Source organism: Zosterops lateralis (genome assembly GCF_965231275.1).
Source record: "Zosterops lateralis genome assembly, chromosome: 2".
NCBI lineage: Eukaryota > Metazoa > Chordata > Aves > Passeriformes > Zosteropidae > Zosterops > Zosterops lateralis.
This window is the reverse complement of record NC_139763.1, coordinates 79630710-79774271: the sequence shown is the minus strand read 5'-3', so window position 1 is coordinate 79774271 and position 143562 is coordinate 79630710. Positions and strand designations below refer to the sequence as shown.

The following is a 143562-nucleotide window of genomic DNA, read 5'->3' as shown; positions in this document are numbered from 1 at the left end:
AAGGAGCTCTGGCACTTTGGGAGGTTGCTGATATTGTAAATGTTTGAACCAATCCTAGGAATCCTCTGCTCTCCAGGGCCTCACACCGTACCCTGCCTTGCATATACAGCCCTTATAGTCAGGACATCTGAGCACCCCTGCTGTGGATGTCTGTGCGTTTTCTTCCACTCTCCAGAAAGCACATTTTGCCTTGAAGTTTCTTCCCTTGAAGAAGCAGACCATCCACCTTCAGTTTTCCTAGCAACACTCACCTCTTTATGAATGTTTGGAAATCACTCTTCCCCAGGAGCTATACAGGGTAAAACTTCTTTTTGGTGCTGCTCACAGTTATTCACTCTGCTCATCTCCCTATCTCATCCCTACTTTGAGCCACAGTCTGCTTAAAACATTGGGGGTAGAGCTTCACCCTTTCTACCTCACAGAGATGTATGACTCCAGAGAGGTGTGTGTTCAAAAAGACAGCACTTTCATACATAGACTGTCCTCACTGAGTCTATTTTCCAGATTGGTTTGGGTAGCTTCATCACTTGGCCATCAGCCACTTTGGTTTAGTGGGCATGGTGGTATTCATTTGAAGGTTGGACTTTATGAACTTGGAGTCTTTTTCCAAGCTTAATGATTCTGTGATTCTCCTGATTCTACAAAAAACACAGTGCATAATCAAATTACTTTCTTAACATCTATTTTATTCCTCTATTTTATTTATATCAGCAAATAAAGGAGGAGGAACAGCTTGTAGGTAACCAATCAGTGAGGGGAAAGTGCAGATAGGGTGTCTGGCATTGATGTACTGCTCCTAGGAATGGCTCAGACAGTGAAAAGGGGAGAGGGAGAACAGAGGATCATGGTGGATCTGTGGATGTGGGCTGCTGGATGACACTGTGCTACCACCTGTGTTGATGGGCTGGGGAGTAAACCCAGCCAGCCTGGGGAAGTTTGGCTCTTGGCTCTGTAATATTTAGGGCTGGGATGACGGATGGAGAAGAGACACCTGAGATGTTGTGTGAACTCAGCCCAGTTCAGCTGGATTTCCCCTTGTGGCTTACCAGATTCAATGAATGTTGGAACCATTAGAGTGGCTGGTTTTCATCACTGCTTTCTACATCACTCAAAACCAAGCAAAGCAGCTGGCTCAGGCACTGTTTGCAGGGTGCCTTGGATCTCACCCCAGCTCTGCAACTGGCCTGCTTGGCCATTGTTAGCACCTGTCTGTGCATGTGACATTTGATAAAATCAATGTAATGGCACGTCCCTTGGGATGTGCTTGCTAACATCCTAATAAAAAAATGCTGTTTAGGTATTATGAATAATTAATTAATTTAAGTAAAATGTTTTAAAGAAGCAAAGGTTTTCTTATGGACCAGACTAAATATTAATTGAAGAGTACAGAAGAGACATGCTTTATTGCATGGAATCTCTCATTCCAGACTGCTTCTGAGAAGGATGCAGACTCAGAAAATTTTCCAAGCCATTTTATTCTTGCCAATAATGATAGGTACACAGAAATCTGTGCCCCGGGCTTGAGGATGAATGGAGATGCCTTTAAAACATGTTGCTTTACAATATTCTTAATTATGAAGGAAAAAACCTCTCTGGCCTTCCTTTAGATGTCAGAGAGCCTAAACTGCCTTTTCACATTTCACATACATAACGTTTTGGCACATATGAGCTACTAGTCAGAACTGCAGGAAGCAGTGCTGGCTCCTCAGTGCCAGCTGCAGCAGCTCACGCTTTTAGTGTGGATCTGCAAATAGGGGACCTGTGTATCCCTACAGAGAAAAGCAGGGATGAACCTGTGGAAAAGCATATTACCCTGGAAGAGTGTAGAGGAAACAGGACTCTGTGGAAGCTGGAGGAACAGGCAGCTGTGTCAGTCTTTAGGATTGCCTTGAGCAGGGGAAGCTGGAGCCATATTTTTCTTTATGTAGTCCCCTTCGTCCTCAGCATTGTGCCTAAGGGCTCCTGCACCGGCCTTGGCTGATTTCCCTTGTTTCAGCAGCTGCAACATCTAACATTTTTGTTGGCTACCTGAGCTCTCAGCCCCAGCCCAGGGACGCTGTAAATCAAGCTCCTGTTCCACATTTCCCTGACATGGCTGCTGACAGTGGCATGATGGTTTGTAACTGCACATTTCCACCTGCTGAGCAGCCATTTGAAGAGCTGTTGCACAAACTCTCTAGTGCCATTTCAACACATAAATGTCCACTTACCCCACATCTGTTAGCACAACATCCTGTTCCACCTGCTCCCAGCATCATGAATGCCGGCAAAATAACCTGGAAGAAAAGCAAAGGCTGAATTGGTGTGCAGCACTTCTGCTGGGGTGGTTTTTAAATTCTAAGAGCTTGGGCATCATGTTCCTCAAATGTAAGTCACTTTCTGACTCTTCCCTGGGAGTTCCACCTGCTTGGATGTTGGTCCTGCTGAAGAGTTACTCAGAAATAAGTGTGGAATTACAGCTAGAGCTGTCTGGCAAATTGCTGGTAATTCTGAATGTTGAAGCTATACTGCTTTTTTCAGGGTATAAAAAGGTTCAACACAGTATTGTTGAGGTTTTTTGTTTGGGAAAAAATGTGTCAGTTTTGAGAAATTTGAATTTCTGCCCAAAAAAGATACATAGCTGGACTAAGAATTATGTCAGTTTAAACCTCCTGAGCATTCTGCTCTGAATTATAAATAGGAAATCAGCCTTGAGCTTCCTGAAACAGATCTGACTTTGGTGGGTTTGTTTTGTTTTGTGCTAAATTTCTGGAAAACCTACAAGATGGACTTCGGTCAATAGGGAACTTCCAGTTCACATCAGCTTTCTTCATGGTAATTGCCAGGTGGAGCTGGACCAATACAATGCAGTCAGTAACCATCTATGACTTGGGATATAGTGCCGCCTTACAGACACTCTGGAGTTAGGAAAAGTTGCTTTAGTTTAGTAACCAGAGGGCAAGAAAGCTTTTGTAGGTCTGGCTGTGCAGACTCCCACTGCCTTGTCTCTATGCACCAGTGCTGGTTAACGCATCTCAAAGAGCAGCACAAGTAAAGGAGCATTTAATTAAGTAGGAAATAGTTACCATAAAGTTAATGAAAGAAGGAGAACCCAAATCAAGCAGTCATCAATCAATCAATCAATCAATCAATGAAACAAACATAAAAGGTAAAAACTGTAAAAATGGCCTGACCAGATGCTGGCAAGATTTTTTTCTCATGTAGGGCAGGAAGAGTAGAATGTCCATGATGAACAAAGCCCATGGAATTTATGTGTGTAGTGTGACTATCTCTGTTGAACAGTGTGGGACAGTGTTATGAAATTTACTTAGATTTGTAGGCTTCTAAATATTTTTCAAAGGATTTATTCTCTATTGTCTTTTATGCACAGCCCAGAGGCAACCTACAGCACCTACAGTGGTGGCTGGACCACATTTGGAAGCCTGCAGGAGTAGAGCATTGAGGTTAAAAAGGTGCTCCTGTTCCTGCAAACAAGTCTGCTCTTAAATAATCACAAATGATCCCCAAGGCAGCCTCAGCCCCAGTGTTCTATTGTCTGGCAGTCAGAAGAAGAGTTAATACCTCTGCCCATCAAACCAACACTCCTTTTCCTCCAGGGCTGTCATTTTTCTTTCGAGGTTTCCCATCTAAGCAGCAAACACTTTTGTGTCATCTATTAGCCTGGCTCAGGATGAAGGGTTTGCTTGGCAGCTTTCTTTTTATGCAGTGCCTGGTTATAAACACCTGCCTTTTGACATGGGAATGAGAATTTGCTGGGTTTGGCTGTTGTCAGTAAAACAAGAGCTGTGTGTCAGCCATTGCTCAGTCAGGCATTTCCTTGTGTTGCACGCAGGCTTTCCATGAGGAAAGATGTTACTATGACACATAGAGCCAGTCTTACTCTCTTTACATCCTAAATACTTGAAATAAGGAAATTGAGAGGTTTTCATCACTGTTATATAATTTCCATTAGAGATCCATTAGAGGAGGAGGAAAGGGTGGAGCTGGCTACTCAGCCAAAGAGTGTGCTGATGATCTATGTATCAATTTACAGATGAAGATGGAGGGAGGCTTAGTGGCTCACTGAGCTGAGCCAGGCTGTTCTCAAGTTTCTCCCACAGTCCTGACTCTGGAGGCTGTGTCCAAGTTGTGGGGAGATTCTCCAAGATCAGGCAACCTGTTGGCATGACTTGCCTCAATTTCATTTGGGAAGAAGCTAGGTGCATGGGGGAACGTACTGCAGCTTCATCTTTCCTCACTGTAGTGTCAGGATACGGAGCAGACTTCTGCTGTGAGACATCCTGTCCCTTGTTTTACCTCCTTAGGACACTGGAAAGCCAATCTTCATTTTCCCATGCTTCCAGCACCTGGAAGATGGAGCTGATGATAATGCTTTCTTTCCCCTTACCTGTGGGCATTTCTCATGCTGTTTTCTGAAAAATTCAACAGCATGGTTTGTGGATCAATAATTACTCCTAATGCCATGTTTTGAAAGTCAATGCAAATTTTTCCTCTCCTCTGACTAGCTGTTCTCATTTTTGATGTATGTGGTGCTGGCCACAGGCAAGTCTGTGTGGAAGCCTTAAAAGAAGGCACGTTTTCAATGAGCCGATGACGCTCTTACGTCTAACATCTGCCTTTCCTTTCATTGAACGCCAATGACTCCTGGGCTTGCAGTGATATGAATTTTCCACAAGGTCTCTCACGTAGTTCCACTTCTTCCTTCTACAAACTCATGCTTATGTTCAAGCTTAGCATGAGTAATAGGCCCAAGTGGTAGCCACAAGAAGAAGCAGAGAAGCTGCTGGTGGAGAACAATTTATTGAATGATCTTATACCACGTCTCTGCTTTGGGAAAAATGAGTATGAACCAGATCCACTGCAGGCTTTCCATAGACTTAAGCAGCAGCTGTATCATAGTCTGACTGTGAATGAAATTTATTTTATTTAAGTTAATTGTTTTTAAACATTATTTTATTTTTTGGCCAGCTCTGTGCCAGTCTGCCATCCTCCCAGTACTGGTCATATGCATGTTACTTGCTGAGCTTTTTAGCTGCCCTTGGGTAGATAATTGAAAGAGCACAAAGGGAGCAGGATTTGTGATGAACTGGAAAGATCAGTATTCCCCAACATGTTCCCTTCTAGGCATGGATATTCACATAAAAGTGGTCTTTCCTGAGCCCTGGAATGGAGAATTAGTTATAGATGAACACATTCAAATCAGATCCAACCCTAAAGAAGGTGGGTGGGAGTGCTGGAACAGGAGGCATTCAGCTTATTAAGCCATTTGCAACTCCACATTTGTAAAGTGTTAGCTGGGTCTTGAACCGACACCTGCTGAAACATGTTTCAGTTTCTCCCTTAATGTTTTTGTGAACTGTATGTACATAAAATCATCTGGAGTAGTAACGTGGGGGTGCAGAAAATAGTGAAAACTCACCACCTCAGCTGAGCTTAGGACCCCAGCTTTGCTTTCACTCTTGGAGGATGAACACTTGTGAAACTCTTCTCCACAGTGAGTAGTCAGGCTTAGTGCTTCTTCCTAACTTGGAGTCACGATATTTATTTCAAGGATGTTTTGTATTTATTTGACTAGGCATGTTTTTTGCCTTAAATGCATTTTCTCAGTTACATACCCAACTTCTCATTTAAGCTGTTCACGTATTTATGCAAAACACCTTTTTACGACCTTTTTTTTTTTTTAATGGAGGTTTTCTTGGCCCCAAATTTAAAACAAAACAAAACTCACAAGAAACATTCATGTCTTACCAGTATCCCAGCTCCCAGAATGCCGTGGAAAAACCAGACCAAATCAGTTATCTCGCTGCGCTGCAGTACTTGTCCATTGGGGAAGTACAGGAGAATGTTGGAGACAATGGCACATACTGCCAGTGGGAAGAGGGTGATCCCAATGCACTTTGAACACTTCCCCGTGCACATGGCAGCTCTCTGCTCGGGGAAGATACAGGGAGGTTTGGGTTACTGCAGTGCAGGGAGCACCAGATTTCAGCAGTTTTAGTCTTTAATGAAAGAAGAATCAATTTTGTAGAAAGAAATGTTCCAGGTAAGACTTACACAGATAATCCTGTTCTACAGACCCTATTCCTTTCAGAGAATTTATTTAAAATTGAATTATTCAAAGCTGGGAAGTTTAATTGAGTTTATTTAAAATTGTAGCACTAAACCTGTGTTGGTAGGAAATTACCAGAGAGTTTCATTTAAGTTGTTCATGGACAATAGTCTCTCCAGTGGGAATATTGGTAACAAAACCATGACCTCACAAACAGATAACCTGGTTGGCAGTCAGGGCTAAGGCCTTGAGCAGAAGTGGGGGTGGATGCTCTGGGTTTTCTGGGACCACTGACTTGGGAAGCTGATTGAAATGTCTTGTACTGAAGGTCTAGAAGACCTGGAAATAGCTACCAAGGACACTTTGTGGATGTTCAACCCTGCCATGGCACTGGGACGAGCAGGGAAGCCTCCCCAGGGTGCCTACCAGCTGCATTTCCCCTATTTCAGTCAAAAATACACTCTCAGCAAGAACTGGAGGAATATTTATTACTTTTCACTGAGACATGCTTACTCTGCACATAAGGGTAGATAAGACTGTGGCTTATGGCCCTGTTTGGCACCCACCCTAAAATATCTGAAAACCTGCAATCTTGTCTAGTTCTGTGTCTATTTGCTAAGGGCAGGTCAAAAAGCGATCCCATCTCATTTTCAGAGATCTGTCATAAGATACAGTAGCTTAGTAGTTCACAGCATTCAGGTTCTTTTCTTTTAAAATCAAAGAATCAACATAAATGAAGCACTGGTTGAGAGAGATCTTTGCAGATGTCCAGTCCAACCTCCTGCTGGAAGCAGGATTACCATGAGCACTAGGTCACTATATTCAGTGACACTAGGCTACGGCTTTGTGTAGCTGAGCTTTAAAAACCCTCAAGGATGGAGCTACCACTGCCTCTCTGGGTGACCTGTTGCAGGGTTGACCTAATCTCTTGATGAAAAAGTCTTCTCTCATGTCCAATCTGAATCTCCAAAGCTGTAAACAGGACTGTTGCTCCTCATTATATCCTCTCAAACCATTCCAACACCTCTGTCACCTCATGCTGTAATTCTGGAAGCTGAAAATTTAGTTTTTCATAGGCTGTTGTTAGACCTCTCTTCACCAAAGTCTACAAGCTCAGCTCACATTGCACCCATGCTGTGATCTACAGCCAGACAGAAAAGCCTGTTCATTACAAAAGTGGATGCACAGATATATCTCCATGTCAGTTTGGAAATTTCAGACTGCTGGGTCAGAGGTTATTGAACTTGAGTACTATTTTCAACTTTATGCCACAAACTGATTACAACTTCTTCATGATGTTTTATCATAGCTTCATTCCAGCTCAGGGCTTTCAAATGCATAGAAATATAAAATGTGCATGAAAATACAAAATACCAAGCTGTGGATTTCTGTCCTCAGAGAAAACTGCCAGTTTATGACAAAAAGGGCTTTGCTCTCCTGTGAGTAAGTTACCAAATGCACACACACCATTTCATGCACACACAGTTGCCTTTGCTTGTTATATGCAAATAGTTTTTGTAATAACTGAGGCAGTCAGCAGTGAAATGTCCCTCAATTTACTCATGTGCATTGGCTAATCCAGAAAGTTTTATGACAAAGATTGGTGTGGAAATGGTATTAAGCAGGCTAGGAACACAGAAATCAATCAAGGCTGGGTTCCCAAGCAAGAAAAAGGCCCTGATGAAAGGTAGCTTGAAGTCATTTGAGAAAACCAGAGACAGGCTAAAACAGACTAGTGACAGAATGAAGACAGTGAAGAGATAAGGTAAGATATCTGGTGAGATGTCCTCAGACCTCTTCAACTGAGAGAGGAAACAGAAAGTCTTTATGGGTTTATCTATATTGCTGTGGCTGCCAGAAACTTCTTCTGAGTTTGCATTTCTATAGCAAAAATTTGCATTGTTCTCTGCTGCTATGAGTTCAACAAGAGCACTGTGCTTATATGCCTTTTCTTCTGAGCACTTTGCATTCATGTTCAGCTTTATAATCTGTCTTTAAATAACCTAACTGGCATTAAACTGTCCTAAATGGGATCATTTTTAACAGAGATATTTCTGTGTTTATGGTCATTACCTGTTATTTACACAGTGCTCAAAATTTGGCGAAGCATTTTGCAAGCCTCTAGAAAAAGCCCTAGCTCAAAGAGATAAAAATCTAAACAGACCAACAATGTGCAAGTGAAAGATGAAGTGGGGAATGGGAATGGAGGAAAATGGAAAGAATGCTGGATATTTCACCTGCCTTTCAAACAACCAATGTCCAGGTTATTTTTTTACACTGACTCTTGCCTGCCTGCTTTCCCATCTCATTCCAGCTTTAGCTTTTCCATTTGTTTGCCCAACCTCACCTACTTCCCCTCCCCAGAGAGAAGCAAACAAGCACAGACACAGCCGAGTCTCCTTCTACAAAAGCTAATCCTTGTAGTTGAGTTATAAATTCTCTTCTGCATCTTCTGTACATCGCTGGAGGGCCCAATTCTCATATGGCACAAAGCAACGTGACGCTGCTTTGGCTGGAAGAGCTGGAGGTTTCAGCCCATTCTCTCTGACCTATCTCAATACCACTTCAAACTGCAGGGAGAACTTACCTAAAACAACAATCACCAGACCTAGTGAGAGCCTCTACCACCAAAATCGGTGCCGCTTTGCCACCTGTGCACATCAGAGGATCTGCATGTGTTATTACGGCTTAAGAAAACAGTCCGGTTTGCCAGAAGCACTTAAAACACTTTATTGATTCACCAAACAAAAGCACATTCTACAGCTTCATTAAGCAAGGTGGCTAGAGCAAGCTTCTAATTTTTAGTGGGGTTTTTAGAAAATTTTGCTTTCTAAACGTTACAGTAAGCATGTAAATACTTTTGCTTACCTTGTAAACAGGGCTAAGATGGCCTCCAGAGCTCCCCACAGCTGGCTTCAGGCTTTCCAGCTCCTCTCTCCTGGAGTGTGGCTGCCTGAGCGAGGCACAGCGATGTTTTTGGGTGACAACCTCTATTAAACAAATAGCTGTTTCTCTCTGAGAATGAGGAAATACCCCAAGTTATCCCTGGTTGGCCAGCGCGAGGTTGGCGTGTCACCCGCGGCTATTGATTATTTTAAGGCAGTGTTCCAATGGTCAATGCCTCAGCCCCCGGGACACGTGGATCGGAGCAGCGGAGACCTTTTTGAAGCTGTAGCCATGTCAGCTGTGTGGAGTTTGGCAGAAGAGGAAAGGCAGGAGCTGGCAGGGGAACGAGTACCTGGCAGAAAATGTGGTTGGAGCACGAGGTGATGGCACAGCAATGTCTGGCCATTGGTGTGGCGTCATCTTCTGCACACCAGGCTGTGGCTGCTAAAATTCAGTACTGGCTGTGCTCCAAAGCATGCTCTTGGAGAGTTAGGTGAGGAGAATGGGGATGGGAGGGAAAGAAGTGTCACAGCAAGACAGGAGAAAAAGGAGAAAGAAGTACAGACAGACTAGGGAGAAAAGAGAGATGTGACCAAGGGAGGGAGCAAGGAAACAAAATACTACACTATTCCATAGAGGAAAGAGTGGGAATATGGAAAGGAAACAGAAAATTTGTTTGGGCGCTGGAGAAAATAAAGGTAGAAGAGACACTAGGGATGGGCCAAGAAATGTAAAGCACAATGAAGAATATTAAGACATTAAAACTGAACTGGGAGAAGACTCATACTGAGGATAAAGGGAGTTTCTTTTGTAGAAAATGTGATAATAATAATAATGTTAAAATATGTCCAAACTTTAAAACAGAAATATATATATTACCTGGTAGGTCAGATTTGGCCCAGGTTGTGCTGGGAATATATTCAGATCCCTCCCTTCAATTCAAAACATCCCCTCTCTGACAAGCTTCTGCATCCTCACCTTTTACCTTCATCCTCTAAACTTGTTAGGAAAGATTGATTGTGAAGGGTAGAATTCATCTCTTATGACTTTGGGAGTAGATGTCCACCTAGGCTGTGCTTATTTCTCGTGAGAGAAACAGACATTTCTAAGGAAAAGAATCACAAGATCTACTTAAGGAATTACTGTAGGGTTACAGTAAATCATTAATGGTAAAAGAATCTCACCACTTGTTCAGATCTAGATGTCAGAATCTGTTGTCAGATGAATTGCATCTGTGAGGACTACCAACATGGCAGAGTGACTGTAAAAGCACCAGGAATTCAGTCCCTGGTTGCATATTTAATATAAATGATAATATCAAATTATCACTGACTCAAAGCCAGTAAAAATCTTGAGTGATCTGAGAGGGATCTCAGGCAAAGAACCTTCATTAAAATGCAGATGTTGACAAGGAGGAAAACTGAACTAACTTACTGAATCCAATGCCCCAAACTTCAACTGACAGCAGCAACAGTGTTTAACCATGTCTTTTGTGGCAGTGCTTCAACCCCAAGGTAAAGGAACTAAGTCAGTGCCATACAATCTTCAGACAGGACAAAGGCACCAGGTCTAGTGACATTTAAAGTAGTTAAAAAATTAACTTCGAAACAACTTGAAGACCATCAGCAATTTGCACTGACAGCTGGAACAACTGGAGGAAACTGCCAACTTATGTTGGAGAGTTAAGAAGCAAATGAGGGAACTTCTTAATGATATTTAAGGTGAACCCTGCCCCTAAATCTCATATCCTGGTTGCTTGGAGTTTTTATAGACTTTAACTCCGTAATATCTCTCATGCACCACCTTTCCTGTCTTCACATACCCAACACCTTAATCTGGGCTCAGCATCCTTCATTTTGATTCTGCTTTTCTCTGGCTTTACCTGGCTCATAGTCCTCCAGGATGATGTGCACACCTCACCTCTGTAGTTTCTCACCTGTACTGTCTCCCCAGCATTACACATTCTTTTACTGACCTCTTTTATTTTCTTCTCTGCACACTCCAAAATTTGTCTACCGGCAATGTAGATTTTAAAATGTTTGGGGCAAGTTCAGTGTTCTCATCTACATTTATATAACACTTATGTGCTCAGGAGCTTAACCAAAGGCTAGTGCTTCTAGTTGCTACAGAAAAAAAAGTTACTAGTAAGTTATATTGAACTCTATTCTCTTACTGGTTCAAGAATATCCTTAGATGTGCTCATTACTGAGTAGGATGTACATTCAGTCTTTGTACTAAGTACTCTGTGCTAAGTACTGCTCATTGTGAGGCACAGGAAGAATGCCAAAAAGAACATAAAAAAAAGAAATCTGTATTAACACCAGGCATCCTGACTCCTAGCTGTTTTTCTAAAGCGACAGACTCACCCAAAAGAAATGAAAGCAAGCAAGCAAGCTCTAAAACACTTAGAAACACTGAACTGTGTCTGTGAAGTGTTTAGTGGCTGAGTGTATACAATTGTGTACATCTATTTTGCCCCCTGCAATATTGACTTTGAAGGCAATGAAAACATTTTGTGTTCCACTGATCAATGCCTCCTGATTATATTGACCTACTGTACACCAGCTCTGATCCTCCTTTTATTTCTACCCTTTTAGCCATGAATTCTTTATTAATTTTCCAGTTATATGTAGTAGCATGGGAAGTGAGAGAGGAACTGTAAATATGTGAAAAATCTTGTTCATCATGATAGGAATGAAAACAGTTCCAGCCCACAATTTCCCTGAGTGGTACAATGTGGGAAACTGAAGAATCATGGCCCCGTGCAGGTTTTTGAAGGGCATATCTGACTGCCCACTTACTCTATTAATTGATCTGCCCCATTTGGAGTGTGGCTGCTGCACACTAAGGAAAAATGGCCTTTTTGCTGTTGGTATAATGTGGAAAAAGGAACAAGGCAGCTCTATTCTCATCTATTTTTGTACAAAACTTAAGTGATTGCTCTGAAGTCACAGCTTTATTCTGAGTACACAGTGACACTTAACTCATTCCACTTTATTTTTTCCATTTTGACACAAATTATTCCTTGCTGCTGTTTCCTGTGGCACTTTGCTGTTAATGTTCCCTTCAATTGAGGAAAAGGGAGGTTGATTTTCCAGAGATCAGACTGCTGTTAGGAAATTTAACTGCTTGCTGTTAAGAAGCTTTTTCCAAGATGAGCTAGCTCTGAGAAGGTCCGTGTGCTTGGGCATTGCAGGTAACCCGGCCTGAAGTGCCAGCTGCCCTGCTTCTCCTGCAGCAGGTGCCCAGCTGAAGCTGCCTGCCTGTATCCAGGAGCATGCGGATGCTCTGTTAAGGTAGAAACAGGAAGATGGAAATGGTACTACCAGCATTATTCAGGTTTTCCTTTATCTGAAGTATCCAAGATCCACATGACCCAGGCCACAAAGAGCTGATTGCACGGCAAGAGTATTGAGGAAGCTGAGAAACAGCTCAGTACAAAAAGGCTCATGACTTGAATCAGATCAGAGACAGCCAGAAAACAACTACTTTCAATGGCTGAGTGGTGCAAGTTAAGGTTTTTATATCAAGGATACCTATGAGTCTGAAGAGGTGGAATGGAAGTTATTCTGGACAAATATTGAAATGGGCTCTCTGCACTCTTTGGGAGGGTATTCACTACATTGCACCATCATGCACTGGAGTTCCAACACACAGCATATGCTGGACATGCACTTCGCAACAACAACAGTCACATGGATGGATCTTTCCTTATCTTCTGTTTTGCCAATTTTTCATTTTTCTCCTCTTCTTTCTTTTCTCTTGTCTCTCCTTTTATGAATAATCCCCTTTCCTACACACTTAGGCTCTCTCTGCTCCCTGAGATGATGCCCTGTTAACCACACTTTTCCCCCTGCAATGGCAGCACACGTATCATTGCCCCTAGGGGCACTTGCACCACTAACAAGAGACAGTGCTTTGGGAATAAACCCCATCATTATCAGTTACTCTGTGACCCCAGGGCACCCCTGGGTGGCAGAGCCAACCCTCTGCAGAAGCATCTTCTGGGGTGAGGAGTATGGTCCTGAGACAACACCCAGTGAGCTCTGCCCATCTGACAAAGCATTATCCATTGCTTGCTTGTGTGTGTGTGTATGTTCATCTGATTTATAACAAAGCTTGTTTAATTTAATTACCTGAGTGGTTTGCCCAGGGACAGCACTGTACCAATCCCAATGTTTACTAAAATAGCAATGAACTATGACCTGTGGCCAAGGGTTGTTTGTACTCCCAACACAGAACAACACTGTCACTATCCAATATTAAAATAATTAGAGGTTTGTGCTTTCATTTTGCTGGTTTCATGCAACACTTCTTTCTGGTTTTGGCTGAAAGGTATTTCTCATCCATGTGTTTTGACACTGGGGTTTGCCCAATAATGTGCTTGGGAAAAGGGTGAATTAGGAGCTGAAAGTAGTAGTGACTGGAAAATGCCCCTATTTACCTGAGCAAACAGGAGAAAATCTTACTGGTGATCCTTCTGCTTCCTTCCTCTCTTGCCCTCAACTGCCCCAGGTTCCTTAGATAGTCTTCAGTAATGATGAACAAATATTGAGAATATGCTGGAGATTTATGTGGTTTGTCAAAAAATGCTCATTGTATTTTTCTATAGATGTTTGACACTGTCAGGAGGGAAGCTTTCTGTAGTCCAGAGTGCTGGCTTTGGTCAGACTGAGAGATGTAGCTTATCCAGGTAACTTGGAAGAGATTACAAGTTTCCATGCAAGGCTGAGGCACGTGGGGCAGTGACTTCCACCAGAATGAAATAAGAGGGCAGCACCCAGGAGGTCAGAAGTGACCATTAAGTGTTTTGTTATTGCGAGGGGCACTGTTCTCTCGTTCACCATCTCCATCTGGTTTCGTGCCAAAAGGAAAAAAAGGAAAATCAATACTAGTTGTGTGCGTAGTTGTGATGTTTTGAACATGCCCATGAGGCCAGGTTTGTAGCAAGAATTACTGCTTGCTAGTAGAAGTACTTACTACTTACTTTGCCTGTTTAAGAAGAATGAATATATGTGGAAAAATTGGATAAGTCTTTGGAAATACAGCTGGTTTTCAGATTCTGAGGTGTGTTTCTTTCCAGCTGGTGCTGTCTGGTTGAAGAAAGGACCATCCATCCCCTTGCTGATTCCAAAGCTGTTAGTTGTTCGCATCCATTGTGGGACAAGATAGTATTTAAAATCTCCACATATGTAGCAGAAGGGCCTGAGGCAAATAAGTCAATATTTCCCAAGTGGGAAGTGCTTTTGGGCATTTTTTATCACTGCATAGGTTTCTGAAAGGGATTCTCTGCTTTCGCAGACAAACACATCCCAGATTTCCCCAGAAATTAAGCAATCTTCATCTTTAAATTATTTATTCTTTACTGTTTCTATGTCCACTGACAGGCAGATTCAAGGCTTTTTTGAGGGTGAGGGGATGTTGAGGAAAATGGGCTGCAGGCATTTTTTTCATGTGTAAAATTAGGCAGACACAATTAAAAGTCCGTTCTGGAAAGCAGTGAACTGTCTGTCTCCATCCTTGGAGATATGTAATCTCCAGTCCTGGAAATATTCAAAAGCTGTCTGGGCATGGTCCAGGGTAGCCAGCTCCAGGTAGCCCTGCATGAGTCAGCATGAGGAAGACAACGAAAAACCAGACTTAAAAAAATGAAAACCAAACCCTCTGGAGTATGCTCTTGTCATCCCTTGGTGGTGTAATCAATTTTTTATATTAGGTGTGGGCCTGAACTGAGTTAAGGGCAAGACCTGCATTAACTCTGCGATGATGGCAAGACTCCAGAGACTGGGAGAAAGGCAAGAACACTGGTGAGTAATAAGAGGGAAGACACTGGGTGGAGACAGGATCATAAAAGAGCTAGGTGAGAGATGAAGCCAAAATAAAAGCCTGGAGGGCCTCCTACAGGGGCCGCCTCTCACCCTGTGCAATGCCGGGCTTTCCTGCCTGTGTGATTCCCCTGCAATGGCACACAGGGACAATGACCCACAATGTCGATGGCCATTAGAGGGAGCTTAGAGGAGTCCAAGGGTGAAATGCAGCCCTGGAAAGCAGAAAGCAGTGTATGGAAAAAAGCTAGTTCAGCATTTTAAACCTCTTTTTAGTATCTTTGAGATGCTTAATGAGATAAGGAGGCATTTCTCTATGATCTCCAAGAAATACAGCTGCCTCTTCCTTGGAAGAATTGCTTTTTGAAAGAGGCTGGGATTCTTTAAGAGTAGTTCAGTAGTTTAAGTAAAGCACGTGTCTGGTGGTGTCTTCCATCAGGCATCCTCATCCCATGATAAATTTTTTTTAAAAAAAGTAGCTGCTGTTCCAAGCATGTTCACTAGCTGTTATTAAATAGACTGGATGCTTTTACTTGAGAAAAGCAAAAAGAATGCCATTTGGATTCGTACAGTAGTCAGAGGAAGGTTCAGCAATTGCTGGATTCACCGAGGACATTGCAGGTCCAGCTACAACCTCATTCCACTGACGGGCTGAAACAGACCCTGAAGGTGGTGAGCCATGCAGATATTTGACTCTTGGGCTTGCCTGGTACTCCTTGACCCAGGTTCTGCCTCTGCAGCCCTTCACACTCTGAAGGAAAGGTGTGATGGCTCAGATTGGCACGTTGATCCCAGGGCATCCCACTCCAGCTGTGCTACTGGCCTTGGTCATGTTTCCTGCTCTCTCCACTGAGCCAGCGCCAACGCTTTCAGTCATGTGTGAGAGTTTTCAGCATCTGACTGGGACACACTTGGGTTTTTTGCTTCTGTATCTGCCTGCCTGTCTAGTCAGGCATTAAATAAAGGAACGAATTACTGTGGAGCAGCTCATCACTGCATGTAAACTCCTCCTAACGCCCAGCCCCCTGGCACTTTGGGGAGAAGGAAAACTAACTGTGATAAACTCTCTGGGTACATGGGAGGGAAGAGGGATGACCTGTCACCAAGCCCAAGCTCACTTCCTCCTGCTGAGCAGTTGATTGACAGAAACCTGTTACCACCAGGAATTTATTCTACTTATCCAAATGTTTCAAATTGTTCGTGGATAGTTTTGACTTCTTGTTTATTAATGAAATATTTTCAGTACTCATGGCTACAAAGAAAAACAAAGTTTGATTTGCTCAAAAATTAGAGGGCAAACAAGGAGAGTTTGCATTTACTACCTTTTGTAAAATACTTCCTTTTTTGAAATGCTTACTTGAGATTTTTAAATACCTCAGAACAGTAATATTGTGCTTTTTTTGGCTAAGAGGACACTTGTAAAAAGCAGCTGTTGCAAAACCCAACCCGTGTGCGGTAAGTCACTACATGCATTGGTTTTGTCTGGGTTTGTGCTCCCTTCCCCGCTCTTTGTCTGCTTGATCTGCCTGGTGAGATTAGGAGCACTGCAGGGCAGGGAGGGTCCCCCATGTCTGTGTATTTGCGCTGTGTCTTGACACTTGTAAAGGAAGCGAGTAATCATCACTCTTGCTTCTTTCATGTCTCCTTGCACAATAGAAGTAATTAATAGTAATAGCAGTGCTTTGCCTATCTGCGGCCCCTTTCATCTGAAGGCCTGAAAGTGCTTGGCAAGCATTAACTAAATTAGCTTCCAAATACCTGGAGAGGGAGTCAGATGTAATCATCCCCACTTTTAGATGAGCACGCAGGAGAAGCTAAGCTGACTGAATGCTTACAGTTAGTCAGCTGTAACCATGTTCCCTCCATTGGGGGAGCTTGCTCAGCACTTAGGAGGCTCAGGCTGCTTTTTGAGGTGCCCAGAAGTGAGGTTTGATGTCCACTTTTTACTTCCAAAACATACAGGCTGTGGAGCTGTGCGATCTGCCCTGCAGGAGCTGGAGGATGTACGTCAGGCACTGTCATTTGTGAAGTTTACCATTCGAACTACTAATCCGGCCCGGGAAAGAAGGAAGTTCTGCTGACACCATGTTGGCAAAGCCAGAGTGGCTCTGAGTTATTCCTGATTTCAGAAACGTAAGCGGCCCCTGGCACAGAGATTGGATCCAAGGGTGGTGCAGCCAGGTTTGCGTTGAGCTGCCTTTCACTTTGTAACCCTTTTATAGAGGAATCTGTACCAGAATTGGCAAATTTGATCAACCTTATATTCATAGTGTGGCCCTGCCACAGTGTTCACATGCCTTGCAAAGGAAGATGCTGAGAGTCCTGACCCAAATTTGGAGTCTTAAATAGATCTCTGTTAAAACAATGGTGCTTTGCAACCCTCAGGACTGTACTCAGTAGGGGAAAGGAAGAAATTCTCGGTATCAACTATGTAAGATCTGGTACTGACGTGAAATTATAAATGATGTTTTGATGATGATGGCAGGTAACGTTTTGAAAAACCACAGCAAGCTCTTCAAAGTGGTAACTGGGCTGGTGGACGAGAGATTTTTTTCCCATAGACTATGGAATTTCTAATGCTGCAGAAATTATTTTCCTTTTAAATATCAGACCTGAAAGGCCTCCATTCCAGGAATGGTGCTCTGGCTGTAACATAGGCTCCTTCAAATAGGAAGTACCAGAGTCACTGAAGAACAGAAGGGTTGCTCCTTATTGCAAAACTTGGTAGACTTGGATGAAAGACACTAATAGTGTTAGCAGGATATCCCATAAATCACATGATTTCACTGTGGGCAATTGTCCAGGTTTTCACAAGGTTGTGACATTTTCCACATTTTCTCCTTTTCAGCCGAGAAAATGGCCAGAAGAAGTTGTCTGGACATCAGGTAACTCCTGTCAGCTCCTCCATTTCACAGGACACCTTCTCATTTAATCAATGGATTCTAAGCAAAGTATCACAATCCTGCTGGGAATATGCATCTTAATATCACTCCTGGGGATGGGTTGCCTGACAGAATTCAGTTTGCAACAGTTTGGAAGCCACTTGTGCAGATGCAATCACATAAATTCTTTCTTTTCTGCTTGCAATGCTTGATACTTTCCTCTCTGCTACCTGCTTCAAATAGTCCTGGTTAGGTTTCCAATGCTGTGGTTTATTACCACAACTCCCCTACTTACCCAGAGAGAAAATGAGGCAATGATCTCATAAGAAGGAAAACAAAAGGGTCACATTTCCTCTAGAGTAAGTAAGTAGGTCAGTGCCACCAGATGTGATGGAAGAGGATCCCATGATGCCCACGGGGTGACTAGAGGAGGCTGGACAGACAGCAGAGCTGCCTAGAGCAGAGCTCAGGTGGACCTTGGCATTGGCCCTCCTGCTGTCAAGCAGCCAAGGTGTGTGTGAAAGAGTTTCACCATGCAACCAACCACAGCATCACTTCCACATACACTGGAAGTCCAACGAGACCCTGATCTCCACCAGCCACATGCTCAGGGGGAGGCCTGTGGGCCAGGAGGGCTGTTTTCTTGCTCCCACCTCCAGACAGGCAGTCAAGAGACCAGGCGGCCTTGCCTTGTGAGCATCTGGACATTGCGTACCCTTCCTCCTTCCTCATTTGTATAATAGGGTTAATAAACATGTTCTGTCCCACAGTGCTGACGTAACGTTAAGCTCTTTCATGTTGGTTAAGTGCTACAATAGGCAGCACCATAGAAACTCATAAATAATGTACCTTGAAGTTCTGTCGAGGTATTAACCTTGTTTCAACAGTGCAGATTTACATGAGTTACCACACACAAGAAGCTTCTCTTAATTAGGATCAAAACTTACTTTTTTAGCTTTGTTCTAATGGCTTTTCAGGATGAACAATTTTTACTTGCCCAAACTATTTAGCAATTTATTGTATCTCTTCAAGTTTGCAGTTCCTTTCAGCACACAGTTAAATGCCTTTCTTTTCATCATTGCATTCCCTTACGTTCTTCAAACTGAAATATCTTTAGGGTTTTTTTACAAATGTATAATTGGTTTCTCTGAAATCTAAATTTATCTATGTTATCGTACTTTGTTGGTGGTGTGAGGGATTCTGGCTTTGCCTCAAAACCTTGACAGCAAAGAAGGGATCTGTGTGTTGCTGCTGATACAACAGAAGCCCTTTTTTCCATTTCGCACCTTGCCTCAAGGTTTGTCAACAGCTGGTAATGTACCAAAGTGGCTGTTCTGTAAGGAGACTGTGCGCACAGAGATATTCAGAGAAAATTATTCTGCTCTAATGATCTCCAGACAACCACTGTGGTAAATGGCCAATTGTGACCCTGAGCTGGGTGCATGGACTGAGCCCAAATGGCTGCAAGGCAACGCCAGGGAGACATGCGGGCTCTGACAGAGGAATCTAAAGGGATGAGTTCAGTTTCCATCCTGCCACAAAGACTTCTGGGCAGATGTGAGTCAGGTTCACCGTGTCACATGTAATATGGGATATAGCTGCACTTCTAATATCATCACTGGTTGTACATCCTTGTTATTCTTGGAGTTCCAGCAGCTTTTCTTGTCCCTCTGTCTCCAGCCATTTCAGTACTCAGACTTGGAATGCTCCAGGAAAATGCTGTGTATGCCAAGGAAGCCTTTCTCTCCAAAGTCCTATCCAGAACTCCAAACAGGAATTCTGAATGTCTTTTGGGATTTCTGACCTACCAGTGTGAACTCAGAAGATTCAAGTAATTCTCATGCACCTTGTGTGACTACCCAATATAATGAGGTTTAGATTCTCTTCACTACTGCTGCAACTCAGAAATTGATTAGAAAGTGCAACAGAAATTGGTTTTAAGTGATGTACAAAGAGACATATATTTATTGTGTGTTTGTCTCTGGAGAGTATGGGACAACTGATGGAGGGAGAGGATGTCTTAGTTGAAAGGCTGATGCAAAACGTAGGAGAGTTCAGTTCCCAGATGTATCACAGACACTCTTTTCCCCTTGGGATGGTCACTACAGGCACAGCTCCAGGGCTGGTGGCAATACTAGTTGGGGATAATCTTATGCTGGAAAAAGAGACTAATTCCCTAGCCTGGACTGCAATGGAGACACAAACCAATGCAGCAGAGGCACCAGGAAGGATCAGCTATGAATGGGAACTACTACTCAAGAAGCAGAAGAAGCAGAAGAAACAGAGTAGAGAATCACAGAGTAGATAATCTGCGTGAACATCAGCTCATCATCTGCTAATGGAGAATCAAAGCTGGGCTTCAGTCATAGGCAGTCTGAATAAAGTGCTTGTCAGTGATCTAATTTCAAGGAACTGGCAGAGGTCAGCATATCCATCATCTCTCTTCATTGATCTTACAGCCATCACAACTTAAGTATTTTAGTTTAATCACTAACATTACTTGGCACAACTCTGGGCTTTAGTGCACTAATTTAAGCTAATTCTTGCAATAATTCCTGGCTTACTTGAAAAGAAAGCTCTGTTGGTGATGTTTCAGGACTCATTCACAAAGTGGTATTCAAGATGTTCCCCCTTCGGTCCTATGAACATTGCTTCTTATTGCAAATCTCTGAAGCCCAGCTGTGCTTTAATTTTAGCCTTCAGAGGGACAGAAAGTCTCAGAGTAACCAATAGCCAACCCCTTTGCTGAAAGGATCCTGGATAAAGTGACAAATTTAATCCCATGACCTCACTGCAGGGAGGGAGCTTCCCAGAAATTTTTCTGATGCAAGGGCAAAACAGCTGTTCTTTCATCTTTTTCTGAGTCACGCCCACAGCACTTCTCCGGAATGCAAATATGCCTGGGTTTAATGATGTGACAAAGTAATTAAGTGTTAATGTGTGGATGCAAAGGGTATACAAGTTGCCAGATCTACTAAGTGCTGAAGCCAAGCTAAGGCGTTTACCAGACTTAAAATACATGGATGATATGGGGTGCTAATGTCTACACATTATTCCTGTTACACAAGTAAATTTTACAGTAATAGACAAATAAATTAACTTCATATTTGAATTTTAAAGAGTTATTCTAACAAGAAAGCAGCCAGGACCCAATCCTAGGTGCATGAGAAGCAATAGAAAAACTAGGACATAGCACTATTATTATTTAAATGACTATAATGCAGTCAGATGCCAGCTCAGAATTGGACACTCCCCCTTCCTATTCCCTATTAGCTTGATGCATTTGTGTTATGTTAGCCCATATATACAGAGATTTAAACAAATGGCAGAATTCTTGAGTTACAAAAAAGCACATAGACAGGAAGTCATAACAACACTGTCTAGATTAACTTGGCCCTGTACCCAGTCCTTAAATATCTCAAATGGCTAATTTAAGCAATTGAACTCCACACAATCTCAATCAAAGTGCACAGTGCCCATAAATAAACATATTTCCTACTCGAATGCAAATGTCTGCTACATTATGACAATGGATATTTGCATAACAGGCACGAGTTCTGGTAAATGCAGGTGCTTGAGTGACAGGTGATGAAGTTTGTAACCCCCCTAGGCTCAGGAGAGCTCCTCTGGGCTGTGGAAGTATTCCTAGGCCGTGTGCAAAGATGACAGTGGGATCCTGTTAACATCCAAGTGTCACCTTGGCCTTTTCACAGGTTTGTAGCCCAGCAGCTGCTCTGTCTGTCCCACCCCAGGGGCATGTTCGATGGCTGTGGCACGGGCTGGCAAAGCTCTCTTCCACTGTCATTGTGTTTTCTTTTGCTTTCTAATTACAACTGTTAAAATCACACAGCTTTTAGTCATCATCATTTGAGTAACGCAACAAAGTGACACAACAAAGCAGTGGAAAAGGAAGATGACTTTTAAGTATCAGTGTTTTGGAAGAGAGGATACAGACTGACGTGAGAAGACAAGAGGCTGAGTGCTGTGTGATTTGCAGCAGAAGAGTGAAGAGATCAGCAAGATGTCCAAGGATATCAGGAAGTCTGTAGGTGCTGCGTCTGAGGATCAGGATCTCTGTACACACCTGTATTGTCCTGTTGCACAACACCTGTGTTGTCCTATCACCCTCTCCTCTTTCTCTTTGTTCATCAGTAACTGACTCGAGAAAATGAACATCAGCCTGTATCAGAGAATTTTGGGGGCCAAGGGACTCCTGCTTTTATAACTGTGTCAAGCTGACCATTTACAGTTTGTCTGACTGTATCCTTAATCACATATACTGGGCTTTCAGTCCTCATAGCGAAAGGGATGGGAATTATAGCCTAAAACCACCAAAAGCTTCTTTAGCACTATGTGTCTGTGTGCCTTGTCTCTTAATTTAGATAAGACCCATCAAGGTCCAAGTGGCTGGAGCTGGGCTGCTGTGAACAGCACCTGTTTATTTGAGTTATTCTCTGTTACTTCAGAGACACCTGCACACCAGTGAGGAGAGGGCAGCTCAGCACAGCTGACCGTAGATGTAGCCAGCACTGTCACATGCCAGAGGGTGAACCTCACCCGACTGCCACATAAAACCTCGTTCACATCACTGAGCTACGTCTGGATGGACAGCATTAAACCTGTGACTTCCAAATCCATTTCTGAAGCCTCCTGTGCCCCTAGTCATAAATAACTATTAGCTCCCACAAGAAGAGATCAGATGGTTCTGGACCTGAAAAAGGAATTTCGCAGTTGTTAAAGCTTGCAATGAATCTCAAAAACTGTATTCCAGAACTGCAACTTTTTTTATGCCTGTAGTCACTTAAAAATTAGGAACAGAGCAGTATGATTTTGCAAAATGTCTTGTCACCTAGCTTATATTTTTTGGGATGTATCCTAAGTGGTTTAAAATATTTATCCTATCAAGTATACATTTACACTGGGTTTTGCCAGGTCAGTAACACAGATATCCTCTTAGAAGAGGTTGAGCTGCAAAGCGAGGGAGTGATTTTCTAGAGAGCTACGTGGGCATGTTAATTACCAAGGTTAATAAAAGGGTGATCTTTATGTGCCTCAATTCTTAGGTGTCCAAATGGAAAGACTTTTATAAGGGCTCTAATTTCCAGGGATGCCTGTAAAAAGGTACCTCATTTTGGGCACTCTAAAACTGAATATATTCAAATTAATTGCAGTCTTAATAAATAGATCAGAAAATGCTGAGAGGTACTGGCCAATTCTTTTGCTCTCTCTGGTAATGCTAGGTTATACCTTAGTGTTATGCCATTAAAAAAAAAAATGAAGGCAACAAGATGCTATTTTTAGAAATCTCAGACATGATAAAGAAGTTAAAAAAAAAAATGTTTTTACAGGAATGTCAAAAACACTGACCTCTCCTCTGCCCCAGTATGCCATATCACCTAGTCTGGAAAAAGGAGGACTAAAAAGCATCCAAACTTCTAAAAACCACCAACTGGCTCTAGCCTGGACAGGTAAGTGAGTAATTTACTCACTAACCAAAGGATTGGCAAAGGTCCTGCCATGACAGCAACCTTCTTCCTACTCTGCATAGCCTGGCTCTCTACCTATCCCAGTCCTAACCTGCTGGAAAGGAGGAGCTTTGCTCTGTCCCTTCCTTATTTATAACTTGTTGAGAGCTGGGAGGGAGGGAGGGGTGAGCTCCCTGTGGTGCACCCTGCTGCTGCCTGCTCGTGCCAGCCTCGCAGTCACCACCACAAATGCCTCCCGCGCAGCGCGGTCGCTGTCTCCGCGCCCTGGGGTTCCTCTGGCTCTGGGCATTGGTGGAAGCAAAGACCAGAACTTACTACCTCGGGATTGTGGAAGAGAACTGGGACTATGCACCATCTGGGAAAAATCTCATCACGGGGCAAAGCCTCTTAGAGGACAAGTAAGTGACTGGGGGCTTTGATGAGCTGGAGATATACCAACAACTCCGAAACAAAATTAATGTGGTAATTTTGCTGCAAATGTCTTACGATGGTCTTTTCATTGTTTTTATTCTGATGATGTTGTTGTAGGTGGGAATTCATCTTCAAGGCAAGAGTAGACTTTGATTGCTTTCTCTTCCATTGTAGTTGATAAGCAAGGTGATAGCATATATTTGAAGAAGATGTTAATGAACTGATTTTTGTCAAAATAGCATCAGGTATGGGCTCAAAATTCCCTACCTGTATTTCATAGTGATGCAGGTATCCCTGGGACTTGGTATCAAAAAGCAAACTGCAACTTTGCTATAACCAAGCACACTCTTCACAGTAAAACACAAAACCCTGCTTACTGGCATATTATGTCATTTAAAGTATTTTCCCTGATAAAATTCGGGTAACTTGGTAAGATATTCTGAAATTCAGATGTGTATAGTACCTACGAATGAGGTACAAGTCCCTATATCCATGCAATCTATACATGGATAGAGCTGTGGGGGCTTCCATTTTGCAAATGTCTTTAGATAAGTGCTTAGATACACAACAGTAAATGGTCAGACAGAATTCCTGGTGATCTCTGAAACTAGGGAACATAGGTGAGCACTGTGATGAGTCGTGCCTTGGCCAGTGAAAACAGGTGTCTGTTCTCATGTCCACACATGAGGCTGGGGCTGGCTGTGTGTTCCTCCCACAGAAGGTGAGCTGGCCTGGATGTTGGATGGAGATGGCTCTGATCCCTGGTGCCTGTCTAAAGAATGATTTGGGTTGGAAGGGACCTTTAAAGGTCCTCTAATGCACCTCCCCTGCTTTGTGCAGGGTCATCTTCAAGTAGGTCAGGTTGCTCAGCGGCGCGTCCAAGCTGAATTTGAATGCTTCCAAGGATGGGGCATCTACTGCCTCTCTGAGCAACGTGTGCTGGTGTTTTACCACCTTCGTTGTTAAAAACTTGTCTCTTACATCTGAATTGACTCTCTTTTGGTTTAAAACCATTGTTTCTTACATCATGGGATTCAGATATGTGGGAATTTTTTAACATTTCATTGATATTTTTGACACACTGGAGGTATTTTGGGGATCCTTCCTCAGTGTCTAGGTTTGGGATTGGAGTGGGAGCTGTGAGTAGGTGAGGAGGTCCTGGTCCCTTTACCAGGTTTGGAGGCTCACTGGGTGCTAGATGCTGCATTCCAGAAGCTAGAAATGGAAATGTACTTTCTGACTTTTCAGGAAATCCCAAGCAACTCTGAACATGTCTCTAGTGGTCAGTAATTTCAGACTCACTCTCAGATGAATTTCATAAAAGAAACTATTTTGTCACAAGAAGGAGATGAGAAATAGTTTTATTTTTCAACAAAAAAATTATGCTTAAGCTTTTAATTGAGGTCCCAGATGGCATCCAAGTCAATAGGTATTACATTTATAGGTAGAATTAAGGGTAATAGTTTGTTTCCAGCCCATGCAAACAAGCTCTACTGGCAAAATTGTTCTCCATTTATATTAAATGCCTGATTTTCTCACTTTCCCAGTCTTTATAGCAAAGGATAACTTTCTCCACTCACTAAACTAGAAGATCTCTCAGTATAGAGTAGTTCAGCCTTAACTGAAGAGCAGCTACTTATAAATCCACTTCAGTGGAGAGGTAGAGACCATAGAGAGATTGGAATCTTGAAATTGTACTTTTGTGGTTGTCTGCACTTTGTGCTCCCTGAAAATCAAGTGGCACATTTACTTTTAGGTCTGTGACATAAATGCAATTTTTTTTTTTACAAAATGGCAACACAGGGATGGAAGATACTTTGTGTGTTCAGTCATCATGGCAATGTAATAATTACAGAATACTAATTACAAAAGGTTTACCCACAGAGGATTTTAATCTAGACTACACATTCGAAGCTAGGGAGATGTTTGTCATGTACTCCTTACATGCAGAATAATTAAGTAATTTTTGTTATTTTATTCCATTTTTAAACAGTATTGAGTTGAGCCAGGATGAAGTGCTGTGTTCTTGAGTAATAGTGTGTCTGCATAAGCATGTGGGTTAAATAGTAAACCAGAAATAGCTATTTTGACTATTCAGCTCTTTAGAATAATCTCTAATGTAAATTTAAAGCAGTATAATAATGGGCTATTTTTCAGCTAATTAATTAGTTCCTACAGATATTATTTAAAAAGTGGTTCCATAAGCAAAGTTTAAGAATCAGTTTCCAGGTAGGGATATGAATGTCTTTTGAGCCAGCTGGCTGAGCCAAGTGCTTCTCACCTTGTGAAGCATCCTCACAGCACCCATCTGATGGAGCACTATCCCAGTTTTATTGAGACCAAAGTGAAGATAAAGAGGTTCCAGACAAGGTGATTATCTTTAAAAGAATTGGTGCGTACACAAAAAAGATGTTCTCTTTGATTCCAGCTAGCCCACAGAGATAGAATCAAAACCACTTATGCTTCAGTACTTAATGAAAATCCTGAACTACCAAGTGTGCAATGGAAAGTGTTAGATTACCTGGATCAGATAGTGATCAGATAGTGATTTAAGAGATGATTTTCCATGTTGCTTGCCAAAGTCAGTAATATATTCCTCAACCTTTAGTTATTAGTAGTAAGGAGGATAAAGGAGGCTTTGGTAGCTGAAACATGGGGCTGGAAACCAGGTGAGCCAATTCTGGCACTAGACACGACAATGCTGCTCAGTTCCTGCTGTGCTGGTGCTGAGTGAGCTACCTCTGGAGCCAGGAATCCTAGTGCTGCATCAGAACCTGCCGGGGTGTTAGCTGAAAAGACTGCCTCTTATCAGAGCTGATTAGCTCAAATGAGCCCTGTCTTAGCAGAACTGTTCTGCTTGGATGATAATTTTTATTATGCCTTGTCTTACTGCAGTGCTCCAGAGCCAGCCTGCTGCTTGCACAGAGTAAGCATCTTGCTGGACATCAGTTCTTTTAAAGTAAAAGGACTAATGAGGCTGTTCACCTCTGCCCTTTGCCTTGTCTAATCTTGAGGCCTCAAATTGTTCTACTAATTCTCATAATTTGGAGTGTTGTGAGTAAAACCAAGACATTTCACTCTCTGTTCTCACTTCAGAAATTAAACTTACATTTTCTGGAGCACACAGGGCTTTGGAAATTGCAGGTCCAGGTTATGGGCACTGAGCATAGGTGAGCTATGAAGGTGGTCAGCATCCCTTCTCACCTGACATAATTGGTGGAAGAGCTGACATCATTAAACCATGCTGGACTAGACACACAGGGTGCAAGGTGCTGTCAGTGCTGCTGGATGTGCTGCAGATCTCAGCAAGATTTTGTGAGTTAGGGCATGGGTGTTGCAGCTGCAGGAGGATGAGCTTGGATGTTTTCTGCTTTCTTTAATGGTCATGTAAAAATGGCCTTTGAAGAGGAAAATAAACCTAGGTATTGCACTTTGACATCCACCGGTCATTCTTTCCCCACTGTAGCTCAGCCCTCAGGATTAAAGTTTAGTTGATAATCCCTTGAAATTAACTTGATACTAATTTGAATGATGGACACTTAAATCTTGCTCTGCTGGTGGTAGATGTTAGTAAGTTTTGCCTGATGTAGCAGCTCATCCCTTCTCTTTAGGCCACCAGTCCTACATTTATCTGGGCCAAGTCTTGCACCCACCAACACTAACGGGGTTTTTTTTTGTTACCACAGCATCAAACACAGTTTGTGCAATTTGCCTATGAGGAGAAATGATGGTGAAACTGTCATCACATATGCTACACTAATGACTGAGTCATTATGAGGCCAAATAACCCCATTGCAACAGCAGAGATGATCATTGTGGGAGGGGTCAACACCAAAAGGGTATTTGAGATGAAATCCTGGCTCTTATGAAGCCTGAGAGGAACTTTGTTACTGACTTCAGGGGCAAGTTTATTGTAGGAGGGAGGCTGTCATACCACACCAGTGACACCTCAGAGCCTCATCTATGATTTTATGGATTTTATTGACCTCTGTGGCTCATGTGGGTCAGAAAAAAGCCTAAAAACATCCTTTGAGGGCCTTGTGTCTCTGTCTTTTGAGGACACTCAGCTTTGTTGTTTGGCACTTTGTGGTCAGGGCGCCATCTAGAAAGGTGAGTTGGCACCACTGGTCCTCCTTCCCTGGCCATCCCTCAAGCACAGACATTGCACTGGCCTGGGCATGGGAGTCCTGGTTTCTTGGAGGGTTACCTTGAACAGGCTACGTGATCCAGAGGTTAAAACAATTGTGGCAGTCTGGAGCCCTGTCCTGGCTTACTTCAGCTACAGGAAAAATCAGGAACTTGAGAAATAAAATGGGTATAAACCCAAACACCGTGTATGTAAAGGGGATGGAGAATAAGGAAGGTTTCACCATCTACAGATTTTAGGGAATAAAGCCATAAAGATGGTTGTTTAAATGGTTATGTGTGTCAAGTCTATGGGACTTTACTGGGACAATGACAACAAAAGAAATTTTGCATTTGTGTACATTTGCCCCCAGGAGTGTACAGTAGCTATTGGGAATGTTAACCACAGGAGAAAATTTGGGACTCCACGTCTAGTAGTTATTTTGAATGCTGTTTTTTGGCACTCAGTGGTGATTACAGCAGCAAACAAACTCAGGAGGCTTTGAAATTGTATCTGTGAGGATCTGTCTCCAGGCTACTGAAGAGCTGCTTGCTTGGCCATGCACGAGGTGTCTTCCCATTTCTTACTGCTCACTGTAACAGTGCTCATGTAAGCACCTCTTGGGAAACATAACTTCTGTTAGGTTGTAGCCTTGAGATCAAAGGTAACATAAACACTTCTTCTGTGGGATAAAACAAATGGGTGTAGAAATTACACTTCACACACAGATTTACCTGGAAATGGCAGATTGTCGGCAGGTCTAGTCTTGATATGAAGTAGAATCTACGTGACGATCTTGTTTCACTCTTTCTCTCTGTGGAAGGGTTGTATTGCTTGTCATTGCAGAGAACTGGATGTCTGTAATTATGCTTACACTTATTTTAAAGAACTAGAGTTAATTCCCTGTTCTGCTCAGGTGCATTTCCAGCTTTTCTTGGAGCTCTGGAAGTGCTAAGAGGGGAAAAGCACCAAAACGAAATCAGACACAGAAATGAAGGCAGGATTCTCATGGGGTTCTTAGTCAGAACAAGATGTTTCATGCTGATTTGCAAACCTGCTTATTTCTATATGTAACCTCGAGACTGGCCTGACTGCAGGAGATGGAGGAAGGAATTTAGGAAGTTTGCATAGGTACTGCCCCAGAGGATGGAGTATTTCCCTTTACTGTAGGAAGAAAGGCTGTCTGAGCATCATGACTTTATGCACATGAAGTGTAGGCTGACAACTGAGTTGGAGGGAAATAATTAAAATTTAGAGGAGCAGCTCTTACATCTGCAGAAGATCAGAAAGATGGAAGAGGTTCAGACAGCAGCATCACAAAGCCATCTGGAGGATGAAGCAGTTTGAAGTGAGCAGGAGAGTATGAAGAGGCAGGGAGAAGTTTTGTTTTCCTGTGACAAGAGAGGAATGACAGGAAGCATTTTGGCATGAGGTCCAGTGTGGATATTCCTTCTGTGAAAGGCCTTTAAGCACTGTAATATGAAGCACAGCAACACTTGTAAAGAGGCAGGGAGCTACCAGCTACTTGGAAAGGCTGAGGTGGGCCCCCCAAATCCTCCTGGATGGAATGGGGCAGCCTGGGCACCTAGAATGGGACTCATAAGAACCAGAGTGCTCTGTTTTCAGGCACTGAGGGCAACCAAAAGGATGTGCTGAAAATACATCTCTGTACACACAAAGCATCGCCTACACTATGACTGGCTGCAGCTGATACCCACTGCACCCATTCAAATAGTCCTCCTTTCAGAAAGCTGCCACTAAAAGACTTTTTTTCCTGGTTTCTAGATGGCTTTAAGTAGGAGGCAAGCACAGATCCAGATATTATAGCATAGCTCTAGGCACTGAAATTTTCAGTACCTAAGCCTAGAGGGTTTTCTCATGGTAATTTCTTGAATTTCAATAACTATCTGGATTTTGAGATTATAATCTATGCATTTAAAGGAGTTAGGCTCATATCATATGAAGCATTTAACAAAGCCTGACTAAGAAGTGCATTTTTCTGGGGTACAATTCTCCTTCTTCAGAAGAGACAGTATATCCCTGGGGTGTCATGAGAGTGTGGAATGTTGTCTGGACATAAAGACAGTGTCATCATGGTAAAAGCATGGTGCAACTGCACCAAAATATTTGGTGGCTGATGAAATTGAAAAAAAAATCTGATGAAAAATATCTCCTGAAAATAGGGACTTTCTGAAAAAATCGATTTGATATTTTCTAGAGAAAAAAATCTTATTAACCATTAAAAAAATCAATTAATAATTCGAATTAGGGCATAGCCATGTGAATACGTTGCCACTAGGTAAGGAAGCATGTGCATTTACACTGCACTCCTACTGACACTACACTCACCTCCTACTCTGTGGTAAATACTCTGGTAGCAGTTCTTCCCCCAGGCAATAGAAGGTATCTTCTCCTGGGTGAATGTATTGTGACTTGCCAGGTCTTGCTATGTGCACAGACTACAGACCTGCTAATTCACTGAAAATCCAGATTTCTTGACAACTCATTCCTTAACCCTGCTATTGGGGTGTATTTATGCAGCATACATTATTCTGTGAAGAAGCAGAATGAGAAGCTTCTTTCCCTTCTCCCCCATCCTACCCCACTCTTTCTGCCCCAGCAATATCGTTGGCAATGTTTTAATTGCTGCCAAAACTTGTGGCTTCTTATAAAGAGCGCATTTCAAATAAAAAGTGTACTGTTTGGAGGCTTTATACCTGGATCACTTCAGAGGTCTGTTTTAGACAGTGATTGTGGAGGTGTAATGACTGCAGGTGGGAGATGTTGTGTGTTATGGTGTCACAGAAATCACAGAAAGGTTTGAGTAGAGGGAGAAGTGGATGTTGTGGTGAAGAACTTAAAGCAAATCATGCCTTTCAACTTATGTGATATCCACCACTTCAGTTGCTTGCACTTCACAAAAAAATCTAAACAAAATTTTTGTTCAGCAAGTGAACTGACCAGTCAAAACCCTCACAATAAATATGAAATTGCTTTATTTCTGCCAGTGATACTTTAGGAAAATTGAGTTCAGCTTTTTAATGAGTTTTTTAGGAAGCATGAAAGTTCAAACAATCTTCAGGGGATGAAAAAGCTCACGGTCAATTATGGTGAAATTGGTCATACAATCTCCTGCTTGCTCTGTAGCAAAGAGTTTAATTTCTGCCTTCATTGAGTTTTATAATTAGAGATGAAGATTGTATATCATATTTACCAGCTGTAACATGGAGAGAATTTAAAAAAATGTATTTTATATCATCAGAGATAGGATGAACATGGGTCATCAGTATGATGTTTTAGTTAAAAGGGCAAAACTGATTCTCAGGTATGTAAGAAATATTGACTGAGAGCATCTCTGGCCCTAGCTGGAATATTACTTGCCTATTGTGTGAGTTCTTGTGTTCAGACTTCAACAGAGATAGAGAAATATTTGCTTTCAAAAGAGACCTTTGCGTAAGATTTGTGGCATAAAGAATGTCTGTGTTCTTGGTTTGTCCAGACGAAGGGTAGGAGGCTATTTAGACAATTAATTAAAGCTTATGCAAGTGCCTGCATAGAAAAGAAGTTTCTGATGGTAGGTGGCTTCTTTGATCTGAGAGAGAACTTGGCTGGAACCAGTGGTTGGAGTGTGGAGCTGGATGATATTAGACTGCAAATGCAATTTAGGCTTTGAAGGAAGCAGGTATTTAAAAGCTATAATATGTCAGCCACTGACTATATGGTGGGTTTTCCATCACTTGAAGTTGCTATAAACATAGACTCTGGAATGTGGAAGTTACACATTTCATGCAAAACACATTTAATGCTACTCTTCCAGGGAGTCGAGCAGGTTGATTAGAATCTCTCTTATTGGCTTTTGAAAAAAATCTTAATTTGGTTTTATTTTCCTTCTGAACAGTCACACTTTCAGAGGTGAGGTTTCAAACCGTCAAAAGAGGGAGAAGTCATTAAAATTGAGCATCTTGAGCTTGAGTGGTCCTGATGTACTCCCGAGCTTTAATTCCACCAGCCATTAGATATGTTCTAGGGAACTATTTATCTGCACTGAGCGCACCAGTTATTTTATCAGCTCTTAAGATAGGTTTACTGTCTCTCAAATTTTCCCTTCTGAACACTAGGTTTGCAAAGGTGTATGCAACAAGAGGAGCCAACCGGATAGGACGTGTGTACAAAAAGGCCATTTTTAGGCAATTTACGGATGACACTTACTCCCAGGAGATCCCCAAAGCAGCATGGCTGGGGTTCCTTGGTCCGGTCCTGAAGGCAGAAGAAGAGGATGTCTTTATCATCCATCTGAAAAACTTTGCTTCCCGCCCATACTCTGTACACCCACATGGGGTCTTCTATGACAAGGACTCTGAAGGTAAAATCTGCCTTGCCTTTTCCTCTCTTTTTCCCTGGGGTAACTAATATCATGGCTGCAAGTCTGTCCAAGTATTTGTTTTTATTGACATTGACATCAGAGGACTTTAGATCACCCTCTCATAAACTCATCAGTAATTGCAGCTGATGACTAAAACCAGGAACAGCCTCATCTCAAAACTTTTTGCCACGAACTTTCAACACCTGGGATAAATCCAGTACTGAAACAGGTTAGATGGGTCTTTTTGCCTGAATTATTTTGTTGAATCATAAGTCACCAAAACATCTTCCCTCCTTCCTTCTACCTCTAGTCTATTTGAATAGATGGAGTTCTTGCAGCTAAATGTTTTCCTCTCTTTTGGCCTATAATGGACATGATCTAATTTTCAGAATGCCAGACCTATGCATGGGTTTCTTTGTTAGAGGATTGTGTGGATGTGTTTACAGTCAGTATTCTAATGAGTTTTCTGTGAAAAAATACACACTGTTAGATGACAAAATTCTAGATGACTGATAAGAGTGAAGAGACCAGGAAAAAATAGAGCCTGTTAATGCATTTTTAAAGCTTTATCTACCAATAAAAAATGGATTTAACTCCCAATATATTTGTGGTGAGATTGACAGAAATTCTGAGTTTTTTCATAAATTTCTCAATGATTCTGTATTTGTGAATGCTGTTATTGTTTTCTAAATACAAGTTAAAATAGAATAAATTACACATTTATTTAACAAAAACAACTAAGGGATGGCTAAAGTCTTCCTTTTTCCTTTTTATGTATTAGGAGCACTTTACCCTGATGGAACTGGCGGTAAAAGCAAAGAGGATGACTTTGTTGTTCCTGGTGGAAATTACACATACACATGGCCAGTAAGGAAAGATTATTCCCCAACTTTGGCAGACTCAAACTGCTTGACTTGGATTTATCATTCTCACATTGACACACCAAGAGATATTGCATCTGGTTTAATTGGGCCTCTGCTGGTGTGTAAAAAAGGTACTGAGCTAGGAGCACTGATGGAGCGAGCCCCTCTGCCAAGCTTGGCATCTTAACAGTCATTTTTGCTTACAGGTTTTAACATGATGATCTAGAGTCTATCCCTACATAGCCCATAAAAAGGGTCAAGGAATAGATGGGTCATTCCAGGAGCATCCCAGGGTAGGTATTGTAGCTCTGGGACAACCCCCTTCCTGCTCCCCTCTGGCTTCACGATAGATTTGCCTTGGCTGGTGGAGGGACTGCAGCATGCCCTGTGACCATCCCAGTGTGGCCGAGGCCAAAAATAAGTGTTCCCAAACTGGTGAAATTTCAGGATGGACAAAGGACTTATTGCTCAAGAGATCAAATCAGAGCTGGGTGGGTGAATTTGGCATTAGCATTTACATATTTGAAAGCCCAATCTTTGTAATTTTTCCACATAGAGAGTGTGTATTTATTTTTGTTTACAAGTTATATCTCACAAGCATATGGGGATGTGCACTGAACAGCCTGTCCTGTATATTTTGTAGCCTGCTAATGTTGTGCTGGAGCCATCATGAACCAGCCCTCTTCTCTTTATCAGCTGAGTCATTGCCACCCCTTCCCCTGGGCACATGTAACTCTGCTGCCTCTTTTCAATAACTCCCAGGGTACAAGATCAGCCCTGATTTCATATACAGTACTTTTTAGTGAAGTAGGTTATATAGATGAAGTCTACACCCCCCAGTAGATAATAAGAGACTACTCAGTATCACCAGTCCTATATTCTCAAGTGGCTCCCCAAAAAGACACCAGGATAAAGATATTGAACTTAGCTGGAATAAATCCTGTCTTCAGCCTTTTAAAATTTAAGTACCTAGTCCTAGATAACTCTCATGGATTCCTTGTCAGCCTGTGGAAAGCAGACCACATTTAGAGGGCCACTCTGGGGGCATGGTTCAGCATTCACTTCAGTGCAACAGAAATGCAGGCTACCATTCATCACTCCTTAATTCCTTGTCAAAATAACATAAGTCACTGGTTACTGGATAGATCCAGCTCATGACCTTGCTCACAGTGCAGGAACACAGATGCTAGCTAACACTGACTAAGGGACAGGGTTGGGTGCAATGGGCCAAAGAATGGGGAAATGGAACAACAGATATTGGCAGGTAGTTGTGGTCATGTCAGACCAAAGAGATACTGAAATATCAGGTTGAGTTAGCTTAGCTTTACCCTCTGGAGGCACTCATCTGTTCAAAGTCTGTTGGAGGGGTGTCAAACTGCCTTAGAAGAGCAAAATTAGGTAAAATTCATCCTGCCCTGCTGACTTTGGGCAAAGAATGTATTTCCTTGAGTGCACCAAGGTTATTGTCATTTTTAAATTCAATCCCATCCCTGGCTTTTTTTATCACTTTCCTTTTCATTTGCAATTTAGGAACTGCAGACGTGACCACAATAGAAGGGACTGGTGCTGCTAATGCTTTTGCCCTGATGTTTAGCATTGTAGATGAAAACTTCAGCTGGTACCTCGATGAGAATATAAAGAACTTCTGCTTAGAACCAGACACAGTTGACAAAGAGGATGAAGGTTTCCAGACCAGCAACCGAATGCATGGTGAGAAGGACTTTTGAGTAAATTGTGACCTACAGCAGTGACCAGGCTCTTTTCAATTCAGTAGGACTTGCTGTCCCCTGTGATGTCTCTCCTTTATCTGTGTCAGTAAGGAAAGGGTCAGGATGTTGAAGTACTGTGTTGATAAAAACCTCTCCCTAAAAACAGCATGACACTTGCAGAGAGAAGATTTGGCTTTCATGTCCAGCTCTGACATTTGTTTAGCATTTTATCTTAGGCAATAGACTTAAGCTGGTTTGGGTTGGGTTTTTTTTTTTTTTTTTTTGCCCAGCTGTGAAAAGAGCAAAGAAAACTGCAGAGCAATTTCAGATGTGTGTATTGAAAGAACTCTCAAAAAGCTTATGGATGGTGGGCTGGCTGGTATAACCACTCCTGCCCTTCAGAGACATATTGGCCAATGGCACTTTGTGTTATTTGGACATTTGGTGTAGGAAGTTAATTCTAGGTATTTCTGTATATTTTGTTTGTTCCAGGGAGCCTAGGAAATGAAATATTTTTTAAAATATGAGTCTCATTCTCCTAGTGTCCTGATACATTATCAGATGTGGAAGCTGAGGAAGACAGAGCTGATTTCACTGATTTGGCTGATATAATTTTCAAATCTAAATTGCTTGAGCCTGGCATATAATGGTATATTTATGACTTAGGACAAGAGGAAATAGATTTTAGCCATGCTAAATAGCTGCAGAACAAGTTAACTTCATTATCAGGCCTTTTTGGTGATGACTTGGCCTTTGCAACATCTTGATATTACCCAGGATGTTTTTCACAGACACAGACAGAGAATTTGGGGTATTTGATCTTCCAGAGCAGTAAGACATATGTTCAAAATGCTACTCTTCATCAAGGAGCCTGTGAGGGCCTTATTCAGTGTGAACATTCAGGTAGTTTCTTTTCTGGGCCATCAAGGGATTATCCTTAGCAATGGGATCAGAGGCACTTTTCTTTCACCTCTCCTAAAGTCTCATACTTCTGTTTTTAGCTATTAACGGTTATATATATGGCAATCTGCCCGGCTTGGAGATGTGCGCTGACACTTCCATGTCCTGGCACTTGTTTGGCATGGGAAGCGAGATAGATATCCACGCTGCTTATTTCTACGGGCACACGTTCACCAGCAGAGACCAGAGAGCAGACGTCGTCGGCCTCTTCCCGGCCACCTTCATCACGGCCGAGATGACTCCGGGCAGCCCCGGGAGGTGGCTGATAACGTGCCAGGTCAACGAGCACTTACGAGGTACGCTGCTGTAGATCTCCCTCATCAGCCTCTGGTATGTTTGGAAGAGAAATCTGGGAGATGTTTCCAGGAAAAGCGGGATTTGGCACTTTTTTTTTGTGACTTTGGAAAAATTTGCAACTGTTTCACCAGATAAAGATCGTGATTATGAGTTTAGTCACCAGAAATGATACATGTTGGGCCAAATCTTCAGCTGGTATGAATGGCTTGGCCTTGTAACTCATGTGAGGAAGACTTGCTAGACCCAGCATTGTCACCATGCTTCGTAGGTAAACCTGAGATTTTGATGAGCAATGAGAGGAGCTTTCAACACCAATTTTTCAACACAAATTTTTGTTGTACATAAGTACTTACACATAAAAAAATAATCATGCCAGCTGAACAGCTGAACACTTAATAGCTTTTTGCTTTATGGAAATCAAGCAAAACTTGGCAGTGTTTTCAGAAACCATTATGTGAAGGAATTTGATGGTGATGTGATATTTGTGTGGTGCAAGATCCCAAAAACATGTATCATAAACTAGGTGTCATGGCAGCAGGCAATGTATAATTATCATAGTAGAGGTGAATTAGGAGAATTTTTACATATTGATTCCAGCTGGATTTGCATCAGGCAAAACAGACTCAATTCTGGCAAGCAACAAATACCTTCAGCAGAAATAACCAGTCTGTATTTCAATGGAAGTCAGGGAGAGATTATGCTATTTTGCAGATTTCTGGGGGCACTCTGACCTCCAAAATCATGCTACCATCCTTATGCAGATCAAGAATTTGAGTAAATCAGTCCACTAAAGACTGTAATTGATGTCTGTAGGTTTCACTTGTTGCATAAAGTGTACCACCTTGCAAAGGAAGGGTGTTGGTATCTGGCCCATTGTAGGCAGAGAATGTATTTTGAAACAGAAATTTGCTGTAGTAATTGTTTCCAATCCATGTAGCTCCCAGAGAGTTTGAATGTGCATTTGTATCCATGAGATTGTTGGCTCTGCAGCTGGTCAGGGGCTATCTCCAGACTCTTTCTCCTCCCAGGTGGCATGGAGGCGCTATATGATGTTCAGATCTGCAAAAAAAACCTGTCTCACTCTTCAGCAGTCAGCCATATGAGAAGATATTACATCGCTGCTGAAGAAGTGCTCTGGAATTATGGACCTGACGGTTATGATAAATTCACTGGGCAGGGTTTAAATGCCACTGGCAGGTAAGGTTTCTTGTCAACTCCCGTTGTGCTTTAATTTCAGGAGTCTGTGTGACACTGCCCCAGTGATTCACATGGGCTAGGTCCTGCACTGTCATTAATTTTAATTGAAAGGGGCAGGGAGGAATGGATTTGAACAGCCTTGTCAGGAAGTTAGATGCATAAGTCTGACGCTTCAAGGTGTCTTCTGGAAGCACTTATCTTACTCCATTAAATCCATGGGGAAGGTGAGGCATGCCAAGTTCAACATGGTTAATGACCCTCTTCAAGACTATTCAGGCAGCTTTCACACTTATAATCAGTGCTGTTCAGAGCTGCCACAGTGGCACAATTTTCAACCCTGATATTACCAATGGTGACAAATTGCATTATAGTGTCTCTCAGAAAAGCCAACAAGGATTAGACACACAGTGTGCACAGTTCTTGCCCTAAGGTAAGTTGATATAGATACCTCCTTAGAAAATCAGGGTAAAACGTAAAAGGTTTTACCTTTTACATAAAAATAAATCAGGGTTAAACATAAAAGTCTAATGTATGATGAATGCTCATTTGTTGGCTAATTCAAACAAGTAATATCTTTCTTTGTGTGCTAGAAAAGTGTACACAGATTAGTAACTTGGGGGGTCATTTCTCCTGTGTCTGGAGTAATAACTTTATCTGAAATGAGGGGTTCTGCTTGAACCTTCAATTATTTAACCAGTCCGATTTGCTAATTCTACAGTGAATCTGCAACATATTTCACACAAGGGACTGACAGAATAGGAGGGCAGTACTGGAAAGTTCGCTATGTGGGATATACTGATGCAACGTTCAGTAAGAAGACTTGGTCAGAGGACATGAAGCACCTGGGAATACTTGGTACAGTGAATATTTTCCCCTCCTGTCATTACATCAGGTTTGAATGTAGAACCATCTGGACTGAGAGGGGAATTTAGTGCACGCAGCTCTCTCTTCATTTGGTGGAAATATGCTAGAGAGCAGTTCTTCTAATACCTTCCCTCACTCTGTTTTTTAAGGCCCTGTTATAAAAGCTGAAGTGGGAGATACAGTGCTGGTTACTTTTGCCAACAAAGCCAGAAGAAGCTATAGCATTATGGCCCATGGTGTAAGCTTCAGCAAGCTGTCAGAAGGTGCTCCCTACTTAGATGGTAAGTTTTGGCTGCACTACTGTATCGTCACAATACTTGAGTCCAAAAATCTGCTGCTGAGCTCTGCAGGTTTGCCCTTTTGTGGATGCTAAGGGACAGAAAAGATGATTTGATTAGTTTGTCTCTACTCTTTGTGTCACAATCAATGGGACTACACAGTCTGCAAATGTGATGGTTCTTCTCCTTGGATATGTGCCAGACAAGATACCTAAAACTAGCAGAGATCTATGCTGAACAAAAGTCACAAGCACAATCCAATTTCTATTAGTTCTAATCTAATATTCCTCCATTGCAAGGAGTGGATCTCCTCTGGACACACTCCAGAATTATGATTCTTAGGATCTGGCATGATGGCCCAGCTGAGTCTTTGGCTATAGCTATCCTCATGGTCTCAGCTGCATCATTCCCAATTCTCTAATCCAGGCTGAGCATTGCCCTTGCTTTACTGTCAGGGTAGTCATTTTCAAAGGCAGATTTTATCTGATTGCCCTGGAACATGAAGCAGCGATAGTCCTTATTAATTCTCATAAATACATAAATGCTGAAATGGAGCATTTATTATATTCTTCCTCTCATTTTGTGCAAGAACAGGGTCTTATAATCTAAGCTTAACTATTGAATGTTAAATATCATGTTTAATTGGTAGGCACCTTTTACAGTCAGTGACAGGGAGACCCCCTGGAGATGTGATTCTGTCTCCACCAACCACACAAGTCTAGAGTTTGAGTTAGGGACTAAGTTTGAGATGGCCCAATTAAGGTGAGATGAATCCCATTCATAGCATCTACAGAGGTAATGCTGTGGTCTCTGAAAAAGTTTTTGCTGCATTTTCAGCACTGCAAAGCAAAGTAGTTTTCTTGTTGCCTAAATTTCTTTGTTTCCACTGCAACCTATCAAAAGTAACACATGGTATATAATCCCTCCTTTGAAAATTGTGCTGAGAGAGAACTAGGTCAACATGTAAAACACATCATACAATAGAATCAATGCAAAAGGGCTTTATTAAATTGTTGTCTCTTGTTGCTGGCCTTGCAACTCAACAAATTTGCCAGGAGGCAAAACATAAAAAAACAACTCGCTTGAGTTCAGCCTTGAAGTTATCTGCACAGATCCTAATGCCACCCATGTCAGAGATAATTCCCCAATGGGAGTGCAGGTTCCTGCTTGCAGAGCTGCTGTGCTTTCATTTAATAGCCCCTGGTCATAGTGCCCTTCAGCACTGCACACTTCAGTGTGGAGCAAAATCAACCCAAAATCTACAGTTTAGCAGCCATGTGAGCTGGCACACCTCTGGGTTTTTGGAGAGAACCTGATTCCAGATTCATCAATAATCTTTCTGCCTCTTCTTCTCCCCTTTTAAATCTTGTGCCATGGATTTCCATTACCTCTATCTGCAAGTGTATGCATACAGGAATCCTGCAGACACATATGTAGAGGCTGTAGGTTTATGCTGAGGGTAGATAATTTTTCAGAGGTTGTGCATTGTCTAAATGAAGCTTACTCATGTAAATAAAAATACTGACATCTAGAGATGTCTGCAGATATACATTTTATTCAGTGCTCTCAGGAAATACCCTTGCATGTTGCATTTGACACTTGTCAGTCTCAGAGGGCTTTTGACTCCAAGTCAATGTTTGCCTCATTGAGGACTCATTGAGGACTGTTTCCCTTATTGCCTCATTGAAGACTGTTGCAGTAGTATCAGATACTCTGGAAGCTACACTCTGCTTTCTGTTGCAGTTTGCAGCTGTGCTCACATGAAATACTGCTATTTTCACTTGTGTCTAAGTTTCTAAGATTTTCTTGGAGTCCAAGAGACTGACTGTGCTGAGAAAATATAGACAATGAATGCTTAAGTGTCAAAGAAAATTTAAAGCCACCTTTTGCATGTCAGCAGACAATGGCCCAAATCCTTTAAAAGTAACCTCCAACAAAGAACAATATCATCCTCTCTCTGAAGATGCTGACAAAGGCTCCTGTGCATTGCTACAAAATCAAAAAGAAACAATTACCAGGATCAGATTTGTTTTGAACTTCTAAGGAGCTACAGCTCTAGCTCCACTCACTAATGTAATTGATTGGTTGGTGCTTAATGAAAAGCAGCGTCTGAGTTTGTGCCACAGATAAATTCCATGATAGGGCAGGTAAGCTACAAACATTCAAGGAAGCCATTTAAGCACCAGGATGAGCTCTGCATGTCTTGTCTGATTGAATCCAGATAATCCAACGTAGCGTTGGAAGTGTCTGAGTGGAGCAGCTAAACTTGTTCTATGGGGAATGGGCTTGGTTGTCTCCATGGCATGGGACTAGGGTGAGATGTTCCCATGGCATAACTGCCCAAATTATGGGATGGTGCTCGAGCCCAAACTATGGGGTGATGGCAAGGTGGAGCTTTTCCGCAGAAATCAGTAGCTATGCCTGACTTCCATCTAGACCTCAGGAAAACAAAGCCTTCCTGCAATCTTGGTACATCTCAGGTTTCTCTCTGCAGGCTACCTGAAGCCAGGAGCCCATGTCAAGCCAGGTGAAACCTTCACCTACAAATGGAGGGTGCCTGAAAATGGAGGTCCAGGAGAGAGTGACCCCCCGTGCCTGACCTACCTGTACTATTCAGCCACTGATGCTGTCAAGGACACCAACTCTGGGCTCGTGGGACCTTTGCTGGTCTGTCGGAAGAACACCCTGAACCACGACGGGACACAGGTGCCCGAGTGAATATCTGCTTGGCTCTAAGAGCAGGGTGGTGGACTGGGGGTTCCCCTACAGGCAATTTGCCCAGTTCCCAGCTCAGTTTACAGAGATTAAATAAATGTCACTCCTCAGGGTAAAAGCTGATCTAAGGGGATGGTTAAGAAGACAGAATCACCATTCCCTAATATCCTGGCTCTTCCCTAGCTTTTCTGTCTTTTCCATGCAAATAATAACTCTTTTCACACCACATAATGGACACTTTATTTATCCTTCTGGATGATGAAAAAGTGCCAATTCCTGTCTCTATGCAGACTTAGTAAGAAGGTGGCTTCAGGGAAAAGGATGCTTTGTTATAAAAACCTATTCATTTTTATTGAATATACTTTTTAATGTCTTGTCTTCCTTCTTGTCTACAGAAAGGAATAGACAGAGAATTTTACCTCCTCTTTTCAATCTTTGATGAGAATGACAGCTGGTATTTAAACAAGAATATTGAAGCATTTACTGGAGACCCTTCAAAAGTAGATGAAAATGATGCTGATTTCGTGGAATCCAACAAAATGCATGGTATAAAATATCTAACCTCTGTTAATGATACCTTTTATTCAATCATATTAGACAGGTTTTATCATCATTCCTAGCTCTCTGCATTGCGCTGTAGAGTGAGCTGGAAAGCTGTCAGTCAGTCTATGGCCAGCTCCTGATGCCCTTGGAGTGCACGTTCAAACCCCAGTCACAATGGCAATGAATGCACTCATCTACCAACTACATCTGGAAAAAGGAAATAGAGCATTGGTTTTAGATACAATACGTAGTTCTATAAAAAGGCACAATGTCAGAGACAGGCATCAGCTGCAGAAGAAGCCAGTATTCACTAGTGTTTTAAATTTCACTGCTGGCCTTGGCACTGACTCGTGCAGCAAAGTCTACTTGCCCTGCTCTGCCATCTCCCATTTGGGCGGTGACCACCTCTGGAAGAGGAGACACATAGACTAGGGAAATATTAAAAAAATATTTTACATCATTTCTGGATGCAAGTATCTGACTGCAGCATGGATCTCCTCCAAGGTATCCCTGGGATGACAGACTTGAGCAAGTCACATAACCTATCTTTGCTTTAGATATATATTGTTAGAGAACTCTGGGGCTTTCTAGACCTATCTATTTTATTCTTCTGCTATGAGATGGATCTCATACTGAAGTTTTGTTCTTTTATAGCATCTTTCACACATTGATCACAGAGAACATTTGAGAATTAGGGAGTTTAGCCTTATAACACCCTTGTAAAAGAAATATATACATTTGGGAAGTAAAGGTGGAAAGCAAGGGTCAAAATCACATAAAAAGGCTCCAGCAGAACTGAATTTGTAACTCAGACTCTTTATGGCCCTCTCCATAGCCTTAATGACCTGGTAATACATTCTCCAGGCTGAAAGGAGGTACCAATTTTGTACATTTGGCTGGTGTCTGGGAGGTACACTGAAAAGCTCGGTGGGGGAGTGCTACATCACTGCAAAGGGCTATTACAAGATTTTATAGGCTAAAACCAAAGAGGTAGAAGTTCTGAGTTTTTAGGAATAGCACTTAGATGTTAATTTGGTGTCATCCAGTGCTACCTTTTCTTCACAAAATGGCCCTTTAGTGACGTGCTGAGTTGTGAGTCTCTGGCCAGGTAGGTGGTAGGAGGCTCTGTGATGCATTTCTGTGGACTGCTGCTAACCAGAATTTTTCCTTCTCCTCCAGCTGTCAACGGCTACTTGTATGGCAATCTGCCAGGCCTGACCATGTGCAAGAATGACAAGGTCTCCTGGCACCTCATTGGGCTGGGCAGTCACTACGACATGCACGGGGTTCATTTTCAAGGAAACACCATCGACTTGAGAGGGACGACAAGGGATGGGCTGGCCTTGTTTCCTCATTTATCAGGGACAGCACTAATGCAGCCAGACCGTGTGGGTACGTTCATGAACTGATTTTGGTTGTGTGGCACTTGCAGATATCAGTCAGCCAAAATAACAGAGAGTGAGATGCTCTGCTCTCCACAAGGAGGCTGAGAGCATGGAGAGAGACCCTGGGGACCCAGCACAGCTGAGAATTCAGGCTGGATTACTTTTCTGGGAAGGTGTATAAATCAAATATGCAGATACATCAAAGACCAGAGGCTTTAATGACCTGAGGATGGGAAGAGCAGCAGGCAGAGAGATAGCTAACAGGCTGCTCACAGAATTTTATAATTCTCCAGACAGGCTTTTTTAGAAAAGCAAATTCCCTGCCATGTGGATAGTCAGCATCTTTTAAGGTATTTTAGGACTTCAACAAAAGCTCTTCAGTAATAGTCAGTCTTTAGGAGTTTCTTTGGAAGCTTATACATTAAAGGTACTTTTAAATCTCATGGGTAATCCAGTGATTCATACTTCAAACTAAGAGAGTATGAGTTGTTTGCTGGAGACATCAAATAATCTTAATAATATAGAGTCCAATGTTACTTTGCTTAACATTGGTGCAACTCTGTTTAAATTAACAGAGTCATCAGGGTTGTACAAGGCCATCCATGGACAGGGCACCTGATAGAAATGTACATTGGAGTTGTGTATGTGCCAGGTTAGACCTCTGTTGCAAATGCCTGTAAGACAACTGAAATTTTTCTTACACAAATCCCAAACATTTCCACCATCTGTCATGAAACTGCACCATAGGACTCACACAAAACAATTATTCTAAGATATTATTAATTTTTAGCTGACTTTCTACTGGCAATAAGGGAAATTGAATGATTTACCAGATCTTTACAATCACCAATGTATGTGATTTTTTAAAATTACATGTTATTTTATCTATTTCATCACTTTTGCCTCTGAAGCACAGGGAATGGACTGAGATCTAGTCTGGACAGAGCTATACTTCTAATTTTGGTTCTATCACTGACTCACATACAAAGCAGCTGTGAAAGTGTTTTCCTCCTTCACACAGTGCTAGCAGGTGGAGCTGTACAAGACAACATCACAGTCAGCTTCTGCTTGAGTAAATGGGGAGGCGAGAAGGAGAGTATGAATATTAAAATCTTCCCATGAACATGCCAAAATATGCTCCCATAATCACTACTATCTTTGACCACCAGAGGAAAAAAAAAAAAAAAAAAAAAAAAAAAAAAAAAAAAAAAAAGGCCCATGGTGGCTTGGCCTTTCATGGAGGGAAGGGAAAGGGTCAGAAAGTTACAGTTTACCTCAATTGTGCATATAGATAAATGCCTATAAGCAGGCATTCCTGTAAAGTGGGTCTGTATCTGCATTACAGAGCCCTTCATTAGCCTTATTACACCAGACAAACTGCAGGGGCTCAGTGGAGAGTCTCTTGCACTGAAGGCTGGTACAGTGCCTCTCTGCTCAGGGACAAGGAACCAGCATCTCTGAAACACACCCCTTGTTTCTCCATGCCTTTACTGAGTTTTGCAATGAATGCTTCCTCCTGCTCCTTGTGTTCCTCATGGGCCAGTCTGCAGCATGGGCTCACTGGCAGTGAAGGCTTGCTGGCAAGCTTATTCCTGCTGCCAGACATCTGAGTGCCTTTCCGAGTTTCCTTGGCCAAGCTAATCTAACTCAAATAGTTAGAAGCAATTTATGGTGTTTTTTGAGCAAAGGTGGAGCAGGCTAGTTTTTCCTATGGAGCAAAACAAGGTCAAGTCTTGCTGGGCCCTGTACTTGGTTCACAATAACCCCATGCAATGCCAAAGGCTGTGGGCAGAGTGTCTGGAAAACTTCTCAGCAGAAGAGGACATGGGGGTGCTGGTCAACAGCAGCTGAACATGATCCAGGGTGTGCCCAGGTGGCCAAGAAGGCCTGGATCAGCCATGGTGTGGCCAGCAGGACCAGGGCAGTGACCGTCCCCCTGTCCTGGGCACTGCTGAGGCCACACCTCAAATCCTGTGTTCAGTTCTGGGCCCCTCCCTGCAGGAAAGACATTGAGGGGCTGGAGCGTTTCCAGAGAAGGGCAACAGAGCTGGGGAAGGGGCTGGAGCACAAGTCTGATGAGGGGTGTCTGAGGGAGTGTTTAGCCTGAAGGAAAGGAGGCTCAGAGGGGATGTTCTTACCCTCTATAACTACCAGGGTGTTAGTCTCCTCTCCCAAGTAGTAACAAGTGACAGAAAAAGAGCAAATAACCTCAGGTTGCATCAGGGAGTTTTAGTTCATTGGAGCAGGCTGCCCAGAAAGTGGTGGAGTCACCATCCCTGGACGTATTTAAAAGCTTGTAGATACAGCATTTAGAGACTTGGCAGTGCTGGGTTAATGGCTGGCTTGATAATCTTGGAAGTCTTTTCCAGCCTAGAATATTCTATCATTCTACTTAAACATCCCCTTGCTTGACTTTCCATACAGCAATATATATTAGGATTGTCTGAGGACAGGTCAGAGATGTACACGACCTAATTTGCCAAGCTGCTTGTTAGGATTTTTAATTGCTTCAATGTCAAGTGCTTTTCTTTCCAGGCACATTCAAAGTGGTTTGCAGGACTTTTGATCACTTTGTTGGTGGGATGAAACATCTCTACGAGGTCAGCAGCTGCCGTAACAGCACCCGAGCTCAGCAGCAGCCTGGAGCCATGAGGATCTACTACATTGCTGCAGAGGAAGTTGAGTGGGACTATGCCTCAAATAAGAGCTCGGCACCGAAGATGTACAACATCAGCAGCTATGAGGAAAGGTACACCAACCCAAAAAACAGTTGTGGGCACAGGACACACTTACAGTGGAAGGGAAACTTTGAAGGACCTTTTCATGACACCAGCCTTGTATTTTTTAGGAGGAACTCTTCACCAAACATAATATGAGAATACGTATTTACAAAGTCACAGCCTCTCAGACTAGACTAGTTCATAGGCAATCCAGTTTCAAATGCTTCATTTCAGGGTGTCTTTTAATGCTGTTGAATTCAAGAAGGCTTCCAAGTTTATGTTCCAGCCCTGGCTCAACCTTACCCCTCCTCTCCCTTACTCTCTTCAGCCTTGCCACCCCAGAGTTCTGGTTTTCATAGAGAAGAAAGCCAGGCACCTGTTCCAAATGTGAGCTCCTATAGGCAATGCAGATGCACGAAGGGGGTGCTTGCTGAGCCTGCTTTCCTGCAGCATGGTAGCCCCTAGAACCCCTGAAAAGATCAGAACATAAGTAACCCTGCAAGTGAATCACTGTACTGTGTTAAGGAATAAAAAACTTGTAAAAAAAATACACATTCCAGATCATATTGCATAGACTGGCCTCTGAGAACACTTTGGTGAAAGCAAAAAGGAACATAATTCAAAAGTAAATCTTAGAAAAGCCTCTGGGAAACTGCTCCTTGTACAGAAGGAATCTGTAAAAAATACACCTGAAGGGTCACAGGCGATGATGTGAGTTTAAAGAAAACATAAACTCCAGTATTATCAAAGGCTGCTGATGCACACATAGCTCACTACACAGTAAGCAGTATCCCTGGGGCAGTTTTTGGTTTTATTTAGTATATTGTGAGCCAACCTTGCAACTCCCCTGCCAAGGGCACCTTGGAGATGAGCTGCCAGGACACAGCTGCTCCCACAAGAGGGTGAATGCTCAGCTGCACTGTGGGTTGTGAGTGTCCTCTGCCGGCAAGTCAGCCCTCTGGGATCCCGCGGGAGCAGCAACAAACTGAGGGCAAACCTGGAAAGCATCCTCTTCCAGGCACAGAAAGGAAATAGATTTCTCCCTTTTATCGTCAATCTGGGAAAGCATCCAACCTGTGTGGTACGCAGCAGCAAGAGGGAAAGGTAAAGTAGCTCCCTCTTATTTCAGATTATGGCATTTATTTTAGAAGGTCAAGCTTTGTTTACCACCTTCCCATGGCTGACTAATAGCCAAGATAGCAAATGCAGCCCTCATGATGAGGGGATTCAGGTTTCCAGGGACAGGCAGCATCTTTTATCAGAGCGAACAATGCAGCTGGAGAGGGCAGCTGAAACCACACTCATCTGGCACTTTACCTCTGTTCTGAGAGCTCTGGTGAAGGATGTGCTCCCAAAATTCTGAGAAAGTGCAACTTATCCTCAGCTTTACCTGTTTGAAGAGAGTGTACATTCAGTGAGAAGTATCACTCTTTGTATTTGCTATTTAAAACCTCTTGCATCTCTCATCTCTCATGGCCTTCATATCCATCAGCACATTGGATCAAGCTGTACATTCACATTGCCTCTATTGTATAACACAATAGTTACTAGCTTTCAGATATATGCACTTTAGCACTTTTATTGCCTTTTATTTTGCAGCTATGGGCATGTTTTTCTGAGCCAAGCAGAGGACTTGATTGGTTCAAAATACAAGAAGGTGGTTTACAGGGAGTACACAAGTGGCAACTTCACACAGCGCAAAGTGAGGACAGAAGAGGAGGAACACTTGGAAATCCTGGGCAAGTAGCTCTCATGTCTCACAGACCAAGCCTGTGGTCAGCAAGAGGATTGCTTTCCAAAAACTAAGATGATTTCTAGCTTTTTAAAGAAGGAAAATAAGGAGCACTGATCCCTATTCCAGGATCAGTGATTTTACACGCTATTTATGTAATTGCTGACTGTAAAGATCCTTTCCAAATTAAAAAAAAAAAATCATTCTTGCACATGAATAAGGAGTATCCTAAGGAGTGCTATAATGGCAATTCCAGGATTCACCTTAGATTCAGAGCTTATAACATGTGGGAGACTCTTGTAAACAGATTAAGACAATATGAAGGAGATGGATTTGTGTTTGCAATTGAGAAAGACATAATTTTACCCATCATAAAATAACCATCAGCTCATGGTTTTTATGGGGTGAAAAGCAGGCAAAAATTGGTCATAAAATAGTCATAGAATCATAGAATATTTTGAGTTGGAAGATCACCGAAGTCCAACTCCTGGCCTGGCACAAAATCACTCCATGTTCCTGAGAGTAAACACTTCCTGAACTTTGTCAGACTTGGTGCTGTGACCACTTCCCTGGGTGGCCAGTTCCAGTGCCCAACCACCCTCTGGGTGAAGAACTGTTTCCTAATATCGAAACTATGCCTCCCCTGATACAGTTTCATGCTGTTCCATCGAGATAACCTTCTTCAGGAATATATTTACCATTTCCTTTTCTGAAGGACAAGAGTTAAAAAAAAAAAAAAAAAGGTAAAAACACATCAATTTTCAGCTTGAGAAATGAAATTTTTAAAGATTCAAAATATCCTCAGGAATTTTCCTTAAAAACCAGCTGTCCAAAGACCTCTCTTCAAAGAGAACAATTCTCTTACTTGACTGAAAAGACAGGATTTATACACATGGAGCTTTTCATCAACTGAAATAAACCAATTTTGATGGCTTTCCTGGAAGAATAGAAAAACTCAATGGTTTTGGTAGAGACTTTGGTTCTACTCCTAGGCCAAGCTACTCAAAGTTTGTTGAATTCAGAAAAGCAGCATTAATCACTGGCCTCTTCTGTTTGAATTTAGGGCCATTACTCCATGCCGAGGTTGGTGACTCTGTGCTGATTGTATTTAAGAACAAAGCCAGTAGGCCTTATTCAATAAGTGCACATGGTATAGAAGAAGTGGGTTGTGAAGAACAGCCTGAAACACCAATTACCCTCCCTGGTAAGGCTCCTTTTTTTTTTTTTTTTTTCTTCTTTTCCTTGAGCTACAAAGGCTGTATATAAAAGCATTTTAGCACATGAATGATAATCCCTCTTTCAAACTTGCCCATATCTATATGTTTTCTATATAATATGCTCATGCTCAACCTTTATTCAGCTACAGTTCTGAGTTTTTATACATGTAGGTTCTTGATCAAGTGAGCATGTTTGGGCAGAGAATGAGCCTTCATTCCTGTCAGGGGTAGAAACAGGAATGCAATATCACTGGACAGCCTCCAAAAGACAGAGAAACAGGCCCATAATCATGGCAAGAAAAATGTGAGCCAGTGCTGCGTTTTTGTCCAGATTAATACCCTAACAATGTTTTAAAAACTTTCAAATTAAGAGGTAAGAATTGCAGATGTTAATATTAACTCTGCCTCTCTCAAGCTACACAGAATTGGCATTTGCATTCAGAGTCATGCATAAAATCTAAAATGTAGCCGTCATGCAAATTAACAATCTTCAGAAAAGTGTACCAAATATGCCACAGTTTCTTGTGAGGAAAACGCTGGAAAATAGCTTTTCATCTAGAGAAATTCCAGTTAAACTTTTTGAACTTCAATTTTATGGTTGAGTTTATGTTCTAGTAGGAAGTCAAACCCAAGCATTGTAGTCAATCCAAAGTGTACATACCTTTGCTTTTCCAACACCCATGCAATTTTTTTCACACTATTTGTGAACTTCAGTGTGAAACTAAATGAAAAGAAATTTTGATGTAATAAACCTCTTTGCAAGCTGAAATTTGTTTCCTGTGAACAGTTGTGTTGGTAGAGTACAAATGCACAGAAATTCATGTCAAGATATGAGCCAACATCTGCTTTGCTGGAGTTTGATGAATGTATACCTGAGGTTAATACATGGGGAGTGGGGGGGGGAGGAACTGATTTATATACAATTCTCTTGTTTTGTTATTTGCTCCATGACATTGTTGATGCTGTTAGGCTGGCAGTTGAGATGTAACAACAGGAAAATGTCATGTCTCCTGTGTCCACGTGGGAGCAGGCTTGGGATGAGTTAAATGAGGGAAGGTGTCTGTGCTTGAGAGTAAGCCAAAAATTCTTCAGCAAGACCTAAGGGCAGACTTTTCCTTAGAGAGTTTGGAAAAAGCAATTAACATAGAAAACAATTCGCTGAGAACAAGAAAAATTTCTGGGCACCTCAGTCCCCACCGCCATTATCCAGAAATCCTCACTGTCTGTCTTCCTTGGCCAGGCTGGACTAGTCACCCCAAACTTGCCGAAGACTGTCTAATTCTATTAAATCTTAAATCAATCCTCAGACAGATTTGCATCCTGACAAACTGTACTCCTGAGAGCACTGCCAGCTCCTAAAGAAACTGTGGAGGGCATGGTAAATTGATCCAGAGAGCATATCCATAGCAGCCTATGCTAAACCAGCTCTCATCTGCCACAGCTTTGTTCTCTCCCTGTCCATTCTTCCATTTACCCAGAAGAAAAAAGGGAGAAAACATCAATTTTCCTCATGTTTATTACTCTTTTCAGGGGTTATGCCTTGTTTTCACTTCAAAGATGGGTCTTCAATGCCTTCTGAAGCATGTCAGCTTTTAAGTAAGGTGATTTTTTTTCCATCTACAGCCTCCAAACATCCTGAGGTGAGGAGGAAAAAGCAAGGAAGGGGTGGAGGACCATAACCAGCCTCCCTTCTCAGATCACACTCTCTAAAAAGAGGTGATGGCATTTAGGTTAGATACAGGTGGATGACAAACAATTCCTGGCCTGTGTCTCCATGCCATGGACTTACTGTCTCCATGCCATGGTGCTTATCCTGTAAGAGTAAATGTATTGCAATACTTACATGAGACCCATCTCATACTGCATGCGAGTTGAGAGTCACCATTTTTTTTATTTTTGTAGTCACTGCTGTACAATAAAACCCACTGTTGCATGATGCATGAACAGTGTAGTGGCTCAGCCACACAAAACTAGGCTCAGTCACTTCCCAATCCTTTAAGTTTGAAAACTCTCCTTGCCTAGATGCCCACAGCTATTGGCAGCTGTTGCGTTGTCGCTGTACTAAAACCATGGTTTTGTGATTTCCTGGTTTTCATCTGACTCAGTGCGTGCCCCACGATGCCCTTGGCTGTTGTCACCCTGGAAGACTTTTGGTACAGAGATTGCTTGGTTCAACATTTCTCCATCACTTAAAAGGGCAAGGTGTTGACCACATCTTGTTTTCCTACCCTTTCCTGCAGTACCAGCAAAAAAACAAAGCAGGGATCACACAGTTCATCTGAACACAGATGTTTGTGTTCAGTGTAGAGAAATGATCCTCACCCAAATAGATAATTTCCTCATCCATTTGTTACCATTTTTTAAAAATCAAAGGTCAGGAAATTGCTGCTCAGGGAGGATGTGGCAGAGATGAGGACTTGGGATGGGATAGAGGTTCTCTGGTAATTGCTGTGGAGCAGGGGCTTATCTGGAAGAGGAAAGAACTCCCCTGCTGCTCCCAGACAGCTGGTTGGTACTTATTTAGCTCTCCTATCTGGGCCCTCAGCTGACACACTTCTGCAGCACCCTCTGCAAAATCCCAGTGGCAAATGTCACTTCTTTTTGTCCTTTTCAATTGAGACGGTCCAAGAAACATTTTCTGGGCTTGGCTCCTAATGCCTCAACTGACCTTAAGCATCAGCAGCCAAGGTCATTGAATTACTACAAGTTTTGCCAAGGGGAAAAATGAAGAGTCCTGTCTGTAAACTTCCTTCTGTGGGATTTCACTACCATCAGAATCATTTGCAGATCTTTTATTCCAGAGCAATCTGCCTTCATTTACACCACTGGAACCTCACTGACCTCCTGGAAGGCAGAATCATAACCCTATCCCATTGCTGCATGCTTCAACAGGTAGTTTTGATGCAGATAATTGTTTGATGAGGAGGGTAGGATCCTATTAGATGCTACTAGATGCTATTGAAAGTTTCAAATACTTAGCTGCTCAAGGTGAAATTGTTCTCTCTCTGTTTCAGGGGAAATAAATGCCTACAGGTGGAATGTCCCAGAACGATCTGGTCCTGGCAAAACAGATCCAAATTGTATCACTTGGGTTTATTATTCAACGGCAAATTTTGTTAAGGTAACCAAGAAATGGCCATTAAAGCTTGCATTGCTTTGGCTAACATGTTGTGCCTTGTCTAATGTTTCTGAAAGATTCTGCTTTTCAGCTGAGAGAGGACCACAGGCTAGAGACATCATTTACAGAGCTAGATGTCCTTTTTACTAACAGTTGCACATGCCTGGGTAATTTAATCTACAGAAATCCCAAGGCACACCCCACAGTAATATGATTTCCTCCTTAAAGAATAGTTGAAGGGATTTGAGGTAAAGACAAAACATTACACAAAATCACAGAATCCCAGAATGAGTAAGGTTGAAAGGGACCACTAGAGGTCATTGCTTCAGTAAATTACCCAAGAGGCACACAGAGAAAGAAGTTTTTAATCAGACTGATTTTTTCTCATCTGCTAGGAAAAAGGAATTTAATCTTCAGTTAATCTGTATCTATTTCATAACTGGATGAACTGAAAATCTGTAACGCATATCTTTATTTTATTTCAGGACACATACAGTGGTCTGATTGGGCCTCTTGTAGTCTGCAGAAAAGGAACTCTAGATGAAAGAGGTCTAAGGAAAGACATCGATCGTGAATTTGCTCTTCTGTTTATGGTGTTCGATGAAAATGAATCCTGGTACTTGAAAGAAAATATTGAAACATACCTTCATAAGAATCCTGATGACTTTAATTCCACTAGGAACTTTGTAGAAGGCAACAGCCTGCATGGTATGTAGGACTTGGCAGCAGCAGCCAAGAGGAAAGAGATTTCTTTTTCACAGCCCTTTTAGGAAGACACTGGACTTAGCCTGCAGTTACTGAACCACGTGAGAACTTCATAAAGTGCAATGCTGGATACAAAAAGATTTCACTAGATCCAGCCAAGATATATTTCTAACAAGATAGTTTACTCTTACAATCTTGGGAAGAGGCTGCCCTGCCAGAATTCCCTTGTCACTGGGAGCCGTGTTGCTCCAAGGCTTGTTTTTTAGGAGTGTAGGGATGATACTTTAAAACTGTGGTTATATTTGCAGTCCAGAAGCCGGGCAGAATAGACTGGATGGGGACACACACAGCCCTGGCAAAACAAACTCTTCTTTCTACAGCTGGTACTCATTTTAGGCAACAATTTTTCCATGTCGCTTCTCAGCATTAATCCAGTTTTCTCAGGAGTTCAATATCAACCAGTAAAAAACAGTTTGATGCTCTGTAAGACAGAAAAATGTTTTCTGATGTATACTTACACAATTTGGAAAATTGTGGTCCTGACCACACCTGCCTGTCCCCTCTCTGCCTAAGCACTCCTTCTCCCCTGAAAGTGCAAAGGGTGCCTGAAGTGGAGGTTATAATCACCCATACCTTGGCCAATTGTTAATCATTCCTATTTTGTCTTTTTTTCAGCAATCAATGGGAAGATTTACAACACTCTCTTGGGTCTAACGATGAATGAAGGTGATAGGACAAACTGGTATTTGATAGGAATGGGCGATGAGGTGGATATCCACACAGTTCACTTCCATGCACAGACCTTCATCTTCAAGGTTGGTAAAATAAATCAAACTATAACTTTTATAGTGTGATGGGAAATTTATGAGAAAAAAACAAACAAAAATTTTCCATATTTCTAGCCTGGTTTTGTCACTTAGGCTGAGGTTGGTGGGATTTTTGCATTTGAAGGCAATATGAAATGCATGAGATCCTTGCAAAGCTTCTGTTACTCTAGTAGAGGACATGCTTAGGTGAGTTAAAACATGTGATTACCCATAGGTGTAAGGGAAGATACAGGGAGGAAATTAGAGTTATGCCAGGTTAGAGTATGGTTTTATGCTGTGACAGTTTGCCACTGGCAGGACTACCTGAAAAATCTATCTTTCAAAGAAACACCTTTGCTCAGCCAACAGTTGGAGTCATCAGGAGGGGTCTGCTGTTGTTGTATAATGGATTAAATAAGAGGTGTCCACAGACTTCAGTTTCTGTGGATGATGCTCACTTGAAATGTACAAGAAGCATTTGATCTACCTTAGGGAGCTGGAAGTCTAACTGGAATATTTCAGTGCCCATGGGGGAGTATTTGAGGCACAACTCTCACAATTCTGGTTTTGCTTTGCCACAGACAGATAAGGACCACAGAGGAGATGTGTATGACCTTTTCCCTGGGACTTTCCAGACAGTTGAACTTGTAGCAGAAAACCCTGGAACGTGGCTTCTGCACTGTCACGTGGCCGATCACATCCATGCTGGCATGGAAACAACCTACACCATCAATAAATCAGGTGCGGTATCAGAAATATCTTAGGACTCAGAGGTGGTATTGCAGCACCATTGGATGGAAGGAGGGATGAAAGGAAGAGTGCTCACCTATGCACTGGTGGAAAGCACCTGCACTGCCATGGCCAATTAACAGTGATAAGAGACAGGACAAACACCCCTGTTGACATGGTAAAGACAGCAATCTTTGGTGCACTTTGCTGCAATTTGAAAAGAGTTGGTGCTTCACAAATGCCCTTCTGAGACAGTGATAGCCTAGGGACCATTTGTCATTTAGAGGTGGTGGAGAAAACATCTGTAAAGCTGTTTTTCAGCCTTTTTGCCACACTGTGCGGGAAGGCCTACAGTCTGGCATGGTGCTGGTTCCTTCTTGTGACCCCTGATGACTTGCAGAGCTATTTGGGCTCCTCCTTGCACAGGCAGATACCAGCTGGGATAAAAGGAGCTCCAGAAAATGGTTGTCCATCTTGTCCAAGAAACAGGTGATCTCTTGACTAAAAGAAGTTGGCAAACTTTTTGAGTGGTGCTTGTCTCTTCCAAGACATGTGAGTGAAGCCAAAAATGTTTTGTGAGCCTCTCCACATCACATACCTTCACTTAACATCTGGATCCAGCATCTCCCCCCTAGGTTCTCTAAAAGAGGTGCTCTAAAAGAGTTGAAACAGTGCCAGTAGGCACACCTCATACCTATAACCCTCTAGCAGTACGATGAAAAATGTAGATGCCAAATGCAGCCAAAATACTCCTTCCTTGGATATGATGAATTTATTTGATTCCACATATTCATGTTGTCTGGGAGATTTCAAATGGACAAGCAAATGCAGAACTGAATCATGGGATGGCTTGGGTTGGAAGGGACTTTAAAGATCATCTAGTTCCAGGCCCCCTGCCGTGGACAAGGACACCTTCCCTAGACCATGTTGTTCAAGCCCCATCCAGCCTGGCCTTGAACACTGCCAGGGATGGGGCAACCATACCTTCTCTGGGCAACCTGTGCCAGTGCCTCACCACCCTCATCATAAAAAAATGTGTTCCTTATATCCCATCTAAATCTACCCTCTTTCAGTTTAAAAGCTACTCCTTGTCCCATAGATGCCTACAGAAAAGGGGAATATTGCCCATGGAACTGCCCAGAGGAACAGCTGTGATGATCTAATCACAATTTCTATTCAGATCAACAAGGTGGAAATAATGAAATAAAGTCAACTCTACTTTTTCAAAAGAGAAAAGAATATTTATTAAGGCTTTCAACTTAACTATGTTTTTTTTTCTCCCTGAGAAGAGAGACAAGAGTGGGAAGTTCCTTCAGAAGGAGGACGCACAACTGGAGCATACAACACAACTACTGCTACAAACAGAACCACTGCAAAAGGTAAGGATTTTTTTAAAATGCCATTTAAAACTCTTCAGATTCATGTGCAGATTTCTCATTAATGACTCTTTTTAAACAGATTATGACAACAAAGTGGACAATTTTTTCGGCAAAACGTTGAGTCCTGGAGAAGCCAGCCTGATACTTGCAGCTTTTTTTTGCATTGGACTTGTTCTACTGTCAACAGCATTAATCTTCTTCTGCTTCATCACCCACCAAGGAAATAGAATCCATTACACAGCTCTGCATGATAAAAGTCCATTTCTAGCAGATTCCTTGTAAATTTCCACGTTTAATATTGTTCACAGGGACTCACTGGATTTCACAACGCAGAAACGTAAAACCATTAAGGTTGGAAAATACCTCTAAGATCATTGAGTCAAACCATTAACCTAACACTGCCAGCAACATGCTGCAAATAAAACTGGAGCAGGGCATATGCTGACAGTCCTACCCCATGGCCAGTCCTCACAAGAGTGAACATGAGCTGTAAGGTTCAGCTGTAAGAGCCATGTACCACCCATCACCATTTCCACTCCTCTGGAGTTCAGATGAGCTTTGCTCAAGATCCAACCTGGCAGCTGAGCAGAACAGCACACCTCTTGGCATCCACAGGGTTTTTACAGGAGTAAGGAGCAGCCAGAATGGCATCCATGTGCTCTGTGCAGAAACATGGAATTCACACTAGGAAATAAACACAATGGGGGACTGGCTTAAGTTGTTGTCAGCTTCTGAAGGAGCAGGTGCTAATCTCCAAATCCCTGCAGTTTCCCAAAGTCTGGCTCAATGAATTCACCATCATTCAAGTGATTGTCCCTTTTTAATTTTTTTTTTCCTGTTAAATGAGGAAACTGTGCACTGGGGACAGATTTCTGAAGACCTACAAATAACTTTTAGCACTTGATGGGTTCAGCAGTGCATGGGCTGTTAGTTTCTAACAGCTTTTATTTTAGCTCTAAAAATCTAAACCTGAACAACCTCCAAGAGATTAATTGACTTTGTAAATGCTGCTCGTTATGGTCCTGATTCTGTACCTCTTCTTTGCTCTGAGCAACACCTCTCTCCCTACCTGTAATGAAGCCATCAGGAGGATGATCTTTGTGCTCTGTGAGGCAGACAGACAGAATCAGGACATGTTTAGTGATACTTGAATGTTTATAGCTCATTTTTTTGTTAGGTTGTGTTCGTTCTTGCCTGCTTATGCCTGCTATAGCTCTTGCAGAGGAATTCCCTTTGAACAAAGACCTTTGTAAAACTGTTTACACAAATATGATTTTGAATGTAAATTCAAGTTGCTGTTTTTTTTTTTTTTTTTTTTTTAATTTTATTTTTTCCACTTCTCTACTTTAAAGTATGTTCAAAGGTAGGAAATTTTACAGTGCAACACTCTTACTGTAGCTTAAATGTGTCCTGCATTGATGTCCAGTTAAACAATATGTTGAAGGTTCTTAGATATTTCTCAGTAGTTTGTTTTCCTCAGTCTTTTGAAAGCACACATATGCAGAAAGAAGCAGAAATGAGGGATTGAGCCCTTATAGAATTTACATCATAGCAACAAACAAAATTTCCTTCTCAACATCTCCCATTTGAGCTGGCAAGAACAGATAAACCCTTTCATCTTCCTGTCCTGTAAACATTAAAATTGGGATCTCCTGTTCTGTGCAAAAACACTGTCTGTGCTGAACTTTTGTTCTCTGTGTACATATAAAATAAAAGCCTTTCACTTAAAATGCACTATTAAGAAAGGAAATTATTTGGTACTTCACTTCTAGGGTAGCTAATGGCCTGATGTTTTAGAAACAGAGTCTTTTGAGTAGTAAGTATCTTTTGTATCTTATCTTAACTATCTTTTGACTGTAGAAACTAGTTTGCCAAAGTGATTACATTGATAATAAAAAAAATCCAGCTATTTGTATTACCTTCTGGCGCAGTTCATTTCCTCTGTCCCGCTTCTCAGCTGGACAGTGGCTGTGAAACCAGAACAAAGGCTCCAAAGAGCCCCAGGACATCACTGCTGCTGCACCAGGTGACACAGCCTGCCACAGGGACCATGAAATGTCACAAAAAGTGTAAAGTAACAGGTTTACCATTGCCTGCCTGGTGCAGGCAGCCCTGTGCCAGCTCTGATGAAGCGTCTGTGTTGGGCTGAAGTACCGGCAGGAATAGAGTTAAGCAAAAAAATGAACAGATGATCAAGTCACCCAAGGCATGGGTATGTTCTCCACAGAGTGCTACAGGCCCTCAAAGTATGAAAAATCTGGATTACAAACTGGGGCAGCAGTTGGGAACTGTCCTAAATCCAAAAGCTTGAAAGATGACAAATACAAGGTCAACCTTTAAAAACTTTCCAGAGGACTAAAGAGCTCTGTCAGCTACACAAGAGGAGCTGGCTAAAACTGTTCTAAAAACAAAACTAGAAAAGCTTCCAAAGGAACAGAAAAGTACATGGAAGAATTTGTACTTTTTTTTTTCTTTCCCCCAAAGAAAATTGTGCCTTAGGAAGGTTTTTGAAAGACTCAACCGATAGGTAAGAAACATGGATGAATATAAATTGCTTACCTTTCCATAAGATCTTTGAGAAGGTCTTCAGTTAAAGCTTCTTAAGGAAATGAAATCACCATGGGATGAGGAGTCCATGGAGGTTAAATAGCTGGTTAAAAGGCAGTGAAAAGTGGTCATATTTCATGTTGAAAGTCACTCAGGGGGTGCTACATGACTTGTGGTACATGCTTGTCCTTGCTCTTCACTATTTTATCTATGTGTTGTGAAAAAGAGCAAACAAGTTAAGTGACAATCTTAAGCATACGTAGCATCAAAAATCAGGGGGGAAAAAAGGACAATATTCAGTATTGATACATTTACAGTACTACACATGGAACAAAGCAATCCTAACCTTATGTGTATCATACTTCTAAGCATTTCCAAAATGGGATCTTATTTGTAATATTTTAATGACAGCATTAGCTCCAGTGTTGTTTAGTGGGCAGAAAGGCAATTAAATATTAGGAATCAGTACAAAATAAGAATAGAGCAAAACAGAAAACTACTTAGTCCCATCACATAAATATTTGAGGCACCTGTATTTTGTATACAGCACGAGCCAAATACCCTGGCCTCATCCAGCAAAGCAGCACAAGACCAGCACAAAAAGAACAAGAAAGGGAATCAGTATTGGAGAACAATTCCCATATGAGGAATGATTTCCTTGGCTTATGGCTTGGAAAAAAACAGGAAAGAAAATTAAAAGCAGATAGGATAGCAGTTTTATAAAGGGGAATTTGAGTGGAGAAGGGAATAGTTTGTCCTTTTTGTAGAAAGGAATGAGCTGGGGGAGTGTTACATGAAAGCACAGCACAGGACACCTCCTCATGTGCACCTCAGACATGCTCTTCATGGGGTGGACATGTCACTGCTGTGACTCCTGGCCTGAGGATACCCCAAGCTCACAGAGGTCCAGAAACCAACAGGAAAAGTATAGAGGAGCAAATAAATTAAGGGTTATTGAGGGTGAAGTCACCCCACTGACTCTCCCAAAAAACTGACCTGAAAAGCAGCGATCAAACATTTTGGATGGGGAAAATGCCGCAGTACACGGCGCTAGGCAGGTTAGGGGCTTGGAGCATCTGTCAGACTGTGCTGGGGAGATGAGAGCTGGGACAGCTGGGGCTCATCAGCCTGGGGAAAGTGCCTCAGGGGCTCTCCACAGTGTGTGCAAACAGCTGATGGAAGAGTAGCACAGACAGAGTCAGGTTGTTCTTGGCAGTGCCTGGCGAGATGCCCTGAGCTGCTGGGCACAAACTGGACACAAGAAATCTCCATTCAAACACTGCAGCTGGGCTGAGGCAACCACAGACATGAGCACAGACTGGGAGAGAGAACCCACTGAGAGCCCCCCTCATTGGGGGCTCCTGTGGATGAAAAGCTGGACATGAACAAACTGTGCTCAGAGTGCAGAAAGCTAAACTCATCATGGGCTACATCAGAAACAGTGTGGCCAAATGAAGTGATTCTGCCCCTCTGCTTTGCTCTGTTGACACCCCACCTGGAGTGCTGTGTCCAGCTCTGGGGCCCCCCAAAAAAGAAAGACATGGAGATGCTACAGCACATCCAGAGGAGGCCACAAAGATGTGAGGGAATGTGATCGTCCAACAGAGAAGACAGGGCTCTAGACAGACCTCCCTGTGGCTTTCCAGTACCTAAGGGGGCTTATAAAAAGAGGGGGAATGACACTTTATAAGGATATGCAGTGACAGGAGAAAGGGGAATGGCTTTAAATTGAACGAGGGTGGGCTTAGAAGAGATTTTATCAAGAAATTCTTTATTGTGAGGATGGTGGCACAGGTTGCCCGGAGGAGCTGCGGATGCCCCATCCCTGGTGGCGTTTAAAGTCCCTCGTAAGCCAAGCCATCCTGTGGCTGGGTGACCCGCAGGTCCCCGGCACTGCCCACAGCCCCCCTTCCCATCTGCGCCCCCCGCCCCTCGCCGGGCGGGGCCGGGCCGGGCTGCGGGGGCGTTCCCGAGCGGGGCCCGCCCAGCCTGACCCGGCACGGCCCGGCACAGCCCAGCCCGGCCCGGCACAGCCCAACCCGGCCCGGCCGTGCCCGCCATGGCCATCGCGCACATCGCCACCGAGTACGTCTTCTCCGACTTCCTGCTGAAGGAGCCGCCGGAGACGCGCTTCAAGGGGCTGCGGCTGGAGCTGGCGCTCGACAAGATCGTCACCTGCATCGCCGTGGGGCTGCCGCTGCTGCTCATCTCCCTCGCCTTCGCCCAGGAGGTCTCCATCGGTAACTCGGCACAGCCCCCCTTGCCCGGTCCCCGGGGGCGCCTCCCGCGGCGGACAAAGGGCTCGGCTGGGGCGGGAGCGGGGCTCGGCTCGGGCAGGGAGGGAAAGGTGCCTGTCCGGGAAACAGCCGGCCCGAGAGCATCCCTGGCTGCGGGCTGGGCCGGGTGTGCTGGCCTTCCCGGCTTCCTCCCCGCGTTTCCCCGTGCCCTCCTCCTCTCCAGGGCATTCCCGTTCTCCCGGCACTCCCGGGCAGGAGCCCGGTCAGCCCAGCCGCCGCCTCTTCTCCGGCGGGAGCGATGCGGGAGCGCTGGAGCCGCGCTTTGTTTCCTTTGTTTCCCGGCGCGGTTCAGGCCGGAGCAGCCAGCCGGGATGTGCCCGGGAACTGGAGCAGCCAGCCGGGATGTGCCCGGGAACTGGAGCAGTTCAGGTGGAGCAGCCAGCCGGGATGTGCCCGGGAACTGGAGCGGTTCGGGTGGAGCAGCCAGCCGGGATGTGCCCGGGAAGTGCCCCCCGGGGTGTTTGGCAGTGGGGTCTGGGTGTCGCTGGCAGCTGTCAGGGACAGGTGCAGGAGAAGGGGCTGTCAGAGCCCTGCTTGCCCTGCAGGCAAAAGGCTCGGAGGGGTCACCCACAGGACGGGCAGGGGGAGAGCTCGCTAAAGCTTTCTCCTGCTCCTCTGCCCTCCTGCAGCTGTTCCAGCTCAGTTTTCAGTTTCTGCTGTGACTCAGTAGATGGAATTGTGCTTTACAGCTAAAGGGCCAAGTTTCCTAATTATTATACTGTCTTTTTATTTACCCAACTCTCCAAGTTGCAGAAGGGATCGTGCAGCAGCCCTTGGCCTGAGGAGTGGAACTAAATGATCTTTAAGTGAGTCACAGGATGTCCAGCCTTTCAGAGAGATAGTTCAATTTACTTCGTGTACCTGTTTATTGGCGTTCAGTGTTACACAGCTGAGCTCCATCATCTACAGGAGTGAGTCGAGTGAACTGTCAGGAGAGTGGAAACTGGAGTGGGCCTTTGATTGAGTGGTGAATCTGTGCAAAGCCATCAGGAATAGCATTGTTAGGATGCCACACTGCTTAAGAGATGAGACGCCCCAGATTGCTGTATTTACAAACTGCTGCACACCTGTTGCACTAGGTGTGACCCAGATCACTGTGCCCTGCAATAGCTGCACAGGGGGGTGAGGGACAACCAGACTGGGAATGCTGAGACCAGATCTGAGCCCCGTGGCAGCTCTGTTCATCCAGAAGCTGGATGGATACATCCATATTTCTGCACTCTGATCTGCTTCTTTTAGTTTTAGATCTGCTACTGATATATGCACCTTTCTTCCCCTTAAAGCAATGAAAAGGAGGGTTTGCATTTCTATACAGTAGCTTGTATATGGGCCCCTTAATTTTCTCCTTCTACTCTAGAAGTGCTTTATCCAGTTTAAAACAGTGCCTGTGTACCAATGTTTCTTCTATTTCTTTCATTTTTCCTCCCTTACTCTTATAACTGCAGAGTTTGGTAAAGTGTGCCTTTCTTTCAGATGGGTTAAATTCTCATCTTTCAATTATTTCAATATTAAAACTATTTCAAACTGAATCTGTGGGTGCAGTAGATTCATAAAGCAAGAATGAAAATGTGGGCTGCATCTTGCTAGTGTTTCTTTTTGTTTATAATCCTGAGAACCTGTTAGAAGAAAACATTGGGTTGGAAACTGAGCTTTTTTAGTTAAAAAAGAAATACACAAGTAAGTTATGAGAAGTACTTACTGTTATTTCCGGGCATGGGTGAAGCTGCACCACGTGGTGTCCATATAGAAAGTGATAGTAAACCTGCCACGCTGCTGTGACAGCTGCCTCCTGTTTCCCACACAGTCCCTGCAGCTCAGCAGGCTGCCTGCGTATGGGACAGCCCAAAACTGCTTCCATTAAGGCATTTGGGGGGACACTGAGGACTGTAGGGGCTGGAAATGCCTGGTTGTCTGTGCTGTGGTGTTCAGGCAGCAATAAAATAGGCAACAAAGTTCGTTTCCAAACACTTTGTGATATAATCGCACTAAAAAAAAGCTCAGGAGTGCTAAACTGAGGGAGAATGTCAGGGTCCATTTTTAGGTCTGAAGAAGAGCAACTCAGAGGTGGATGTGAAAGTGTTTGGTGGAAACACCTGCCTCAGAGTACAAAAACTGAACACCCTTTCCAAAAATGAATGCTCAGCTCCTGTTTCTGTTGGGATAATTGCATTCTTCCCACCTCGGGTTCTCTTGGCACCTCATCCTGCCACCCTCCCTTCCTGCTCTGCTTTCCTGTTCCGTTGCCGTGTGGTGTCAGACACCTGCAATTTTCCTCCTACACGTGGTTGCTCTTAATTGTATGAAATTACTATAATGTTTACAAAGGCTGTGGAAGTTTTCTGAAGCCACCAAGTAAGATTTAGTTTTGATGGGAGTTTCGGGAAATAAATGAGGTTCCAGCTGAATCACAGAGGATTTCTCTGCCGGAGGCGTGGAAAATCCAGCTGCAGCACCCAGCCAGTGAACAATCTGAAACTGGGGTTAGTGCCTGCACCTTGCTTTGGCATTCTTCAGGGGCAGGAGGAGAAGTAACCTGAGTTTACTTTTGGCTGTATTTTAGAAACCCATGGTCATTTATAGTTTTGTGAGCTGGTTCTGGTAGTAGTTAAGCAGTGATTGAGCTGTTGTCTGCTATCCCTGGGAATCTTTGCTGCTTGAAATCCTCCACCTGTTACTTCTTTGCAGCTAGACCTTGTTTTATACAATATTACATAATTTTATGCAATTTTGTGTATACTGGGAATAGCAAAATGGAAATAACAATAGGATTGTGTTGTATATTCCTTGTATTGTGGCTTGATATTATTCCCTCTATTATTTAGCGGTTCTTGGGTAAATTGTACTAGAGGTGGTCAGGTAGTATAGTAACAGAAACCATCTAAATATAGCTAAATCACCAATTATTTTTATAAAGGGGAAAAAAAAAAAACCCAACCCTGAAAGATGGGGCACCCTCAGCAGTGTATGAGCAAGAAATGAATAGAATTTTATCTGTGCCATTTTCAATAAGAACAGCTCTGAGCCAGGATTGAGATTCCAGTTTCTGAACTCAGATTGTGTGCATTGCAAGATGTGCTTTCTTACTGTAAACAGCTTGGCTGAAAACATAGATATTGATTCCTTAAGGTGCTGCTTGGAGCAGGATGCTGCAGCCCTAAGCAGGTGCAGTCAGATGAGCAGAGAGGAAATCGAAACAAACTGCTTCATTTTGGCCTCTGCCAAAATTCAGCTTAGTTCTGGAAAATGTATCAATGGCTATCTCAGGTTGCAGCTGAAAGAAAAGCAGATGTGAGAGCTGTCCACTCAACATCAATATATTTACATCTTTTTCTGTAGGAAGGCAACTGTGAACTGCTCATCTGTGCTTGTCACCAAATGATGTTTGACCTCCTTGCATACAACAATTGTGCAATGGGCAGCCTGTACTGGCTGCATTCACTGCAGCCTGGTGTGAGAGGTGATGGCTGGGAAGGGACACAAGAAGGGAGGGAGAGAGTGGAGAAGAATGGAATTTTGTACTGGCCACAGCAGCCCTTAGTACATGTTTGGTTTGGCTGTTCGTTGTGCATGGTTCATATGTAGCTGGGATGAAGTAACCCACGTTTTAGCATCTCTGTTTTATCATAGAAGAAAACAACTTGTAAATCCCTTCCAGGGCACAGCAACTATCATGTTGAGTAAAGACAGCTGAGAAACTTGGTTATAATCATAATGAAGGCTTGGGTGGTGTTACTGGCTTATCAGTTGTGGCAGGATGCTGGGTTAGGAAGTATCTGACCATGGGCCAACCCACAGCATCTGCATGAATCTGTCAAAATGGAGATTTGCTGCACTAAAACCATCTTATTTCCCACTGGTGCTCTCTGGTGCATCTTACCGTGCTGGAGGGTGCTCAGTGGTGGGAAGGTGGAGCCTTGCCTTATGCTCTGCACACCACGGGGTTAATGTCACCATTGACCACTTTGGACTTGCCCAGTGGTGACAAGCCATACTTGCCCTGCTCATTCTCCACCTAATTTATGGGCACTTTTTCCACCCGGTTTGTTTTGTTTAGTTTCCATCCTTGCAGTTGGCTGCCTGTGGGATTTGAGGTGCTTTAGCTGGCAGAAAACACAGAGTGAAGGGTGTTTGTGGGGAACTCTGGGTGCTGCGTCCCAGAAGCTGAAGTGGGAGCCACGATGGCATCAGTGCCCCTTACTGCATGTCCAGCTGGGCCTGTGTCTCTCTATATAAGCTAATCGTGTGTCTGAGGCAGTCAGAGAATAAAATATATAGAAAAAAAAAAACCAACCAAACAATTGTGAGACTAAATCACAACAAATATACTGAAAAATCCAGTCTTAAATCTTGAATTGGGCTCATCTCCTCTCTTGCTACCTCCTGTCTGGTCCTCCCTTCTGATGTCCCTCTCCCTTCGTGTTCACAAGTTCCTGGGGAGGCTTTTAGGAAATAATCCTCCCTTGTGACTTCGTAAGAGTTGGGAGCTAAAGTTGGGTTGGGTGTAATTAAGCCAAAGGCTATTACTGTGGCAGCTGCTGGCTGAGAGCTGGAAAAACCCCTCCCAGTGCTGCTGAAGCAGGCTGTATGCTAATAGCTGATATTTGCACACCTTGTATTTAATTCAGCAGGATGCTGTGAAACCCAGGGTATTGATGAAGAACTGAGACAACAAGTGTATGAGTAGCCTTAGCCCAGAGCAGCCAGACAGGCTGAGAACTTCTGTGCAGATCCCAGCAGGATACACTGTGCCTTGGCATGTAAGAAGTGCTCAGGAAAGAGCAGAAGTTCCAGCATCAGGCACAGACCTGCCTAGGCAGTCAGGACAAACTTTTAAAAACATTTGCTTTAATATCAAGTTCTAAACTGTCATTGGGTGAGCATTTTCGGCTGTTGGTAATTTTTTTTCTGTTTAATTCCCATAGAACCAGCTTTACATTTCCTACGGAAATGATGGTGAGCTGCTTTAGCTGCCAGAGTAAATGTAACAAGAATCATGGACCTCTGGTGTTGCCTGAGATTTGGGGTACCACCCATGTTGGTATGGAAGCTAGATGGTCATTGCCAGTGTTTCATAATGCTTCTTCAGATGAAGGGAAACATTTTTGTTTTCCCTATATCTTGGTGGTGGAAATATAATTCACAATTCTTTTCCCTCAGGAATCAAAAAACTTATCACTCTGAAGGCTGTGCTTGATAAATACCCAGTTCTTTTCCCACTGCATGATTTTGAGATTTCACTCGGGTAATTTACAGCCCTGTAGAGAGAGAAATACACTTCCTAATTCCTCTGAGCCACTTCACTTAAACATTGTATCACCTCAGCTTTGCATTCTGCTGGTACTCCATTGGCAAAGTACCTCTGGGAAGAGGTTCTTTTCTCCAGTGCACCCATTTGCTCCATACTGCCTTCTTCAGCAGATTCTGTTTCATCCAGCCTTCCACTTTGGTCATTCCTTCAGGTCTGCTCTTAATGCATGTGTGTACACCTGTACACCCACATGTACATTTGTTTCTTCTTTGGTATGCATTTGGATTCCTCTTTTTTTCATTCCTTAAAATATTTTTTAATGTTGGTGTGGAGGATGTGTGTTGGATGGTGCCTTGCAGTCCGTATGTTGTCTATGTGTGCCTTGATTTTCTTGTTTAGGTTTTTCTTTAGTGGCTACTAAAGAGCATAATTCTTGCTAGATCAAATCAGATGTTTGGGTATCACGGCAAGTTCATTTTGCCTTTTGGAAAATTGTAGTAATAATTAATGGCCAGGTTTTCCTCCAAGCGTATGCAAATCTTTTTGCAGTGACTGTGGTGTATTAGAATCCAGATAATTACTTACTGAAGGTTTAATCCTGTCAACTGCAATCATTTGATCCTGGTTCAAGAAAAATAGTTAGGCCCATGATTAGCATTGATTCTTGAAAGTCCTGTCTGTTAGTTGTAGCTTCTTAATTAGATGTGTAAGTCAGCAGAGAGCTTTTTAGCCACTGAAGAGGAAACCAGTCTGGCTTGCTGGCTTTGCCCTCTCTTTTGTAAAGGATGCAGCCAGAGGCTGCTGATCCCTCAGCTCATCCTGTCTTGGACCCAGCAAAGCGGTCCAGTACTGAACAGGGATTCTCCTTTCAATTTGAGATTTTCTTGGGGTTCTGGGAGTTTCTTCTCATGCACAGATTTCCTGTGTAGGAGCTGCAGAAGAGTCAGTTGCAGGGACAAAAAGGGTATTCCTGGAACAGACGTGGAGGCAATAGCTGGAAGTTTGTTGGCAGAGCACCCATGAAGATGGGCCACAGCTGGGTGGGGTGACAGCTTGTCCTTGCTGTGTACTGGCTGCAGTGACTCAGGCTTGTGCTCTGCACTCACTTGCATGCCTGAAAGTAATTCTTGCTGCCAACAACCAGCTCCCTCTGATAATCTTAACACTCTTGGAAAAGTGTCATTTCATCATACGTGGCTGCACACCTGGTTTTGCCTTTTTTTTCTGCAGCTCTTTTGGGTGGTCTGTCTTTAGGACAGCCATCATAAACAGCATTTTTTAATCCTCATTTGTGTGCAAAAGTAAAAGTCAAATCCCTATTGCTCCCTCTCCAAAGCTAATTTAGTGTCGGGAAATGGTTACAAAAAAAGCGCATTGCCAAGTGTAATGATAAATTGCCCAAAGACTGTTGTGACAACTGCTTAACAAATGCAGTCATTTGTTATTCCTCATCCTTCTTGCTGTATATTTTATCTCCCTGTTGTTATGGGCTTGTTTGCTGCTTTTGTCTTTCCCAAGCTATTACTTGTGGGAGCAAAGGACAGGAATGGCTTCATGTCACCAAGCCAGGAGGCTGTTCTGTGATAGCAGAGGACTATTAGCCTCTCATAAACTAGCTCTGTGCATAGCTGTGTGCGCAGCAGGTCTGTGGAAAGCGTGTAGCCCTGTGGCAAATTTCTCTAATAGAAACTACTGATTTTCTTTGAAACTTCCTCCAGAATAGTCCAATATAAAGTAAATTATCTCTCTATATATATTGCTAGTACTCCTTTGGAGGAGAGAAGGAAGGAAGGAAAAGAAGATGGAAAATGGTGACCATTTTCTGAGGCATGTAATGGTCTCTGTTTTGTATGGAAGATGCACAAAAACATCTTCCCTATAAGTCCCAACATTACTACCATTAATGCAAAGTTGTAATTTGAATTAACAAGTGTTCATAAACAAGACTGCAATCAGTTAGTTAAAAACCAGAGGAACAACTGGAGTGTCCTCCCCCTTGAGGCTGATCTCTGTCTGCTTGGCTCCCAAGGCAGGTTTCCAGTGTCCCTGCTGGAACACTGTGGGTTGTGAGTGATGGTCACTGCTCTGCTGCAGCACTGACATCGCTGTAGCTATTCTGGTATGCAGTTGTGCACATTTTGGAGAGCAAGACTAGCTGCCTTTTTCATCACTAGTTTTGGAGAAGGGCCCTGCCTGCCTTTTTTCTCCTTCCTGCCTTTTAAACACTCCATCACTTTAAGTGGTGTTCCACCATTAATGAGAATGAACACATTATTCAGGAATGTGTTTCTTTTTGTGGATACACAAACGTGAATAAGACAAAGCATCTTTCTGAACACTCCATTGCTCTTCTTTTGAAAGGGTCACTTGTTTGCTGCTCCACACTGGGCACAGCCACCAGCAGTAGATTGGTTAAATGATGAGAGCAGGGCATGAATGGTCTCTATCCAGTGGAGAGCAGACATTAAATGCCTGGTTTTTTTCTTTGCTTTCTTTTCTCCTCTTTTATTTTCTGCACTGTATTATTTCTTACGTTTCCACAACTAATGGAAATCATCTGGAAAACAAAAACTCCCAAGGCTTTGGGGGAGTGCAAGTGCTTGTCTGGTGCCAGCTTTGCTAAATCACATGAGCTCTGCTCTGATAAACAGTAACTTGTTTTCCATAAGGGAGACTTGTGACAGGTCACAAACCATGATGATCAAACCATGTCCTTATGATACTACAGCCCTAGAAATAATTATAATAGTGACTCATATGGAAAGGCTTTTATTCATAAAGCCCCTTGACTATGCTACATTGTAAAGGGGCTGTGCAAGTTACAAGGCGAATGCAGTTGGCTCCTTTTCCCAAAGAAGTTCTTATTCTCTGAAAACTAAACTAGCAAAAAGGCATGACCAGTGATACAGTCTTACATTACATACGTATTACATCCCATAAGGCACACATCAATGCCACTAGCATAACTTAGATGAATATGTTAAAGGGAAAAAAATTACAGCAATATTTTTCTTTTGATATTGGCAAAAATGTTGGAAGTGTTGCTCTTAGAAGAAATGTTCATGGAAGAGCCATGGCTACTCTGTGTAATTATTTGGTGAAATGACTATCCTGTTGCAACATTTATGAAAGTCTGGTGGATATGTGTGTGTGTTGGAGGGGTTGCTTTCACTATCAAAGTTTCAGAAAGAAAGTTGAACCCCTTCATCCTGTTTTACTGGCTGAGGAGTCACTGATATTCCATGTCCCATAACCACTCTTCCTGGCTGAGGCATACTGTGGGAGGAGTCACCTGGTGCCTGTGACTGGCCAGAGCAGAATTTGACCCTGAGGCTGGCAAGTAGCTGCTCTTGCTGTCAGTTAGGGCCTTGATCTTAATTTGAAGCTCCTGAGCAGCTGGAGAGGTCCTGGGAGTAAATGGGAATGACAGTGTTATGCATAATCTTCAACACAGCACATCACTGCACTGATGAGAAGGGACCTGGCACCCTTTGGAGGTGTCTTGGGCCACAATTTTTCTGCTGAAACTTATAGGAGGACATCCTTGTTTTCACAGATATAACTTGAACCCCTCCAAATAATTTGCAGTCTCAGAGGCAGAAGTGGCAGCACCCTGGGAAAACCTGCCCTTCCGTCATTGCAGGGACTGCTGGGCTGCAAGGATGGTGTTTGAGGTCTTGTTGCAATAGACACGTGAGCTGTAGCTTGTGCTTTTGGGAAGTGGTGACAGGATGGTGTGTGATGGCATCTGTTGCCTCAGGCCTGATCTGGTCAAACTTTGTTAGTTCCCCTTTGGCCAACCTGAGTTAAGTGCTAGTGAGAATGGTCTTCAAGGTCTCATTCCCCACAAAACTTACAGAAATAGGTCTAAAAGATAGGTGTTCTAATATGCTGTCTCAACTCTTAGGAGACATCCTTAGATGGATCCCTGTGGGAGTTACAGCCTTTGGGTCCAGTGGGGACTCAGGACCTTCCTCCCTGCAGAGCTGCTGTGCTTTATCTGATTGCTTAACCTGATAACTTTGGGTACCATAACGTCTCAAATGTGTGCTTTTCTTCCTAAACTTGTTTTCTTATTTTTCTTTTTTTAATCTTTTGAGGATGCAATAACTTTTGCTTTGTTTTCCCAGGTGCTCAGATAAGCTGCTTTGCACCCAGCTCTTTCTCCTGGCGACAAGCTGCTTATGTGGACTCCTACTGCTGGGCAGCTGTGCAGCAGAAGCAACCATCCCACAACAACTTAGAAAACATACCCCTGTGGCTGCATAAAGTATGTATAGGTCTCCATCTCCTGGCAAAGTTATTCCCACATAGAAACCTACCTTTGCCTCATTTTCCTTGTTTGTCTGTTCTGCTGTAGTCCTTGCCTTTGACTTCACTCTCTATTTTTAGAATGTTTTCTTCCCCTTACTTCCAAAGAGGGTAGTACTAGAGAAGGTATTTTCTGCTTTTAAATAAAGGGTCACCAGTTATCTGACACAAGAGTAATGTTAATCTTGCTGCGTTGCAACATTAATGCAGCAACTCATTGGACTGAGTGCTTCACCTGGCTTTAGCCAGACCTATTTTAAAACTGGAATACAGGACGCAACAACTGCCTTAATGCTTGTATCAAAAGCTTATTTTAGGAAAACAGGGTAATAAAAACATTTTGTATTTTTATTGTGTTACTCTTGGCCAGTTGTGCATGGAAAGAGGCTTGTGACAGATGGACATTTTGGGAGAGATGAAATTAATCACTGGTACCAACAGGTTTAACCCCTGTCTTCAGCATGTTCTTCTGCATGTCCACGGGCAAACCATGAGCTAGCTTTCATTGCTTCAGGTAAATCAGCATCATATAAAGCACAGAAAGAGATTTATTTTATGGGTTAAAAGTGCAGTAGGTTTTAAGGTACTTGAGCTGGCTCAAAGCAGTTAGCTGAGGTTTGGTAGGAGTCACACATTGAGTTAATGCCACACCAATGCCTGGAGCTGACTCAACTCAAGAGGCAGCTTCAGCCTGCTTGGGCAATGCTGATGCCAAAGAAGAAATGCTTGTTGGACTTTGCAAATTTGTGTTCTGCCTTCCTCGGCCCTTTTATTACTTGCCCCAGCAAATAAACCCCTGGCACCTGGGGGCAGAGGAGAACCTGGTGCTAGAGGGAGCTCAGGTATGAGACCTGCAACACCTGTATTTCTGGCTTTTGCTTCTAAGTCCTGAGCCTCAAATTTTATTATACAGTCATCTGGTGATGACTGTAAAAATGACTGTAAATGTAAAAATGATGACGGGTAAAATCTCTGAGAGACTGTTCAAGGCTGTCTCTGATTTGTTTGCTGACTCAAATCATAAACTGAGGATTTACTGTTGGCTTCTCCAGTTCGCTCCACAGATAACCTCGATCCAATAGGCATGTGTTTCATGAATATTAAAGCCAAACTTGTTGGTTTCTAGCCTGAACTCTTCTTTGCACAGTTAGGACTCCACTTCAGCCAGACCTTCTCCAAAGGCCAGTTGAAACTGCTGGAACATCTCACAGTGCTGGGAACTCCACCTGCAAACCTGGATATTTTGCTGCCCCTTTCTCTTGAGGGAATGAGCTCTTGTACCCAAATTCTTTATGTTGAATTTCATGTGATAGTCACCTGCTGGTAGCATTAGGTCTGCTTGTTTTCCAGCCACAAATAGCTTAAGCACTCATACTTTTATGATGCAACCCATGCTAATTTGCTGACTAGTGCTGTGTCAGAAATTGCTGCAGTTCCTCCATGACGTGTATGGTATATGGTGTTTCCTTGTAAATATCCTGCAGGATGTGCATTTGCACAGCTGAGCCAGGGGCTGTAACAGAGGCTGGTGACTCATTTTCCTACATTCATGATTAGCCACCCACCCTTCTGATCCAGACACTGGGAACTGCAGATGCTTTTTGGAGGCCAATATTAACTAATATACTTCTGGTTGTTCATCAGCTTCCATGCTTTACAGGGAAGGAGTGATGTTACAGCTGTTTAACAGTGAACTTTGGTTCCCACTGTGGTGTCTGAAAGCTGTTCTTTGCATACAGGGCCAACAACTGCTGAGTGGCTTGGGATTACTTCTGCAGGAAGACTTGGGTTCTCCCCCCAGCCTTGCACTGCAGAGTATGCACAGGCTCATAGCTCTGCAGATTTTGGCGAGGTAATAATTTTTAAATGGCTGGAGCAGAGCCTTTAGGGAGCACAGTGATGTTAAGGAGAAAAGAGAGACTTCCTGTGCTCAGGTCAGTGGAGACCTGACTCTGCAGTGTAAGGACAGGGATGCACACTGAGGGACAGCAGGGGTCATTAGTCCCAGTTCTTCTTAAAACAACACTTAAAACGTTTTTCCTGCTTTCTGGGAAGCAGAGCTTTTATTTGCAGGGCATCTCAGGTTCTTTCCAAAACTCTGACTCACTTAGTATCTCACTGTATTGGCATGCTGGAAGGCTCCTTAAAAAAATGCTTAAGGAGGCATTATATGAAGGCTTTGGGGGAATGTAGGCCCCATTACTGATTAAAATGGATGGATTTCCTTCTGGCATGCTCTCTGTGCTCTGTCAGAAGTACTGTCTCCTGGGGCAGTGCTCAGTGTGGTACAGAGAGGAAGTAGGAGCAGGGAGCTCTTTGGTGCAGAAGCCAACTTGTAGTAACCTGCCCTGCTTTTGTTCTGGTTGCTCTGGAGGATTGTCAAGCCCAGGTTGCAGGTTACAGAAAAACTGAAACCTTTCCATCTCCTTCTATTTCAGAGTTCAAGTTTGCTCTGGGATTTTTGGTTTTTTGAACAGTAAAGTGTAAGTTTTAGTTCTGGGCACTCCCCAAAGCTTGGCACCTTTACTGGTTGTCCTTTCTGCTCTGGGAGATTTCTCCCAAGGGTTGGATTTATCAGTTTGGAAACTGAAAAGGAGCATATTGCAAGCTTCTGGGTTCCTTGACTCTCTAGTAGTCAGTGTGCTCCTACAGGGTGCCCAGGATCTCTGTCCATGGAGAACAGGAGTTCTGAAATTTCCAGTGATCCTGGAAACTTTTCACACTGAATAACTCTTGGCAGGAAGCAAAATGAGTTGTGTACTAAAATGCACAGTTCAATGAACAAAATACCTGCAGATAGATAAATGTAAAGAAGAGACTGAGTTGGTCCTGCCTACATTCTTCCTTTAACGCTAAGATTTCCTCCTCTTTGTCAGTGAAAGAGCTGTCAAAACGATTATATGTTTGAGCCCTCTGACAAGAGTCCTCTTCAGGTTTGCCATTGATGGAATTTACTCAGGTCAGGCTTCACTATTTTGTTGCCTCTGTTTTCTTAAGGGATTTTCCATTCAGGTTTAACTCCCTTAAGAGGTTTCTTGTGTCTGTCTGAAGTGTCAGAACAGAGATGTTGGTTTCTAGAGGTGAGTGGTAAAAACAGTGGTGATGGGGGATGGAGGAGTTTTGTATTTGCCTGCCCTGTGCAGATAAAGATGAATGCTCCCGCTGACAAGTTATTTTGGTAAAACTTGTCTTGATCCTTAACTGGAAGGAGAAGATAAGCTTTTGGCCATTGTGTGAGGGGGAGAAGACTGCACTGTGAAGCCTTTTTAATCCATAGTGCACAGAGAAATTTATAAAAACTCAAGCAGGAGAACAGTGAGCAGCATCATCTTACTGACTCTTGGTAGCAACCAAACAAGTTGAGGGGTGGTTGAACACTGAGTGATGACCACTTTATAGCCCTGACATTGGGATTGCTGGGATGGAGCTGCCTGTGACCAAGAGTCTTCTAGGGATTTTTTTTATTACTGAATTTTCTAGTCTGCTGTTAACTGGGGAGAAGCAAAGAAGATAAAGATAAGCAAAGAAGAGATGAAGGGTTGTTGAGAACAAGGAGATTTGTACTCAGAAGAAATGCAGGCAAACAATTCATCTGACTGAAAGAAGAGGTCTGCACATGTGGCACAGCTAGGAAAGGTCACTTGTCTGCCTCAAATATTTCAAGGTTCAGGACAAGTGCTTTGGGACCTGCTGAAAGCATTGCATACAGAAAGTGGGTCTACAGTTTTTGTATGCATGAAGTAAAATTATGTGAAAACCCTCACTTTTTGTAAAAGAAGTAAGATTTACCATGGACCCTTGGGTTGTTCTCTGAGTCACTTGTCTGTAAATACACCAAAACAAACCTTGGGGTTATTCATTTTATTGATGGTGCAGTTATAATCATAGTTTTTACCTGGTTCTAGTTACTCATTGCTTGTACAATTTCTTAATTGACTGAGGGCTCCTCGTGTTTCACCTGTAAACCCTTCCCAGAGAGATTAAGGGCTGTCAGAGCAAGGAAACCCACATGCAGGTGCATTAATTGTTTGAAAGTGTTGTGCTAGAGCTACTTCAGTCTGTTGCTGATGGAGTCATCCACTTCACTCATAAAAGAAAAAAAATTGATATGAGTTGATATTGTTGATATAAATTGATATAATTGATACTGTTGATATAAGACAGTGAGTTAATACAGTTCAATGGTTAATGTGCCAGTGGTTTATCGAGATTCAGTGGAAAGATACAATTCATTATTTAGTGCATAAGGGATAGAATGAGAATTGTTAGGGAGACCCTCCTGTTGAGTCATGAGGTTCAAAAAGGACTCCTTTGTATTCCAGACTTCTCAGAGGGAATTCAGGTGTAGCTAGGTTCAAACTTAGTCCCAGACTTCTGAACAGTTTCTGTCTAAAGGATTATATGTAGATCTATCCAAAGGATTATATCCTTTATATCACTTAGCTAAGACTTCACACATGCTATTAATCACCCACAGACAGTGTGTTACAGCAAGGAATTTCTCGGCCTTGAGGAGTAACCTTGAGAGGTGTCCCTGCTCAGGTGTCCCTGGCATGTAGTCTGTAGTCATGCAGGGAAGTTTAACAAGCCCTGGACTGCCCACTGATTATGGAGTGTGATGATTGACTTGTGTACACCAGCAAGAGGTCTGAGTCACTGTTCCAGGCAGCCCTTGACTCCCACGCTGCCATCCCAAAGTCCAGAATAAACTGGATACAGCTATCACAGCCTCCACTGGTCATCATGGCTTGAGCTAATTGAAACTGGGGAAGTACAGTTTTGAAGCTGTATCAAAACAGAAAGTGTATAACAGGTGGGATAAAGGTCAGGTAGGGTTTGAGATTCACTTGTAGGTTTGGAGATGGGGTAGGATCTCATTTAGAATGATCAGTCATTTATAGCTGTTTCTGCTGAACACCAATGAGAACACCTCCCATTGCTGCAAACAAGAATAGGGTCATATCTAGAGGGAATTTAATGCCTTTGCTTCTGAAAACATAATTACTGTAATTAGCCTGTTGGGGGACTAGTGCCTTTGCTTGGGCTCTTTCCAGAATTGGAACTGAAGAGGGAGAATCTCACCATGTTCATGTATTTTAATGTTAAGTGAGTGAAGGCACTTCAGTGATTCATTCTTTTAATTGTCTGCCAATTAATTTTCTCAGAGCTGTTACCCAGACCTGTGCAGCTAAAGTTTTGTGCTATTGTACTTAAATCTACTCTTTGAGCATGATCAGGTAGGTGGAAGTCAGAATGCCTTCAGTCACTTGTATAGTGTTTGCCCAGAGGAAATAGGGACTGAAGATGGAGTAAATTAGAAAGCTGTTGTTTTCTAAATTCCAATAAAGTTATTTTCATCTTCTTCCAGGCATTTTTATCCAGAACCTGGCAAGCTTTCTGAATATTATATCCTTGAAAATGCCTTTTGCATCACTCCACCAATTCCAGCTATTTTTTTTCTTTGTATGATAAAAGCATATTTGAGGTTATAAATCAGTTATTTTAAATGCCCTTTAAACTCATTTGCTGTGTATTTACTTCATCTTAGCAGAATTGAAGCTAGTGATGACAGACAATTTTGTGCTTTAGTCTGATTTTATCTTTCAGCTTCGGGAGAGTGTGGGGCTTATGCATCTTTGAAAGACAGTTTTGTGATTCCAGCACCTTATGTGCTTCTGCAGATGGACTGCTCAAATGCATCTTCTTCTCTACTCATGCACATGTTCTTGCTGAACAGTAGCTGAGCACTAACAAATTTACTTAAACAGCCTGGAATGTGCAGAGGGCTCAAAGGCTTGTCCAGTGACATGACCTGCAGCAGAACAGGGGCAGCCTCTTGGCTTCCAAGTGCTCTGCTTCCTTGGGAGCCTGCTGTCGCCCACAGTATGCCATCAGACTCTGACAGAAGAACCTGCTTCTGTCATCCTTAGCTTTCAGGAGCTCAGCAATACGTAGCAGAAAACACAGGGCACTGCAGTTTGAGTCCCTGCTGCACACACCACTCATTTTGTCAGTCTCATACTGAACATGTTGAAAAGGAACTTGGTAACTACACAGCAAAGGAAAATACTGAGTTTCCTTTCTCTGGCATGCCTTTGACCATGCAGTTCTTGGGATCACTGACACTTCTACTTCAATGCTACAAACCACCCAAGATTGAAGTGGCATTTCCTCCTTGTGTATTCGGCGCCTTGGGAGCAAATAAACCATAAAACCATAAACGATAAAAGAAAGGCAGATGTCACATGGTTGTCTGTGCACAAATACCACAGAGTCCTCTTCTTAAAATGGGAAGTTAAGATGTTTGACTGTCAAATGTAGTCAGATGAGCTGGACAACCCAAGTCTGTTGCTCTGAAATCTAGGACTCGTACCAGATAACTTTTCATTTTCACTTCTGCCTGTCATTCAAGACCTTAAATTTTAATGATCCAAAACAATTTGCTGGTTATCTAAATGTACTGTTAACAAATAGAACAAGTGTATATTTCATTTTAAAAAAAGACAGGATCTGAGAAGGATGGAATTGTGCATCAAGTGCTATGGAAGAGATGACAAATACAGACTTCTGTTTGCAAACTAAAAGAGCTGCACTAATGATCATGTTGCTGCTCTGGTTTTGAGACTGTTCAGAAAAGAGTTGCATAGAGTTTACTTACACTGCCATCAGCTGCAACTTTGGGAGTGATGAGAGCCTGGTGAGAGGAAGCCCAGCAAATGCATAGCAGCAAATGTGCCTTTTCCCAGCAGTGTGATGCTTCTAGATGAGGAGGCAATGGTGAGGGAGCTGGGGAGAGGAGGAGGTGCAAGGCAATATGGCAGAGACTGGTGTTTTTAAGGAAACAGCCTAATGAGGGCAGGCTAGAGAGGGACATTGGAGGACATCTGAGACAAAGCAGGAGGGCTGATGCCCATGTACTACACAAGTGCAGAATTCTTTTGAGTTATAAAGGAAGAAGTGGAGACTGGAATAATGGAGGTCTGGGGCTGTAACTTCAGTGTGAAAACTATCTTGCCTCCTGCCACATGTCTTGTAGTACTCAGGGTGAAGGGATCTCTAGGATTATACAGGATACTGCTGCTGATGTTTCCAGTTTTGAGGGTCATAAAGGGAATTAATAAATCTTCTTACACCTGTAAAATTTGAAATGAGTGAGTACTAAAGCCAAATGGTGTAAACCAATGTAAGGTGTTTTGGTTCCTCCTTACTAAATCAGATGTGTCTTTGTTGTTTCTTTCCCCACCTGGCTCAGAGGTGTATTACACAGGTGTAAGTGAAGTCAAACAGGCTTTGCAGCTATACAGGCAATCTTAAGCATTTGTTAAGACCTATGGAAAATGTGTTGCAGCAGCTTAGAGGAGTTTAGATAAGTATAAGATGGGTTCAAAGACAGATTGTTTCTATTTCTACATAATACAGGATTCAGAGGTCTGATAGAGCCTGGACATGAAGCCATGACATTTTGGGTAAAGCAAGGCATCAGGACTCAGACCTGGTGGCATTCTTGTGCTGTTGATGAGATGTCCAAAACATATTGGGCATGCCAGAGCTTTACATCTCAGTTGGAAAGTCTACACCTGGGAGAATGAAGATGATCTGATGTTATCTGTTGTGTGGAAAGAAGAAGGAGAGGCAGTAGTGAGGGCAGAGCTCTGCACAGTTTTTATGGGCTGATGTGGGTAGGGGAAGTCAGTCATGTTAGGTGTAATACATCATATGCATTCCTACTGCCAATAATAACATGGGATTTTGCTTTAATGGTAGGTGATATTAGAAGTAATTTTGCTGAATAAAATGTTCCATTACATCAAATTACTTACTTTGTGCATGCAAAACTTTACTGTCTCTTGATTAATGCAAACGCAAGTTAACATAGTTATATTAGGTCCAGATTTTCATCTTGTTAAATACCTGCAAATGTACGTGTAGCTTTTCCACTTGCAGTGATTAATGACTTTAGTTCAAGCTTCCTCTAACAATCTCCACTGGCTTTGGCAGTGAATGTGCATGGGCACATGGCTGTAACACTTGTGATGTCTTACATCTGTTTCATATTTGTTCAACTCATTTAGAGTTCCTTATGAACTGATGCTGGATTTGAGTTAAGTGTGCTTGCTATCAAAAGCTGAATATAATGAATTAGAAATTGGCCGAATTTATAGTACATTTCATTAACAAACTGCTTGTCTACATCATGTCTTTGCAAGAGTATTGTTATGTACGATTTTATACTTCGAATATAATGCCAGAGTACATAGAAAACGCCACCCTTCCTGCAGCTGGAAGGAATTAAAGTAAAAATTGCATGACAAGAAACTACTTGGATGAATAGAAGAAAGATGGAAAAATTTCAAACTTTTATTTATACCTGCCTCAGCCCTTTCCCTAAGCAGTTGTGATCGTGTGAAGGCTGCCTTCTCAGTGCTGCATTAACACCAGACCATTCTGATGCTGTGTGTTGGTTTCCATTTAGGCGTTATCTGAAAATATTTAAATACCCTGAATTATTACAGTCACACTTAACATCCTTTACAGTCACTGGGTGTCATGCACTCTGAACAGCTGTGTGTTTGCAAGCAGAGCTCTAGCAGCTCTATTCATTAATCTCCTGACGGCTAATGGAAAACAGGAGAGATTTTGCTGGTGATTGAAGTGTTTTAATTGCTATGAAGAGTGGTGACACATTGGAGAGGGAGAGTTAGGTGACACTATCTTCTTCTTTCAGTCAGCCCCTCTGATAGCTGCTTTGCTCTTTGTTTTTTGCTCGGGTTAATGCTGTATTTCTCAATGTCAGCTCCAGCAGTTCTGAATATGCAGAGGACTGAAAATGTTTTCAGGATCATGGCACCTTTATTCTGCTTTTTTTTTTTTTTTTTTTCTTCTTTGGTGGGGGGAAGCTCTAAGCCGCAGCAAAGTTACTGGAGCTGTCTGAAAAGAGATTTTGCATCCCTGCATATCCCAGATAATCACAAAATTGGGTTTTAATAGGAGGATTTCAATAAAATTATAGGATTTAATAGGCCTCTAGGAAACCTAATGCTTATGAGGAATGATGGTGATTGGCCGAATTATTACTTATGCAGGTGAAGACTAATTGGGGTTGTTTGTTTGTTTTTTCCCTACAGTTCTTCCCATACATCCTTCTGCTTGTTGCTATCTTGTTGTATCTACCATGTTTGTTCTGGCGCTTCACTGCAGCACCTCACCTTTCCTCAGACCTGAAATTTATTATGGAAGAACTTGACAAAGCCTATAACAGGGCAATCAAAGCTGCTAATAGCATTCGAAGTGGAGACCCCAGGGACCCTACTGACTTGATTCCAACTGCTAATGAGAACTTGACACAAAGGTAAGATGCTGGGGCTTGGCTTTCTCTGCCCTTTTCTTCAAGTTCATAACAGATGTGACATCTGTACTCACTTAGAAATTTATTGCAAAGGTTTGAATGGTGACCTGGCACAATTTTAAGTTTGGTTAAAAAAAAGAATATCTCTGAAATTATTACTTTGGCAGTTGGAGCCGGAACTTACAATTTTCTTTTTTCAAAGAAAACATGTAATGAGCTCTTCAGGTTACTTATTACCTGAGATGTTCTGATTTCTTTAGCTCCAGCAGGTGTTAAGTAGTTTTGCCCACCCCACCACAGTGTAAGCAAAGAGATACTTCAGTCCTCAGTTCTCAATGTTCTTGGCAGTCGCTTGCACACTGTCAAGTTGTCATCTCCTCATCTTTAAGATACAGGTCTGCAAAGCTTCTGTTAAAAAAATGATTAAAAAACCCAAACATCAAAACTCACGAAAGCAACCTCCCCCCCTTCTGATCAGTTTGGTGCACTGTTCCAACCAGATCCAGTTCCTGCTTCTTTCTAGGTCAGGATGCCTGTTTCTCTCTGTATGTGAGGGTACAAGTAGTGCAGTGAGAGCTTGGGTCTCTTCTTTGAAATGCGGAGTTAGTTTTCTTGACAAGTAAAAAGCCTTTTAGCATTCTGTTATTGAACAAGTGCTTGGAGAGTCTGCTTTTCCATGTGGATTTACTTACTGCACCTGTTCTGTACTCGAACAAAAATATTTTGTTGCCATGAGAGCTATACTTTTTTTTCCATTTTCCAGTGTTTGAACTCTTTGTTTCTTAAGCAACTTTTCTGTATTAGAGTGTTGATATTTTTTCGTTTATCTGCTATTCTATTAGTTTTCTATTGACTTCAATAAGACTACCCCTGATTTACCTCAATAAGAGGATGTGAACATGTTGCAGTAGGTCTGAAGAAAGATTATCAAGATGATTGGAGGGATGGAACACCTCTTCTACAGATACAGGCTGGGAAAGCTGGGGTTGTTCAGCCTGAAGAAGAGAAGGGTCCAGGGAGACCTTAAAGCACCTTCCAATACCTAAAAGAAATACACAAAAATACTGGAGAGGGGGGTTTTAGAAGGGTAGGTAGTGACAGGACAAGGAGGAATGGCTTTAAACTGAAAGAAAGTAAGCTTAGATTAGGCATCAGGAAAAAATTCTTCCCTGTGGGGATGGTGAGGCTGGCACAGGTTGCCCAGGGATGTTGTGGATGCCCCATCTCTCAAAGTGCTCAGGACCAGGTTAGGTGAGGTTCTGAGCAACATGTTCTAGTGGAAGGTGTCCCTGTCCATGGCAGAGCACAGGAACTGGTTGGAAACAGATGATGTTTAAACAACCTTTCTAATGCAAACCATATTGTGATGCTATGATTTTAAGAAGGTTTCCAATCTTTTATCTCTTTCAGAATACTAGGTTGTATTGGTATTTGAGGTAGGTGAATACTGCAGCATCTGATCTATATGATTTGATTTTTTTTTTCTCTCTTTTTCAGTTTGTGGGAAATATCTGAAAGCTACTTTAAATACCCAATTGTGGAGCAGTACCTGAAGACAAAAAAGAATTCCAAGTGCTTAATAATTAAATACATTACATGCCGCTTGCTCACACTAGTAATTACTTTCATTGCATGTCTCTATCTGGGCTACTACATTAGTCTCTCCTCTTTGAGTGATGAATTTCTCTGCACTATCAAAACTGGGATCCTAAAGAATGACACAACTGTTCCAGAAGTGGTTCAGTGCAAGCTTATTGCTGTTGGTGTCTTCAAGGTACTCAGCTATATTAACCTGATAGTCTATCTGCTGGTGATGCCCCTGGTGGTGTATGCAATGTTTGTTCCATGGAGATGGAATTCAGGTATTCTCAAAGTGTATGAAATCTTGCCAACTTTTGATGTTCTGAAACTTAAGTCGAATCATTTTGATGACTTAAGCCTTTACCTCCTCTTTCTTGAGGAAAACGTGAGTGAACTTAAATCATTTAAATGCCTTAAAGTGCTGGAGAACATTGCAGTTTCTGAGAAGTTTGATGTCATGCAGCTTTTGGTAAACCTTGGTACTATTAAGACTGATACCATAGATGGGAAGCCAGGGACCGCTGAGTTGGAGAAGCCTGAAGAAACAACTACAGAAGAGCTGGAAAAAGATGCAACAGAGTTACAAGGTAAGCTGATCTAGATGTGTATTCCTACAAAAACCTAATTAATATATTCTGTAAGATAATGGACCTGCTTATGCATTGCTGTGCTGCCTGCTGTGTGCTATAACCTCAGAAGACTGTGGTGGTGCAAGTCTGTGGCACAGCTAAACCCTGAAGAGTTTGTTAGGCTGGTGGTCCTTGCTGATATCTCTGCTCTGGCACGAAGCTGTTTGAGCTTTTAACTGCTTGAGACCTCCTGCACAGCAGGAGAGCTCCAGGGTAGGTTGTGCTCCAAGCAGCACCAGTGAGAAAGCTGGTGGTTTCAGGGCTTTTTCAGAAATAATCTTCAAACTGTAGTAACTGCTGCTTCTGCTTCTATTCAGGCTTTGGCAGAAGTCTTGGGTGAATATAAAAATAAGTCTGATGCTGAGAAATGCTGCTGGCAGAGGAACAGGAAATCACAAAAGAAGGGAAGTGGGACTGGGGTCAGTGAACATGCTCCTGTTTCTGCTTTCATAGAGAGCAAGGAAGATTGACTGCCAAGAGATTTTTATGAAAATGGTCTGAGTCAATCTGGATTGGTGCAAATTCTCTGGATATCCCATCAGTCTGCAGATGTAGTCAGCTTGAGCAGTCACTCACGTAAGATGCAGTCTAGGATTCTGTCCTAAAAAATGCGGCATATCTTAATTGTAAAACCAGTTCCTTCCTCAAGTACAGAATTAGAGAAGCCAAATATCCAGGGAGAGGTATAAAACAAAAATGATGATGCTTTAAAACATTTAGAAGCTTACCTGAGTACGTGAGCACAATACTGAGGGAAAGTTAAAGGGCTGTTTCAAAGGTAGAAAAAGAATACATCTATCTTCTCTTCAGAAAGCTGTGCCCTGCAATTAATAAAATAGAAGCATGGGTACCCAGGGGGTTAGCTGTTCCTCTGTACTTGGATCTAGCAGTTGTGAGTAGGCTGAAATTTGGAGAAGTCAACTTACACAACAAGAGAATTCAGAGCAAACAAACAGAATTATTTTTGAACCAGAAGAAGCCCTTTTGGCAGCCAGCTCTTGTGCAGCAGCTTGGAGTAATTCTGGCAGCATATTGTTTTCCTCTCAAATCTGTCTGGTTTTGAAATGACAGGTGGGTTTGGAAGTAAAATATAAGAGCCTAAGGTGGAGATCTGGACTCAAGGAGCTGAAAAAATTAATAGAAAATCTGACTCATTTCTATCTGAAAGCAGGATTTCTGAGATAGTTTTCATCTCACAAAAACACTTCAAAGATTTATTTTTGTCCAGATCAAAACAAGCTCATGCTTGAAGCTCTGTTAAAATGCATTGCAGAAAGAAGCTGCTGTGTTTGTAACCAGCTCAGGCTGGTGCAGCCCCTCTCCTTCTGCCTGGGGACAGCTGCAGGCTCCACCACCCACCAGCAAAGCTTCGCCCACAGCTCATCATCTTTTCCTCCTTCCCTTGTGGTGTCAGCATGTTTTAATTAGGGGCTGTGTTAACAAACCAGTGGTACATGATTGTTCGGGGAGAGTGATGTGCAGGGCACCCTGGTGCTGGGCGTGGAGACAGAGGGGGCAGCACAGGACAGCTGGCAGTGCAGCACGGGCGTGGTGGCAGTTCCTTTGTGCACCAGGAGGTGTCCAGTGGTTTGATGGCCCTCCCTCTTCTAAAACTTGACCTTCTCTTCAGTTCTGACAGACCATGATGCAAGTGGCAACGTGAACAAGAGAGAAGACAAGAGACTTCGCCAGAGGCTCGTGGATTCTTCGTGCTGATGCTTCCCAGCTGCAGGAGCCAGGAGCCCGTTCTGTGGGAAGGCTCCTCCTCTGCCTCCGCTGCTCTCAGCGCAAGGTGCTGCTCCTGGAATGCAACGTTCTCAACGCCCGACAGTTCCCCAGAGGCCAAACTGGTTTACAGACTATTTATTATCTAATAATCAGAAGTCACGTGCCTGAAAAAGCATGCTGTACACTTCCATTATTTATTAAAGAAGTCAAACCACACATGAGGATCAAGAAGGAAACAATTCTGTCATGAGTAACAAGTGATGTGCATTGAATGCAGTTGAAGCTGGCAGCTGGACAGAGCTCGCTCCATGCTGGACAGGGATAGGAAACATAAACCTGCTACCTGCAGGTAGCAAAAAGATACGGCCACATTGCATTCTGAAGTGTTGCTCTGCAGCAGTGACCATCTCAGTTCTGGGGTTTAAGTTAAGGTAACTTTGGGCTCTCTGACCTGGAGAAGGGGTGGGGTTTTGTAATGAATCTGGTCAATCTGTCCCAGATGTGGCTGCCACTGACACTGGCTGTGTCTTCATGGGAAGAATAGAGGTTACTCTGTTCAGCCTGAGAGGTTTCAGTTAGTCATCCCAACATTCATTTATGGGATTAAGTACTTGACACTGGTGGAAAAGAAACTACAAACAGTTTTAGTGTTAAGAAGGTACTGTAAATTTTAGGGATTTTGAATTTTCTATGAATTAATAAATTAATAATGTCTTAACACTTTTTTTACAAAATGTAATGATGTGTAAGCTAAGTGATTTTTAATTTCTATCCCTCAGTTGTTTTGGTCTTAGTGTCTAACAAATCCGCCTTGGAGTTTTGGACTGAAGATCAGTGAAATTGGTTCTATTTTTGTAATGGTTTTTCAAAGTTGTTTTGTAATGTTTTTATGTGTGGAATTTTTCTCAACATGTTTGTAGTATCAAAGGCAATATTAGTTGTGCTGTTTTCCAAACCGCACTTGAGAAGACAAAGTAACTTGTATTAAAGTAGCGCCCCAATGCCTCGGCAGAGCCAAGTACCCAACAGCTGAGGTGTAAATACTATGAAAGGTTGTTCTCCCCTATACAAATTGTGACTATATTTTAATTAAAGATGTTTAAGTGTATTGGAACAGACAAAATAAGGGGAAGTGTTTGTACACTGGTTTGTTATCGGACAGTTTGGGGAGAGTAGAATTCAGCTTTAATGTTGTCCCTTCTGCCTAAGACCTCAGCCTTCACTGAGTATTAAAATGACTTTTGAAATATTAAATGCAAGGTGAGGTGGGTGGGGGGTGAAGCACCACAGTGGCAGTGTATATCTTTCACAAATGTGATATACTGACTTATTTTTCTGTATTGTCCATGTAAGTGAAATTACTTAACTTGTCACCTCTTCCAAGTTGGCTTTTTAAACAAAGGAGGACTTTTATAGCTAGGTAGGATTTCCAGTTTCCAGTTCCCTAGTGTCAACCACTTCTGTGTTCTTGTCTGCTAGCATTCTCCATATGGTTGAGGACAAGGGGCAAACAGGAGTAATTGGTGTTAGGATTTTTGCACAGAACTCTGTGTGCTGCAGCAGATTTCAGAGGTTGTGCCTGCACTTGAATCTGGAAGCTGCTGTTGAACAAGTGGATCTGAAAGTGCTGCTGTGCTACACTTAGAGCAAGGATTACAAGAACTCTTCAGTTTTCTTATGGCTTTCAACTAAGACAAGCCTTATTTTAAAGGAGGTCTTTAAAGCCATAGTTTTATGCTACCTCTGCACAAGACAGCAGCACATCTGCAGTCCAAATGTCTCTTGCATTACCAGCATGAAGCAGGGCTTATGTTGGACAGTGGTGGTCCACACTGCTGAATGTTACTGCCATACTTCTGCCACCAAGCCTACAATCCCTTTGACCTTTCCTAGATTCTGTGTGGCTGTGCTGATGTGTTGCTGATTGTCTTTTATATGTAGGCAGTGCAGGGGCACATTGTACATTGCATGTCTTGGACAAGGAGCTATAGTGCAATACTGAGATTTTGTGATGTGGATGTGTTTGAACTGTTTGATGTAAGTAGATTTCTCAGTCTTCAAAAGTCAAAGCTCGTGAAAGCCACCATGTTTCACGTTGGATATGTACCTAAGTTTTTCCTAATTCTTCTCTTAGAAATATGACTCGCTGCAGTGAATCTGTTGTTGTCTTCTAAAGTGTTTAATAAAATGCCTATCAATTCTCCTTGGCTCTTAAAATAAGATCAGTTTTGTGAACTACAACAGCATAAGCGTCTGAAGGTTCCAGGAACAGTCACATGTTGCCATAGTGCAAATACATGTGGTCATGCTAAACCCAGGGAAAACATTTTGGACAGTGGTTATAATTCAGCTCTTTTAATTTTTTTTTTCTCATAAAATTGTCAGAGCAACATGAATTGGTTGAAAATCTGTTTAACCTTGAAAAACTGTTGAGAAAATGTCAGCACATGATAAATAGCATATCCACTATGTAATTTACCACTACAAATTGGCAATGGTCTCAGCACATACTTTTCAGCTGTATCTTCCTGTTTTAAGATGTGTTTCTGAACTGCCCAGCTCAGTTCTACTTATGTTTTAGTGACACTGCTCCTGCTGTGTTTTGCCATTTTCAAAAGATGGGCTGAATTCCAATTTAGGCCTTATGGAAAAGAGTCCATCTTCAGCCTCTTCATCACTACACTCTTTCTAGAAACAGCTGCATCCCTCTGTCCTCTTTTAAATATTACAGAAAGTAAAATGACAGTATTAAGGTTCAGGCTTGGTCCATGCCATTCCTTCTTGCCCCTTCTCTCTCCACCACTTGGGTGTTAATAATCCTCTAAATGCAGGAGAGTTGCAACTAGTTCCTCTGCACACTCTTTGCCTTACAGTGGCTTTTGTGAGATTTAAAACTTGTGTTTTAAACTATGGAGAGCAAGTAAAACTGTTTATTCCATTAGTAGATGGTGTGCCTCTAAAAGCAGCTGTACCCTGCTGTTTTTCTGCCTCTGGGTGTTGTCAGTCACTTTTAGAATAAAAATGTATTTTATGTCCATTTCTTTTCCTTATTGGGAACAATGGATGTTTCAGTAACAGCTTTGATGACTAGTTTAGTGCCTAAGCCTAGAACCCCATTTACAAAGAATATCCTGACTGCACATTGTGAACAGAAAGACATGAGTGGTTTTCTGAAGGTGGAGATGGTAAGAGCAATTTAACCCCCAGTAGAGGCACAGATGAGTCTGTCACGGAAGGGGGGAAGAATCAAAGCTGTGTCATGGGAATAAACTTTTCTAGAAATCTTTTTTTTTTTTTTTTTTTTTTTTTTTTGAGTACCACTTTGCACAGACCACATGAGAGTGGCACAAATGAAAATCTAGCTGTAAGTTAGGGGCAGTTTGTGTGTTTCTGTCATGCAGGCTGTGTGGCCAGAAGCTTCAGAAGAGTGCTTTCTTCATAATGGAATATTTGACTTATTACACTAAATCACTAGTGTAATGCTAGTCAGATTCTTGCTTCCCCACAGAGTCTAGGGAAAGTGCTAGGTGCCTTTGAAGGTATTTGGGTAAGCAGTGCAGGGATGAAAACAGCCTGGGCTCACTCTGCTTGTGCTACCTTTGAAATGCTTTAGCTCTTGAGCTCTTACAAACTTCATGTACCTAAACCAACAGCAGTGAAATCTCTCCATCAGCAACAAAATAATTGGGGGCTTTGTCTGCCTTTTCCCCCTTTTATCTGAGCTCAGTTGGGATGAGAGAAATAAGTGCTGATGCACAGCTGAGAACAAGGCTTCTCTGCTGGGAATCTGAGCTGCAGGATGAGAAACAAAGCCTAAGGCTACTGTCTGCTTGTATCAAATGTGCACTGCCCAAGAGGAATGCCAGGGAAAAGCTCAAGGGTTTGCTCCTTTCTGCCCTCCTTGTTGAAGAGTCAGATCATTCCTGAGCCCTGTCTCAGGACCTCTTCAAGACAGATTCTGGAAAAACAGTTCACTTCTAGAGCAACTTCCAAAAATCACTAGGGATGAGACCATAACAAATTGATTATCACCACCTTACATGTTCCTCCAACACATCCCACCAGGTGTTGTACCGTCAGAGGCTGATGATGTGCTTTTAGCACACCTGATACATGCCCTTAGCTTCATATTATTAAAAACTGGTGACCTCTGACAGACCTGTCACATCAGAGTGGTTTTAACTGAAAAAAAAAAGAAAAAAAAAAAAGAAGCCTACAAGAAAATGTAATTATGTCTTAAAATCCTCACAGTGCTTGACTCTTAGCCCCTGAAGTCACAGGAATCACTGTACCCAGAAGAAAAACGGACGAGCCAAAGAAATTCCTGTTTCTTTCATGTCAGTCCCAATCTTTTTCCAAGGCCACTGCGCCATCCCCAGGAAGGAGCAGGGGCTGCCCTTCTGTTGGGCTGTGCAGGATGGGGAGAGCAGAGGAGGATCCCATCCCCATTCCCTTTCGGTGGCACAAGGAAGATCAGGAATAAGAGAGCCAGCCAGCAGCCACCAGCACTGCACACCGAGGCTGTGGGAAGGCACGGCACTCCCAGCCAAGCCTCCCAGGGCTGTTGGGTGGTGCAGGTGCTCTCATGGGTGCAGTGGGTTCACAGGGCGGTGTGTTTGACACAAGGCTGGCAGACTGCGTCAGCAGGGACTTGGCTGCACTCACACCAGCACTCAAGAGCTTCATGAATAAGGCAGATGTGAGTAATAGTTAGTCTCCTGGGAAACTGCTATTCTAAAGCTCTCTCTGTGTGTCCACATGCAGTTTCTGGGTCAGACTACTTAGAGGACTAAGATGTCTCTGGAGCTTTTGAAACAACTGAGTGCATGCACGGGTCATGGCTCAGTGCTGCACTGATGTATCTGTTTACACCCAAGAACTGCACAGCTTCATCCAGCTGCTGCTAAGCCAGCATAAGCTCCCTCCTCAGTAGCTTCAGTGCACAACTGTAGCCTGAAATTTGGAACAAACAGACAAGTCTGTAGCTGGCAATGATGTCGTGGTCTTGTAGAGTGATCAATAATGATTTCTATGCAGTTCATAGGCAAACTGTCTTAATTGTGATCTACCCAAACTGCATCAAAATACATCCTGAAGTTTCACATTCAATATGCAAATATTTAAGGCTCTCCATAATAAAATATACTGAGTTGGAAGGGACCCATCAGGATCATTCTGGTCCTGCACACCAAGAATCACACCCTGTGCCTGAGAGTGTTGTCCAAATGCTCCTTAAACTCTGTCAGGCTTGGTGCTGTGACCACTTCCCTGGGGAGCCTGTTCCAGTCCACAGCCACCCTGTGGGTGTCAATGGTCACCAGAGAGAAGAGATCAGTGCCTTCCAGAGATAAAAACCATGTTTGAAACAGCTAGTGGTGGCTAGTTAATATATTCATTAAAGAAATTAGAGGTTTATACTTGTCAGAAAACCATGATTTTGAAGTCTCTGGAATCTCCCAGCACTTCTTCTATAAGAAGGGTGGAAGTAAATAAAGATAGCTTGGAGATGGTGTCTGATATCCTTTGAAAATGCCAGAGAAACAATGGAATTACTATTCCTGAAATTACCTTTTCATCTCCATCAGCTGAGAGGAGAAATTCATCCCACACTTGACAGGAGAAGAGGTGGGCTGCCCTGCAGTCACAAAAAACACCAACCAAAGCTGAGATTTCTTTCTTCTGTGCAGGAGAAATTTGTCATCTTTTCTTTGCGTGATCGCTGTCTGCTTCGAAGAATTGTCCTCCTTTTATGTGTAAAAGCAATAAGTGGTTTCAAGCATTTGTTTTCCCCTGAGTGCTATTCAGAATAGCACAAGCTGCGAAATATGGCACTGTCTTTGCTCTCTTGCAAGATCTCTGCATCATTCTACACAGAAAAAAATGAATAGAACACTAGGAATGTTTTTAGAAACTGAGAATTAATATTCATGAATTCCTAGAACTTGCAAGTTAATTTTCTTAGGCCTGTTGCAATATTTTTCTAGGAAACAGAAAAATAAGAAAGCAGTATTTTCAATACAAAAAACAATTCACTTTTGAGTAGAAAAACCCAAAACATACTAAACCATAGACGTTGTAGAGTCAACCACTCAAAGTTTTGGAGATGCCAGCATTAACTTTACCTTTGTAACCCTAATTGAGTTCCTTTATTCATGTGCCAGATGTTGTATTCTCTAAGTGCAGTTCATTTTCCCACAAAACGCCTGTTCTTGGGCTATGCAGATCTCCTGCAATGAGCAGCCGTTCAGTGCCTTGTGCAACACCTCCCAAATTCAAAAGATATCAAAAACTCCAGCTACAGCAGGCAAACACACACCAAATGGAAAAATTAATCTCCACTCTGTACATGTTGTGTCTCCTTTTATCATTATCCTCCCTTCACACCCACCAAGATGGCATCTGAATGCAGTTTATGTACCCATGGCAGTATTAGAATTTTAAAAGAACCGTCTGATCTGCAAGAGAGATGGGGTAAAATTTAAAAATACCCATGAAGCCTGGATGCCCAAGTTAAATTGCCACAGTCTAATACTTTTGGAGTACTTAGTATCATACTGCACTTTGTGTGCTCAGAGCACAAACCCCCACTGATTTCAGCAGCACTGGTGAATGCCAAATGTCTGTCCTGAATCCTAAATCAGACATGAACAAAATGAAAAATAGCTAATGGTTAGAAATTACACTGTACCACATTAAGTACATTGGAGAACACACAGTGTACAATATACAGTTTCCATGGACACCATTTCTAGGGCTTTAATCATGTCCCCCTCTTCCATGCTGTCCAAGTCTTTCTGAGACTTGTACCTCTGCTGGCCACCAGCCACCTGCTCATTCCTGGACAGGCTCCTGAAGCTCACTGTCCGATCTGTCTCTTCTTTTCCTTTTATCCATCCATACCTCCTATTCCTTTGAATTAAACAGCTTCAACTTCTTGCATCCCCCCCCTTATGCCCAGATTCAGGATTGAGCAGAGCCTGGAGGAGAAAGGTTTGCCACCCAGTGCAGGGATGCAGGATCCAGAGCTGTAACTGCAGGAGCCCTGCTCAGACCCATCAGCAGCATTTGAATGGGAATTTGAGGATTTTGTCTACTGGAGTTACAGCAATTTCTTCATACATAGCAGGATGACAACTGTACCCAAAATGGTGAATCTTAAGATGCTTCCTTCAGCTTCAGAAAGAACAGCATTCTCAGAGATTTATTTGCTAGTAAGGTGCTGGATTCTACTGCTACCAGAATGGGGAGCATGGTTCACAAGCTCTGCACAATTTGGAAATGAATAGAATAGAATAGAATAGAATAGAATAGAATAGAATAGAATAGAATAATTCCTTTGGAAGGGATCTACAATGATCGTCCAATTCAACTCCCTGAACAGTTCGGGGCTGATGTGTTGCAAGTGTTGAGGGAGGAAATGGGACTTGATGTAAGGGGTCAAAGAAGGCGGAAGAAAAGATTTCTCTTGTATCTTGTATCACTGCGGATCAGTGATACAAAATATTCTATTTCCAGAGGCATTGATAAAGGGCAGTAAAATAGCACTGAATTCACAGTGAAAGACTGATAACCACTTAGGGCAGGTTAGCTGTAATGTCTCTTTAAATACTGAGGTGTGAAAACCCTGCACAAGGTTTAAAATTATTTCAGAATTGTAAGTTTATTACAGGACACTGAGAACAAACAGCTTCACCTTTTTTTTTTTTCATTTATAATAAGATTTTTCTGACTTCACTGCTGAAGGCTGCAAGTTAAACATGGAATGGGGGCACCCTGGTGTGATGTTCAAGCTAACTTCCACAGCACAAGAAGGTATTGTTTTCTGTGCAATATAAGGTAGAGTTTGTGGAACACCATTTTTTTGTCATTCAAACCCATATTTTCTTCTGCTAAGAACATTAAGCTCTGAAATCTACTTCAGACACTTGCAGTTGTGTATTTTCTTAGCCACTCTGAATAGGACACATCTCAGCTATTCTTAAATGCACCAAACTTGTACAATCACCAAAGGATAAGTTGCAGACAAATGTTCCATTTTTATTACTTGCTATCAGAGATACCATCTCTTCTCTCAAAGCAGTTCATTTGTGAACTGATTCCAGAAAACTAACTTTTTAGGTGGAATGAAATGTACCAAATGTCTGAAGTGACAAGTACACAGGTGCTTTACAGAGTCAGAGAGCAATATTCAAAGGCAAGTTAAAAAGTCAAACTGTGATCCTTTAGCTGCGACTTGACAATGGAATTGGTTCTAGTCCAATTCCACAGTAGCATTTAATTATCCATCATCCAACTGTGAATGGCATGTCCAATTTTTTGTATGTTTTTTGGGTTTGGTTATCTATTTGAAGAAAAACCATCTACTTACTTGATGAACAGGCATCTACTCTTTTACAAATCTAACATTAAAAGTTCCTGTGATGTAAGAGACTCCTGTTTATCAATGTCTATCATATCCTCCACTTCTCTAAGTGTATTTTCACCAAAAAAAAAAAAAAAAAAAAAAAAGGAATAGATCTGTTCATTTCCTCCAAACAGGTCTTGACTTTTCAGACCCCAGTTGAGGAAAGATGCTTTCCTACCTAGTTGCAATGGATCTTAGATCCTACATCTCAGCCATTTCCATGTTGCTACAAGGAGACTCAGAAAAGGGGAAGGGAGATCTGATGTGATGAGACTGTTGTTTAAGTACCAGCAAAACACACACACAGTCCTAGTTCTAAAAAGTCATGCAGGTAACAGCAACACATATGCAGAGAATCCCATCCTGTGAGCCAGTCCAAAGGCACCTTGACAAAGACAAAAGTTCCTCCCCAGGAAGAGTTTACTTTCTTGCCTCAAGGGTCTCTACACCATTGTCATCGGTCTGCATCACACATGCAGCTCTTTCATACTGCCTCCTGCAGAACCTCCTTCTTGGTTTTATCACCTTTTGTATGGCCAGGGCTCCATATCCTCCCACCATTTTATCTCTAGCCAAATCTATGTGCAGTCCAAGGCCACTGTTTAGCTCACAGCTACTATTGGCTCAACTGCAGAGATATCTGTCTTTCCTGACTGGATGGTGGAGGATGGTGGAAAGACATGGGAGGCCTGCAGCCTCTTGAAGTTGTCATTTTCTGCCCAAGCCAGTCGGTAGGATGGGACTGTGGAGGGAAGCCTCTGCTCCACGGGCCTGGGGGGTTTTCTGCACATGTTGAGCAAAGCCTTTAGTTCCGATCGGAAGCTGTCGTTGAGCCAGCAGTAGATGAAGGGGTTGTAGCAGGTGCTGCTCATTGCAAACCAGTGGAAGGCGAAGTACAGGGCATTGTTGGTGTGGATGGTCTGGCTGGAGAGAAGCACGACATAGCAGTTCAAAGGGAACCAGCAAACTGCGAAGAGGACGACAACGAGCATCAGCATCTTGATGGTCTTCTTATTCTTTTTGCGAAGGAGAAAGTACTGCTCGGTGGTGACGTCCCCGATGACATTGCGCAGCCAGAGCTTCTTTGCCACTGTCACGTAGGCAGCGGAGATGATCAGAAGGGGCAGGACATAGAGCAAAATGAAGGTTGTTAAATCAAGGTACTTCCAGAAGAGGTCAGCAGGCTCAGGGAAATCTGGCAGACACAGGCACCGGGTAACATCCTCACTGCAAATCAAGAGATGGGACAGGATGAGAGGCACATGTGGCCAGGCACGTGGATAAGAACATCAGAAATAAGGAGCTGGGAGAGGGCTGCCATGGGGCCTGAAAGCAAACACTGTGTTTATCTCACAAATGTCACAGCTGAGCAGAGCTCTGCTCTTCAAGGACTTGAGACATGGAGCAGCCAGTGAGCAATGTGATGATAATTTCTTATGGGCATTCATGACCTTATGATAATTTTATGAATTCCATCAATTACAAAATTTCCAGCTGCACATAAGCAGGTTTTATTTTCTGTCCTTTGGCAAATAGGAACACAGTCTCGGTACATATTAATGACCTTTCCCTCATTACAGCACTTTCCAAGTACTAAGACTCTTGACAGCTGAGGCAGATTTATCTACTTTCCTAGGGCTAGAGAGTAGATTAAAACCTGTTGGGTTTTAGTGAGTGTTTGGTTGGTTGGTTGGTTGGTTGGTTGGTTGGGCTTTTTGTTTCCCATTTCTGGTCTGCCCAAACAGGTCAGATTTGTACATGGCATAAAATGCCAGTGTATAGAAGTAAAGGTCAAGCCAGATCCTCTAATTTCTTAGCCTGTTTTGTGTGATTAGTGGGACAGGATAAAGAGAAAATATTTAAAAATAAAAAGGACAGGAAATCAGACATTGCAAAAGGAATCAGATGAAAATTGTAGTTTAGATCTATATTTGGCTGACCTTGACATATTCTCAAGGCTTTCAGTAAAATATACCAAAGTATGACAGCTCAGTTTGGCCTCCAGGGAGACTGTGGAGGAAAGTAAAGCATGTCCTTACCTGTATTCAAAGATAAAGAGCTTTTGGTAGATAGCATGTGGTAGGGAAAAACAAGTTGCCATGATCCAGATTATAGAGATGTAGATAACTCCTTTTCCAGTAGATATACGAGGTTTCAGGGGGTGCATTATAATCTGTGCAAAATAACCCAAAATGACATTTCTGGGAAAAAAAAATCACACTTTTTTTCTTTTTTTTTCTGTACAATCTTCCAGCCTTAAATTTATTACTTAATGTGGTAATTTAGCATGCAAGCAGTACAGCCTTCACCCAGCTCCCAATGACTGTAAGCTGTACATGAAAACCTGAATTTTAACACCATTAAATATGGCTCAAGTCAGATCCTAGTCCTACCCTCAAATTTCAGTACTTTCATCTAAGTGGGAAAACCTAGGAGAGAAAAAAAAAGAGGAGAAAAAAGTTTCAAACTCTTCAGTATGAGTGACCCAAAGAACCAAAGGGTTTAGCTGGGCCTCCATGGGAACGCTTCTGATAGTCAGTGCATTTTCTGAAAACAATCTTTCTAGCAGCAAATGCCAACTGTAAACAGTTTTGTGTGATTGTTGGGTGACTCCAAGTTGATAATACCCAACTGTCCCCAGTTTTAAGCCCATTATCAACAGCAAGCCACAGCTCTGCTTGTGGCCAACAGCAGTGTGCTACAGTCAGATCTCCAGTATTCAGGGTAACAGGAAGTGGGACATCCCAGAACATCAGGAGATAGAGCTGTGAAAGTTAACTAGGATAGCCCTTACAACCCTGCTGCTGGACAAGCCACCCCAAAGGAGAGCTGTCCACATCAATTCCTATCAGGATCTTAATCTTTCTCCTTGTTTGAGAGCTACTGGATTATCTACTGCATAAAAGCTCCCTTTACTCAACTAGAAGAGATAGCAAGGCAATGGATACCTCCTATTTTGCTGTGGGTTTGAAACTGTTCTGACAGCAAGAACTGCCCCCCTACCCTGTTAGCTCCTCATGAATCTTATGGTACTGTGGGAGCTGAAAGGGAAAAGGCATGGGATCATCCCTTCTCAGTTTACTTATGCCCTCCCAAGCTTCCCATCTCTCTGCTTCAGAGAAGGCTCACCTGGTGCCTGTCCACAGCTATGGCTGTAAGAGTCAAGGCAGAGACATGGAGGGAGCAGTACTGTGCAAACCTACTGACATGGCACATCCCCTTCCCAAAGATCCAGGTACTGTTCACAAAACGAGCCTAAAAAACAAGACCATTAGTTTTGTGCACCTCACAACTGTTTATTATAGGTACACCTCCAGTACACAATTCCTCGTGTGTGTAAAGGACACTTATAAGATAGCGGGTTCTTTGTATAATTGTGTAATTTTCTGGCTTCTGAACCCTGAAAAGGTAGGTTACTGCTGCTCAGTGGCCTGGCAATATCCTCCAGAACAATACAGCAGTGCAGAACCAAAGATGTTTGTTCTGTTTTATTTACAGTGTGTCCTTCTGCAGCCTCACTATTGAGTCAGTATATTTGCTCTTCCTTTTAATCCCTCCTTACGGGATAGGGCTGACCTGTACATCTTATCTCACTTCAAGGAAACTACAACTTTTCAAAACAGCTTCTTAAACGATGCTGAGCATTTATTTTTTTCAAGAGATTTACAGCATTGCTTTCAAAGTGCTTTAGAAAAAAGAAGGGAAAAAAAATCAGATGCTACAAAGTACTAAGCAATCACTTCAAGGTTATTATTGCTCAAGTACTATCAGGACCACTTTTAACAAATGGGTAATTTCTGATCTTCAACTAGATTACAGGAATCAGAGAAGAAAAATACATTGGAGTTTGTAATTTGTAATTTGGAGTGGACAGGTATCTGCAGAACATCCACACACTGCTTACAGCAGTGTAAAGCAGGAAAAGCCACCAGAGCACCTTTATAGCACTGTGAGGCCCAGAGAAATGGATTTTGGTCCTGGGATGGATTGTGGAGGCGCATCCCCCCCTCCCCGGCTGCAGCAAGTCTGAGAAAGGCTGAGGTGCTCCCTTTCCCTCGGGGCTGGGGCGTCCAGACATCTCTTACCAGCGTGAAGGGCGTGTTGAGGAGGGTGATCATGATATCGGCCACGGCCAGGTTGACAATGAACAGGCTGGTGGCGGAGTGCACCCGCTTCGTCTTGATGACAACGTGACAGACCAGGAGGTTTCCGAAGAGGGAGAAGACGATGATGAAGGAGTACGCCGCGATGAGCAGGGCTTTCACCGCGCTGCTCTGCGACTCCGCTCCGGACCGCCTCCTCTCCACAAAGCTCCGCCACTCGGCCAGGCTCTCGTTATCCCAGGGGAACAAACCCGACACGTTCGGGACCGCAAAAGCCTTCTCCAGGCTCCCGTTGAGGGGCAGCTCTCCTGGGGTCACAAAGGCGTTAACCAAGTCGGGCAGGGTGAGCCAGACAAAGCAGGATAACATCTCTGGAACTCCGCTCTGCTCATTCGGCAGAGCAGAGCCCGCTCAGCCCCGGAGCTGCGAACACGGCACAGGGAGCGGGGAGATGCTCCTGCCTCCCGCACTGTGCTTCTCTCCCGCTCAGCTCGCCGCTACTTTTGCTCCTCCAGCCAGCTTTATACCCCCAGGCCAGCTCCGAGCCGGGATCTTCTGCAGTCATTGGGCTGCATGACACAATTTGTGTTCTGACGTGCTGCTTTTCCACGCAGTTGCACTCCCGGGAGCTACTCCGAGGTAAGTACATCTGTGAGAAAGGCAAAATCACTCTCTTCAGATGTCAGAACCCGTTTTCTCTACAGCAGCCCAGCTTAAGCAAATTCCGTGCTGTTTATACACCAGCAGTGTGTGCCAGCTCTGCCCTCTCCCCGGACAGGTCAAATCCGAGCTCTTCTACAGGTCTGGCAGGCAAGTTTCAGCCTATTTCTTAGCATAATTAGAATAGAATAGAACAGATGAAGTGTAAATAACAAGCTGCCTTATTGTACTTACAGTATTTTTCCAAAGACCTTTTTTTTTTTCTCTCAGAGAGACATGGAATACTCATGTTTTCCTTTGGCAGATATTTCCTCTCAGCCAAAGGAGTAAAAGTCTGATGTGAAACTGCTTTCTCGGGTTTGTAGAAATAGAGGTAGTTACAAAGATGTGATTATACAGGACAGAACTGTCACAGCCCAGTGAGTCCAGTATCCAAAGCAAAAGGCAGCTGTATGCTGGTCCCAAGCACTGATGAGATGGCAGCATATGTGTTCCCTCTGCCTTCCCCACAAAACACATCAGGAAACAGAAAATCAGGACCAGGAGATCAAGACCCACAAACCTTACACAGAAAGATGTGCCAATTCCCAAGTGCACACATACAGTGCTGCACCTCTGCTGAGGACAGATCTGCTTGGGTGGTGTCAACTAACCCCAGCCAGAGCTAGTTTTATACATTTAACCATTACTAAAATGACCATTATCTGAAAAGCTTGTATTATATAAGCTGGTCACTCACTGGGGAAAATAACTCTTCCAAAAGATGTTTGTGACTGCCTCAGTGAACTGCTCAGGCTGCCCTCTCTCTTCACCACTCTCCAGGAGCTGGACACAGTAAGACAAGCAGAATGGACAGCCCACAGTGCTATTTTGCACACTGCTGCCAGTGTTTCTTCCACAAAATTGTCCAATTTGAGCTCTTTAGGCAATTCACTTGTCTCAGAGAAATCTGCTGGAGTAGAAAGTAGGACAGAGCAGCGTTCTTATAGGTTTGGGATGAAAACAGAGGGGTCACTGGCTTATATCCCCCTACTTGCTATGCTGCTCCAGCAGCTCCCAAGTCCCCCTCCTTTTCAGCACTGCTGGCCAGTGCATAAAGGCATTCTGTCTTCTGCCACTCAAACATCAGCTCTTGTTGTTTCACATCTATTACATCGTGTTTTCCTGTAATCTGTATTCCAGCAAAAATTATCATTTTTGTATATTTATGCTCCTTGATCTAATTCTTAATTTCTAGCAGGGTACCCTTGCATATGTAGCTAGAGCTGTCATTGCCTTTGAATACCAGGTACCTCCAAGAGAGCAGGATATCTTCTCATCTCCAAAAACAGGCTGCTGGTAGGATGGGAATCTCCCCCCAACTCAGCTCAAGTCCACCCTCCTCTGAGCTGCATTCTCTGTCTTGTGATCCAGAGGAGGTGATCCAAGCACACGCTGGGCAGTCACACCCAAAATACCCACAAACGATGATGGAAAAGCCCAGTGGAAGCTCTCTGTGTCAGGGGTCTCCCATGCTGCTGGTGTGTCTTTCTCTGCTTCACATCACCTTTCAGATTTAGTTTGTATTTGAAACATGCTCCAGTGTGAGCTGTTTAAGCAGCTCATGCACGTTTGGTTGTTACTAGAGAACAGGCTGTAGCAGATTTGGCAGCTTGGTACCTGCTCCTGCCAACTTCACCCTTGTTAAACAATCCCCAGCACTCCAACACTAAAAGAAGCAGCTGCACAGGAATGCCAGGATTTGGCATGCTGAATGTATTCTCTAGAAATTACATCATTTCACAGGTACCTTTTATAAAGTGAAAAATAATGTCTGAAATAAAGCTATATAGATGGACCATGAATTCAGTAATAAAAGAAGTCACCAAAAATACCTGTGCAAGGGTACTCTTAAAAAATTATACCAAATTAGAAAATTTGTTGGCCTGGTGGGAATAAAAGATTTTAAGAAGAATATAAAATAAAAAAGTTTGGAAGCATTCAAAAAGAGGAATAACACCGCTTTTTTTCTTTTTAAATACACAGCACAGTGTGCTTTTCTCCCCGCTCCTGAGAATAATCTTTCACTACCATGGCTTTAATGAATTTTTGAGCTCTGCTGAATTTTTGAGCTGCTCTGGGACAGAAGAACTGAAGTTACATGAGTGAGAAGTGATTTTTCAAGAACTATCCAGTGTGAACTCTGAGAAATCACGTTGATTTTTGGAGCATCCTATCCCCTCGTACCAATCACATAAATGTTTAGGACAAGCATTTCTCTGCAGCCCAGTCTTTCTCCACACACCAGTTACATGTTTTCCCCTGAAGTGAAGGCTGCTATGTTTATCTTCCACAGATAAAACACAAAGCCATTGTGAATTTGACAGCTGTCTGAAAAAAAAAAGTGAAAGGGAAGAAAGAGTGTTTGATGTGATTCCTATTATTCATATGCACTCAGCTAAAATCTTTTCCTATGAGGCGTGTAACATCAAAATACAGAGTCCTCTTTTGTACTTCTTGAATTACAGAGCTGAATTCATTCCCACATGCTATGTTTAATAATAGTGCAATACTGGGTTAAATTCTCTTGGTAGAATTGAAATCATTAAGACATTTTACAGCTTCCATACTGAAAACTGTATTCTTGTGTACAACTATGACCCTGAATTCAGAGTTTTCAACTGTATCCATGGTAAATTGCAAGCAAGGACAAGTTCCACTGTGCTGAGAGCATGTCCATATCCATACCTGCAGACTACTATAAATTTACTTCTCTGCAACATTCAAACCAAAGAGATGGAGTTTTCTATAAAAGATATAACCGTCATTTTTATTATCATCCCAAAAAGAAAACAGTTTCAGAGTTTTAGAAAGAACTTGCACTTTCAGGCAGTTACTTTAGAATATGAGACCTTCTAGTCTAGTGCATCAAGCAATGTAACAGACATTATACTAAATTTGGTGCCGCTGAAAAAAACCCAACGAACCCAAAGCCATCATTTACAGAGAAATATCACATAGAGAAAATCTTGTAAACTGCTTTCCATTTTCTTCACAAACTTCCACAGTCTCTCTTGCATAGGGAGCTGGAAATCACTTAGTTCTTCTTGATGTTGCAGGGCTCGTGAATGGATCATCCTGCAATTTGCAAAGAGATATGTATTACTGAAACTAGCAGGCATTCCAAGTCAGAAAGTCACCTTTAGATTAAACTAAAAAGCCTGGCCAAATGATTCCATGTTTCCTGACAGACCTGTTTTTGTTGGTTTTGATATGAGAGAAGTCATTTACTGATTTAAAAGGCCATGTGACGTATGTGCAGAGAATAGTTTATGTCATTATGACCAGAACAGCTACTTTGAAATAAAGAACAATCTCTATTTCAGTTGTAAATGAGCAGCACATACCTCAGTAAAATTATATCTGTATACACATTGCACATCATAATTTACTGGTATTTGTATGAATCAAAAATACTGTTTCTTTTTGCATGTTCAAGCAAACATGTATGTTTTTATTTCAGGTACAAGAAGAGATAGCACAGTGGGGAGAAGGGACAAGAAAGCAGTATTTTCTCTGAAGTGGCCATCATCTGACACTGAAGGATTCTGACCATGCGTGACAGACTGTGAAAATAAACTACAGTGTTTGACAGAATAGAGTGTCTTCTATTCAGTGCAAAACCGTGTAAAAAGTTCTACTTGTTTAATTGTGGAAGAAACAATTTCCTATCAGTTCAAAGATATACTGCAAGAACAGACATATTAGACCTGTCAGTGTTTTAAGGTTTTAAAAAACTGTACTTAGATAATTTGCAACAATAAAATGTCCTGGGAAAAAGCCATTTCAAAATGAAAAAAAAAAAAAAAATCTTCCTTTTTACAAGAATAAAATATATAACTAAATGAAAAGATATAGCTAAGCACTAGAAGAGATTATAATTACTTTCTCTCCCAGGCAATTCCAGGTCCACATTTCAGTAATGACAATTCACTGATTAAAAATTGAAGGGAAAAATGATTGCATATTTTTCTGAGGTCCCTTTTAGACTTATTTTTGATAATTATGCAGGTAGTCTAATCAAAGTTGGTTACAATAATCTAGCCCTGTTAGTAAAAAAAATAATAAATTCAATTTCACTCTGATTGCTTTACTCAAATAGCTGTAAAACAGTGAGCTGTAGAAACTTACATGAAATAAAACTAAAAAATAGTACAATATATACCATACCTCATCTGAGTCATATTCAACTCCTCTAGATGCTTGGCTTTGTGAGCCTCTTTTACTAAAGGAAGATACAGTTGGCAACCTTGAAACATACAAAGAGAAAAAGTGGCATCAGCATGTTCTCAGTCACCAGACATTCAAATAACTTCCCCTTTTAAGAGCTGGATCACCAATACACAAAATAAAAATAAATATACATAACAGTAAGTAGAACAATACAAAATCTTAAAACAATATATTAATACTAAAGCTCTGATCAAGTTTACCTCAATCAATAATCTAATTTTTTCTGTTATAGAAAGATAAACCACATAAGCAAGTAAAAATTTATATAAATTCTCTAAGCAGTGTTATGACTTTCCTAAAAATCTGGTAGACAATCAGATCCTTGGACTCTGCTGATTACCAGTCAGAAATAAGGCACACATTGCATTCATGAAGCAAACACTGACCTTTGATTTACTTTGGAAGAAGGAGGAACAAAAGAACTATCTTCTGCATCAGAATCAGCATCTACAATATCCTGAAAAAAAAAAAGTATAAAGTTTTTCCATAGAATTTAGTTTCTTACAGAGAGAGTGCATAATGTGTCAGTACTATAGCACAGAACCTCTGGGGTTTTTCCCAACCTGTTTTAGTTAGAATAATATACACTTGAGAGGGCTCCAGCCTAGAACTGCACAAATTTGCAAATACAGCACAAGTTTATTCTTCATATCTTTGACCCTGCAGAACCCACCAAAAACACTCATGTATATACACCTCCTATCTTAGACTATGGTCACAAATAAAACATGGCTTTTCTCAGACAAACGCAATGACAAAAAAGGATAAAAAGGTCTAGATTAACATGTAGAAACTTAATGCTGGAACTGATGGTTTGGGAACATCTGCTGATTTAGGCTCATGTTTTGACTGTGTATTTATTTTTCAAATCAACAGTAAAAGACAGCATAGCTTCACTCGTGCAACAAGGTGTTTACCTCAGAGTAAGACTGGAATGAATTTAAAGAGTGGTCTGTTTTCGAAGACCTAAAGGCTGGAATAAAACAAATGTAATACTTTTAAATGCTCACACAATTAAACGCAAACAACATTATATAGTTCCTTTTATTTAATATCTGCCTAGCATGCATTTCCACTGCAAAACACCCTGTAAAACAAACAAACCAACCCAAACCATAGATTAAGTCTGTCTACCCAGGGATATAACCCTCTGTGCAACTCCAGCCTGGCTGAAAAACCATCAGTAATGTTGCTTAATAGGACAGGAAAATACTGAAACTGTAACTGAAATTCCTGTACATCGAACAGGTTAAATATGAATGCATCTGCTAAAATTAATTTCTCTGCATATTTCAGGTCATTTGCTGACCAATTTAAAATTGAGGTAATTTGCTGATTAATTTAAAATTCAGTCTACCTTGGGGTATTTTGTGGGGGGGTTATGTGTAGATTAGTGAGTAGCATTTTTTTCTTTAATTCTCAGATTACCTATGCTGTTTCCTCAGTGCCTTCCCTCTACAGCAAGGCAGAGCCACTCTTATATATGTAGGCAGCTTAAAGATAAGGCTTTCTTCCCAAGTAAAAACTGGCATTCCCAAAACTTGCTAAAATGTAATGCTAAATGAATTTGCATTAAACCCTACTAAGTTGTAAGCATCAGTCAAATTTAACTTTATATCCCCTAAGGAATATTCCACCTAAAATGTTAAGTCACATTCTTTCTATGCTTATTCCTTAAGAAACTGCATTATGTAATATGTTTCCTGTTTGCAGTTCTAGCCAGAAGTTTCTAATACATTTCATTTTACCCCATGACAGAAGAATATCACTATTTTTTTTTCCTTTTTTTTTCTTTCTCTCATCACTGTTAGTTATTCTATTTTATTAGTGGTGAAAGAATCTCTCACAGCTGAAATGGACTAATAGAATAAAAGGCAATTAAAGCACCTCATCAGCAGAGCAGATTAGAGTAACAGACAGATCACAGGCCTACCATCCATGATCGACATATTCTTGCCCCGCGCAGATACAGGCTTGTAGGATCTGCTGCCAGAAGCTGACTCTTGGCTAGTGGTTCCTGTAGAGATAACAAACAAAATGCAAATCTGTTCAGCAGTTATTTTTTTTTTCCTCTTTAGTCTATCATTACTGAGTGGGAAGTCACTTGAAAATATCTACAATCCTCTTGACTCCTCACTTTCTCCTTGAATTAAAGCCCTCCTTATATGCAGAAGAACTGCTCAAGTATTGCGCAGAAGAACTGAGTCAAGTATTCAAAGGTCCACAGACACAACCTCAACACACAGGGCTCTACTCTAATGGGATCACAACAGTGTTGGAGCACAGGCTCACAGAACTTGTTTAAAAGCACTCACCAAATCAGACCAAATATGACAGCCTTTATTTCAATTCAACCTGCTCGCAGACATTTGGGCATATTACTGAGACAACTCAAAGGAGTTATGTATTTATATATTTATATTTATATATATATATATACACACAGTGAAAGTACATGTATAATGGAAGTACCACTACCACTGTAAAGTGTACAATCACACTCAGTCCAGGAGCTATTTAACACTTTTTCCTTAAGAAACACTCCCCAATTTTTTAGTCACTAGAAACATTAAAGTCTCTTGTAAATCACATCAGGATAGAGGCAATCTGTACCTCCACTTAACAATGACCACATGCATTACCTTTAGCAGTGACAAAGGTCTATCCACGCACTTCATTGTCCAGACCTTCCCAAAAATGCATATTTTAGGAGTATACTAGGCTTCCACAGCTGGGAAGAATGACATTTTCCTTTTAATCACAGTGAAAAGGTCACAACTTCAGCCTTGTAAGGCAGTCAATTGTATGTAATAGGATGCCACAAGTATCTGAGAAAAGTTTTTTTTTTTTTTTCCAGTAGTTCTTAAGCAGCAAATTTCCACTTGATGGAAGCATCAAGAGAGAGTCACCTTTTAAAGAAAAAAAGTCAGGAACCGCAATACAAAGACTGCCAAGTTTTTCTTACCTCTCCCTCTTCGAGACGAACCTCTTGCTGTTGAATTCTGCCCTCTGGCACCTCTTCCCCTGCCTCTTGCCCGACCCCTTCCTCGGCTCAGTGTTGAAGAAAGGCCATCACTTGGATCACTAGTGCCCATCATCTCCACATCCATGGACTCTTCATCACTGGAGTCTGCAACCAGGACTCCATTTTCAGACCGGTTGGCTCTGGCCCTGATCATTGCCTGAAATGGAACAGTAATTACAGGAAAAAGAATCTTAAATCATGAAACACACCATTGTTAAATCCTAGTTATGCACAATAAATATATAATATAAATGTAAATTTAAAAATGTAATTCTAAACCAGTGAGGCTTAGAAGACACAAATCCAGCATTATGGAAGGTGAAGACAACTGTGAAAATACTTAGTTTATTTAATTAGATGTGTACATATAAAGTAGTTAGCTAAGATCTGTTAAGATCTGCTTGGTAATGTGACACATTGTCAGTGAAGTTTGGTGAACAGCTCAGGTCATCCAGTGTCAGCTCTGCTGACCTGAACTTTGTGGGTGCTTAAGACAACTAGCTCAGGTGATGATATCCCAGATTAGGAGAAATGAATCTCACTCCAGGTGCCCTTCATTTCAAAATTTTATTCCAGTCCCATATAACTTGCAATGACAAAGGAGCACCCATGCTATCAGTGGCTGGCAATTTTTTTTGGAAATATATATGTAATCAAAGTATGAATGTGTGGGAGATCTAAGATTTAAGATTGCTGATAAGGACACAGTACCTAAGGGTTTACCAATACTCCCCATTTGTTCCAGTAATACCACCCAATATAGTCCATCCACATGTCCACTGGTGATGAGATCACGAAGAGTTCAAGCTGAAAGATCTTTGAAAATCACCTGCCTGGTCTAACCTCAGTTAAAAGCAAGAAATAATGAACATTCAGGTTCAAAAATTTGTAAAAGAAAAGAGACCTCGAAAGCCAAATTGAGAAGCAGCTCAGGTATGTATTATCCTAACAAAGATTTAAAAGGACAATGGTGAAGCACTGCTAAATGACTGCATTTATATGCAGAAGTCAGGACTCCATTTTTCAGCCTATGTTGAAAATTCAGAATAATTACCTCACGGACTTCCTTATCTTCTTCTTCAGTATTCTTTTTTCTACTCTCCCTGAATTTTCGCACCTGAACAAAAAAAAAAAAGGTTCCTGTCAAAATAACAGTTCATGTCATACAATAATCAAAATACACTAAGTGCAAAGCTTTAATCACTGAATCATTAAGTCAAGCTCATGTGAGAAGTGAAGAGTCCAAGAATAACTGAACAGTTTGTTTAGGGTCCTTTCATGCTGTCCTACAGTTTAAGACTCACATTCTGTTAATAACTGGAGTTACATCACTGGTGAGGAAGAAAGCTTGGGACATGATGGAGACACTGTGTTTAAGAGAAGGAGAGTATAGTAATTTTTATAATAAGGGACACTGAAATATGAATAATTGGAAAAATAGGTAGAGATGAAGAAGCAAGACAGAAAATAACTATTGTGAGAAGAGACAATGTTGCAGTACACATACAACTAAGGAAGCTCAACTTGACAAATATGGGAAAAGACATGAGGCATGACAGAAAGATGTTAGTTCTAAAGACAAACAACAACAAAAAACACCCTAAAGTGTCACAGAAAGCCTGCAGACACTAACTGTTCATGGTCTCTTTCAACCCCTCGTGAATTAAAGCAATCAATAAGAAAACAGGTAGATGCAGCCTTCCTTCCTCACCAAATTATTCTTTAAACAGTGCACAGATAAACTGCAAAACATCTTCTTCTACAATGTTGAATATTAGAACTGAATAAATACATGGGGCTATATGGAAGCTCAACAAGTTGACAAAAATGTCTTTCAAGGGTTGCTGAATACACATAACCCAGACCTGTCTCTGGAATACCCTGAGCTGCAGGCAGTTAGAAGCAGGTAGAGCACCTGAAGGATAAATTTCCTTTATGCTTGTCCTGTTCTTGTATTCTTTCCTAAGCAACATGAAAAAGCTATGAAGAGATTATACCTACCATCTTTCTCACAATAGTGGTAAATATGTAGTTCTGCATGTATTATAGATTTTTTCTACGAATGTGTGTGCAACCTAAATCCCATTTTCAGTACAAGTTTTGAAATCACATTAGAAATACTTGAAACTTTATAATAAATTAATTATTCATTTACTAATTGCAAAAAACAACTAGAGGCAAGTGTTGCAGATGCTCCACACACAGGCAAATCTATTAAACCATGTTTGAGCACTGATTTTTCTACTGTTTTGGCCTCTCTTAGGGAATCAATATTAACAGAACATTACCTCCTCATCTATTTTTTCTTCCTCTGCATCAGTGCGACGTTCCTTGAGAAACCTCTGTGTTTTTTCTAGTTGAAATTTCACCAGCTCCTCTATGGCATCCTTTTCCTCTTTGTCCACAAACTCTTGCACTGCTTCTCCCATTCCTCTTTCAGTTAGAAGTGAAAGCTGTACTTTCTTTAGAATTGGGGAAAATAATTTGTTAAGAAGCATCTGCCATTAGAGAAAGCAAGCAATATTCCAGCTGTCTCAGACAAATATCACATTAAGTTGGTTGCACAAACAGTAATGTGCACTGAATATTTAAATCAGAGAAAAGCATGGCAACAAGCAAAATGTTACTTGTCATAAATCAGTTACAAGTCTCTTGCAACTAGCATGTCGCACCAGCTTTACAGAGTATTTTTCAATCTAGATAAAGCAAAAGGCTTTATGAACAATAAAAAAGCCACAATGCTAAAATAAATAATATCATAGTATCTAAAATAAAACCTTTCAGGAAATAATACTGTCCAGAGGAATGAACTTTGTAGCTATTATAAAATAAAATAAGTATAACAAAGGAGCATGATTTATGCTGTCCTAATACTGACACCTAGCATGTGTCTAAGGTTAGGCAAGATGCTGTAATTCAAAGGATCTTTACCTCAAGAATTCTTGCTCTAAAGACTTTCTACAACTGAAATAGCTTCTGCAAGTTATGCTTGATCAACTACATCAAGCATTTGTGCACCTGGCTCACTGATTATTTTTTTATTTATTGGATGTTACTGCACTGGTGTTGGGAAAGGGAAATATACTAGATTTAACAACAGGGTGGGAAGAAAGTAAATTATCTGGGGTCTCTCTTCCTTCTCCCTGCTCTGCTTTAAATAAAATGTGGAAGTGCACTACATCTGAGGACACAAGCATACTGCAAAGTAACAAGTGACTAAGTCAGCTGGTAATAGTAAATGCTACAGTCTCACACTGTAGCCCTAGAATAAATGAAGGTAGCCCTTCCCTCACATGCTGCCCCACATTTTCCTCCCGCACTTGAGTACATGACACATCACTTAGTACAGGGCACACACTGCAAGTTCACACAAAGAGCTGTCATGCTCTCAAACCAGTGTGTGTTCGCATACCTACACAACCTCTACACAACAGTTATGTGCTCATCTAAGACACACACTTCGTGTGGTAATTCTCAGATAGTTTTATGGTAAACAAATTCACTTTTTGGTGAATGTCAGAGTCTTTTCAGGGCTTCCATTAAGAAAAAGAAAAAAAAAAAAAAAGAAAAATCATATGACATTAAAAAGGAAATTATAAAAGGTAGAAAAATACCTTCTCTGCTGTCTGGAAATACTGCTTTACAAGATCTTCCACTCTCAGTGTCATTCCTTCAGCAGGTCTGCTAACCAATTTTCCAAAATTAAGATCAATGCCTAGAACAGAAAAGCACAATGGCATCATCCACATTTACAGCTTTTAATTTTTACTATCCCACTGACAGTAGCAGGAAAAAAGGTTAATGCAGGCCTCCTAAGAATTGTGGCCCCTTTTAGACGTAAAGCTTTTTGTTCTTTTTAGAGTCTATTCATTGGAAACATGGAGAAACATAATAATTGTGCAGACAACTCCACCTCTAGCAGATAAAAAGAGCTCTAACTAACATATGTCTGGAATTACGTATTGAACACTATGTTCTGAAGGTTATTATAACTGAACTGTAAAAGATCACAAATGGAAGAAAATCATAGGAGCCATCAAAGTACAAAAGTTTTTATAAGTAACCCATTTACTAGTAAAGAGATTTTCCTCCACAGCTCGCTGACTGATTTTCATTAGAAAATGCTCATAGCTCATGCTCCTTCTTAAGCAGCAAGGCGGGAATGGCAGAAGGATGAGAAGGATGGATAATCATCCTAGGTTAGCACATACCACACAAATAACATAAAGTGACTATAGAGTGCTTTAGACTACAGACTGAATTCCTGAAGTCTTAACATCACCTGTACTGAACAACAATGTCCACATTTAATGAAAACTTTGAGTGGTTCATTAGCCATTTCCCTTGTATTAGAGGCTGTCTAATAAAGCAATGCAAAAGCCATAGCAGTACTCTTATACTCCCTTCCTGAAGCTGACATGCCCATTAAATAGGAAAAGTAAATTAGTGAAACATGGTGGCAGACGTAGTGTATTTTGAAAATGTTAATGAGATTACACAACTATAAAAAAGGAAACCAAAGCAAAATAAACCAAGATCAATACAGTATAATTTTAAAAAGCCTCACTAAAAGCAGTTTTTATTCATGAAACAATGTTTTGAACTTCATAGTATTCAGTATTCATTAGTATATATTCATTAGCATAGATTAGATGGTATTCATTAAAACTGGAACTGGACAATGCACTTACAATGCACTTATGCAAACCAGTAAGAGTTATTTAGCACATTATGTTCCTGTACAAGCTGAATCTTCATTAGCTATGTTCCTGTACAAGCTGAATCTTCATTAGCAATTATTAGAAATCCAGTCTTTGGACAACATCTATTAACCATTTATTAAAAATTCTAGGCAACAGTGAGAAATGCTGCAATAGTAACAGCTATTACTGGTCTTGCCCATATATTTGAATAGAAATATACCTGGAAGAGACAAGCCAAGAGCACCACACAATTAATTAGGGCAAACAAAATGCTACCTTATATTTGGACCTTTCTTAAAAGATATATGAACATCTCTTAAGTCCATACCCTTCATTATTATTTTAGGTATGAACAAATGAACTACTACAAAATAAAATTAAAATATAAAGGGAAAAAGTACTATACCCATCTCTTTTCCTTCAGAGTGTTCAAACACAATTGCCTTATTCTGAGAAGTCTCGAGAGGGAGCCACTTAATGCCTTTCACAGTAATTATCACAGAAACATAGAGTAACTCAGTCTGGCATGGGGCTATATGGATTACTATAAGCAACTCAATAAGGTCTGAGGCCAAAGGAAAATGAAATTGTTTATGAGTAACTGTCAGAAAATGCTGTGTTGAATATCAGAATTTTGGACAAACACAGAAATAGAAAAGAAATAATTGTGCAATATATACACTTAAGTAAAACAATGCATCTTTACGCCTCCTATACACACACATTAGATGCTAGACACCAAGCCTTCACAAGTGCTGAGCAACAAAATACAGTCAGGCAAGCCAATGATTCCTTCTTCCATAATCACCTTTTTTCTCTTTCTGTTCACGATGCCTAAAGAAGTGTATGATGTCTTTTGGGTTAGCCACCCTATGCATGTACTTCTGGCTGAAACGATGGACACTGAACGGTTCAAAGCCACCTGCATAATCAACCTAAGTGAGGAAAGGATAAATTTAAATACGAAACAAACAGAAATGGAGAAGCCACACAATTCAAAACAAATTTGTTGCGCTTCAAAGGAAAAAATAATAGTAAGAAATAAGTCAACCTAAAATTAATGCCTTACTATGCAGAAAAGTTAATTGCTAATAACCGCTAATAGTAACATTAACAGGGTAACTAATAATAGCTCATATTTATAACAAAGTCTTAATTTGTTTCATTGACTAGCCTTCACAACAGTTTCCAATTGAGTTAGGAATGCACACAGGGTACTATGAACTAAAACAACTTCACAGTAGATAGCCACTTTTGATGCCCTTACTCAGAACAGCTAAGTACATTTATGACCAATCTCATGCTTTACCTTAGAATACTGGTTACACAGGTAAACAGAAGTATGGTAGGTAATTTATATTTGCCTGTACAAGCAAAAAAATGTATATATTATGTGTTTACACAAAAAGCATGACTTTGCTTTGAAACTTTTCACAGTAACCTTTAAAAACAAAGCAATCCAAGCTGAACAATTTCTTACTCTTAATCTTATGATTGGCTTCTCTGGCTGCCGGGGATTTCCCAAGCGTTCTCTCTCTGCAGTGTCCAGCATCAATTCCACCTGTGAAGGAGAATTATAAATTCAGTTCCACTTTGATCTCTTACAGATGCCTCAACATTTCAAGTATACTTTACAATACATTCAGTTGCAAGGGGAACTATCAAAATAAGTGATTATAGAACATGCTCTCATTCCTGAACACATATGTACCAGTATGCAGCCAAAAGCCATTAAGAATGACTGAGAAAAACATGACAATGAAAGGCTTACCCTCCAGACACAGTGTAGTCCAGCAGTATCTACACCACTGATCTCTCATATTTTATAGCCACTATGCTTTGCTAAATTTCTAGTTTCAGGGAAAAGCAGAAAGAGCCACATAAACCTAAGAACTAAGCAATTAATAAACTTGCTTAGTTACTTCTGCCATTTCAGACTGCATGGCTGAGCTCTAAGGGTTTAGGTCAATATATTTATACTGGTTCTAAAGTAAACATCCAACACTGCCCCAGTCTTAGGTGCAAGCTATTGTACAAAGATGATATGGACACCCAACAAGCAGTTCCAGCCTACTTTAATAGATCATCCTAATCAAAGAATCTGGAAGCCAAGGCTGCAGAGTGAATGTCATGGAATTAACTTCCTATGGAAACACTGTCTTCATATGGGGCAAGACACAAGATTTCTCATCTTCCAGTCTCAAAATCAGTCACAGATCCCATCCCCTGTCCATACACTGTTATCCATAAACTGTTAGCATCACAAGTTACCTTTTCCATGCAGAATGCCTGTATCGCCTGAGTAACATTAGGATTGTCAGGATTAAAAAGATCTGGATGATCAGCTAGAACAATATCCTCTATATGGAATGTTCGCACTGTCTCTAGAGCAATCTTCTCCATTTTCATTTTTTTCCCTTTAACATGCAGCAAACCAATGTGTCTAGAAGGAGAAAGGTAACTTGCTAGAAGTTAAACTTAAGAGAATTATGGTATAATGATTTGTTTTCAAATGTATGTTTACTTTTCAGGAACAAAATTTCAAAAGCTATAGGAAGATCTGTACTTCAGGGTTGGCCCCGCAAAACTTCCATTTTATTATATTTAGATTGTGCTTGTTCCACATACAAGCACTTGCACTCAGTTCCTTGTACTCCAATTTATCAGTATGTAACTCCTCTTAGCTAAGTTCCATTTGCTTCAAATGTTAAATTGCAAGCAAAGCAAAAGTTATACCAGGTACTCATTCCATCTACTTTGCTTTTTACGTCACACTCTGAAGCCAATCCACACAGTAACGTAAGTCTTTTCATACTGGACACAAGTATTTTTCTGTTCTCAACAGAACACCTGAGACATGTAAGACAAGGGATAAACAAGAACAAAAAGAAAAGCTCACGCACTTCTTCACGGCTTCTCCAGGGGACAGAGATGTCACCACTGAACTTCCTGGCTGAGAAATGTAGAAACGTTGCTGCTCATTTTGGAATGGAGCTATTTTGCACTCATGTTCATGACCCCACACAACAAGATTAATAAAGTCATCTAAAAACTGCTCTGGGATGTAGTTGGTAGCTCCATGTTTGCTCCTGTTCAAGAGAAGAGAACAACAATGGATGGGCAAGGGGAGAGTGAAGAAGGAGAAAAACATCAGTGTGATCTAAAATGATACAGGAACTCCAGCAATAATATCAGACATACATGTCAGGTCTTCTCCACGTTTATTCCTTTCACAGTTGTTTAGTTTGGTTAAACAAAAGGGCAACTTATATAGCTCACTTTCTAACATAGCTCACTGTTTTTTGCTCCCCTCCTTTTATTTGGATCTCCCTTTTATTCTTACTTAGCTTTTAAGACTTCTGCTTTTTTTCTACATGAATGCTTTTATAGCATCTCACGGCAATCAGTTTTTGTTGTTTTTTGTTTTCAAATGGTGGGGTAAAACCCACTGAATTAAACAGAGATGGGACATGCTATCCCCAATCCCTTTCTGAAAGAAAAGTGAGATGGGGGAGTGAGCTCCTTCAGTCTACAGGACAGAAATCAGTACATAGGGTAATATGAGCTATATTTGTTTACATCTGCCTCACCATTATTTGGGCATGAGGATTGCCCTCTTCAGAAAAAATCAGAAGAAAGTATTTGGAAAAGAACTCTGTCTGTTCCTACTACCACTGTTGGAGAAGCCTGTAGGCAGACTGAACATGTTACCTACATGTAAAGCACAGCAGTGCAAGGGAACATAGGGTACTTGCTGGACTATGGTTCAAACAAGGATAGATAATACAGTAAGAAGTTTGGTGTTCTCCAAGCTCTAACAAGCAAAAAGGACTTAATTATATGCATATTACATTACAAAACCTCCACTGCCTCTGACTATAAAAGTCTGGGAAGAGATCTCTCAACTTCCCTAATTTATTTCAAACCTTTTCCTTTACAGTTCTTCTCCAAAAAGAGCTGTAAAACAATGTTTTCACTTGTAAAAATCTTAAGAAACCAGCTACTCACAGTAAGCATGAACTAAAACAGCCAGCTTGCTCACCTATCCTTTTCCAGGCAGTTTAATGAAGTAACACAGTAATTTGCTGTAATTCATTCAGTACTGTTACCTATTTTGATGAATCACAAACAAGTTAAACCAACTATCTTCATCTTCTTTTGGTCTCAGCATGGTTACTTGCTTATTGACAAACATACGATACAACCTCTCATCTGGAATAGCTCCTGAAGTGGACAAACAAACAAACCAACAAACAAACAAATTTGTGTGGTAATAAGTCTGTATTTCATAACATTTTTCTAGCAATTGTATTTTTAAAAAGCATGAGGAACAAAAATACAGCAGCTTTCCAGTACTCAAAGTGAGCTTACAAGAAAGGAAAGCAGTGATAGGACAGGGGGATGGCTTTTAACTGAAAGAGGACAGATTTAGGTTGGATATTCTGATGAAGATCTTTACTATAAGGGTAGTGAGGCACTGAAACCGCTTGCCCAAGAAAGTTGTGCATGTCCCATCCCTGGAAGTCACTGATTATTTCCTTGATGATTTTAACTAGGAAAAAAACCCAAATCCAAATTCTTAGCCAGGCTCATGATAGATATCAACAAATCCCATATGGAATGCCCATATTTTATATAAGAACAAATGCTCTCTGAATCAGAGAAAGTCAAGAAGATATAAATAATTCTGGCACAAACACAAAGAAACATGTCATGAACATCTTCATGCAGCAACACTGGTACTTTAGAAAGCTGTCGCATTTCCCAGTAACAACTTTGGCATTGAAAACTTTTGTGTTTTGATATTAGAACATTCCACTTACTACTAACCTTTCAAATACCTAGTAAGCTTTCAAAGTATCTCATTAAACACACAAAATCATAGCCAACTAGGACTTAATTTAGAGCTATAAAAGTTGCTAGGAATTAAGTGTTTAAGCACTCATGACCAGACAAAAAATAAGAAATATGAAAAAGTATCATCTTAATAGTTAACTTCTCTAGACAGAAAGCAGTCAAAAATAACCATTCTAAGTAAGAAGTGAGGGTAGAGGGGAATTCAGTGAAGAAAATACAAAGGAACAAATATGAAGTTGAAAACTTTTCATAGAACCATTTTAAAGCATGAAACTCTTAAGTTTCTTTAAAGAAACTGATAATACCTATGGCAAATGTTACTTATGAACCACTTCAGACAGACACATAAGACATTAGACTTCTGCTCAGACAGCTTAAGTTTTTAAATATAACCAAAATAGCACATGAACAGAGGGTGTTTAAATTTTGCCTAAGCAGGATGAAATAAGCTTAATACACAACAGAGGGAATTTAACAAAGTGATTGCCCTGACTTGATACACCAGCACTACAATTAACTTAAGCAGGGTTCGTTTAACACCAATAAAAGTATAAAAAACAAGTTTAGGAAGATTTATCTAAATGAGAAAAAAAAAAAAAAAAAGCGTCAGCCAGTGACACAAAACAGGAGGAAAAACCTGACACTGTCACAGAATTGATATGCTTTAATTTAGAATCACTTAGACCTTCATGTTTGTTGCAGCCTTTTATGTTTGTTCCAACTTTATTTAGACCTATTAAATTTCAGTAATACATGAACAGTCTAGTCACAGTCTGGCAGACAAATACTTACCCAAGCCATACAGAGCAATTTTTGTTCTGCCTTTACGCAATAAAATGGGACTAATATCTATTTTCTCCACGGAAGTTGAACGTCCAAAGTGATTCAGCAGCCCTGCACAACTTAAAATATCCAATGCACACAGTGCATCTGCCTATGACAAATATTAAGAAACAAATGCAAAATTTTGAATAGAACATTAAGTGTTTCATGTCTAAATGAAAGTTTCAAAAGTAAGAGAGAATATCTTTCCTTAAGTAACTTCTGCAGCTGAAAAGCCCCATAACATATATTAGGAGTTTTGCTAGTACTCTAGACGATAGAAGTAAATCCGTTTTCCTTACAAGTCATACTTTTTCATTTGAACACTATGAAATTAAACATTAAATCATTCAGAAAAATAAAACCACAAAAAACCATTCAAACCAGCCAGTCTCTAAACTACTACAAAAATTATCTGTTTAAGGTAGCTACCTTATAATAAGTTCAAAGTTAAACTGCTGCTAAAACACTCATCTCCGTGATTAACTGCTATTTGATATAAAATGCAAAATTATTAGTTCAACACATGCATTTTAATGTTTTCTAAACATTCTTTTCCTGTTTATTTTTAGTAGCTTGTTTTTAAGCTACCATTTCACTATTATCAGATTATCCTCCTTGCAAATCCATGATGCATATCAATTACATATGTGCATATCAAAATATCAAAATTCTTCTTTAAGGAAAAGCTTTCAGTCTCCACAGATGGAATGTTTTAGGAACTTTCTGAAAAACTGCCACTTTTGGCATGAAAAGTGATTCTCTTCTCAATGACAGAAACCTATATAAATTAAGAAATTAAACACAGTTCATATGGATCTCTTAACTTTTTTCTATTTGCTTTTTAATGTCACACTTACACTTAACTCACTGTTACTTATTAAGAGAATTCCTAAAGATACACAAAATATTTACACAAAGAGTGGAGCGACTGACTAAAACTAGTGTGATCTCCAAGAACTGTATTTCTATACAAGTTTCTATTTCTATATATTTGTCAACAGTACAATTATGATAATAATTACCCCTGTGGGATCATCATGATTGCCATGAATACTAAAAACTGGGATAGAAATGTTGAGATTTTCATCCTGATAATTCACCCAAGGAAACCTGAACAAAAAGAGAAAAAGAAGTTAAACTACATCTGCAAATTTGTGTATGATTCTCCATACTCTTTTCAAATTAACTTAATCACAAATAGATGCGATACAAATCAGAATGAAGTGATTATGAATAAACCTAAGCTTAAACTTAAGCATAAGAAGATTCTTACTCATGGTCTGGAATGGCACTTTCCATGAGGAATAGGTTAGCAAAAGAAACCTACTTTTTTAGAACAAGCCATGAAAAGAATTGTACAAAAATTTGTGTAGTAGTAGTCGATTAGGCTGTGCAACCCTTTTACCGAAACAACTCATGTGAATTGGTTTACTTGAATTGTACTTGCAAAATGGAAACTAAACATTACATAAATATATCAAGAGTCACAGCACATTCACGAGTTTTTCAGATATTGTATACTTTGCTTTATAGACTTAGATGACAGGTGAACATATCCTGTAAACTGTCCCACAGAGACAGGCCTAAAAATTCCAGGTTCCAGTCACAGAGGATATAAAATAAAAACCACAACACACTCACCCAACACACAAACCCAGCTTTGCTTGATAATTTATAGTAATATACTTACTTGCTGTAATGAAAATTAACTGCCTGATCACTCAAAATTTCAAACTGAACAGGACGATCGCCCATGCAGTATTTTCTTAGTGACTCCAAACAAGAGTGTACTGTTTTTCTGGAGGGTTTGTTGTCATGAAAAAGGTCCCCACCTAGTAAAACAAAGTCCACCTGTACGTAACAAAAAGCTTTATTATTTTAATACAACATTTTGTATTGCCTTGAAAGACTTCTAAGCAAATTGTTTAAATTATTTCTTCTAGGGAGTTGTACTCAAATATGAGGAAGTACACTTCTAGGTAAAAGGAGTTAGTAGTAACAGAAACAGTATTTAGCTTCCTTATTAAAAACAGTAATTAAATTATTAATTAAAACAAAATCAAACCCAAAAAGACCCATTTATCAAGAGCTATAGGAGAAAATAACTGATAGTGGTAAAGAAAGGATTAGTGTACTATTGTAATAAGGGTCTCCAAGTTGGGTTCTGAACGTTTTTTGACAGGCATGAAAAGCTACACTATCTTCTCATTGCTGCACTATCTAGTGCAAAGTAACCAGTACCTATCACCACATTATTTTGAGAAGGTACTAGTTGCAGTTTCTGCATATATTTAGCTTTTGGGAATGGATTAGGAAAAAAACTCATCAAAATTACAAAGAATCTGACTGATAAACATCCAGTCCTTAAAAATGGAATCAGAATCATTTTGATTGGAGCTTTAAGACCATCATGCCCAGGCATTAGCCCAGCACTGCCAAGCCCAACATGAAACCATCTCCCTAAGTGCCACATCCATACATCTTTTAGATACCTCTAGAGATAGTGACTCCACCACTCTTCTGGGCAGCCTGTTTCAGTGCTTGACAATATTTTCAGGGAAGAAATTTTTTCTAAAATCCAGTCTAAATCTCTTATGGTGCAACTTCAGGCCATTTGCTCTAGGCCAATCATTTGTTGCTTGGGAGAAGAGATCAACTCCCACCTGGCTACACCCTCCTTTCAGCCACCCCTCATCAAACTTGTGCTCCAGGCCTTTCCCCAGCTCTGCTGCCCTTCTCTGGACACGCTCCAGCCCCTCAATGTCTTTCTTGCAGGGAGGGGCCCAGAACTGAGCACAGGATTTGAGGTGTGGCCTCAGCAGTGCCCAGGACAGGGGGACGGTCACTGCCCTGGTCCTGCTGGCCACACCATGGCTGATCCAGGCCAGGATGGCATTGGCCTTCTTGGCCACCTGGGCACACCCTGGATCATGTTCAGCTGCTGTCAACCAACTCAGGCCCTGGAGATGCAGCAAACTTCCCTAAGAAGTGGAGCCAGTCAGCATATAGGGCCTTCTGTTTCCATCAGAAGGGAGTCTCTTATAACAACTCATATTTTTTCTTCATGGAAGGAGTTTTGATATTGGGCACAGGCAACAACCTCAGCATCACCTCTATGCTACATGAACCACTGTCCTTGTTCAGCTCCACTTGCAGAGCCTCACACCTGCTATGCCAGGGCACGTGGGGACGTGGGGCAGTCATGGAGGAGATGCACTTGCTGTTCTGGACAGGAACTTGTTGCCATTGCCCCCTGTCCCTTAATTTAGTGAGTTCATCCAGAGGGAGTGTGGATAGGGAATCCCCTGGATCCTGTGTCCTGTCTGCCTGTCAGGCCTGTCCCAAGGAAACTAGGGTGTAATTCCAGTAGTCTCTCTCTTATACACTCTCTGATACCCCTCAACTGGAGCTGTGTCTGGATAGGGAGTTCTGTCTGGCAGCTCTGTCAGCCGTGGTGGATGCAGAGAAAGGCCATGGCTTTCTGCCAGAGAGACACCACCGCTCCCTGGTGGAGCTGGCAGGGCTCAAGTGCTGTTCCTGCACAAAAAGTCACACCATGGCACATCTGTTTGCTGTGTTGGTGGTGCTCCTGCTTGCTGCCATTCTCCAGGAGCTTCTACAGGTGTGGGGGCAGTTCTTGGCTGCCACTGCTCCTGACCCCATCCAGGTCCCATCAGCTCCTGGAGGCTCTCAGCTCCCCTGATGTTGCCCCAGTGCAGGAATCCCTTCTGTCCACCCCACTGCAGGATTCTGCTGCCAATTGTGCAGGCACTGGAGCTGCTTGGCACCAGAACTGCTCACTTCAGCAACTCAGCACTGCACGACACTGCAAAAGCTTCTGACAAATCTCTATTGATTTCTCAGAAGGCTGTATATCACTACTCTCACTCTCCCCAATTATTTTCCCTCCTTGCAGTGCTAAACCCTCTCTAGATACCACTGAAACTGGTGCAAGCAATCCAAATACACTGCTAATGCAACCAAAGCCATGATTCAGTAAGAACACTCTCACAAAGAAACAGGAATTCTCTTTACTAAATCAGAAATGAAACTGAAAGCAACAAATAATTCACCACTTGGTTTGGTATTACTAGAGACTGTACCAGGACTAAACTTTACCACTTCTGGCAGATTGGACCGTATTTTCAACAGCCTCAGTCCTTCCCTTTCCAAAAAAGCAGAACTTACTTCATTTTTTTGGGCGTGGTCCAGAATTTCATTAAAAGTTACAAATGTATCATTTCCACGCACTGGATCCTTCTCCAAATAGCCAAGATGAATATCAGTAGCAACGAGTATTTTAAAGGTATCTTCACCATCCCTGAATAAGACAAGAAAAATTGTGTCAGAGAGCAATACATATAGGAAATCTCTACACAGTCTTTACTAAGTTAAGCTTATCTGTCCAAACTCATGAAACACGGAGATTTGCCATAAAACCCTACCAAATATCAGTCCTGTAAGAGTCTCAAAATACTTCACTACTTGTACTGCAAACAGCACATCGCCAAACCAGCCAGCTGGAAGATTCCTTTATCCCGGTCATTCTGCTCTAGTAAAGGGCTGTAACCACTCCTCTGAAGTATCTAATTAAAAGTTAAAGAACCTCTTGTATGCTTTTTGTTTTTAAAAATACTTGTTAAACAGTCTAACTCTCCCTTTGCACTGGTAATCTATACATGAAGACAAGCACGGTGATCTAAGGAGCAGAGGGAAAACACAACTGATGATTCTCAGCTCTCCTTGACTCGTCCCAGACACACAAAACACTTGCTGGCTGATGTGTGGGGACTGCAGACAACGGGAGCTTACTGCGAGCTGATGGCGCTCATCGTCGCGCAGAGGTTCCTCCCGGGAAGGCTCTGGCACAGCTCGAGGAGTAAGCGTCTCTCTTCACAGACCGTAGGCGAAGGGCAGGGGACTGAAGCAGGCGGTGGGCCGGGGCAGGGGCACAGCGAGGGGGGATCACACTGAGAGACCCCTGACCGCCCCCATCTCCGCTCCCGCCCCGCCTCGGGCCCGGCCCCGCCCCTTCCGGCACGTGGGCGGAAGCGCTCGGCGGGCCCGCCCCGCCCGGAGCCCCCGGCGCGCTGGGGCCGCAGCTACCGGGGCTGGGCCGCAGGTACCGGGGCGGGCCCGGCGGGACGGAGGGGACCCGCGGGGATCGGCCGGGCTCTGGCGGGGCGGTGGGGCCTGCCCGGGGCGATGCGGGCCCCGCGGAGGGGAGCGGGGCCGGGGCTGCGGGCCGCGCCGTGGGGGCGGAGCAGAGCTCTGCCCCCGAGTCCGGGCTGCTCTCCAGAGCCTTTGTTGGTAAAGTGAGCGGCGTTCCGGGTGCTCTCGGCGAACCCCCGCGCTGTGTAGAGCTGCACTCTGAAGGTGGTGCCGGTCGGGGGTCGGGGTGAGGCGGTGCTTTTCTGGCGTGGATATTATCTGTGAGTTCTGGCAGAGCTGGCAAAGCCCGGGTTAGGGAGAATCACTGAGTTTTGCCTTGAGTTTCGCTGTTTGTTGACATCCGCATCATCCGTCAGATAGTTTTATCGACAGTGCACCGATAACAGTTGCAGTCAGTAAAAATATTGTGCATCTGCTGCTCACAGATGCTGACTGACAATGAATAAAGACAAGCAAGCTGATGAAGACGATGATGACAGCGAGCTGTTCGAAGACTTCACAGAGCATTTTAACCAACTTGAGCTGCTGGAGACACACAGGCATTTGATTCCTGTAGGAACTCAGAGCTGTTGGTCAGGACAGTCTGATGATGATGATGATGAGCAAGAAAGAACGGAGGAATGGTACGAAATGCAAGAGAAGAAAATGGAAAAACATCCAGAGAAATTGCTACTCTGGGCAGCTGAAAACAATCGGGTAAGTCACTTGCAGTGTTCATATTTATAATATACAAGAATGTTATTTTGAGCTCACATCTGTAGTCTCATCCACAAACTAAAATTTACCTATACTTTTCTTTCTTTCTCTGACCTGCTTTGATCTGGTTTTGCAGGCCACAGTAAAACACTCCCCTTTGTAGCCCATACACACTAAAACATCTCTGGATCCATTTGCTTTTAGAACAAATTTTGATTCTAGTTCAGAGTTCAAGTAACAGCACTTTCTGTAACTTGTATCAACTGAAAGCATGCTAAGCTCTTCATGGCAAATAAGCCCTTTAACTGGGGTGGAGAGGATGTATCTGAGATTTTATAAGTGCTTTTGACGCTGACAGAAATTGCTTTCCATTAACTGTCCTGACCATCAAAGCCGTACATCTTGTTTCATAGAATCACGTGAAGTTCCCTGTTTCCTTTAAACAGCTGAGTACGGTGAGGAGGCTGCTGACGGAGAAGCTGGCTCCAGTGAACGCCCGTGATGAAGATCAGTACACTCCTCTCCATCGAGCCGCCTACAGCGGGCACTTGGATGTTGCACACGAGCTGGTGGCCCACGGGGCCGACGTTCACGCGCAGACCGTGGACGGCTGGACGCCCCTGCACAGCGCCTGCAAGTGGAACAACACCAGCGTGGCCGCCTTCCTGCTTCAGCAGGGTGCAGACATCAACGCGCAGACAAACGGGCTGCTGACCCCCCTGCACATCGCTGCGGGAAACAAAAACAGCAGGGAAACCCTGGAGCTCCTGCTGATGAATCGCTACGTGAAGCCAGACTTGAAAAACAACTTGGATGAAACTGCCCTTGACATTGCAAGGAGGACTGATATATATCACTACCTTTTTGAGATAGTAGAAGACTGCATAAATGCCGTGTCCCCATAAAAGCTTGTGAATGTGAGGTTTTCTGCCTCTTTCTTGTTAGTGTTCTGCATGCCCATCGGTGGTGGTCTGTCTCTTTGCAACGAGGTTTTAATGTAAGACACTTCAGTATTCTCCTCAGGCAGAAATGTCACTTCCTGCAGCGCAGCTCAGTGGTCACGCGTGCGTTTTGAAGCGTTACTGCTGTTAGTCAGGGTAGTCAGAAAGTCTCAGTAATTTCTGTGAGTTTCTATTTAATTAGTGCAGATTGGGAGAGGCCTTTGTAAGTTGTCTGTAGTGTCAAAGCAGGAGGGAAAACTGGAATATTTACTTGATGTGAGAAAATTCTGGCTTGGTTATGCAGAGTTTATTACAGCTCACTTGAAAATTATTTTTTGAGAAATTTTAACTTTTATAAAACTGCATGAAAGCTCAGAATGAATGTGACTTATTTGGGTGATACACAAAATGTTTAATGAACCTAATGTGAGGCTTATTATAAAATAAAATATTTAACCCAAAGTATTTTGTCATATTCTTAATTGAAAGCCCATTTATCAATGCAATCGCCTGTTCATAAATCAAACACATTATTCATAGGATAAGAAAGTAGTTTTGGTTTATTTTTTTCCTGGTGCTTTTCAAGGAAGTGACCTTCCATCAAGATCCTGTCTACTTTTCCCTTGCAATTAAGTTGCATAAAGACCTAATGTCAAGAATGTGGCATTAGTTGGAAAAAATGAGCCACAGCCATGTGAGGATAAACAGCCAACATACTGTTGTGTCTGATTTTAGTTACTGGTAATTTAGTATTTTTCGTGCACTTTTGAGTTAGTACACTAAAATTTCTCCGTGGTAAGGGGATGCAGTATGATTTTCAGCTTCAACTTTACCAACTGTAATTTAGAAGCAGAGCAAGTCGCTTCTCTGTTAAATGAATTGAACTGAAAATTGAATATAAGTGCTGAAGTCCTGTCACAATGAGAGCTGTATATATATAATTTATAATGGGACTTCACTGTCCCATACAGATGCCTTGCTGAGTGATCCCAAGCTCCTCCTGCTAACATACACAGCACAACTGCAGCAGTAGCAACAGGGTTGGTTGGGGTTTGTTGGGCTACATTTGGTGCTTTGATCCAGCTATTGCAGAGGGTGTCTTGGCAGTGTGTAATGTTCAGCACTTTGTTAGAAGATGGAAGCATAGCTTCTGAACCATGAATGGTGTAACGTGATTTTAATGCTTATTATTTTTGAAAGTTTGTTTTCAGGCCTTTTCTGTGGAAGAAGATTAATACACCTTGAAATGTATCAAGGAATGATAGAGACGTGGATTACAAGGCCACTTCAGTCCAACAAGCAGTGCCTGAAGACGCCTCGTTTTGTGACCAAACTAGTACTTTTGGGTAGCAGTAGATACACATCAGTTAAACTGGACTCTGCGGTTCTTCCCCCCGGGCGAGGATGCCATGGCAGGCCCGTGGTGACAGCCCACGGCGGTGCAGAGCTGGCGCTGAGTGACACCGAGGAGCGGCTGTCAATGGCACCCGGAGCTGTCCCCACACCGTGCCCACAGCGACAACCAGGGCCCGCTGTCCCTGGGGCTGCCTGCCGGCCTCACCCTGCCTCGGGAGCCGCCTACCTGCCTCGGGGGCCGCATCCCGCCCTGGGAGCCGCCTCCGTGCCTGGGGAGCCGCCTGTGTGCCCCGTGGGCGGCGGTCGCCAGGCGCAGCCCCGCGGGGCGGCCCCGCCTGCCGGCCCGCCTGGCAACCAGCCCGGTGCAACAGCCCGGCACAACCGCCCGGCGCGGCGGCCGTGAGGGCTCGGCGGCCGTGAGGGCTCGGCCATGAGGGCGGCGGGCCGGCAGGTGTCGGCGGCGGCCGGGGAGCCGGGCGGCGCTGCCCGCGGCGAGCAGCCCCGTGAGCACGGCCGTCCCCGGCCCCCCGCCACCCCGCCCCAGCCCCAGCCCGGGCCCAGCCCGCGGGGTCCCCTCGGCAGCCCCGGCCCTCCCCGCGACTCCTCGCTGGTGTCCCCCGGCAGCGCGGCAGGTGCGGCCCTGCTGCCCTGGGGTGTCCGCATCCCCCTTTAGCTCCACCGAGACCTCTTGCAGCGGGGACATCTTCTTGGATGCCTCTCTTCTGCGGCCCTGCCTTGGGGTGTCTGTCATGGGGAGGCTCGGTGGCCGACTCTGAGTGAGGGGCCCTGGGTGGCTTTGGCCACAGCACAGCCCGTCTGGCTGTACCCACCAGGGTCCTGTCCTGCACCATCCTCCCGTGCTGAGGAATTGCCCAGCGTTGGGAATAGGGCCTGGCTGAGCACTATAATATATGTCTAATGATTTGGTTATTGCTCAGTTCTGGCGAGTAAAGCCTGCCTGAACACTGTCATATATTTGTAAATTATTGGGTTCACAATGTATTGTAGATGGATGCAGGGTAGTGTAACTTGACAATTGCATTCGGCAAAGTGCATCAGCGTTCAGGAGATTTATAACAACTGGTTGTTTTGTAATGTATTCTACTAACAGGGCAGAAATGTGTATATGTTGAGCCACCTAGGAGAGTTAAAGAAATACTGGAGGAGCACTTTCATTTTCAGGAAGAAGAATGCAATGTTAAACATCCAGCTACAGGTAATCCTCTTTATCAGCCAAGGAGAAGTGATTTTTTTGAGGAACTGTGGCAAAAATACAGAACATTTATGTAATTATGTGCAGAACATTTAGAAACGGCAGAAACTTTTTTCTCTCCTTTTTTGGTCAGAAATTATGAGACCAGAGAGAACACAGATATTTCCATATGATATATCAATTCAATAAACCAGAAACAATTGCCAAGCAGTAGGGAAGTTTTGTTACCTTTTCCTTTGAGAGAAATGCTGTAGTTATTAGAATACTGTTTTTCTTGTGTAGGATTGGGACCCACTTCTAAACCTACTCAAAATGAATTTAAAACAGTTGGATTCACAGACAAAAATGTACCTGAATTAGGTGCTGTAATCAGTACCCAGCAGATGTAAAGACCATTTGAGCCTGTAATTCTTATTATTGTGATTAGGCTCTATAGGGAATTAGAGCACACACCTGCAAACAACTGACTTAGGTAGCCTCTGTGTGTAGTAAGAAGAGGAGAAAAGGCACTTTGGACATTCTTTTGACTTGTCCTAGACACCTGTCATTTGCATGTGTCAGGCTCTAAAAGTGCCTGTTCTTTTCCTGTTGACTGAAAAAGGGTGCTGAACACAGAGGTGAGTTACAGATGTTAACACTGGCCTGCTCAATCTGCTCGTGTTACTAAGAGCTGAACACAGCTATTTTTTCTCCATCCCTCTGCCAATGGATCAAAATTGTCTGGAATATTTCAGTCTGATTGAATAAATGGATGCTACCTTATATGTTCTCATGACTTTTGAGGAGTGTCCCAAAGAAATGTATGTTACAAAGGCTTAAAATACTAAAGATAATAGAGAAATACTACACAGGTATTTGTTACAGGATTGTATAATATGGATCTATAGCAAGCTCTGTACAAAAGTTGTATGTACAGCATAATGTTATAGGAATAGCATAACAATGATAAATTATAAATGCGATAATTATAGATGCTGGTGTACAGATTATTCAGTGAGTACTGAATTCCTTTTTCAGCTGTTTGGACAATTAGAGATGCTTATTAAGTGGCCTGGGCTCTGATAGACAACAGTTGTCAGGGTGAATGGTTACTGATTTACACAGTTTAGATTACTAAAGTGTATTGTTTAAAATAAATTAGATTGCCAGTAAATTGTAACCTTTCCTCAAAATAAATTGTCTTTTAATTTTGTTCTGATGGTAATGGCTTTGGTTTTTTGATTGTTTGGTAAGTTTTTGGTTTGGGTTGAGGTTTTTTTTGGGGGGTGGGTGTTGTTGTATTCTATATTTTCATGAGATGCTGACTGCATCAGTGGTATTACTGCTGTTTCTGATTTATTGTAGAAAAGCTGTATCCTACTTCTGTTTGGTGCCTGAGTAGCCCTAAGACTTCTATAAACAGTAGAGATCATTGTACCTTGCAGTCTGAATTGCTCTCTGAAGATGTCAGTATCTTTTCATTAACTGTGCAAGAATATTATTGTGTAGTTTTATACTAATTCTAGAACAAGCTGAAGTAATCAGTTATAAAGCTATTATTTTGCCAAATTGTTAACAGTGGCTCTGGAAGGAGTTTGGAATGTGAAGAACAATTTCTCCATTAGAAGCCTGAAACCAGTGTCACAGAACAGCAACGATGTACTTTTACAGCCTCAATTCTACTCAAGACATGCAAGAATGAAAAGTAAGAGTAAATTATAAGAAACTTCCACTATACACCTCATTTTTAAGTTGCAGGGCATCTTTCTGCAGAGCTAATCCATCTCTTCCTTTAGTAAGTAGGCAACAGACTTTGAAACCTTTGCAGAAGAAATCTGTTCAGGGCTGCTGTGTTGAGTCACCTTATTTCATATTCTGAAACCTTTTGTAAAGGTTCCACATCTATTTTGTGGAATAATCGCTTGGTTCCTACTGATGGATGGTGAGTGTTGGTTTCATGTTCATTATGAACCTTACTGTTCCTAGAATCCAACCTTAAGAAATTTAACTGTTTGGAAAAGCACTCCCCCAGCACACCTCCTGAAAAGAGCTTGATCTAGGTATTCTTTCAGGCATTTTTGTATTTGCCTGCAAAAGTCAGCTGGTGCTCTAGGAAATGTGTTTCTCTCTTTACAGTCTGTAGAGTGTGGCTTTTGTGCAGGAGACTTGTTCTTTATAGATTTCAGCTTAGTGCCCACATTCTCTCCTAACCTAACTGTCTTTAAACCTGAAGGAAACAGAGTTTGCTTTTTAAGAGGAATATTTTTAGTACCTTGACCTTGCAGAATATATGAACTCAGCATATTTGGCCATTATGTGAAGCTCCTTCCCACATTCTTGGGGGATAGTGGTTTAAAAATACAGGAAACTGCATGTCTAGCACCTCTTTCTTCCTACCTTGATCTTGTGAGATCAGGAGATAGTGGCATCTTAGTTCCAAGAGCAGCATGGATTAAGCTATTACTGGTATTAGAAGTGTCTAACCAGTACAGCATTCTGCCACGCTGTCTTTACTTTAGAGTTACTTGTAGTTACTTTAGTTATAGAGCAGACCTAACAACTACAGAATGACTCAGAGTTTTGAGATGCTGACATAATTTTAAAGCTCATGTACCTCAGGCTTCTACTGAAGGCAAGCAGAGTTTTCAAAGATCATGATCTTCTCTGTTTCCTGTTCAGAACCATGAAGAAAGAATAGCTTTAAAACAAAGCAGTTTATTTAGATTGATGTAGGTGCTGAAAATCTGATGATTTTCCTTTGGGAATTTGGATGTACCCTCATTCTCAGGGACTGCTGCTAGAGACAAGTGGTGCCCTCCTCACTAGCTATGCTGCCTGTTTTGCAGTGGGCAGGCATCATGAGAGAAGAGGTAGCAAGAAAGATACATAATGGGAGAAAAACTGGGAGCAATCTGGCTTCAACTTCTATGTTCACCAAACCATCTTCATTCATGCACTCTTTTCTGTGGAAGGATCTGGGGAAGAAGGGAGAGACTAGTGGGGAGATGGAGTGGGTACAGGCTGTAGGAATGGACAAAAGAGAAGAGAGGATGAGAGATGAGCCTACTGTGTTTAGTGCCAGAGGGAGAGGAACCAGTGAAGGAAGAAGCACTGATAAGGGGAGTGAAAGAGAAGACCCCAAAGGTTAGAAATTCCTGAAGGAAACAGAAGAGGAGAATACAGTTCAGGAACACAGAGATAGAAACTGTAATAAATGAAGGGAAAATATGCAGGAGATATAAACAGAAGAGATAACAAGAATATATATATATTCATATTGCTGAATTTACTTACGTAAATGCATTTTGCTTCTTCCTCTTACCACCTTTCCCAAAAACTGACCAGTGGTTTGGAGGGCTCACTATGTGGTGTCTCATCCATCCTTAGAGCAGATGTTGTCTTTTTTGCAGATTGATGAATGTCAGTGCTGTGAAGACCTAAGCCTGCTTTTGATGTGTCAAATCAAACATCAGCATAACTAGCTACCTTTGGAAATGTAGACGTGTATTTATAGGATTTTGAATAAAGTTCTAGTTGAATATGGAGCTATTTCAGCTATTTCCTTTTTTTTGTTATTGTTTTATTCATATCCTCATACTACTTTTTAATCTGATGTTGTAAGTAGCCAAATCTGATCCGTATTTCCACCAGTGATGGAAACGTCACAATCCAAATATTACAAGATGTTCTTGCTGAAAAACGTGCAACTGTGAAAGTCAGTATTTTCAAAGTTTTCTCTTTTGCAAAGTGATTCTAAGTTCCAGCAGATTACTTTAGTGTAATTGAAGAAATGCATCATAATGCTTTAGGAGTTCATCCATTAAACGGAGCATTTCAGAAGGCAAGAGTTTATGATTCATTATCAGTCTGATTTAATGGAAGTTTAACATAAATAAGCCTCTCTCCATATAAGAGCTATCACAGTATCAAAGAACCACAGAGGCAGCATGGAACCTGAAATAACTTCCCACTCTCACTCTTAAACCATTATTACAGTGAGGTAACACCAAATTGATATTAGTTTATTTTGTATTATCATAGTGACTTTATCCTGTCTAAATGTTCAGCTCTCCTTTTCTCTTTTTTATTTTTATTATTTCATTGCCAAACTCATCACTACTGTTTTGAAAGACAATTGTTATTATTGCTTATATCATTGCCTGTACTAGTACTAGTGATTAAACACATTTTTCCAAGGCTACATCTATATTATTAAATAATGAAGCACAACAGGAGGGGGTCTAGTTATTAAAGCAGTTGGTATTGAGAGCCCCATAACTAGATTATATGTGGTTTAGGAGATTTACTTCAAATTAGGGCTAGTTTTATCTCCTGGACTGAGATATGACCTCAATCCCTGATGTTCAAAGATGTCCAAAGAAGTTTTACCACAAATCCTTGCTCTTTGTCCTGGGATATGCTCACTGGGTAAAATGAGAGCATCAGTGCTGGTTGCACATCACTTCTCTTGCCATTGTGGCTGTATAAGATGAAGTCCAGTGCTCAGAAAACTCAAGGAAGATTGAAATTATTGATAACTGCTTACAAATATCCACAGAGCCAAATTCTGGCTTGCTGGTACCCACAGGTGTGTCAAGTGTGGATCGTGTGGGACTGCTAGGGAAAAATTCTGCTCTGATTTCTGCTCTGGTCTACACTGGTGAACAGCAAAGCTGTGTGCTTCAGTGGAAGACTGAAGAGTGTCCTGGATAGGAGCCTTCGTTCACAGTGTGCACAGCACATCTGTTCATGCCTGTGCCTTGACCTGGAAATATCAACTTCACATGGTTTTAATCCAACATTGCTCACAGTCACAAGTGAAACTGTAGCCGGGCAGAATATTTTAACATTGCCTTTGCTGCATATGCAGAAACATGAGTTTGTTTGTCCAGAAACTTTTCAGGCATCAACTTTCAACTGAATCTTCTCTCTCTTACTGTATTTCCGAATTTTAAACTTCCAAGAAGAAAGATCATAATCCTGTGTATGAAACACTAGGTAATCAAATTACAGGCATTCAAACTTCACGCTGAAATACAAAGCATATAATTTATACAGAACAAAACTTTTATCTTGCCTTTTCACAGAGAATTAAGGTTCTTTCTTGGCAAAACTTGCACTATTTATGAAGAAGAGACTTCAACACTATTCTTAGTGTCATTTTTGTACCTGACAGCATCCTCCTACGCTTTGAAGCTGATCACATTTTCTTATGATGAAAAACTCCACAAGGTTTCCCTGGCTGACAGAATGTCTGGGTTGATAGCTGTGGCTGAAAACACAACCATGCCTTACAGCACCTTTTCAACTGTCTTTGTAAAACAGTTGACAAATAGCTTCAAACACTTTTCTAGGCTTAAATATTTCTATAGTGTGACAAAACAGAGTGAGTCAGAGTAGAGGAGAAGGCCAGCTGGGAAGTTCCAGGTGAAAATATTTACTGCTGTTAGTGATGGCAAATATTCAACCTTCAAATAAACAAAATATTTTTTATTTTGCAACAGCTTCATTACTAACACACAGCATATTATTTTAAAATCCTGACTATCAGCAACATGAGAACTTGCTGTGATTTCCACGGAGCGATTAAAGCACTCCCAAGCTGCAAGTATAGTGCCAAGAAGTCTGGGTGGTCCTCAGTCCATGGAGCTATCTCCTGGACTGGTTTATCTCCAAAGCAGGCAAAACCAGATGTGTTCCCCATGGGAGGTCTTCAGGCATCTGGAAACACTACTCAACCTTCATCATGTTGTACTTTTCAGTAATGTCCATGGAGTTTTTCCTAAGTCAGAGTGAACAAAACTGCTTGACAAAACCCTGCCAGCACAAAGTAGCTGATGTGATTGTGCTATGGATGTGTTGTGTATTATGGCAGAAATGAGGCAAACTGAAGTTGACATGGGTTACTGCCAGGCTGGTATTTATTTCTCCAGACAAGAAATGAGACATTAAAAAGGGGAGAGAAACCTCTGCCCTACACACAGATCTGAGGACACCTGACTTCCAACCTGGGCCCTGATGGTGAGGTCACTCCCTATATCCCTCACTCTACAGCAACACATAACATCTGGCTGTTAAATGTACTACACCAAGATTTCTAAGAGTCTGATAAGAGTTGTAGATGAAGGCACAACTGTCATTACTTTCAGTAGTAACTATGATGAATATCCAATTAAAATGTATTTCTGCTCTTTCCCATATTGGGAGGGTTTGAGGACAGCAGCAACAAAACCGTTGGACCTGTAATTTGTAAAAATTCTAAAATATATCTCAAATATACAGTTTATCTTGCTCTAGATATAAATTCTATAAAAATTTTTGAACTAGCTGACTACATACAACATGTAAATGTAAACTTATATTTAGTTTCCACAGCAACAGGTGTAAAAAGAAAATTAATTTAAGGTGGCAGTATTACTCATAGAACTGATTTAGGCTACTGTCCTCACATCTTGAAATGATTAAATTTATATTTGCCATAATAAACCAAATATTATTATAGTTCTGGATATCTATGTTGTATATACAAACACAACTTACTGTGGATTTCAGTAATAGCTTTCTTTAAGATGCAGTGTAGAGCTTTAGCTGATGTTGTGTTGAAGAGTACAGAAAGCAATGTTTTGATTTAATGCTAAATAATTCAACAGATTTGTCTCGGTATAACAATAGTCTTAATGTGGATGCCACTGAAGTGCAGATGAAAGTCACACTGAAGTTTCACTGTGACACTGCAAAAAATCAAAAGTAACTAGGCAACTTTTGCTATGAATCCTCACAAGGGAAGGGTTTTTCTGGGTTTTATTTTGTCTTTCAAATTTGTCACTATTTGGCTTATAAAGATTTCCATGTTATATTGTCCTGAAACATTTCATAAATGCTGAATTAATGCCAACATTTTTGTTGACTTACATAGGCAGGATCAGGACTTGCATCATCAATGTAACTGGTCAGTCTTTGAATTTGGAATGCTTGGCAGCAAATCTTCAAACAATGGAAGTGAAAATTTGACTAGATAAAGACTCCTCCAAAGTCACGTATCAATGCTGAAAGCTCCTGAAGGAAAATAAGAACTGTCATTGCAGTTGTTATGATCAAATTTATGGAGTGAATCAGAATTCCACAGAAGTCAATTGAGCTATCCCACTCACTTTCACAAGTCCCAGATTTCCCATATAATTGGAAATATGTCTGAATAAACAAAAGAACAGTTGTGGGTTTGGACCACTTTGAATCATTGATTAATGCAGACTAGGGATTGTGTTCATTTTATGTAGTGTTCATTGTATAGGGTGGGCTCTATGTACAGCTTACGGCTCTACAGGATTCTATTCTTCCTTAGTATGTTATTTCTGTATTTTTTTGCAGTTTTCTATTGTAGCAAAGTAACTTTCCCATATTCCCATTTTGTGACTAAAATCAGTTATTTATCAAGACAAGTGCTAGTGCCGGCAATGATTCATCTCATCCACTAGGGTGGACTAGCGTTCCCTGGAGATCCCTTCCAACCAACTCTGTATGTTAAAGCAGGCAGCTCCAATACCAACTCCAAGCACAGCTGTTGGCACTTCTTATATTTTATGAGTGCTTGCAGGATGGACTATGGAAGTACTATGTACACAGTAGGGAATGACTATGTACAATAGGTTTATAGCTTATAGCCTAACACCACCCTCACACACAACTGTGCTTTATTTTTCTGAATAAACAGGATCTGAATCACTTTTCTTACTAATATAGACTCAAGTCACAGGGCCCTGACGTATGTGGTATGTAATATCTGTGCTGAAATCCGAACAGTCAGTGAGAATTTAAGCCTGGTGTAACTCTGTTGCCTTCAGTAGATGTATACCAGAAGACCTTGGATCTACAGCTGTTGGGTATGAGCATGTGCAATGTCAGAGCTGGAAACTTGTTCAGTTCTGTACAAACACTGTTTTACTGTGTGAGTCAACAAGCTCAGTTCACTGAATCAAATTACTTAGGAAAAAAATTTCGAGCCTATGTGATGTACTTCTTATGTGAAGCAGAGCTGGAAAATGTAATTTTCTGGTAACCATGAGGTTTTGTAGTTTTTAAATAACTGTGAGATTTTTAAGTAAACATATGTGATTCTAAGAAATTTGTTAAGGAGCAAAACCAATCCTCTTTTAAGATTTATTTTCCTTTAGTTTTCAAATTGTTGCACCTCCTAAAGATGCTTAAAACTGATTGAATTTAATAGGAATTCAAAGCTATTGTGGCAGCTGTCACTTCTTTTTTTTTTTTTTTTCTTCTTTTCTCCTAAAGAAGTGACTTATTCAAAATTGCTGTCACCCTCACTCTCTAAATTACATCTTTTTTAAAAAAATCCCCTGCATCTTCCAAGGGGGGCCATGGGATACAGCATGTAAATCATATCTCAGCTGGTTTGGGAAAACCCTTTTATGAGAGTTTAAAACCTCTGGCTGTTTCAGGTGTGGACTGGAAGAAATAAATGAGAATGCACATGGGAAGCAGCAGAGCAGTCCTGCTTTCTCATGGGCAATAGGGTAGGGTAGAACTGTGTCAGCCTTTGTGATGTGTATGGCAGGGCTTTCCTCCCCCTGTGGCCCTCTGCCCCGTGCTCCTGCATGTGTTCCTATATGGTGTTTGTGTGGCAAGGTTCTGGTAGTCATGGGGTGACAGGGGTGGCTTCTCTGAGAAGATGCTAGAAACCTCCCCCCATGTCTGGTGGAGCCAATACCAGCCAGCTCCAAGACAGGCACACCGCTGGCCATGGCTGACCCATCAGCGATAGCAATAGTACCTTTGGGATAATATATTTAAGAAGGAAAAAAGTTATTGCACAGAAGCAATTGCATCCAGGGAAGAGAGGAATGCAAATATGTGAGAGCAGACACCAAGGTCAGTGCAGAAGAAAGGGGCGGAGGTGCTGCAGGGGCTGGAGCAGAAGTTCCCGTGGTGAGGCAGGATGTTCCCCTGGAGCCCATGGAGGACCTCACACCAGAGCAGGTGGATGCCCATAGGAGGCTCTGCTGCCGAGCAGGTTCCTGCCAGGATCTCTGGCCCCATGGAAAAAGGAAGCCCACGCTGAGCCAGGCTTGCTGGTAGGACTTGCAACCCCACTGGGGACCCACACTGGAGCAGCCTGTTCCTCAAGGACTGCACCCTGGCGAAGGGACCCATGCTGGAGCAGTTTGTGAAGAACTGCGGGTCCTGAGAAGGACTCACGTTGGAGAAGTTCAGAGTTCTGTGGGAGGACTCACACTGGAGCAGGGGAAGGGTGTGAGGAGTCCTTCCCCTGAGGAGGAAGGAGCAGCAGAGACAGCATGTGATGAACTAACTGCAGCCACCATTCCCCATCCTCCTGTGCCGCTGTTGGGGAGGAGGCAGAGAAATTGTGAGCGACATTGAGCCCAGGGAGAGGGGTGGGGAGATGTTTTTCAATTTTGGTTTAATTTCCCATTACCCTAGTCTGATTTGATTGGCAATAAATTATTTCCCCAAATCGGTTTTATTTTGCCGTGACTGTAACTGCTGAGTGATCTCTCCCTGTCCTTATGCCGACCAGAGAGCCTTTCGTTCTATTTTCTCTCCTCTGCCTTGCAGTGGGGAAGCGCAGTGACAAAGCGGCCGTGACAAACACCCGGCACCGAGCCGGGGTCAACCCAGCAGAGGTGCCAGGGCGCGGGCGTGCCTACAACCCTTCCCGTGCGTGCTGGAGCCCGGGCTCCCACCGGGGACCCCCCTGAGTGCGGGGACACAAATTCCCTCTGCGGCCCCGAGTCGGGCATGGACAGCCGAGCGGCCCCGGGTGCCGCGGCGCTGTTGCCGCACGGGGGAGGCGGCGAGCTCGCGAAACCCCGGCAGGAGCCCGAGCACCGCTGTCCCCGGGGGCGGAGCGGCGGCGGCCGTGGCGGGCGAGCCGGGCCGGCACCCAGCGGCGGGGGCGGCCCCCGGGCCGGGCGGCGGCGGGCGGAGGACGGGCATGGCCGGGAGGGGCGGCGGCGGCACCTCCCCGCCTGCCCCGCCGGGGGTGGGGGCAGAGCGGCGGCGGCGGCAGCAGCCCCAGCCCCGGGATGCGCTTCCCGGCCCCGGCGGTGCCCTGCGCGGGGCAGAGCGGCGGCGGCGGGCGGCGGGGATGGCCGAGGCCCTGCGGCACTGCGGGCGGCTCCGCGGGCGGCGCTTGGCGCTGGCGGCCGGGCTGCTGGGCGCCGCCGCCGCGCTCACCCTCTACTCAGGGCTGCCCGAGCCGGCGCGGGCGGAGGGCGAGCCCGTCACCGTGCTGCTGTGGTGGGAGCCCTTCGGCCAAGCGCAGCGCCTGCCCGACTGCCAGCGGCGCTACAACATCAGCGGCTGCCTCTTCAGCGCCAACCGCAGCCGGCTGGGCGAGGCGCAGGCGGTGCTCTTCCACCACCGCGACCTGGCGCTGCACGGCGCCCGGGGGCTGCCCGCGGGGAACCCGCCGCGCCCGCCGCGCCAGCGATGGGTCTGGATGAACTTCGAGTCGCCGTCGCACTCTCCCGGGCTGAGGGGGCTGGCCGGGCTCTTCAACTGGACCATGTCCTACCGCCGCGACTCCGACGTGTTCGTTCCCTACGGGCACCTGTACGCGCCCCCCGCGCCCCGGCCCTTCGTCCTGCCCCGCAAGACGCGGCTGGTGGCCTGGGTGATCAGCAACTGGAACGAGCAGCACGCCCGGGTGCGCTACTACCGCCAGCTGAGGGAGCACCTGCCCATCGACGTGTACGGGGCGCGGGGGATGGCGCTGGCCGAGGGCGGCCTGCTGGAGACCGTGTCGGCCTACAAGTTCTACCTGGCCTTCGAGAACTCCCAGCACACCGACTACATCACCGAGAAGCTCTGGAAAAACGCTTTCTCCGCCAGCGCCGTGCCCGTCGTCCTCGGACCGCGCAGGGCCAACTACGAGCGCTTCATCCCCCCCGATTCCTTCATCCACGTCGACGACTTCCCCAGCCCCCGGCTGCTGGCCACCTACCTGAAATTCCTCGATAAAAACAAAACCAGCTACAGGCAGTACTTCGCCTGGAGGAAGAAGTACGACGTCCACGTCACCTCGTTCTGGGATGAGCATTTCTGCAAGGTCTGCGAGGCTGTCAGGGCGGCTGGGAATCAAATAAAGACTGTTGGAGATCTGGCCAGCTGGTTCGAAAGCTGATGTTCCTTGCCCGGACAGCCTTAGCCGAGCAGCAAGGGGTCGAGAGGGATGGGTCTCACAGGGATCATTAGCCACAGGGCTCTGGGTCACTTGAGGAAGTATTACAGGTACAGGAAAACAAGCTGTGAAAAGCCTACAAAGGGATGGCTTTTATTAAACAGAAAATTATGAAGGTACAAAGAGGCGTTATGTCAGATGATTCCTAAAGAGCAAAGTTAAAAATTTCCAAAAGTTGTGCAGTTACGGAACTTTTAAAGTTCTGCACAAATATCTGATGCCAAATTCCTCAGCTGTACAGCTGAAACCAATTTTGGCGGCTATGACAACTTCCTGGAGCGTGAAACTTTCCTCTGCTCACAGAGGATACGTGATCAGTGCTGGTTTTCTGTAACACTAAAGACAAAATGAATGTTTTAAACTGGTTTCTATGCATGTGAAAGCTATTTGCAGACAAACTCTGAGCCACGAGTGTTGAATGTAAGAATCTTATGGTACAGTAGCACATTTTAGCAATGCTAGAAATTGCAGAAGCCCGCTAATAATGCTTTGAACCAAATAATTGTTCTGTTTAGGAAAAAGCATATGGAGGGGACTGAATTCGAGTGGACAAACTGCTCAGATGATGTAAAGGATTTCTCCTACTACCTGCTGAAACCATAGGCATGTTTACCCTGTATGAAAGTAGAGTAGAACTTCAAATACAGGAAAACTCAGACTGTAGGGAAGAAAGCTGGAACGCTTCCACCCTCACTTTACTCAGGAATTAGAAAACGTTTACAGGTATCTGCATGTTTTTCTCTGCAAAATAATTGCCATATAGGAAAATGCAGGGAAAGGCTCAGAATGGCAGGGGTTTTATTACTGTATTGAGTATATATACAGAAAGGCTAACTTTTTTTTCAAGTATCAGTAGACAGTGCTGTTGTGTAGCAACTCTTTTGGTTTATGGCATGCATTTTTTAAAAAATCTGCTGGGCAACAGACTAGTCAGAATGGTGTTTTGTTGTTTTAAACATAATAATTACCAAAAAATCCCCTAACTCCTAAATCACTTCCACTCAAAAAGAAAATTACTGTAGAGAATAAGATCTACACTGTCGGTGAAATACAAATTGTTTGTGGAAAGAAGATAAAAAGGGAAGGATCTGCTGTTTTCTCTTCCGTTGGTTTTGAGGTCTTTTTCTGGCTCAGTTTTTAAATCAATAAATAGATTTTTTAAGGTAGAACTCCCTTTGCTCAGTGCCTGCCAGGAACATTTACAGTAGTTATTCCTTTTTAGACTCCCACATTTTGCTGGAGCCATCCTAGTAGTGGATGTGTGGTTACTTTTTGGTTACATGTAATCTTACTCAGCCAAAGCCAGAAAGAAACTTCAGTTACAATTACATATTCTTGCCAAGCTCAGCCTCCCTGTCTTTTGCAGCCATGAAGTCTGATGGCAAAAAAAAATGACAAGCTACAAGAGACCTGCCCAAATGAATAAGATGTTCATTCTGCTGCTTTTTAATCCATGGAGTTACTCAGAGACTTCATTCAGAAAATCATGGGCACAGAACAGGTGGGAAAAGAGGAAAACCAGTTGCAAATAAAATATTAATATCAGAACAGGCAACTTCACTGGCATTCATGAGTCATATTTAGGTTAGGAAAGGATTAGATTTGATTTAAGCAGTATGGGATGTTGGATGAGTGCTTTTAAGATGTATGAGCTGGCAGTCTACTGTAATTTATTTCTAGTTAGATGTTCCTCATGATTAGGTAAGCATGTAGCCAAGGCTGTTGGGAAAAAACCTAATAATAATGAAGTTCATTAATAATTTGCACAGTTGTACTAGTTCAGATCTTGCAGGCTTCTGCAATTATTCCCTTCTGCTTTTGTGCAGGGAGGGTTGGCTGAAAGTACTTGATGAACCTTTTTGTTTCCAGCGCTGGAGTTGCTGTAGAATATTTATTGGGAAGGGAGTGAAGTCAATCTATGCAATGTGGGATATAGTAGAGATGATTCTTAATGCTGCACTTTCACTTCAAGAGGTATAAGGTGATTGTTTAAAGTAAAACATTGTTCTTCATGGCATGGTCATATGTTTCTTTGTCAGCAGTTGCTACTCCCATAATACTGGGTTTGATATTTTTAAAACTCCAATATAGGTGGAGTATTAACAGTAATACCTAAGTGTCAGGATGATAGGTTCCTTCTTTTCCTTTGAATTTATAATATTTTTTTCTGTTCAGTTTTTATCAGAGTTCACATAACTGTATCCAAAACCCCAGTCTTAAAAGTGATGAAATAATATTTAAGATTGCACTGTTTTGTATCAGTCTGCTGAAACTGGTGCATTTTTTTCAGTCTTCCTAACTTTTTTTAGCATTTTGTGAAAGTTTCCAGGCATACAGTTCTTCTGTGTAATCATTAGCAATGCCACATGCAGAATATCAGGCTACAGGAGCATAGGAATTTCCAGAGATCACAAATGTTTTATTTTTCTTTTCTCAGTCTCTCTAAAAAAAAAAGAGTTGGAATTTTTGAGGAAATATTTTCATAAAATTCAGAAAAGAGCTACAAAGCAATTTAAGCATCATTTATGTAAAGTGAGCAGAATTGCACCGTTTTTGTAAATTGTGCATTTAGGGTTTTCAAGAACTGTACAGTGAAAACTGCAGATTTGTAATAATTATTGCAGAGCACTTGCATTGGGAGAAGAGGAGCCTTTTCTAATTCCATCATTCTTACATTGGATGTTGCAAATTTGTGGCTTTCCATTTGGGAGGAACCTCAGCCCAAGCCTATAGCTGCTGAAGTCAGTATTACAGAATTCCTATAAATCTCTGGTTTTTGGTCATCCACACCATGAGCTAATAGTGTGCAGTTACAGACAAAGGAGTAGCTTTTGTAAGGCACTTTGTAGAGCTCTTGTTCAATGATAAATATAAAGTTTGCCTGAACAAACTGGTTTGTACATTAGGTACTAGAACTCCACAAGGCATTGCAGATGATGTATAAATCCAGTTGTAAAAATTGGGGAAAGCCATTCTCTATTTGAAGTAGAAAAGTTTCCTTGAATACATTTTGAAAAAGTTTTTATTCCATGCCTTAAAATACTGGGGTGAAGGGAGAGATGGGAAGATCATTATATTTGGGGTTTTATAAGGAGAAGAATTGCAATTACTTTTTGATTATGATGTAAATGGAATAGAGAATTATGTGATTCCTCAAATTGCATATTGTATCTCAGGGAATTTTATACTGTAAGGTGTTTTGATCTTCATATAATGAATTAACTTTATATTAATTATATAGATTGACATTCAAAAATAAAGGAAGTAGTGCAAAACAACCCTATTTTTGTATTCTGTTGTCTGTGTTATGAAGGCTGAAGAAAACTGCTTTTTAAAGAGAATGGATGTCTTTTCATGTTTATTTCATAAATAAGAGTGGCTGATTGTTCTCAAAGTAGTCAGACCATCTGAGGTTAGGCATGAAACCTAGTTCTGCCAGGAGAAAAATATTTTCATAGCAGAGGCTGTGCTGAGTTATTTTCTATATGAAAAGGTGCATTTGTTGAAGCTGGGTGTTGGAAAAACAACATTTCAAACAAAATCAAAACCCAAACTTTCTCTTGACCTGCAGAGAATTTGAATGTGGTTGGGTTCTTTTTGCCCTCCCTTAAATTTCAAAACGAGACTATGTTTATTTTGTCATTCAGCATGTGCTGAATATCTACATTTTTAGCTACAGCTTTTTTCACAGTTGGTCATTGTTATAAATGCAATGGCAAATATCGGATTAATAAAAAGACAATTTATTAATAACACAATATCAAACACCAGCAAAATGAGAAAACCACAAAATAGGAAAATAGCAGCGCTGCGCCAAGTGGATAGGGGTCCGCACACCAGGGTACAAGACACTCAAATCCACGCCTGTGCAGCTTTCAGTCCACCCTTTTATAGGATTTTTCTGCCCTTAGGCAGTCCAGGTGTCCAGGGTGGGCCGAATAGTCCGAATTTCTTTTCGATGGCCTTCCCGGATCTTGTCAAGTCCCATTGATCCATTCCGGGAAGGTTCTTCCTTATGTCAATTATACAGGTCAGTGTTATGTTGATTTCAGTTTGCATGTGTGCCAGGGCGTTGCATTGGCGAGGAAGTGATTCTTATCGGGGCTGGCTAGTGTCTTTGTTCAGTCTGATGATCCTTGTCCTGTTTCGCAACTGAAGCCGTGCAGGCTGGGGAGGGAACGATTTGCTTCCTACAGGATTTTACATTTTATTAACATTGTTCTTATTATACATCGGATTATTATCATTTCATACACGAATTTTTACCCCAAATTTATCACATTCATGGTTGTCTTCAGCTGAGCAACAAAAGACCAAAGGCCAAAAGCTGTTTTTCCTAAACTTGTGTTCACACTGAATGCTGCACGAATGATGGCTTACCCCTCTCTTTACTCATCTTCTGCACAGCTTGGTGCACAGTATTGAGAAAGCATTTCTGAAAATTCATGCCCAGCTAAGAGGGGGTCAGACCAACAGACATTGCTTTTCCCCCTAAGGTGATTGAAGTTGTATCATTATCACATTTAACTTTTGCAAGTAGAGCTTAAACTGACTGCTTGCTTACTCCTGCTTGAGGGGGAAAACAATTTTTTTGCTCATTTTCCAGATGGTACTGCACACTGGGTTGGGGAAACTGGTGTAAATATTTTTCTGACAAATATTGGGTACCATTTGTTCAAGCTCATTTGGTGACTCTTGAGTGAGTTATGTCTGATTAAATTCACACAGCTCTATCCAACAGTCATATAAATGGTGTTTGTTTTAAGAGAGTAAATAACCCTTTGTAGGGCACACAGAGCTGACTCAATCTAAAATCTGTTGATGAGAACACAATGACTTAATGTGGATTTAAGTGACGTTTAACTAAAGATAACTCAGGATCCAAGTATAACAGCCTGTCTTTAATCAGTAAAAAAAGTCATTATTTGAATAACTTGCCTGTAACCAGCTTGGTTTATTAACCAACTCAGTTTAGCAATTTGCATAATTATGTGTTTTCTTCTGTGTGGTCATTAAAAAAGCAATACCCCGGGCCAGAATTTCTATATCTCCTTTGCATTCTGCAGCTTTTTATTTTTATGGTCTCGAGCTAAATACTTAAGCTTAATTTTGACACAATGGCAGCTGTTCCTGAGAGTCTCACCCTGAAGATTATCTGAGATAAAAAAGTTGAACCTGTTTTTCAGGAGTGCTTTGAGAGCTCCAGGGATTTCTTACTGCTGGCTCAATGTGTTCAGGAAGCATTGAGAAGCTATGATCACCTTTTAATTGAAAATTTTTCTCTAAAGGAGTTCATAGTTTTCTGAATTCCTTCAATGATTTTAGGTCCTTATAATTGCATGGGTTTAATTTTTGCAACAGATTTTAAACTGGACTTTATTTCAGGAATGCTCATTATTTCAATAATATTCTTTTAATAACTATGAAAAATGGTCCCAAATTTGGAACTTGAATTTTTCTGTATTTATCAAGACATCTTTAGAAGTTAATCAACCCTTAGGTTGGCTGTGTGCATTATGGAAGAAAATTCTGTATTTGCATCCTTGAATTTGCCACTGATGTAAAAAGTGCTGTAGATATTTTGGATTATGAGAAGCTCAGTCCAGGAAAACACAGAGCATTAGGAATTCCCAAGCTGTGGCCTGCTATGGCTCTGAGATCCTGATCACACGAATGCTTATGACTGGAAATTGGCCATCTTGCTTTTAAGCAGAAGGCAGAAAGATGATTGCAAATAAAAAGCATAGATTATTGGATTGTGAATATATTTTGGTGCATTTGTAATGCTGCCAAATAACTTTGTGTAATATAAAAATTATTGATTCATTTGAAGCAAGCACAACGGGACTACATGAAATACAGCAAAATAATTGTCCTAAAGGCAAAGCTGGGTTTGAAATGGAAAATTACACTGAAATTTAAAAGAAAAAAAAAAGGCATGCAATTGTGGGAAAGCATAGGTAGACATTTTGAATTGTTAAGTGGGAACAAACAGAGAATATTCTTGGAACTGCTGGGTCTAGCCCAAATTGAAACCAGAAAACATAGGTTCAGAGTCATGCTGGTGCTCATGCTTACATCTGCTTCTGAATAGGAATGGCCTCCTGAAATTAAGGCAGAGCTCTGAACATTTTTATTTCCCTTCCAATCCCAAGTGTATGTTTTGCTTGCCCTAACGTTGGTCTCACTTCTCTGTCATTCACGTGTTACTCCTCAAATGTGCACAGACCTTAGGATGTCTTCTTTAATGTCTTGTTACTTTAGAGAGGGAGAGCTAAGAGGAGATAAGTTAATGTATGGATGTTTGCTGAGAATTTTGGTTGCATTTTGCAAGAGTTCTGGGATATGTGCAAGTGAGCAGTACAAGCTAAATACAAAACAGAGGAGCAAGTTTTAGGGCAGTATCTTGTTGCACATCCCAGCCTGGTCTGAAACATCTCATCAGTTTTTAAGGCTGAGAGTTCATGCTGTGAGTCTTCTACTTAGTGATGAAGATTATTGTATCACATATCCCCAAACAGTCCCACTGATGTATTATCTCAGAACCAAAGAATCATGGAGATGGACTATGAGCAGAGACGGTAAGTCTGTGCTGTGAAAAAAATTCGTCAGGTTAATTAGAGCAGAACTTGAGCAGAAATTGAGAATCGTGAGTTCAGGCTCTGATAAAGCATATTAATTAGAATCTTTAATGAAACAAACAAACAAACAAACCAGGTTCACCACACTGTCTGTTATGGTGTCTGCAGAGGGGAATGCTTTCTGTGCTGTCTTTACAGTTGAGTCATTTTTCTTGCTACTGCTGAGGTATTTATTAAAGTGAGGATTAATCCACAGGAGTTGCTGAGTAGTTTTTAGTAAAGAATTTTTTGTGGGACTACTGATACAGAGGAGATGAAATCTGGTCTCCTGCACAGAGTCAAGGAGAGAGGCATTCTGGAGCAGCCCAAAGGCACCATCACTGCAGGTAGTATGAGTAGCAGATCTGGGCTTGACTTCATGTAGGAGATGGAGAAGATAAGGAAATGTCACCAAAGTGGTCCGGATTTTTTAAAGATACTGAAGTACTTTGAGGCCCTTTACCTAAAGCATTTGAGAAATGCAAGGCACTTTACAACAGAACACAAAAGGAGACTCTTTTTGACACAGTCTTACAATGTTCCCATGGCTAAAAGCTGCAGAAACAATCCAGAAAGGCTCCATAAGCTTTTTCCCACGTAAGCAGCCAGGAGAGAGCAGAAGAAAGCAAGGACATCACCAAGGCTGTAAAAGAAATGTATTAGTTGAAAAGTTTGCAGCAGCCTCACTGGCAGCCCCAGTGAACCTGACCAGGACAGGGGGTAGGGGAGGATTCCTCTTGGATTTCACATCTGCAGACAATTTTACCCTGAGCACAGAAGCAAGATACATGATCCATTCAGCTGGGCTGAGTATCACCAATAGGGCCATCAGGGCACTGAGGAACAAATCAAGGTACATCTCCAGTGTTTCAGAAGAAAGATAAATCTCACTCCTCCTCTGGTAGGTGTGTGAGGCAGAGACATAAGCTGCATTCCTTGCGCTGGTTAATGACTTGTGACATACTGTGGGAAAAAAGCTTTTTCTGAGCATTGTCTCAGGGGCAGAAGTGGTTTTAGCCAACCTTTTTTTGTAACCGATGGTCTTAGAACTTGACAAGCTCTGTCCAACCTCTCCAGCTGGCTGAGCTATGGACTCTTTAAACAGTATCTGCTGGCTGTGGGACAGCTACACGTGATATTTAGGCATCTGAATAGGCTTTTTACAGTTTAAAATGCTTGATTTCTTCCTTCTGCTCTAGTGGTTGATTTGTGTACCTGTCACATTTTTGCTATGGCTCAATCTCCACACCTTGCTCTCATTTCCCTCTTGATGGACTGCTGGCCAGCTCAGGTGCTTGGGCAGGTTAAACTGGTCTGGTGGGTTTTGATACTTAACAGAAAAGTAGCATCATGAAACAGAAGGTATGTATGTGGTTTTCTTTTTTGGTGGCCTTTTGAGATTGTGAGTAGTCAGGTTGGACAGAGAAGGAAAGTGAAATGTAGAACTGAGTGATGTATCTTCTTGCTTTACCTGAAGCTAATTATGCCTGAAGAATGTAAGAGCTTCTAGAAGATAAGTGTCTCTAAAAGCCAAATTGAAGAAATTCTACTTGCCCTGTAGTGTTCCCCATGACAGTGGTAGAAATGGGGATAGAGAAATCTCCATTTCCAATTTTCTGAACAGCTGCTTCTCTGCAAATTCAGATTTATCTTTGACTACCTCAGAGCACTCCCTCATCTTGTGCCATGGCTTGTTCACTTGCCCGATCCTGCTGAACTGCAAAGGGATCTGGACTGTTTTAACCTGCCCTTGAGGCCATCTTCTTTCCTCTGGCAGGTGTGTAGGGCCCAGAGGGGACAGTGAGCTCTGTGTTTGAGTGCTGGCATCTCAGATCCCATGCTCACATCTACCTGGGGGCTGCAGAGACAGACCTGACTTCTTGTTCAGCTCCCCCCACGTCTCCCTGTGCCTCTGCCAACTTGTAGTTTGTCTTTATACTTGAGCAGTGTTACTTGTGGCTATGCTGACTCTGCATAGAAAAGCCATGAGCCAACAGCAGGTCATATCTTGGCCCCACATCCTCAATCAGGCCCACAAGCCAAACCCACAAAGTAGCCCAGATATCTCTAGGTACACCTTTTATGAGACATCGGATACTTCAGAGAGACTGTTATCTAGGCCATCATATCCATTAGTTTTCTCATTAATAACCTCATTTATTTTGCAAATGCTACTTTAAAATAGCGGAGTGTTGTACTGGTCAAAGAGAAAGTAGTCTGCTTTTTTTTATCCTATGATGTTAACTACTGGAGTATGTGCAGGCTGCCAAAATTGCTGGTTGCTTGGGATATTGTTCAGCCACATGCTGCTTGTATTGTTCTGTCAACATCCATGTATCCTGTGGATTTCACAAGTGGTTTTGGAGTATATAAAGTGTCATCAGCTCTTATGCAAATTTCTGCTTCTTATTGGTCTAGACCACAGTATGTATTATGAAGCCAGCAGTTGGAGCTAGACTTTAAAAAATAGGTCAGATTCTCTATGTTGTGTCCATCTCTCTTGGTGTAGATTGGGATCTGTGTTTTAAATCATGCTGGGACAGTACACTTACTGCACTGGTGTACTACACTCTGCCACTTTTGCAT

The 143562-nt window shown here is 42.1% G+C and overlaps 7 protein-coding genes across 9 annotated transcripts in view; 4 read left to right on the top strand and 3 right to left on the bottom strand.

Annotated features, from left to right (window-relative positions):
• LOC310905807 (transmembrane 4 L6 family member 1-like) overlaps window positions 1-5919 on the bottom strand; it is a gene marked incomplete at its 5' end in the record, with an annotated part of 10669 nt that extends 4750 nt beyond the window's left edge. Inside the window, 2 exons of the mRNA XM_083854507.1 lie at window positions 2211-2276; window positions 5749-5919. Coding sequence (XP_083710633.1) covers window positions 2211-2276; window positions 5749-5919 — 237 coding nt within the window. The remainder of the gene's footprint in view (window positions 1-2210; window positions 2277-5748) is intronic.
• Window positions 5920-22992: 17073 nt separating this feature from the next.
• Window positions 22993-55666, top strand: HEPHL1 (hephaestin like 1; the record flags this gene model as incomplete). Its single annotated transcript, XM_083855247.1, has 21 exons — window positions 22993-23110; window positions 23337-23526; window positions 31784-32028; window positions 32810-33022; window positions 34422-34601; window positions 35602-35856; window positions 36886-37054; window positions 37773-37909; window positions 38068-38199; window positions 40691-40902; window positions 41307-41457; window positions 42634-42846; window positions 45375-45588; window positions 47159-47298; window positions 48355-48495; window positions 51523-51629; window positions 52112-52334; window positions 53007-53146; window positions 53719-53878; window positions 55156-55245; window positions 55325-55666. 21 exons carry the CDS (start codon window positions 22993-22995, stop codon window positions 55525-55527), a joined length of 3633 nt encoding a protein of 1210 aa, XP_083711373.1. The 3' UTR covers window positions 55528-55666.
• Window positions 55667-59851: 4185 nt separating this feature from the next.
• On the top strand, window positions 59852-85130 carry PANX1 (pannexin 1; the record flags this gene model as incomplete). 2 transcript variants are annotated; one of them, XM_083884658.1, is made up of 5 exons in its annotated part: window positions 59852-60032; window positions 69468-69607; window positions 78774-78997; window positions 80492-81162; window positions 82835-85130. In XM_083884658.1, the coding sequence occupies 5 exons, from the start codon at window positions 59852-59854 to the stop codon at window positions 82918-82920; spliced, it is 1302 nt and encodes a 433-aa protein (XP_083740784.1). In that variant the 3' UTR covers window positions 82921-85130. The 2 variants fall into 2 exon arrangements, with proteins under 2 accessions (XP_083740784.1, XP_083740785.1); XM_083884659.1 differs by lacking the exon at window positions 59852-60032 and adding an exon at window positions 68732-68834.
• Window positions 85131-91938: 6808 nt separating this feature from the next.
• GPR83 (G protein-coupled receptor 83) lies at window positions 91939-95808 on the bottom strand (the record flags this gene model as incomplete). The annotated part of the gene is made up of 4 exons (XM_083882108.1): window positions 91939-92563; window positions 93376-93509; window positions 94466-94591; window positions 95422-95808. The coding sequence occupies 4 exons, from the start codon at window positions 95806-95808 to the stop codon at window positions 91939-91941; spliced, it is 1272 nt and encodes a 423-aa protein (XP_083738234.1).
• A 2427-nt stretch (window positions 95809-98235) lies between these two features.
• On the bottom strand, window positions 98236-118805 carry MRE11 (MRE11 homolog, double strand break repair nuclease). 2 transcript variants are annotated; one of them, XM_083854809.1, is made up of 19 exons: window positions 118594-118805; window positions 117970-118102; window positions 115472-115632; window positions 114804-114891; window positions 113749-113890; window positions 112209-112323; window positions 111003-111188; window positions 110371-110542; window positions 109580-109660; window positions 108908-109034; window positions 107011-107111; window positions 105685-105858; window positions 104451-104513; window positions 103337-103553; window positions 102305-102388; window positions 101289-101344; window positions 100758-100828; window positions 100309-100387; window positions 98236-99216 (listed from the first exon to the last, which is right to left on the bottom strand). In XM_083854809.1, the coding sequence occupies exons 1-19, from the start codon at window positions 118611-118613 to the stop codon at window positions 99172-99174; spliced, it is 2115 nt and encodes a 704-aa protein (XP_083710935.1). In that variant the 5' UTR covers window positions 118614-118805; the 3' UTR covers window positions 98236-99171. The 2 variants fall into 2 exon arrangements, with proteins under 2 accessions (XP_083710935.1, XP_083710936.1); XM_083854810.1 differs by lacking the exon at window positions 118594-118805 and having other exon boundaries at window positions 98238-99216; window positions 115472-115613; window positions 117970-118093.
• A 20-nt stretch (window positions 118806-118825) lies between these two features.
• On the top strand, window positions 118826-121045 carry ANKRD49 (ankyrin repeat domain 49). Its single transcript, XM_083854808.1, has 3 exons — window positions 118826-118903; window positions 119379-119649; window positions 120096-121045. The coding sequence occupies exons 2-3, from the start codon at window positions 119392-119394 to the stop codon at window positions 120552-120554; spliced, it is 717 nt and encodes a 238-aa protein (XP_083710934.1). The 5' UTR covers window positions 118826-118903; window positions 119379-119391; the 3' UTR covers window positions 120555-121045.
• A 12063-nt stretch (window positions 121046-133108) lies between these two features.
• FUT4 (fucosyltransferase 4) lies at window positions 133109-137544 on the top strand (the record flags this gene model as incomplete). Its single annotated transcript, XM_083855788.1, has 1 exon — window positions 133109-137544. One exon carries the CDS (start codon window positions 133109-133111, stop codon window positions 134297-134299), a length of 1191 nt encoding a protein of 396 aa, XP_083711914.1. The 3' UTR covers window positions 134300-137544.
• Between the last annotated feature and the right edge of the window lie 6018 nt (window positions 137545-143562).

Bases quoted from the DNA above. Each gene is read 5' to 3' on its own strand.
- MRE11 (XM_083854809.1), bottom strand. From the start codon at position 118,613: ATGAGCGCCATCAGCTCGCA. The intron at 115,633-117,969 runs GTAAGTTCTGCT...TGTTACGTACAG, and splicing joins ACCACGCCCAAAAAAATGAA to GTGGACTTTGTTTTACTAGG. The intron at 105,859-107,010 runs GTATTTTTCTAC...CCAATTCTAAAG, and splicing joins ATTTCCAGACAGCAGAGAAG to AAAGTACAGCTTTCACTTCT.
- ANKRD49 (XM_083854808.1), top strand. From the start codon at position 119,392: ATGAATAAAGACAAGCAAGCTGATGAAGACGATGATGACAGCGAGCTG. The intron at 119,650-120,095 runs GTAAGTCACTTG...TCCTTTAAACAG, and splicing joins GGGCAGCTGAAAACAATCGG to CTGAGTACGGTGAGGAGGCT.